This window comes from Pleurodeles waltl, chromosome 1_2 (genome assembly GCF_031143425.1).
Source record: "Pleurodeles waltl isolate 20211129_DDA chromosome 1_2, aPleWal1.hap1.20221129, whole genome shotgun sequence".
Lineage (NCBI taxonomy): Eukaryota > Metazoa > Chordata > Amphibia > Caudata > Salamandridae > Pleurodeles > Pleurodeles waltl.
Window position 1 is genome coordinate 1,054,754,042 of NC_090437.1, and position 144,179 is coordinate 1,054,898,220.

Below are 144,179 nucleotides of genomic sequence, written 5' to 3' on the forward strand. Positions count from 1 at the left end.
GTCAAGAGACCTGACTCTACTCACATGACCAATGATACAAATCTGTGGAAATAAAGAGTATGTTCCCAGTGCTCCTCTTTCCTAGATACCTACACACTGAGAGTTGAGACTGTTGAATGGCAGCAGGTCTCAGGGGAAGAGGAGGTGGGATGAGGAAGAGAGAGAGAACACATGGTGTTTCTCCAACTTTAGGGAATAGAGCATCTTCTGTGTATGACTTGTCTTCCCACGGTTGTGAAGGGGAGTTTGAAGGCCACCAGCCAGATGTCTACTGTGAAAAGTGATGGTAAAAGAATGAACACAATGTATAGCTTTTCATTTACCTTTTTGTTTGCCCATGGGAAACCACGCATCTTCAAATGCTACTTATTGACGGTCTTTGCACTCAATATGTTTCTATATTTTCTACTAAAAAAACATATGCACTTGACATGCGTTTTTACTGGGATATTATCTCACACACTGCTTCCCCTTATTTGTACCTCTTAAAACTCATGATCAGGCATAGGATCATTTCAGAATGTTTGACAATAATGCCCTTTTCACTTTGTGATGCCTCATACATGCACACTGTATTGCAGCTTTTTACATATGCAGCAAACACAAAGCTTTTTAGGTCACTTTGGGCATATTGTTCAATGTTCTTGTGAATGCTATCCCTTCTAGTTTCAAGTCCTTCTATTTTATTGAAATGTAATGCCTTTCAATCCTTATCAAATAGAGCACTAACCCAAAATATTGTTTATGAATGCCTTTGTACAATATAGAGGTAATTCACCTTACTGAATTTCAGAAGTGTTTCGTACTTGCGTTGCCTTTAATTATTTTGCAGCTGTGTCCAAAGCAGTGGCTGGTAGAGCAGGGAGTCTCAAGCAGAAGCATCCAGCACAGAAGAAGGTGTTGCAGATCCTGTACCAGACACAGGATCATGTACATGACATCTTCTGTGGAACCCTCTTCAGGAGCTAGGATGAGATGCTTTCTCCTCGAGAATCAGAAAGCCAAGCAGGGGAGGAGCAGGAGGGTCAGCTCTTTATTGGACCGCACCCAAGGGCACGTAGGGTGTGGTCCAAGGCAGATTCCAGGCAGCAGGCTGAGGTCTTTATAGGATTGCACCTTGGGAATGGCATGCCATGGCCACATGAAATTCCAGAACCAAGAGGGGGGTGTAACAACAAGGAACATGAAAACAAAGAGGCGTGTGAGCAATATAAGGACACAAACAGGATGGGAGGGAAACGGTAAAGTCCAAGGTGTATTTTTAGAGAAACGGTTGCCAAATTCTCAAGGGACAGGAGGAAACAAGGAGGGAAGCCAAGAAAGTGTAAAGCAGACTATGCATTCTGAAGGGGGCATGAAAGTAATACATACTACCCGTTAGACCTGTCAGCCTTAGGGTCGTCTTCCACAAAACCATTAGCCTTCTCCCCTCCTGCATTGCTGATTTCATTTTTGTTGGCTTTAAGACTCTGTGTACTCTACCACTGCTAACCAGTGCTAAAGTGTTTGTGCTCACTCCCTAATACATGGTAGCATTGGCTTACACCTGATTTGCATATTCAATTTACTTATAAGTCCGTAGATAAGTGATATGCCTTTTATCCAGGAGTCGTAAATTAGATGCTACTCAGTGGGCCTGCAGCTGCTATTGTACCATTGGCTTAGATAGTACCTTCAAACATGTCTCAGTCCTGCCATTGCAGCTTGTATGCAGTTTTAAACTGCTGATTTGACTTGTCAAAATAACCCTTTTACCAGGCCTAAAACTTCCTCTCAAATGTCACCCCTAAGGTAGGCCCTAATTAGCCCATAGATCAAGGTGCATTGCATTTAAAAGGTTGGACATGCATTTTGAAGTTTTACATGTCCTAGTGGGGAAAAATTCCTAAATGTGTTTTTCAGTACAGTAAAGCTTACTTCTCCCATAGGATACCGTTTTCTTACCTCATTGCATGTAATACGTGATAAATTGTGTTTGAGAGCACGTAAAAATGTCAATTTGGTATCTGAGGATTTTATTTACAATTCTGAAAATGGCCCTTTGAGAGAGTTGGCATTTTCTTGTCCTAACCATTAGGTGTGTGCAGCCTGTTTCCAGGGTCACATGACTAGGTGTAATTGGAAATTGGCCTTTATATACTCCTCCCAGACTGCCCCATAAAAGGCAGCCAGAATGTTGGCAGGATGAGGGGTGTGCAGCTGTGCACCGCTGTGCACAGCTCTACTTTCACCTCAAGAGACATGGTTCAGCTCATATCCAAGGAACTTCAAACTAGCCTTTAGTGCCTGCAGACAGACTGGAACCAAGGCAGGGAGGCAGAAAATGGCAGACACTTCTGTAGGGTGAAAGCTCCAGAGGTTTCTCCTACTTTAAAAAGAACATCGGATATAGCAATAGGACTATCAATAGGACCCGCAAACCCATTCTTTAATACACTCCTGGACCTGTTGATACTGCAGACAAAGGACTGCCCTTCTGCTAGAGGACAACCCTGCTTCTTTGGGCCTGCCCCATTTTCCAAGAAGGAGGACCTGCACTCTTCATCCCAGGCTAAAGTGACTTCAAAGGTCAGCTGACTGACCTCTTGTTCTGAGCTACTGGGACACAACAAGCTGCAGAGGCCTCTCTGCAACTCCACAGCTGACTAACTATAACTGACCCTGCCTGAACCTGCAACTGGACCTGCTTGAGCCCTTCTGGCTTTTGAAGGAGTGAGGTCCTGATCCCCATGAGTTGCCTCCCAGGTCCTGGAACTTTAATGTGGCATCAGTTAAGCTCCTACTTGAAGTAATGGAGAAATCCTAAAGTTTTAGGCTCTTTGCAACCACAGACATGCTGGTTTGCACCAAGATCTTGCTGACTGTGATGACTGGCAATGTAAAGATTTTGTGAACCTGACTCTTCATGCTACAAAGCCTGCCAGTGATGATCGGCAAAGCAAGAGCTGCACTTCATGCTATAGCACTGACAGTCCGCGGTGACCACCACAGCGATTTTCCAGCAACGAGTATCCACGAAGCCCAACAGTCTTTATCCCCCACTGCTGTTGTTGAGGACTGTCTCGACTTTAAAAGCCTTGTCCTCATCCTGCTCTGTCTCATTTTCAAGTTTGCAATGTCCACCTAGTATGGTCACCTCCTGGCACATTTGAGGCACATTTTACTGAGCTCTGGCCTAGGCTCACTCCAAAAGAGAGAAAGAGCATGGTGGTTAGAGGAGGGAACGGGGAGGATGGGAAGTGGGCTGTGCCTGTGACACAGACACATTGCAATCTACATGTGACACCTGGTTGCCAGCCAACCCCTCACAGGCTTGGCAGATGCCCCACACACAAAGAGCAGCACATAAAGAAACCAACTTCCCTCAGCCATTTACTGCATGCACCCTCCAGCACGACCCCACCAACCTCGGTGGGCGCTAATTCGCTCATCAGCTAACTTCCCTGCTGGGAGAGAGTAGCTGCACCACGATGGGGAGTGGGAGGTGAAAGGCGGGGGAACTAACTGTGGCCGCTGATGCCAGTAGAGACACAGAGCCGTCAAATCCTTATGGCAAAGCAGGAGAACGGGAACCATTAGGCTTAGAGGATCGCGGCACATGAACTCGGACTGCTTCTGAGGCTTCCACAGCTCTTCCATTAGCCTCCTGGCAGGCAAGAACAAAACTGGGGCTTTGTCCTTGATCCAAGCTCTGGGATCGATGACCTTAAAGAAACTAGCTCTGCAGATGGTCGCTGGGTCGGGGCGAGGTGAGCGAAGTGAAGGCAGCGCGCCATTCTGGGTGAGCCGAGATGGCCAGACATTAACCACCCTTACTATGACTGTCGTCCTTGGCCACCACCTTGTGCTTTGCTCGTTCTCTGCTGTATTACTGCTACTCTAACCTCGGCTGTGGCTTCTGGACACATTCTTAATGAGAACGGAGGAAGGTTTACAGAGTACAGGGGCAGTCGCTAACTTCCTTAAAGTTGTCTTTCTGGATTGGGGCGCATTCCTTTGTTATGGCACATTTGTGAATAGTAACGCAGGTTTGAATTGAAGCTTCTTCGCATAAAACAGAGTTTTCTATGAATACGAACATATACTTCAATATGTTTTTAATTTAGGAAGCAAGATATGTTTGACTGTTGTTTAGAAGTTAATCAAGACTGGTGGACAAAACTGACAATCTGAAAACATATTTGGAAGAGAGAAACTGAAATTCACATTAAGGATAATCAATAAGAAAAATATATTTTTAGCGTGCAGCAGGCACTGACTATTATACCGACCTGTAACGCAAACAAAATGTTGAAAACAACATAGCTACTGATAAAAGAGCTATATTGCAGAAACATGTACACGAAAATAGTGGTTGACATTTTAATGTAACGTGAAAAATGTTATGAGTTCGATACAAGTATGAAAAATGTGCCACATTAGGAGGATATAAAACGAGCAATCATCAAGAATATAATTAATACAACATTCTCAGCGAAATGAGGCTGGTTCATGTTTAACAACACCAAGCAAGCATAATTATATTTATTCATTGCATGCATATTTTACTGTTTATAACACAGCACACAGGAGAAAATAATGTGATGAAAATAAACTATATTCAGAACACTTTTTGAAAAAAGATGTATCTTCACTAAGCAGTATTATAGGGGGGAATTCAGTTTGTCTTTCAATGAAAAATGCCTGTCGCTTAAAGATTATCGAGGGCAGGATGTCAACAGGGACAAGACACTCTCTATTAATTCAAGCAATGTCTACTTTAGGGAAGAAATCTTTATCAACATATAAGTATAGCATTTATAAAACAAGACAGGCTTTTTTGTAAAATGCCCTCTATAAACATAGAAGAGCTTGGCCAACGGATGAAATACTCAACCAATTAGTCACAAAAATGAAGATTTTAAAGCAAGCTAATTAGCCTTAAATAATAACATGCTTTCACTACAGAATTTGTGCTTGTCTTTTAACCTGCAGCCCTCCAATAACCTATCATACGACACATCCATTCTTGAGTAGAAGATTAAAGCGTGTTATACAATATTACCATTAGATATGTGAAACTTTTTTATATTTGTGCCACCCCAGGTAGTTAATGAGAAAATTGTCACTGGAGAGGTAACAAAATCAGTATTCCTAGAGGTCATACTGTGGTAGTTGACAGATTGTTATTGTTGACAGATATCCTGGTGTTAGGTACCAATATATTATGAAGGGTTAAATGGGTGATGCTGCTAAATTTGGAATAGGAGGCAATTTGCTTTGGAACTGTTTTCAGTTTACAGGCATATTATTGACATGCCGACATGTGCGAAATGATTATTTTACTAGTAAATGTTTGCAAGGATTATTACCTATAGAAATCTTTGCATCCAGGCGAAATTTCACTACACATCTAACATTTCCAGCACCATTGACTATATAAACTTATTTTTTAAACTGTGCCAACTTTAGGAAATTATTAAAGTTTAAAAAAATAATTAATGAAGTTCACATTTTCAGTAATAATTTGCCCTTTACAAGTAGAGAAATGTGCATGCAGATAGCTGCACGGCTTGCCACAAATCTCCATCGTGTTGCCATTTCCCCAATTAGGAGAAGACTTTCTCAAAGGAGTAGGAATAGAGACATATGCAGCAAAATTTACTACAAAAGTTACAACAAGTATTCCTGTAATAGAAGTTCTAGAAAGCAGAGATCTCCACCTTCACCATGTACAGCTTGGAATGCAATCAACTAGAGTAGTTGGTTTCCACCCTCTTCTGTAGTGAGAGCTACTTCTGATCAGTCAAAATCATCTTGAGCTACTGAAGGCCAAGCCACTTGGCCCATGTTACCAGATACTCACATGCCCAGCTTCTTTGACTTTAAGCCTAATGTCCATGGAGCCAGATATTATGGTTTGTACAAAATACTTTAACTAGTGACGCTATGATAGGGCTGCCATTTGTGTCAGAGAAAGTCTGGTGTTTTTGGATGTCTGAACATGTGTGCATATAAATAGGATATATGTGTATGGGAGTCTGAGAGCTGGTGTTGGATGTACTTGTGACACAGGACATATCTTTTGCTATATGTGTCACCGTTACATGTGTACGCAAACATACAACCATTTTTTTAAATGAGATAAATTGACAGTGGCGAAAGGTGTCCTGCAAAAATGTTCATGATATCAAACCATTTTCTCACTTTAAAGTTCTCCCACTTTGAAATGGGAAAAATGAAATTGAAGTTAGCTTTATATTGATATGGATTCCATAAAACTGATCTTTTAAATGTTCTCCCACTTCAAAGTGTTGTGTTTACTGATAGCAGGCATCTTGCACCCATTGGCCTGTGGACATGGTACCATATTTATAACAGCCATTTGTTTAAATGGAAGAAATTTCAAGTGAAGATCATATTTTATTAAACATGAAGACATAACTGGAGTTGAAAGTGAAGAAAAACAATAAGACAATGCTACATTGAAATATTTTTCTTCACTTTAAATTTCTCCCATTTTAAGAAAATTGCTCTATTATTCAGTTACAAATAGGGCACAGTGTCTATTGGCCACTGAGAGCAAGAACCTTGCTATTTGTAAATGCTGCACTTTGAAATTGGACAAAATCTCTCATTTAAAATATTCAGAAGCATCATTTTCTTCTCACACTCCAATAATAAGTTGACACAGACTTTTATTTAGGAGTTAAAGACCTCAGTGCTTCAGTTGTTAGCTTCTTTGCCCTACCCTGGGTTTTAATCTGACTCTACCAGTGCTCATTAGCAGGCCCTGCTGTCTTCATCCTGATGATAATCATGTAAAATATCCATACCTCTCCCTTAACTTTCAAAGGAAAATATGACCCTGTGCTTATTTAAACCTGAACTCAAGGCTTTGAGCTAATCTGAAGATGTCTGTGAGCTACTGGTAGCTTGTGATTGAATGTTTAGAGACACTTGAGAAACAGTAGTTACCTTGCAAAATCATATACAACTGAACAACTTTAAACAGTGAAGTAGTGCAGAAATACAGCCTGCACCATGGGCTCTGATCTCATCCCCCTTTTCATGACCGTAGGGATTCCAGGCCCCAGATTTATCCTCCAGAATGCAGTTCACCCCATACCAGGGGGAGATGAGCTTCACTAGGGAGAAGACTGAAATTGTGGTGAGTAGACCATACAAGGGAGTTGTGTGGGGGAGGGGGCTGACCAACAGGGTGAGCACATTTGGGCAGGAGGTATGTTCTGAGGAAGATTCAAAGAAACAAAAATGGGAAGAAAAGTGTTAGTTGAAAGATGTTTTCCAAGATATAGCTTGCAAAGTCTTTTCCTGGATGTAGACCCAGAACACAGCTCCTCCTCATCCCAGTGGATAAATGCACCCTCTCCACAATGCACCCATGCCTGACATATGGCCTGCCTGTTCTGAAGAATCTTAAGTTTGGCAGGTAAGATTAAAATACATCTATCTTTCTACTACATAATACCTCCTCACTATTGCCATATCGTTCACACACAGCACAGCACAGCACTCCCCTCCCTCATAGATACATATCTCACACAAGTCACTCACACATCTTTTTAAAGAGCAAAATCAATATACTAATCTTCATATCTTATAACTTTCCTTTCTATAGTCTCCATGTCTAGTTTATTACTTGCAAAATGTTGATCAGAATTAGGCCCTTCAGAAGTGGAGTGACAACCAGACTCCATGTCTCAACACATCCTCACTATCCAGCTCAGTGTGCCTCAATACTATGAATGTCAGGAACAAACTCCAGCTCAAAGTATACAAGTGACTGTCATGACTCAGCACTGACATTACTATTTAATTTCTCATTATGCTGGAACAATGTACTCAACACATTCTCATGATAGATGTCAATGAATAGGCCTTACCTATGCTGACTCATTTAAAGGTCATCATTTACTGTGCAGGACCTGTGTTGTCAGTTCCTCCACCACCTACCAAAACCTCCAGTGTTGCGACACTGAATAGGCTGATGTGCACTTGCTTCAAACATGTAACAGATGGAAGAGCCTTTTAATTATAAATACATGTTAATTCTAAATTGCCTACGCATTTCTCCCTTCCTATAAGTGTAAGCATAGTGAAAGTCTTATTCTGTCACATAATGAGCAATCCATGGTCATCATCTCACACCAACAAAACTAATGAGCAAACTTATTGGTCTCATGTCTGTTTCCTTATGGCACAAAATGCAACCTTGAATTGTGCTACTTCATTGATACAGATATGTATATGTCTTATTGCACGTAATAAGTGCTAACTGTAGTTTGGGAACAGGTACATTAGTTTTCCACTGATTTGAATTGTAATTTCACATTCCATTTAATGGTAAAGTAAATTTTTAGGTTGCAGTTCTGAAAATATAATTTTTAGAAAGTTTACTTTTTCCGGCCTAAACTAAATGTGCCCTAAGTGTCCACTATCACATGACTATAAATGGTTCTCCTCTGGTGTGTTGTGTATTCCTTCCAGACATGGGAAAGAAAGGGGCCTAGACATAGAGCAAGTGGGTCTTCCTGTTAGGATGGCTGGAGAGGAGCTATGACTTGCCCTGATTAAACCTCAAAGGAACCTGCCTGACAATGAAGACTGACACAAGGCCTCCCCTTCCCTTTTGTCACCCAAGACAGTTTCAAGCCAAACCGAGGGGATGGTGAAGAAATGACCGGAACTAGTTTGGGAGTTGGCCAGGGATTGCCACCACACTTTTACTGGCACTAGGTATAAGTATGTCACCCCTAGAACCTCTCATTAGAACGCACATTGACCGGTTCAAGATTCAAAAGAAGGACTGCCCTGCTGCCTGAAGAAGGAAGACAAACCTGCATGATTTGAACTCAGAATCCCAGAAGTGGCTCACAAGGTTAGCAGGCAAACCTCTTGTTTGAGATACAGGAAGACAACAGGCTTTCATAGGTCTTCCCTGCACCTGACTGTTTGTCCAGTATCACCTGGACCGGCCTGATCCCTGCTTTTGACCACTGCTGGAGCAAAACCTGATCCCATATAGGAGCCCACCAGATCCTGGTCCCATGACTGGCATTACAGTGCCTTCCATCTGCTTCAAATCTGTGAACATCTGCACTCCAGGTACAAATCCGGAGATTTGGGTATCTTTACATGCAAGAGTCATTGGCCCTCATTACAACCCTGGTGGTAAATCCCGCTTTCCGCCGTGCAGAGGACCGCCAACATACCGCTGCGGCCGCGGAATTCCACTACAGGTCTTACGACCCACAGCTCGGAATCTGCCACAATACAGACGCCCACACAAGTCCGCCACGCCAAAGGTCAGTGATAAAATGGCGATGCCAAAACCGACACCGTCACGCCAACAAAAATACGGCCACACTATCACGACCCACGAATCAACGCAGCGGTCTTTCAACCGTGGTATTCCATTGGCGGTACACACCACTGCACTCAAAATACACACATATTTACAAAACACAACCACATTGGACAATTCGAAATACACACACCTGAGACACATACACACACCACACCCAATCCAATATAAAGCACACACCCACATCACCCACAAACCCTTACAGCCAAAATTTTGAAAGAAGGCCAGAGAGAGAGACTACCTAAAACAACACCAGCATGCACACACACACAACACCATCTCTTACACAACATCCACGCACATCAAACAACACACACCAACACCTCCCCTCACACATCACAACAGACACCACCTCACACATCACCCACACCACATCATGGCGCCTCAAAGACACCCCAGGTTCTCTGAGGAGGAGCTCAGGTTCATGGTGGAGGAAATCATCCGGGTAGAGCCACAGCTATTCAGATCACAGGTGCAGCAGACAATTCTGCATTGGTTAACAATGGGCCCTATGGGTCCCAGGAGACAATGGCGATGTACGCCGGCGGAGACAGTACGCACCACCGCAGACGTGACTTCCATTTTCTGTCTGTTCACTCACTTGATACCTGACCTTCAACAGGAGAGGACCTACACTGCAAGTGCTGCTGTGACCTGTGTCTGGAAGAGACAATGGCTACAGTGTCTGGGGAAAGGGCCCCTGCCTTCACTTCAGAGGAGTTGGAGAAACTAGTGGATGGGGTCCTCCCCCAGTACATGCAACTGTACGGTCCTCCAGACAAACAGGTGAGTACACTGTGAGCATGCTGCATGGGCAATGCCTGCTTTGAGTGGTGTGGATGGAAAATACATGGGGGGGCTGAGGCCTGCATCTGCGGATGGTGAGTGTATGTGCGTCAGGGCATGGGTGGGAACTGGTGGGCAATGACTTTGACGGTCCGAACCGGTGACTAATTTCCTTTCCCCCTGTACCAATTCCTCTAGGTCAGCGCCCACCAGAAGAAGGACCCTCGGGGTCTACCACAGACGGAGCACCTACTGCTGTAAAAGATGGGAGGACCTGCGCCACTGGAGCAGGAAGATGGCAGATGCCCAGCTGGGTATGGCATCCCAATGTGGAAGGGGTACCCGTCACACCATGACCCCCCTGATGTCCCGGATCCTGGCGGTGGTGTATCCGGAGTTGGATGGGCACTTGAGGGAATCACAGTAGCCACAAGGGGGTGAGTACACTCTCATTCAGCTGACTGCGCGCATAACAAGGTGTCTGGGTGGGAGAGGTGGGCAGTGGGTTCCCCTAGGCCAGGGCAAAGTTGGTAGGCAAGGTCCCTTGTGAGGCAGGCTATGTGGCACCCCAACCCCACTAGTGGTAATAGCCATCTACACCTAGTCAGGCTCCTGTGACTTCCAGATTTGCAGCAATTGGGCTTAGGCCTCGTACCCCATGGCCAGGTGAAATTTCTAGGAACATGTTAGTGCATGGCGTAGTGCAGAGGGCTGCTCCACGTGTGTTGTGTCCGCCAATGGTAGTGGTGTTGCATGCACTGAACATGTTTTTCTTCTGTCTTTCCCCCCACTTTTTGTGGTCTTCCTGTTCTTGTGTGCAATATCATCATCAAGCGGAGGAGCATTGGCACCAGAGCAGGAGGGAGCTGCAACCCACTTGGCCCTGGAGGGTGAAGCAACGGAGTCTGGAGGCACCAGTGGGATGGAGGGCGAGGGGAGCTCCACGACGGGGACAGGAGCATACACCAGTGACAGCAACACCTCCTCTGATGGGAGGTCACTTGCGGTGGCGGGCACCTCTGTGCCCACCACATCAACAGGTACAGCTGCCACCCCCCCACCAGCACCGCCTTCCCAGCAGCCACTGAGCGTGTGTCCCGTGCCCGCTCACCCAGGAGGGTGGGCATCTCCTTTGCCCCAGGCACTTCAGGCCCTGCTCCAGTCAGCCCTGCTGCCCTCAGTGAGGAGACTATTGACCTCCTGAGATCCCTCACTGTTGGGCAATCTACCATTGTGAATACCATCCAGGGTGTTGAGAGGCATTTGCAACAAACAAATGCATACCTGGAGGGCATTCATTCTGGGCAGGTGGCCCAACAGAGAGCATTTCAGGCTGATGGCAGCCATTGTCCCTGTGTCCAGCCTCCCACCTCCAACTTCCTCCACCCAGACCCAATCCCCTGTACCTCAGCCTATCCCAAGCACACCATCAGACCAGCATGCACACACATCAACACACAAGAGTGGCTCAGGCAAAGATAAGCACCACACATCCCACAGACACTCACACAAGCACCATCCCCATGTACTCAGCAACATCCGCTGCCTCTACTGTGTCCCCCTCCTCCATGTCCTCCTCCTCCTTCCCTGTCTTGTCTCCACCCACACCTGCATGCACTACATCCTCAGCCACTACCTCCATCACCAGCACGCCAATGACCACACACCACTCACGTGCACTCACCACCCCCACTACCATTCACACATCCCCTGTGTCCTCTCCCAGTGTAACTGTGAGCCCTCCTCCCAAACTACACAAACGCAGGCACACACCCACCCAACAGCCATCCACCTCACAACAGCCTCCGGCCCATGCACCTTCACCCAAATTCAGCAGACGTACACCTCCTACAACCACTACCTCTTCCTCCCCTCCCAAACCCCCTCCATCTTCCCATCCCAATGTGTCTAAGAAGCTTTTCCTTGCTAACATTGACCTCTTCCCTTCACCTCCCCTCCCGTCCTTCCCCTAGGGCCAGGCTTTCCAGGTCCCAGCCCAGCACCTCAGCCACCAAATCCCCAGGCACAGTGGTGCTAGCAACTGTGGGGTCATCGAGTGCGCCACCCATCAGGGCTACCAGTGTGCCACGTAGTGAGGGCAAGGACGTTCCACCACCTGCCAAGGTGAAAAAGGTGCCCACATCCCGGTGGAAGAAGCTGAAACTACCAGCCATTAATGGCTCAGCAAAAACAAAAGGGGAGAGTGGCAAGACAACTGCGGCACCATCAAAGGTGGGGAAGGGACAAAAGCAGAAGAGCAGGTCAGGAGAGGGCATCGTGGCACCAACTGAGGGACCAGTGTCACAACTTCTGTCCATGACCATACCAGCCTGTATGGCGGCGAACACCAATAGCTGTCCCGCCACCACAACCGTCAACTGCACCGCCACCTGCACCGCCACCGGCACGTCTACAGCCTCAGTGACAGTCCCCAGCCACTTCACCCAGTGGGCAGCCGTCCGAGGCTGCAGGAGATGTCCTGCTGTGTCCCTCAGCAAGTGCCCACCCATGCACCGCCGCCAGCACCGCCGCCACAGACACTGACGCAAGCACCGCCACCACAGACACCACCGCAAGCACCGCCACCGGCCCGCAAAGTATTTGGACAGTGGCACCACTGCTGACATGTCTACCATCCTCAGTGGTCAGTCGTCCGAGGCTGGAGGAGAGTTACTGGACCGTGGGCAGCTTCCATGAGGCAGGACTTCCATCGCTGTTTGCACCTGCAGGTGGAAGGCGAAGCGGCAGCAGTGTGTGGTATGTCTCTGCCTCAATGGCGTATCATGCTACCTGTACCTCGCCAATCTCATGGCACACACACCCAGGTGAGGGAATTGTACCTTCCACACTGCACGTGGAGCACTCTGGGCACAAAGTCCCCTCCATAACCAGTGGAGCGATACATCCACTACCTCAGTCCTTGGAAGGATGAAGCACTCTAGGCACAAAGCCCCCTCCTGAACCAGTGGAGAGATACCTCCACTACCTCAGTCCTTGGCAGGATGAAGCACTCTGGGCACAAAGCCCCCTCCACAACCAGTGGAGAATCACATCCACTACTTCAGTCCTTGGCAGGATGAAGCTCTCTGGGCACAATGCCGCCTCTAGAACCAGTGGAGAGATACATCCACTACCTCAGTCCTTGGCAGGATGAAGCACTCTGGGCACAAAGCCCCCTCCAGAACCAGTGGAGAATCACATCCACTACCTCAGTCCTTGGCAGGATGAAGCACTCTGGGCACAAAGCTTGAGACTTGAGAGACTGTGGCTTTGCACTCCCCAGGATACAGCAGTGGGCAAACTACCCACTGGAAAGACTTGAGAGACTGTGGCTTTGCACTCCCCAGGATACAGCAGTGGGCAAACCACCCACTGGAAAGACTTGAGAGACTGTGGCTTTGCACTCCCTAGGATGGAGGAGTGGGCAAACCACCCACTGTAAAGACTTGAGAGACTGTGGCTTTGCACTCCCCAGGATACAGCAATGGGCACGGAGCCCCCTCGTGCAGCAGTGGCATCGTGCATTCATCTGGCTGAGGTGCCCACTCCCTCTCCCCCTGAGGTGCCTGTATATTTTCAAACTGATGCCCCTGCAGTGTTCTCTCCGTTTCCAGTCAGGTATCTAGTGTGGGCTTCGCCCATGCATTTTGGGTCCAGTGGTCCACGGACAATGATTGATACACTATACGGACTTGTGTAGTTGGTGTACATATTTGTATATACTGATTTTTTATATTTGACTATCAGCTTTTTCATGATTACACTGGTTACAATAATTTCCTTTAGTCCTTGCATTCTTCCAGGGGGTGAGGGGGTGTATATGTAATGTTGCTGCATTTATTTGTGTGTATGTTGCTGTGGGTGAAGGTGGGGGTGGGGGTGGGGGTGTAGCATGTTGCGTGTGTGTGCGTGTCACTCTCTTTCCCCCCTCCCCTGTGTTGTAGGTGCAGTACTCACCGTGGTCGCCGCCGCCGCCGTTTGTACTCCTGGTAGATGAGAAGATACACCAGCATGGGCAGGACATGTAGTTCGGGCTCCATGGTGTCCTGGTTCCTCGCTGGGTGTCGAGAGTTGAGTGTTTTCACTTCTGTGTACTGTTTCCACCGTACTTTTGATCGCGTTGGCGCCGCCACGGAAAAGGTGGCGGATAGGGGTCTTGAAATACAGTTGGCGGTACTTTGTCTACCGCCTGTCTGTTGGCGGTGACCACCGCAGTGATTGTTAGTACCACAGTGGCGGTCTGAGTGTTAAAGTGGCTCTCTATGTTGGTGGTGGTGATTCCAATTTTTTTCCCGCCGGCCTGTTGGCGCTATTACCGCCGCTTTAACACCGACCACCAGGGTTGTAACGAGGGCCATTGTGTCTTTCACCAAAGCAAATTTTTGACTATGACCAGCTGTTTGCACCTCACAGTGAATGCCCGCCTCTCCAGTCAATGTAATCTTCAGTGACAACTGCACTTCTCACTGTCAATGACCTCTTAACAGCTCCCACAAATGCAAAGCTCCATCTGAGGATCCTTGAGACTGTGATGAGGTAAACTCCTCAAAGTTTCAAGTTTCAATTTTAGTTTATTTGCTTAGTTAATAAAAACCATTGCAATGTACCACAACAAACTACTAGATAGCATACCTTATAGTTCTTCTTACATTTTCCTTAAAACTATCATAAAATGAACTAAATCACTGATAAGATATGGATCAATATAAATGTCATGAAAAAGCTGAGTGTTAAAATGTATCAATGTAATAGTTTGTGCTGGCCATGATTTTCTTCTCCACTCTACTAAGGAATTCACCAGTGGACGGTTGAGTATAAGGTTGGCCAGATTGAAACATGCTACCGCAGCCTCTCTACAGGTCCTCATTCCTCCCTTTATGAACTCCCACGCATGATTTTGTGGTGTTCATTTGAGAAGGCTTGGCAGGGACACAACACATGAATGAGACTCTCTGGTGCTACACCGCACAGTCTATTTTTTCCCTGTGCTCCATTTTTCACCATGGTGGATAGTGTTCTAATACTAGGATACCGCAAACCTAACTTCCTTTGTCTTAATGCTGTTGGGTGTGGCTAAATAGCTTTGAGGGGATAGTGTTTTATAATTCTTGAGAACCAAGCATCTGTGACTCAGCCTTGCTAGATCCTGTTTCTCTTCTAGTAGCAATTTTGTTTTCGTCTTTATTTTTATCATTTTTTTCAGCTCATAGCGGCTCAGCTTCTGGGAACAGATGGTTAGGAGGTCTAAAGTGGTGTGTGGTCTTTGTAAGTAAATCCTTATTGGTGATCTGCCCTTCCCCCTTATTTCCATTCAGAGATGTTGTGTCAGGGAGCCCTCTTTTACAAGCCTAAGGCTTTGGTAGCAATTGACAAAAGATGGTTGTGTGCCTATGGTTTGTTTGATGAAGCCAAACTCCAATCTAATTTGAGCAGAGGACACATGCTTTAGGAGATGTAGAACTGTTTAATAGATTTTTGAGACTGTAAGATTGAGCATCATACTCTCACAGCCCCTCAAGGCCTTGCTCCCACAGGCTAATGTGGGCATGATTCTTGCTTGGGCCACTTATAGTATTGGGATAAATGAGGAGCCTTTTCATTTTCCTTTTGAAGCAGTCCAGGACTAGCTCCAAGCACCTTTCCTTTCCTTCTTACTTCTTCCATTTGGGCATCAAATCTTCCATTAGAACTAAATAGGTCTCAGATAGTTATACACATCTGTTTGTTCCACAATTCTTGTGCTCATTCGCCAGTTGTATTTTTTCAGCCTGTTCCTTTGGAGAGCGAGTATTCAGATCGTTGACATGTTAACAGTAAGCCCCTTTTTATTTGAATAGTCCGAAGTTGCACCCAAGAGTCTTTGCAAGCCCACTTTTGTTCAACTTACCAGGACTAAGTTGTCTGCTTATAGGATGTTCAATATCACAAAGCCTCCTAGTTTTGGTGCATGTTTACCTTATGTGATAGTTGTGGCAGATCTGCAAGAAACAGGTTGAAGAGTGTCAGAGCCAATACGCAGCCCTGTTTTAGGACTTCTGTTGCTGGTATGCACCTAGATAGGCGAGAACCGTCACCAATTGTTATCCTAATCTATGTCTCAGCATGCAGCATTTTGAGTGTTTTCAGCAGACCATACGGTATATTCCAGCATGCACATTTTTGACAATGCTTATTTCAATCCACATTGTTGAAGGCCAAATTATAGTCTATAAAACACTAGTATATCTGCTGCCGAGTAATCACTTAACAGGGCAAGGACCATAGCTCCAATTTGTTTAGTGAAGTCCGTCTGGTTTGAGGGTATAATGTGGTGTTCTTCCATCCAAGATTGCAACTTCTGCAAGATGCTTCCTGATAAATATTTGGCCTCCTTGTCAATTAATGCTACCAGGTGGTAGTAATCAGGCTTACTTTTGTCCCCCCTTTGAATATTGGTGAGATCACTGATCCTTTCCATGAATCGGGGACTCTGCCACAATAAAGAACAAACTTTTAAAGTGGTTCCAATTTTTCTGCCTAACAAAGTGGCTCTTCTTTAAAGATTTCTGGAGCTATTCCAATAGGTCCCAGAGCTCCTTTCCAATGCCCTTTAAAGATTTGTTTCTGAATGCCCTGCACACTGATTGATGGGGCACAATTGTCTTACCATTCCAGGCATTTTTTGTTTTTGCTATCAGCTATATTACCATCACATACAAACTGTGACTCTTGATTTAGGCTTGGTTCCTGGGACTCTAGGATTATATGTTCTGTTCTGTTTGCATGAATATTTCCCTTTGTGTTAAAGTGTGTAGTCAGGAAACTGACCCAGATGAGTTCTGAGATGTTAGAAATTGGCACCCACAATGAGGGATTGCTGATTCTATTGACTGTTCACCAAAACATTGCTGAATTTTTTGTTTTTGTGTCGCAGAGCAATTTTGCTCAAAATCATTAATTCCTTATTTTCAACATTTCCCATTTCTGCTTTTTAAGATTGTTTTTCCCTTTCATCAGATTGCACCAGAGGTCCGGATCACATGTGGTTTTCCTCAGTTGTCTCTACAATTGGTTGACACTCCTTGCTTTTTACCTGTGGTGAGGTCGATCTTTGACTCCAGATCCCTTTTGACATGTAAATGCAAAATGGGCTCCTTATTCACCTGAAGTGTTTCCAGGTTATTACTGGGTCATATGTGTTATCCAAGGTGTGCAGAATTTCATTGCACTTTGCAGGAGAGATGGCAAGGAGGTGGTGGTCCATTTAACTTTCTTGTTAGTAATTATGAAAGGTGCAGTCTCCTGGCTCATTACAAGCTCTCGCTCAAATCGGATGATAGATAAGGCAAATTCTTGCCATCAGTGGTCACTCTTGATCTTCTCCCCCAGTGCATACAAAATAACACATTGCATTAGTGATACATCTATCAAGGTGTAGTCAATCAGGGATGCTCCTGATTTAGAATTGTATGACAGGCCCAGGGGTTAATCACCAGGGGAGAAGCCATTTAAAACCCTGAATCCCAGGTATTCAAAGTCTCCTATTAGCAAGCGACCTTGCTTGTCTTTTCTGTGACATTTTGGCTTTTCAGGATGCTTTATCCCCCAAACTTAGGCCCTACTTACAACATTGGCGGTAAATCCCACTTACCGCCGTGCAGAAGACCGCCAACACACCGCCGCAGCCGCGGAATTCCGCCACAGCTATTATGACCCACAGTTCTGAATCCGCCAAAATCTAGACACCCACACAAGTCCGCCACACCAAAGGTCAGTGATAAACTGGCGAAAACAAAACCGACACTGTCACGACAACAGAAATACGCCCACACTATCACGACCCACGAATACACACACATTTACAAAACACTACCACATTGGACAATTACAAATACACACACCTGATACACATACACATACACACACCACTCCCACACACCCAATACAATATAAAACACAAACCCACATCACCCACAAACCCTTACGACAACAATTCACGAACGAAAGCCAGAGAGAGACAGCACCAGCAAGACCAACAGCATCCACAGGCACACAACGCCATCACCCACAGAACTTCCACACACCTCACACAACACCCCACTACATATCAGCACACTTATCACCCCACACTCCACTCCACACATCACCTACACCACCCCATGGCATGGCAAAGACACCCCAGGTTCTCGGAGGAGGAGCTCAGGGTCATGGTGGAGGAAATCGTCTGGCTAGAGCCACAGCTATTCAGATCACAGGTGCAGCACACCTCCATTGCAAGGAAAATGGAGCTATGATGAAGAATAGTGGAAAGGGTCAACGCAGTGGGACAGCACCCAAGAAATCGGGAGGACATCAGGAAGAGGTGGAATGACCTACGGGGGAAGATGCGTTCCGTGGTCTCAAGACACCACCTGGCGGTTCAGCGGACTGGCAGCGGACCCCCACCTCCTCCCCCACAACTAACAACATGGGAGGAGCAGGTCTTGGCGATTCTGCATCCTGAGGGCCTCGCAGGAGTAGGTGGAGGAATGGACTCTTGTAAGACAAATCTTAACTATTACATCCCCCACCCTACCTGCATGCCAGCACATACCCCCACCCTCACCCTCACCCCCAGCACTCCAACTCCTCACAAATGTCCCAACATCACAAACCACAGATCCCAACACCAAGCCCTGGATGCAACAACAAAGCATGGACACCCATCACTAAAGCATGCCTACTGCACATACCCATACACCCCCCTAAACCATCATCACACGAGGTCCCACACAGGAATGCACGCACTGGGGTACACGGTCACCCACCCATTGCACACCATGACACACACAGATGTAATAACATCCTTTTATACCCCTGCAGGACCCCTACCCAACTTACCCGGACAGGAGGGTCCGCACATGTCCACACCCCCAACAGAAGAGGCCCACAGTGATGACAGCACCTCTGTCCAACTGGATCTAGATGACCAGCCCGGCCCATCGGGGACCTCTGGACAGTCGGTTCCCCTGACACAGACACAGGCCACTACAGAGCTTCCCCCCTCTGGAAACACCAGCACAGCACCCACCCAGCGGACCCATACCTCCTTCCCCAGGACACATCAATCAGCAGTGTGTCCACCACTACAGGGAACCCAGGCTAACCCACCACCCCAACAACAACAGGGACCTGGGGGCAGTGGTAGTGGGCACACAGTCCAGGGGACGGAGGCCCAGGAACACAGGGGAACTGGGAGGGCTGCTGTGTGACAGGGGGCAGACAGGCCAAGGGAACCCACTCTCCACGAGGCCCTCTCCTCCATCATGGGAGCCTACCACCACTCCCTGGAGGCGATGGCAACGGTACTGACCAAGTTTTCGGAGACCCAGTGCCTGCAGGAGGAACAGTATATGGGCTTCAGGGAGGAACTCAGAACCATCAACTCCACCCTGGGCACCATCATAGGGGTGCTGAAGGAAGTACTCAACACCAGGAGGGACACTATGGCACTACAGGGGCCCCTGACACTAGCCTGGACAATGAACTGCCCACCACCTCTGCCAGCGCTAGTGGACAGGACACCCCGCCACAGGACCACCACACCAGCACCCCACCCCCTGCAGAGGGAGAACCACTTCGCAAACGGTCCCTGAGATCCAGGAACAACACAGAGAACGATGCCAAGACCCCCGCCAAGAAATGAAACCACCCTGATTGTCATCCTACTGTCCCACTTTGTCACTCTGTCCATACTTAAACTGCCCCAGCTCCACTTCCTATGCCCCTTTAGACAATGCACCTGTGAGACTAATAGACTGGACTCTGCCATGGACATCTCTCCACCATCACCCTTCACCATTTTACTACCCCCTCCAATATTGAGCACTTAAATAAACACACTTTAAGCACAAAACAATCTGGAGTCTCTCTGTGATTTTGAAATTGTGTATTAGCAATTATAGTGGCAAAATGTTCATTCAAACGTAATGTCAACATACCTATGTCACACAGCTCTATTCCATGAGGAATCAAAGCAGATGTCACACAGTGGGACCCACATCTGTGAAATCGTAAGGGAAAGTGACAACTCAGTGGCCATACACTGGGTGAAAACAACAGACAGTAGAGAGGCAGTAGTGTTTAAGTACATGTAGTAGGCAGGTCTGTACTCTTACCTGTGTCTCACTGGAACTATTGCTGGATCACTGAGCCCCTGTTGTTCATGTCTTCTTCCTCTGCTTCCTCGTCTTCACTGTCCACAGGCTCCACAGCTCCCAAAACACCTCCATCTGGACCATCCTCATGCAGAAAAGGCACCTATCGTCGCAAAGCCAAGTTGTGAAGCATACAGCAGGTCACGATGATCTGGCACACCTTCTTTGGTGAGTAGAATAGGGATCCACCTGTCATATGGAGGCACCGGAACCTGGCCTTCAGGAAGCCGAAGGTCCGCTCGATCACCCTCCCAGTTCGACCATGGGCCTCATTGTAGCGATCCTCTGCCCTTGTCCTGGGATTCCTCACTGGGGTCAGTAGCCATGACAGGTTGGGGTAACCAGAGTCACCTGCAAATGGCGAGGGACAACTGTTAGACCTGCACTAACCTGTAGGGATATCCCCAGACCCAGACAACCATTCCCACTGACTAGCTTCCAGGTGCTCACCTACTAGCCACACACAGTGCCTCTGGAGTTGACCCATCACATAAGGGATGCTGCTATTCCGCAAGATGTAGGCGTCATGCACGGAGCCAGGGAACATGGCATTCACATGGGAGATGTACTGGTCTGCCAAACATACCATCTGTACATTCATCTAATGATAACTCTTCCGGTTTCTGTTCACCTGTTCACTCCTGTGGGGGGGACCAAAGACACATGTGTCCCATCAATGGCACCTATGATGTTGGGGATATGTCCCAGGGCATAGAAATCACCTTTCACTGTAGGCAAATCTTCCACCTGAGGGAAAACGATATAGCTGCGCATGTGTTTCAGAAGGGCAGACAACACTCTTGACAACACGTTGGAAAACATAGGCTGGGACATTTCTGATGCTATGGCCACTGTTGTTTGAAATGACCCACTTGCAAGGAAATGGAGCACTGACAGCACCTGCACTTGAGGGGGGTTTCCTGTGGGATGGCGGATAGCTGACATCAGGTCTGGCTCCAACTGGGCGCACAGTTCCTGGATTGTGGCACGGTCAAGCCTGTATGTGATAATCACATGTCTTTCCTCCATTGTCGACAAGTCCACCAACGGTCGGTACACCGGAGGATGCCGCCATCTCCTCATATGTCCCAGCGGACGGTGCCTATGAAGGACAACAGCGAGCACAGAGTCAAACAACTCAGAGGTACGTACCCACAGTTTACACAGAACACCATTCATACTCAAAAAGTGGCCTGTATGTGTTTTGAGTCTAGGCCTAGGTATGTGTGACACAGTTGAAAATGAAGCCATGTGGGCCCCTGAAATGGCGGCTGCCTGACCTCTAAAGTGGTACAATGGGATGTGAGGTAACTGCGCTGGCGTTGTACACCGTCGCGGTGGGCGGTCGAAGACCGCGGCGCAATGCTGGATTGGTTAACATTGGACCCTATGGGTCCCAGAAGCCAATGACGACGTACGCCGGCGGTGCCGGTACGCACCGCCGTGGACGTGACCGCCATTTTCTATCTGTTCAATCACTCAATACCTGATCTTCGACAGGAGAGGACCTACACTGCAAGTGCTGCTGTGACCTCGGTCTGGAAGAGACAATGGCTCGAGTGTCTGGGGGTAAGGGCCCCTGCCTTCACATCAGAGGAGTTGGAGAAACTCGTGGATGGAGTCCTCCCCCAGTACACGCTACTCTACGGTCCTCCAGACAAACAGGTAAGTACACTGGGAGCATGATGTATGGGCTATGCCTGTGTGGAGAGGGCTGGATGTAAGAAGGAAGGGGGGAGAGTGCGGTGTACATGAAACAACGGTGAATGCATGTGCCACATGGCAAGGGTAGGGATGGGGGCCAATCACTTTGACGGTGCAGTTGGTAATAACTTTCTCTTACCCCTGTACAATTCATGTAGGTCAGCACCCACCAGAAAAAACATATTTGGCGTGCCATCGCCAAGGACGTCCAGACCCTGGGGGTCTACCACAGACGGAGCACCCACTGCCGGAAAAGATCGGAGGACATTCACCGCTGGAGCCAGAAGACGGCGGAGACTCAGCTGGGGATGGCCTCCCAACGTGGGAGGGGTGCCCGTCGCACCATGACCCCCCCTGATGTTCAGGATCCTGGCGGTGGCCTACCTGAAGTTGGATGGGTGCTTGAGGGCATCACAGCAGCAACAAGGGGGTGAGTACACTCTCATTCTGCTGACTTTGCGAGCAGTGTAGGGGTCTGGGTGGGGGAGGTGGGCTGTGGGTTTCCCTAGGCCAGGACGAGTTCCGTAGGCAAGGTCCCTCCGTAAGGCAGGCCATGTGGCACCCCACCTCTGTGGAGTGCCAAGTACACCTAGTCATGCCCCTGTGTCATCTATGTGTGCAGATGTCGTCCATAGCCTTATAGGCCATTTCCCAGGAATTGAACAGTGGAGCCCAAGAGCGCGGAGTAGTGCAGGGGGCTTCTGTGTCTGTTGTGTCCGCCAACAGTAGCGGTAATGCATGCACTCAACATGTCTTTCTTCTGTCCCCCCCCCTTTTTGTTGTCTCCCTGTTCTTGTGTGCATTAGCATCATCAGGCGGAGAAGCAGTGGCACCGGAGCACCAGGGCGCTGCATCCCACATGGCCATGGAGGGCCACACTATGGACTTGGAGTTTACCAGTGGGACAGAGGGCGAGTGACACAGACTCATCCTCTGATGGGAGCTCCATTGTGGTGGTGGCAACATCTGTGCCACCCCCATCTACAGGTACAGCCACCACCCCCCCTTCCAGCACCGCCCTCCCAGCAGCCCCTCAGCCTTCGCCCCATGCCTGCTCACCCGGGAGGGTGGGCATCACCTTCGCCCCAGGCACCTCAGGCCCTGCCCCAGTCACCCCTGCTGCCCTCAGTGAGGAGGCCATTGACCTCCTCAGGTCCCTCACTGTTGGGCAGTCTACCATTTTGAATGCCATCCAGGGTGTAGAAAGGCAGTTGCAACAAACAAATGCATTCCTGGAGGGCATTCATTCTGGTCAGGCGGCCCTTCAGCGAGCTTTTCAGACTCTGGCCTCAGCACTGATGGCAGCCATTGTCCCTGTCTCTAGCCTCCCCCCTCCAACTTCCTCCACCCAGACCCAATCCCCTCTACCTCAGCCTATCCCAAGCACACCTACAGACCAGCATGCACACACATCAACACACAAGGGAAGCTCAGGCAAACATAAGCACCACACATCCCACAGGCACTCACGCAAGCATCACACACATGCAGACACACCAACATCCACTGCCTCCACCCAAAGTCAGCAAACAAACACCTCCTACAACCACCACCTCTTCTTCCACTCCCAAACCCCTTCCAGTTACCCGTCACAGTGTGTCCAAACAACTTTTCCTGTCCAACCTTGACCTCTTTCCCACACCTCCCCACCCCGTCCATCTCGTAGGTCCCGAACTAGCACCTCAGCCACAACATCTCCGGGACCAGTGGTGCCTGTAGTCACCGGAATCTGGAGTGCACCGGCCACCAGGGCAGCCAGTGTGTCACGGAGCGACAGCACAGACAGTCCCCCACGTGTGACGCATCAGAAGTTGGCTAGTGCCCGGCGGGAGAGGGGGAAGACTCCAGCCACCAACTCCGCTCCCAGGGGTCCCGGTGGGAGTGTGGAGTCAGCTGTGACACCTTCCAAGGTGGGTAAGGGCCACAAAAAACCCGGCAAGTCTGGGAAGAGCAGCACGGCGGAGAAGATCGCCATCATCCCCGCTGCCCAGGAGGCCACCGCCATCATCCCCGCTGCCCAGGAGGCCACCGCCAGCACAAGCCCAGCTGCCCAGGAGGCCACCACCAGCACCAGCCCAGCTGCCCAGGAGGCCACCGCCAGCACCAGCCCCGCTGGGCCATGAAGGACCGCCAGCACAAGCCCCGCTGGGCCATGAAGGACCGCCAGCACAAGCCGCGCTGGGCCATGAAGGACCGCCAGCAAAAGCCCCGCTGGGCCATGAAGGATGCCAGCAAAAGCCCCGCTGGGCCATGAAGGACCGCCAGCAAAAGCCCCACTGGGCCATGAAGGACCGCCAGCAGCTGAGTCCCTGCAATGGAGACCGCTGCCTCAAACACCGCTGAACAGGGCACCGCCGTCTCAAGCACTGCTGAACAGGGCACCGCCGTCTCAAGCACCGCTGAACAGGGCACCGCCGTCTCAAGCACCGCTGAACAGGGCACCGCCATCTCAAACACCGCTGGCCCATGAGCGGCAAGGGCACTGACACAACTGAGTCCATCACGGGGTGAATGAAGCACTCTGGGTACCATGCCCCCTCCAGAACCAGTGGAGAGATCCATCCACTACCTCTGTCCTTAGCAGGATGAAGCACTCTGGGCAGCATGCCCCCTCTAGAACCAGTGGAGAAAGTCATCCACTACCTCTGTCCTTAGCAGGATGAAGCACTCTGGGCAACATGACCCCTCCAGAATCAGTGGAGAGATCCATCCACTACCTCTGTCCTTAGCAGGATGAAGCACTCTGGGCACCATGCCCCCTCCAGAACCAGTGGAGAATGTCATCCACTACCTCTGTCCTTAGCGGGATGAAGCACTCTGGGCACCATGCCCCCTCCAGAACCAGTGGAGAGATCCATCCACTACCTCTGTCCTTAGCAGGATGAAGGACTCTGGGCACCATGCCCCCTCCAGAACCAGTGGAGAGATCCATCCACTACCTCTGTCTTTAGCAGGATGAAGCACTCTGGGCACAAGGCCCCCTCCAGAATCAGTGGAGACTGTCATCCACTTGAGAGACTGTAGCTTTGCACTCCCCAGGATGTAACAGTGGGCAACCCACCCACTGTAGAGACTTGAGAGACTGTGGCTTTGCACTCCCCAGGATGTAACAGTGGGCAACCCACCCACTGTGTAGACTTGGGAGACTGTGGCTTTGCACTCCCCAGGATGGAACAGTGGGCAAACCACCCACTTGAGAGACTTTAGAGACTGTGGCTTTGCACTCCCCAGGATGGAACAGTGGGCAAACCACCCACTGTATGGACTTGAGAGACTGTGGCTTTCCACTCCCCAGGATGTAACAGTGGGCAACCCACCCACTGTAGAGACTTGAGAGATGTGGTTCTAAAAATTCTGGACCCATGTAATTTACTTTGCCACAGCAGTACGATTTTAGTATCAAAAGACTGATAATGACTAGTACACTAAGCATGAGCATTTTCGCTCAATTCCAGCAGCGTTTTCACCTCGAAATCGCCATTTTCGTCCTGCACTCGTGGCTCCCATTTTATACACGGCAGCCATTTTTTAAAGTTGCCCTCACATAGGCTTATAATACAGTCAGATTTGATTCCAAGGACACGTACACCTTGATTGACTTTTCTCTGACCTGGGCAAGCTGGAACCATTGCCTCAGGCCAAACCTGTTTGGTCAGTCCCTGTCCCAGTGGCCGAATCAGATAGCATCAAGGCACACCAGGCCATAAAACCCTTATTATCGCTCACACACCCTGCCTAACTTGCTCACACCTGCACCTGCTCTTTTCTTCTTCTTACTTTACGAGGGGGAGGGGCCCGTTTTTATTGGGGGTCCACACTTATCTGATGTGAAATTCTAGGCCTTGCCGGGTAATTTATTATGGGCTGGATGACATGAAATATGAGGTTTCATCATGACACTGGTTTTTCCTTTGTAGTGAAAACATGTGAATGACCAACCAAAATGTCAAGAATGTTTGCCTGAAGCTTAAAAAACTGTGGCCCGTATTTATACTCCGTTTGCGGCGAATTAGCGTCGTTTTTTTCGACGCAAATTCGGCGCAAAACTAACGCCATATTTATACTTTGGCGTTAGACGCGTCTAGCGCCAAAGTATGGGCAAATAGCGTAATTTTTTTGCGTGAACGCCTTCCTTGAGTTAATGAGATGCAAGGAAGGCGTTCCCGTCTAAAAAAATGACGGCGACGCAAATGCGTCGTATTTATACTCCCGGGCAAAAGTCACGCCCGGGAGGTGGCGGGTCAAAAAACCCCGCATTTGCGCCACTATTTAACGCCTGGGTCAGGGTAGGCGTTAAGGGGCCTGTGGGCTCAAAATGAGCCCACAGGTGCCCTCCCCTGCCCCCAGGGACGCCCCCTGCCACCCCTGCCCACCCCAGGAGGACACCCAAGGATGGAGGGACCCACCCCAGGGACATTCAGGTAAATTCAGGTAAGTATAATTTTTTATATTTGTTAATTTTTTTTGGGTGGCATAGGGGGGCCTTATTTGTGCCCCCCTACATGCCACTATGCCCAATGACCATGCCCAGGGGACATAAGTCCCCTGGGCATGGCCATTGGGCAAGGGGGCATGACTCCTGTCTTTACTAAGACAGGAGTCATTTAAATGGCGTCTGGGCGTCGAAAATAATGGCGCAAATCGGGTTGAGGCAATTTTTTTGCCTCAACCTGACTTGCCCCATTTTAAGACGCCCTAACGCCATTTTCCCCCTACGCCGGCGCTGCCTGGTCTACGTGGTTTTTTTCCACGCACACCAGGCAGCGCCGGTCTGCTAGCACCGGCTAACGCCATTCCATAAATACGGCGCCCGCATGGCGCTTCAGAATGGCGTTAGACGGCGCAAAATTTTTTGACGCTAAACTGCGTTAGCGCAGTTTAGCGTCAAAAAGTATAAATATGGGCCTGTATATAAGGAAACCTGATTTTGCATTGACACACAGTCTCCTGAGAATATACAAATCGTGCTGTTGTACTTCTAGGACACTTGTCAATTGGTTGCAGCCAATAAATTCGATCTTTGACTTCACCTAGAAGACTCTGAGTTTCTGTAGTCTGAATCAGGAAAGTACCTGAGGTCTTTGGGTGTACCCTGGCACCGCTGGGTTACCGGATCAGTACCGGTTCTGAAAAACCCAGTACCTCAGAGACTGTGGCTTTGCACTCCCCAGGATGTAACAGTGGGCAACCCACCCACTGTGTAGACTTGGGAGACTGTGGCTTTGCACTCCCCAGGATGGAACGGTGGGCAAACCACCCACTTGAGAGACTTGAGAGACTGTGGCTTTTCACTCCCCAGGATGGAACAGTGGGCAAACCACCCACTGTATGGACTTGAGAGACTGTGGCTTTCCACTCCCCAGGATGTAACAGTGGGCAACCCACCCACTGTAGAGACTTGAGAGACTGTGGCTTTGCACTCCCTAGGATGTAACAGTGGGCAACCCACCCATTGTAGAGACTTGAGAAACTGTGGCTTTGCACTCCCCAGGATGGAACAGTGGGCATGTGGCCCTCTCGTGGATTTGGCGTTGTGCACTCAACCAGCTGAGGTGCCCCCCTTTCCCTCCCCCTGAGGTACCTGTTTAGTTGCTCTCTGATGCCCCTGCAGTGTCCTCTCCGTCATGGTCAGGATCTTGTGTAGGCCTCGCCCATACCGTGTGGTCCCAGTGTTCCACGGACTTAATTAGAGCACTACCTGGACTACTATGCTTGGTATATATTTTGTACATGGTGTATATATATATTTCTGCCTACTTGCTTTTAATATATTACAATGGTTACGCTCATTTTCTATTGTCTTTGCATTCTTCTGGGGGGTTTGTGGGGTGTAACTGTGATGTATTGATATGCATTAGTGTGTGTGTTGTAGTGGGTGGGGGTGGGGGTGTTGAGTGCTGCGTGTGAGTGTCACTCGCTTTTCCCTCCCCCCTCCCCTGTGTCGTTGGTGCAGCACTCACCGTGGTCTTCGCCACCGGCGTTCGTGCTCCTGGTAGAGGAGCAGGAAGAGTATTGCAGGTAGAATTTGGAATTCCGGGTCCATGGTTTCCTCGTTCCTCGTGGGGTGTGTAGAGGTGAACGTTTATCCTTCGGAATTCCTGTTTCCGCCGTGTTTTTATCCGCGGTTAATCCGCCCCGGAAAAGGTGGTGGAGTGGCCTGTCATAATAGTGTGGGCGGTACATTGTCCTCCGCCTGTCTGTTGGCGGTGACCGCCATGCTGTTTGTTTGTACCGCCGTGGCGGTCGGAGTGTTAAAGTGGCTTTCTTTGTTGGTGGTTTCCGCCACGGTCGTAATTGCAAATTTTTTTCCGACGGCCTGTTGGCGGTCTTACCGCCGCTTTATCACCGTCCGCCAGGGTTGTAATGACCACCTTAGTCTTTTGCTCTTAGGACTTCATTGGGTTGTTATTACTTCCATAAGGTACATGGTGAAATATCCAGAGATGATAATAAAACCATGCCCTTGCTTTGGAATGTTTTTTTCTTGCCGCTTTATTAGGATACTATGACTACAGTGAGCACCCTGCCTTCAGGTACTGTGACAGCCAGTTCTATTATCTGGACCTCTTCAGGTATCAACCTCGCACTCAATAAATTCATTTTGGATTGAAGTAGATATGTAGGCAGCAAGGCCCCCCATTGTGTTAACAATGCTTTTGGGATTCTGGTGCTGGGTTTATAAAAATGTAAGAAACCATTCCAGTGGCACAGCTGGTTGAGTTCAAGTTTCTTACAAAAGTACCACAAAAAACTGCATATATATTGCATGGTCTGAGGATCGTGCAGTTTGCTAACCAGCCCATTAATCTTCCATGGACAGATCCTTAGACGATTTTCACCCTTAATACTAATGACTTGGTCACTGTAGGTTTTCTAGTTGTGTTTAATGTTCTGGCCAACCAGCCCCATTGTGATTTGGTGGCCTCATGTTATAGAGGTGGGGGTGGCAGTGCTTTCACTTCAGCTGGCGTGGAGTGCTTTTCCAGGGATATACTCCTTGCATTCATCAGCACCGGATAAATCCTTGGCATCCTCATATTTCCTCTGGATGCTTTGCTGTGGTGCTGCTCTAGTGGATAAGGACACTCAAATGCCTTAGATGTAGAGATCATTATGTCCCAGTTCTTGAATGTAATTGCCCCTCTCATTGCCTTATGTGCTAATTGGTTGGAACTCCAAATGACTTTAGTATGTTCCCTGCGGTGCCCTGGGCCAGGATTTAAGAACTCTATTGTGAGAATATCCTTTAAGGTAACACCCCTTAGGGACGGGTTCAGTTGCATAACTGCAGGATGTTACTTCTACTTAAGATATCAAAGGAGCCTTTTGAAATGTAGTCCAGTAAGAGTAGCATAATTGCCCCTGTCGCGTGTGTAGCATCCTGGTATTCATTGGCTTCTGTGTCTTGAGCTGTTTCTGATCCATAGTCCTCAGGGCTTTGAATGCTCAGATTTGTTCCTGAAACTGATGTTTTCTTTACCCTACTGTACAATATAGTTATATTCTTAGTCATTATCACCTCGTCCAGGTAATTAGAGTCTTGTTCCAGTGTAAGTGATTGGCTTAGCTAGTTGGCTTTTAGAGTTACTCCTTCTACTTCTTGGCACAGAGATATACACCTTACTCTATACGGTTTCGCTGACAGTTCTCCTTCCTTCTGAGGCTGGGATACCCCCTGAGGTTTAGTTCCATGAGTTTTAAGTGGAGACTCATTGGGGGCAAATAAAAGGAGATTATTACTGTTTGCTAATCCTCCTTGGGCCAAGATGTCTGTAGGGTTTACTTGAGTGCTTATTTCTACTGCCTCCTTTCATGTGTGTTTAGCTGCATTTTGCTGAGTAAACCAACAGTCTACTGGAACTTGAGGGACCTGATTTGATTCTTTGTGCTGTTGCTCTGGAGCTGTTGCTATTGTACTTATCTTGTTTGATATTTACCCTGGACCAGTTAGTAGATTTCCCGTTGGGGCTGGGCTTTGGTCTGTTGTCCTTTCCTCAGTTTCTAGTCAGTTGTTTTGGGATGGCTCTTGAGCATGATTTGCTCCTGTTTTTAGCTTTTTAGTAGTGTTTATCAGAGCTTTGTCACTCACTGCACTTAAATTGGTCATTTTTTCTGTTGTTAACTATGTACATTGCTCTTGGGGACAGATTCCAAAGATGGGGTGGATTGAGTGCCGGGTTGCTGATCGAATTTTTTTGTTCCAACCTTTTCTATTTTTTGCGCTTTTTGTTTTTGTCATAATCCCTATTGGATTTGGTACACTTTCCATAATGTTCTCAGATGATGTGTTTCTGTCTGCCCTGTGATTTAAATCTGTCAGAGGGTCTCCACCCTGCCATTGCTTAGCACTGAATCCTGGCTTCTGTGGCTCATCAGATTCCATCTCAGCTGCTGTGCCAGTTTCTGCAGTTTTTATCTTATTTCACCCCACTCTTGTTGGATGATGGGCCTTAGTTCACAGATCGCAAGTTGTCCCAAGACGTTATGGCCTCAACTACAAACTGGGTCAGTGTCTTCGGGAGCCTGGCTAGTTCATCCAGTACCGGTGAGCAGTTACAATCTTACCACATTTCTTGAGCATCGACTTGCGTTCTTTAGATCAGACTTTTCAAGTTGGCAATTTTTTCATCAATCCTGGCAGTATACATTGCCAGGGTGTTCAGCAGGCTAATATGGATATTGATTTTGTTGGTCTGGTAATGTAGGGTCTCAGCAGACAAATGTAATGTCCATGTCTGATGTGCTACATGTTGTTTCCTCCCTCTCTCTAACTGGAGAGCTAATTTGCAGGTATTTCTCATTTACGTGTTGAGCAACTCTTCAAATGGATGAACCTGGTCCCTGTATCCAACCCACGCTCCATTGCAGTCAGACTTGTGAGAGCACTACCAGATACCCGTGAGGAATGTTTTGTGCTCTTTGGTGCTATTTTCATCTGAACCTTTAAAAAACCATAACTCCTGTTCTTTTGATTGAATTGTTGATTTTCATTTTCATGACATTTATTATAAAATTGTACTTCACTTATCTACATTGGTTTGGGATTTATTTGTTTTGTCTCTTCAAATAATACTGTTTAAGTGTTGCATAAGTTCTTTACACATTGCCTCTAAGTTAAGTCTGATTGCTTTTGTGCCAAGCTGCCACAAATTAAGCACAGTTTTATTTAGTGACTTTTGTTGTTAACCCTGACAGAGGATTGTGTTTATTACTTGAGTGGGGCTCTCACTACTCTTGACTAGTAATCCAATGTCTTACATACACTATGTATGTTTTCTGTCTGACATGAGCAAAGAAAACATGGGCATAGGTCCTGTGTGGATTCAGTAATACAAAGTGCCACAGTCTGCAAATTAAGACATATCTCCATGATGAACATTCTTCATAAAGTTGTACGTGATTTCTCACAATGAAATTCTTTTGTGACAACTTGAGATACAAGTGGATTTATTACAGGGGTGGGTAGAGCTCATGGAATTTCACTCGTCAGAATTCCATGAAGGTAGATGAAAGCTCCTCAAGATTCCATTGAGTTCTGAGATTGGGCAGAAATTGGCATGCTGCCCTATTTGTGCTGATTTTTAGCACCAGAAGCTTGTTCTACACTGAAAATCGTCAAGAGGTGCACCATATGGCATAATGGATGGCGAAGCTGCTCAAGTTGAGTTTGCTGTTGCTCAAGGAGATTTTCTACTTAAGTGGCATCTTTCTCACCATGAAAGGGGGCAACCACCTGCAACTGTTTGCATGAGAAAATCCCACAGGGTTTCCTCCTAGCGGCTGAAAATCACAGTAATGGATGCTGATTCTCCCTTGCGCTCGCCAACTTACCATTTGTGAGCCATGCATAAGAAAAAAATGTACCACAAGACGATTGGTGGAATTTGGCCAAAACTCTGCATTACAAGCATAACATGAAGTGGGCAAAAATTGGCCAAATTCACCTGTGGAGGGGAATTCATCTCTCATTCTTAATGTTTTACATGTTTTTTGACATATTATACATCCAGAAGATAGACATTGGCCAAATATTCCAAATTATACATTTTAGATGACACCATTGAATATAGATTGCATGAAGATGAAAGGATTCATGAAACATATGGCATGATGCAACAGCATTTGCATTTGAAGATGAGGGAGTACACTTTCTATGCAAAATGACATGCAGATGTGCTGCTGCTCATGAGTGTTTAACTAAGCATGGAACACCAGTCAATCAGCAAGCTATTCACATGACTCGGCTAACCAGTGGATAGAGCATAGGGTAAATTTGATGGTGATGAAAAAATACCTCTAGCACACCCTGCAACTTCAGGCTTGTTCAGCAGTAGGGAAAATCCTCCCAGTGCTTCCTACAGTCTTTGGCTTTATGGGTTTCAACAATGATTACCTAGTCCACTATTCATTTTTGACTTACACTGTCCAAGAACCATGATGCATCAAGCAAACTAGCAACTCATGTTAAATGTGAAATCACTAGTTGGTCCCCCACCTTGATTCTGGACCGTGGCTGACCCTGGGAACCACAATGAGGTCACAGCTAAGGTCCACGTATAAGCTGAATCCCAGAGCAATATGTGTGATAGTGCAACAGGCTACAATGATTCTGTGCACTACTTCTGGGGTGTGCTGGAGGACTGCCTGAATGATCAAGGAATTTAAACCACAAAGTGCACTCAATGATACCTTGCAGACATGCATACAATGCTGTACCTCCATTAAGTCATGTAATTGCATGTCAGAAAGAGATGAGGAGAGAGGCTATACCCAGTATCACTTGCAACAAAGATAAGTGAAATGTGTTATTGGAATGCTGCAGAAATACCATAAATACATATAATCACTTTACTCTCATGGGTGTAATAGGAAGAATTTATGCATGAATACCTTTGGAAAGCCCCTCTCTAAGTGCACATCACTGGCAATCCCAATGTGAGTTATATAAGCTTACCTACTAGTGACATATCACGTAAATCCCAAGTAACCAATTGACATGCAAAAGTAGATTGTATAGAAAATGTAGTTGTTACATTTCTAGATAGGAAAGGCAATATACACAGCATTAAAGCAGTCTCTGGTATCAAAGATAGTTTGCATATTGATTGAGTGTCTCTTGCATAAATGATGTTTCCTGGGGAGCTGAGTATTTTCGAGATGGAGTCACTCACATGAAAAGCAGGATGCCTGCAGGGTCGATGGTATGCCCCGACCTCCTGGAACACAACTCGGCGCTTCCTGGTGGAAACAGAATCCCCGGCAGGTGTCCCAAAAGGAAAGAGGGAGTGGAAGAGAAAGAGACAAAACTCTGCCACATCTTGCCGGTCCAGCCAGGCACCCTGTATCTTTGGGGGGCAGGTCATTGTTGACAGAGTGATAGTGAAGTTAGTGCACTCAACTTCCTTGAAACTGCATCTCTCTTTCTGATATGGGCACAAGAGCGGTAGAAGAACACCGGGATGCTCCAGCACTTTTCTTGGATAATAATAACTGTTGGCACAATTACTAACACTGCATTACCAAAAACCCAAACTGAGTACCATAACAATAAGTACTGCGACACTATGCTTGGCTTCACAGAGATTCACTGTTGTATACTACAATTAGAACTGTGGTTGCACTTATCATGCACAAGAAAGACAAACAAGGGCAATAATTATATCACCTATAAATTTCCAGCATGCATAGTGTTAAGCTAAAAGGAACAAAAACAATCCAAGAAATACAAATGTCCACTCTGGGTTTAAACAGTTAGGGTGTCACAGATTCGTTTGGTTTCATTGTGTGTGAAAAACACTTCAAAAGCAAATTCCACATACCCAAAACACAGGCATGAATGACACAATTTAAAATCCAAGGGTTATGCTATTAGAGAAAGAAAAGACACACAAATGCTCTTTTAAAATTGCACTGTTACTTTTTGTAGTACTTGAGCTCAAACAGATTTCCTGAAGCACATTTAGGCAAGTAACTACAATAATAATGTGGCATGTCCAGAAATGCATTTGTCTTTTCAAGATAAGCACTCTGTCAATATACGAGGTCTGAAATACACCAGCTGTTCAAGGAAAGCGCGGTGCTCAAGAACAAACTCCCTGGAGAATACTAGTCACTTATCTGCAGTCTTTTCTGGAGTGCTGGAGGAATGCCTGGTGTCAGCTGGTATAGGAACTAAGTAAAGAAATGACTCATGTGATGATGCCCAGGATGTACCCTTTAACTCTCTGAAAAGATCTGAGGGTATATTTACAAGAACTGCTGTAGTGCAGCCGCTGTGTCAAAATTGGGAGTGTCGCGCTGCAATACTTCTAAAATGCAGGGATGTGCTGTATTTCCTAGAATATGGCACTTCACTGTGTTCCCCCCTGCACCGGCACTAAACTAGCTTCCTAGCTCCAACACAGCCACCCTTGCGCCATGGTGCAAGGATGACTGCGGTGCCGTGAGATTGTTTTTGTGCAGGAAGGGAAACCTTCCTTCACAAAAAACAATATTTATTGGCTATTTTCTCTTTCTGTGGGTGCTACAGAATGCAGCACACATAGAACAAAAAACAAGGAGAAATTAAAGCATTTCTCCTCGTTGCACCATGCAAAAGTTACCCCTGAGGTGGTGTTAAATTTTGGCGCTGCAACAGATTTATGATTTCTTGTAAATCTGGGGCAGTGTCAAAATGCAATGGGAGTTGCTGTGGAAAAAAGTGGCTTAACACTGCCTTGTAAATACGGCACAGTGCACAGTGCCATCGGACCATCAAAAACAGTGACACTCAGGTGCTGCTGAGGATTTGTAAATATGCTCCCTAGTGTCCAGGAAGAAGAGAGGTAGCTCTTGATCTTAGTCTCCAACCATGCCAAGAAGGACATCAGGAGAGAATCAGTATCTTGCCAGTAATGATTCCCTGAAAGATGTTGATCCTCTCTGATTTCTCTAGATCCTCTTCGAACTTATCAAGTAATTGTTTTTCAAAATGAGTAGCATATCAACAAACCTATTTACTAATATCATGAAAAAATTGTTATCTCTGTGACTTGCTTTGGTATGTGGAGAAGCAGTGTGTGATTGGTTGATTATGCAAAGGGTTTCACCTGTTTAATTATTGTTGATTCTCCCCCACACAATTCAATTAGCAGGTTCTTTAATGGGTATGTAGCCTTATAGATGTGTCTCATCTACCATTTCTGCCCAGGTATATAGAGGAACATATGTTATGATAATCTTCATTTCTCAAGTAGATTGGCATCATTTGCTTTTGCAGGAGTTAGCCTCTTCTTAGGAGTTCGATGAGTGTGAAGAATTCAGCCTAATAAAAGCCTACACTGCTGAGAGTTATGTGATTCAATTGTGTGCAAGGTGGCTATGGTTACGTCGGCTCGGGACACATACAGTTTGTCTAGCAATGTCCTTGTCAGAAGATACAGTAATATTAAATGACTACTTATAAAAGTAACATTTTATATGGAGATCAACACAGATAGATTGGCTTTCTGGACTCCGGCTCTAAATTTAAAATCAGATCTGAGTGGATAATACTTGTATGTTAGGGAATCAACTGACCAAGCTAATTGTGAGCCAATGGAAATAACAACAAGCTCTCCAAATATATTTTTTGTCCATATCCTGGACACTGGGGTTTTAGTAAGCGAACCAGGGTGTGTGTCAGAAACAGTGTTGAAGCTGTGAATTTGAAACATTGAACAACGGGAATGCCTTGACATTGATAAACCACTCACTAGTATACTTCAAGAGAGACACATCCTTGCCTAGTATAGGTGCCATTCAGATCTGTTAAAATCAACACAGAAGGGGGAGCTTGCCTTTTCTGTGAAACCATTAAACAGCATGATTATTACAGCTTTATCTGAAAAGTTAATAAAAACCATGGTGAACTTGGAATATATCTCCCGATAGTCCTTGTTGTATATGTTACCTATCACTAGGGTTAAGGTAAACAGGGGGCTGTTTTTATTTTCTATTATGGTAGCATGACGATGGTGCATCTTTGCCACTCACTTTTATCTTGATAATGAAACATTTGGCATGTTGGGTCAAGAATTAACCCCGATAACAAGCATTGTTTGGTCCCTGGGATGAAAAGAGAGGTGTTTGTTACATGCAGACTAAATGCTATTGTGTATTGTGTTTGCAGATTCTTCTATTGGTGGGTTCCTCAAGCAATTTCTGTATTCTGGTGTTTGTGTACGCTGGCTGAATTCCAAATGTGTTCCCTTGTCTGATTGTAAGCCCCTGATATACACAACCCGTCCACTTCAGATCACCAAATTGGGTTTCACTTATTTAGGTATGTCTGCGACTAGAGACTGGCACCTCTCTCTGGAACAGAATCTACAGCACAATCTAGTGTGCTTCCATGAAGTTGTAATGTATGAGACGCAATGCCCACTCACATGTTTGGGCATCGCTTCCCTTTACAAAATGATTACTGTGCCTGAACTCCTGTATCTTCTTCCAAACACCCTGTTCAGAGGACCAGAGCTCTTTATTAAGCTCAAGTCTTTGGTGTATATGCTACAATGGAATGGAAGTTTCCTTAGGATATATATTTCCTTATTGTCTAAAGGAATACATGATGATAGGGGTGCACTCCCTGACATCACAAACTATTGTTTGGCTTCACAGCTGGGACTGTTTTTAATGAGTTGTCATTCCCACCTCAGATAGATTCATCTTTGTCCATTAATAGGCATGTTCCGGGACTTGAAGTCTATCTCAGGTCTGTTTATTGGATGTATCTTGCCTGGACTTTATCCTATGATAGTGATGATGTTATGCTCCTTGAAAGCTCCTACGGGAGCCAGAGGTTGGAAGGAACTAATCACATCTGTAATGGCACTGTGGGATGCTACGATAGTGAATGATGTGTGTACCTTGAGAGGGCTTTGAGATTAGGATTTCTATAGACTGTTTGGGACTCAAAAGACATCAAGAGGTTTGAAATATTAGGCTAACATTTTTGTCTTTATGAGATGTAGCACTTTAAACATAAGCAACTTTGAAATGATTAGCCTAAATATTCTGATACGTTACTGGAAATATAAGAAATCTTCTGCCAGGAAATACAGGCCATTTTCAGAGCCACTGCAAATGAAGGAAATCCCAGCCATGAATAGAACCCTGGTGAATAATGCCCAAATCCAAAACTTGTGACTTAGAAACTGTACTGCCAAAATGTCCTCTGAGTACCAAGAGGAGGTAGGGACCTACCTGCTTGCTGTTCCACCCAAGGGGTATCACTGGTCTGCCTGACTTTGTGCTAGCTCCCTATGTGTTCTTCTTCACACCAGAAAATCCTACTCAGCAGCTCCCCACAGATGGAATATCCGGCTCTGTGGAACACTTGTCTTCATCAGGCTGCAGCTTCATCCTGCTGGAGATTTTTGATTTTCACAAAACAAACTAAGGCCCTCATTACGACCCTGGCAGTGGGTGATAAAGTGGCAGTAATACCACCAACAGGCTGGCGGTAACTACTGCTAAATTATGACCATGGGCGTGATATCTCCGATAGACAGCCAATGTATTACACCAACCGCCAGGGCGGAAACAACAGCATCCACAGCGGTAGCCGCCTACAGCCAAGCAGAAGTCAAAGTTCCGCCCACCAAATTAAGACCCTGCAAACTGCCACCTTTTCCGGGGCGTTACCAATGCCAACCAAAGCCTGGCGGAAACAGAGCACAAAAGTTAAAGGACTCACCATTAGAGACACAGGGAAGAACCACACCGCCATGGAACCCGAACTGCAAGTTTTCCAGATGATCTTCTACGTTATGCTCCAACTTGAACACCAATGGCGATGAAGATGACGATGGTGAGTACAGCCGCCTAGCACACAAGGGAGGGTGGGAGGAAAAAGAGAGTGACACTCACACACAAGCATAACACTCACCCAACACACACACCACACACACAACCAGTTGCACTACAAAAACAATTTGACCCCAAAAATCTGCAGACTATTGTAAGGACACCAGGAACTGATGAAAGTGATTGTAGTCAGTCCAAGTTCAAAATTAATAATCTGATTTGTCCATGAAACAGATATGTACACTTGTATAAAAAAGGGACACTGCCAAGTTCAAAGGGCCCACATGGCCACAGGGCACAGTCGAAGGCCCAACTCGAATCCTGAACACATCTGGATAGAACACTGCAAGGGCATCAGTTTGCAAATAGGCAGGCACCTCAGAGGGGTGGGACAACTCAGCCAGATGCAGGAACAAGCCCACTGGTTCTGGCGGGGGCAACATGATCATTGGTTTGTCCTGGGGAGTGAAGGGCCCCAGTCTCTCAAGTGGGTGTCCTGCCCACTGTTTCTGGAGGAGGCAACATGCCCATTGCTCTTTGTCCTGGGGAGTGCAAGGCCACAGTCTCTCAAGCAGATGTCTTGCCCACTGGTTCTGGAGGGGGGCAACCCGCGCAGTAGCCCCTGGAGGGTAGACTACATGACGCCTGCTGTCGGTGATGGCTGCATGCTGGTGGTAGTTGGTGGAGGCTCCTGGGCAGCCCCTGCAGTCAGTGATGGCTGCATGCTGGTGGTGTTTGGGGGAGGCTCCTGGGCAGCCCCTGCACTCTGTGATGGCTGCATGCTGGTGGTGGTTGGTGGAGGCTCCTGGAAAGCCCCTGCACTCTGTGATGGCTGCATTCTGGTGGTAGTTGGTGGAGGCTCCTGGACAGCCCCTTCACTCTGTGATGGCTGCATGCTGGTGGTAGTTGGATCATCCCGAAGGCCACGATAGAAGAGGGAGGTCCTCTTCTCCTCGGGCCACTGAGTCTCTGCCACCAACCGATTGAAAGAGGTGAAATAGGATAGTAGATCCTTGTTTCCCTGGCACAAACCCAGCAACTCATTGTCACTGGCTTGCACGAAGAGATGTTTGGCGAACAGTTTACGCAAGGCTTCCTTGAAACGGTTGAAATCATATAGTATAGGGTAATTTCACTCCGCCAGCGGAATAGACCAATTGGCTGCATTGCCTCCTAAATAAGAGGTAATAAAAGCTACCTTTGCAGCATCGTTGGGGAATGCAGCTGCCCGACACAAAAACTGAAGCTGGCACTGATTAAGAAAAATGTTGAACTTGGCAAAATCTCAAAAAATCCTTTCTGGAGGAGCTAAGGGCACAGGGGTTGGTGTTATTACCATTACCTGCATGGGTTGTGTGGTGGAAGCCATTGGACCTGAATTGGCTCCAGGAAAATGATCAGATGTGTCAAACCGAGGGGCCTGTAGTACTGGGGATCTTTGCTTTAGTTTGACTCCTCCCCAGGGGTTGTCATGTGGTTTATACCGCTGTAGTTCAGTGTGCAACTCCAGGTTCTCTTACTTTAAGGAAAGAACTTCCTTCTGTAATCCCGCTAAGGCCCTAGTTAAATCTAATAAAGGTGGAGCATCCTGATCAGCTGGTAAAGCCTGTGCTAAACCTTTGAAAGTACCCATTGAGGAATCCATTGCCCAGGCAGCCCGGTATGTTGTGGCTTGGCTTTATGTTGAGACTGGGCCGCTCACCTGAAAAGCAGGATGTCTGCAGGGGTGATGGTATGCCCCCTGACCTCCTGGAACACCTCTCTGCGCTTCATGGTGGACACAGAAACCCCAGCAGGTGTCCCAAAAGGAAAGGGGGAGTGGTATAGAAAAAGACAAAACACTGCCACGTCTTGCCGGTCCAGCCAGGCACCCTGTATTTTCGGGGGCAGGTTGTTGTTGACAGAGTGATAGTGGAGTAAGGGCACTCGACTTCCTTGAAACTGAATCTCTCTTTCTGATATGGGCACAGGAGTGGTAGAAGAACACCGGGATGCTCCAGCACTTTTCTTGGAAAATAATAACTGTTGGCACAATTACTAACACTGCATTACCAAAAATCCAAGTCAACGTTCCGCCCACCATATTAAGACCCTGCAAACTGCCACCTTTTCCGGGCGGTACCAACGCCAACAAAAGCCTGGCGGAAACAGAGCACAAAAGTCAAAGGACTCACCATTGGAGACACAGGGACGAACCACACCGCCATGGAACCCAAACTGCAAGTTTTCCAGATGATCTTCTACGTAATGCTGCACCTGGAACACCAATGGCGATGAAGACGACGATGGTGAGTACAGCCGCCTAGCACACAAGGGAGGGTCGGAGGAAAAAGAGAGTGAGACACACACACGCATAACACGCACCCGACCCACACACACCACACACACAACCAGTTGCACTACAAAAACAATTTGACCCCAAAAATCTGCAGAAAAATGTAAGGACAACAGGAATTGATAAAAGTGATTGTAATCAGTCCAAATTCAAAATTAATAATCTGATTTGTCCATGAAACAGATATGTACACTTGAATAAAAAAGGGACACTGCCAAGTTCAAAGGGCCCACATGGCCACCGGGCACAGTTGAAGGCCCAACTCAAATCCTGAACACATCTGGATAGAAAACTGCAAGGGCATCAGTTTGCAAATAGGCAGGCACCTCAGAGGGAGGGGGGCAACTCAGCCAGATGCAGGAACAAGCCCACTGGTTCTTGCGGGGGCAACATGATAATTGGTTTGTCCTGGGGAGTGCACGGCCCCAGTCTCTCAAGTGGGTGTCTTGCCCACTGGTTCTGGAGGTGGCAGCATGCCCATTGCTCTTTGTCCTGGGGAGTGCAAGGCCACAGTCTCTCAAGCGGATGTCTTGCCCACTGGTTCTGGAGGGGGCGGCCCGCACAGTAGCCCCTGGAGGGTAGACTACATGACGTCTGCCATCGGTGATGGCTGCATGCTGGTGGTAGTTGGTGGAGGCTCTTTGGCTGCCCCTGCAGTCTGTGATGGCTGCATGCTGGTGGTGGTTGGTGGAGGCTCCCGGAAAGCCCCTGAACTCTGTGATGGCTGCATGCTGGTGGTAGTTGGTGGAGGCTCCTGGGCAGCCCCTGCACTCTGTGATTGCTGCATGCTGGTGGTAGTTTGTGTAAACTCCTGGGCAGCCCCTGCACTCTGTGATGGCTGCATGCTGGTGGTAGTAGGTGGAGGCTCCTGGGCAGCCCCTTCACTCTGTGATGGGAGCACATCCACGGCTGGCGGTGGAAGCCCTGCTGATGGTGAGGGTGTTTGCCTGGTAGCTTCTGATGGAATAGAGTGTCTCTTTTCCCCCTGATCATGGGTTGGGGTCTCTTACCCATCCTGGCAGGGGTGGATGGGCTCTTCCCTTCTCTACTTGGTGCTGTAGGCTCCTTCTCCTTCCTCACAGCTCGTGCAGGCTCCTTCCCCTTCTTCACAGCTGGTGCAGGCTTGTTCCCCTTCTTCAATGCTGGTGCAGGCTCCTTCCCCTTCCTCACAGCTGGTGCCGGACTCTTCCCTTTCATCCCAGGTTGTGCTGCCTTCTTCCCCTTCAGTTTTGTTGTTCTGGTATCCCTACCACCAGGAATAGGTGGTGCTACCACTGTCCACGTGGACTGTTTGGATGAGGTGCTGGGCTGTGTCCTTGCTACCCTGCCAATACATGCAGGATGTTGGGGGGAGGGGTAGGGAAGAGGTCTAACTTGGAAAGGAAAGGCTTTTTAGGGACGTTGGGTCGGGAGGAGTTATGGAGTGGAGGATGAGGAAGTGGTCGTCGGAGGGCTGTATGCTGTTGTAAAGTGGATGGCTGTTGGGTGTCTGAGTGCTTGCATTGAGTCCTTTAGGAGGGGGTGGACAGATATGGTGGCAGAGGACACAGGTGACCCGTACATGGATGTTGTGGAGGTGTCTGCAAGTGAGGTGTGTGTTCTGGTTGGTGTGGTGATGATGCTGGTAGTGGGTATTGATGTAGTGCATGCAGGTGTGAGTATGGACGTAACTGGGTGGGAGGTGGAGGAGGATGGGGAGACAGTGGAGACAGTAGATGTTGTCGTGTCTGCAACTGAATGGTGTTTGTGAGTGCCTGTGGGATGAAGTGTGGTGCTTGTGTTTGGCGGTGCCACTCTTGTGTGTTGTCTTGTGTGCATGTTCGTAGGCTTGTGTGTTGGGATGGTTTGGGGTTTAGGAGAATGGGACTGGGAAGTGGAAGTTAGAGGGGGGACGGTAGAAACAGGGACAATGGCTGCCATCAGAGAGGAGGCCAGAGCCTGAATCGATCCCTGTTGGGCCACCAATCCATCGTGAATGCCCTTCAGGAATGCAATGCATTGCTGCATCTGGGATGCCAGTCCCTGGATGGCATTCACTATGGTTGATTGTCCTACAAAGATGGATCTCAGGAAGTCAATAGCCTCCTCACTCAGGGCAGCAGGGCTCACTGGTACAGGGCCTGAAGTGCCTGGGGGGAAGGAGATGTCCACCCTCCTGGATGGGTGGGACGGGCAACTCACTGAGGGGCTACTGGGAGGGCAGTAGTGGTACGGGAGTGGCACGTGTACCTGCAGCTGGGGCTACCAATCCATCATGAATGCCCTCCAGGAATGCATTGCATTGCTGCATCTGGGATGCCAGTCCCTGGATGGCATTCACAATGGTTGATTGTCCTACAAAGATGGATCTCAGGAGGTCAATAGCCTCCTCACTCAGGGCAGCAGGGCTCACTGGTACAGGGCCTGAGTGCCTCGGGGATGCCCACCCTCCTGGGTGGGTGGGCACGGGCAACTCGCTAAGGGGCTACTGGGAGGGCAGTGTGGTACCGGGGTGGCATGTGTACCTGCAGCTGGGGTGCTCACAAAGGTGTCCACCACCACCAGGGAGCTCCCATCGGAGGAGGTATCAGAGTCTGTGTTGTCCACTCCAGTGTCCGCAATGGTGCTCCCCTTGCCCTGCGTCCCACTGGTTCCCTCAGTGTCGGTGGACTCTGCCTCCAGGATCCTGTGGGATGCAGCTCCCGCTGTCGCAGGTGCCTCTGCTCCTCCTCCAGATGATGCTAATGCACATAAGGACAGGATGACAAAACAAGAAAGGGGGGGAGAGAGACAAAGGATACACTGGGTCAATGAATGCAACAACCCCACCGTTAGCGTACACAGCACCCTCACACACAGGGAACAGGCATACGCACTATGCATTGCACTACCAGTGAAATGGCTAGTTGCCAAAGCATGAGGAGGGGCGCACAACACCAACTGCAGAACACCTGGGGCCCACACAGCCCTGCCCAGGAGTGAATACTAACAAGCTAGGTTAGCAGTATTTTCCATTTAAACCCTGAGCCTCCAGAGGGCCTATACTGCTATGTCTGGACTGTCCTAGGGGCACCCACTGACACACAGCCACCACCTGGATACCACCCCACCAGCAATAAGTTGTAAAGATAGTCACTGTACTCATCCCCTTGTGGCTGCTGTGATGCCCTCAAGTGCCCATCCAGCTCAGGGTAGGCCCATCAAGGGGGTCATGGTAGGTTGAGCACCCCTTCCTCGTTGGGAGGCCATCCCCAGCTTGGCCTCCGCGGTCTTCATGCCCAACATCTCAGGTCCTCCCACTGTTTGCGACGGGTCCGCACCTCCTTGGCCATGGCACGCCATATTCCCTTCTTTTGATGGGTGCTGATCTGCAGAGGCAATATGGATAGGAGAACACCATTAGACAAACAGCCCAGACTGTCACACAAATGGCCCACCATAACCATTTTCATCTCTATTGGCACACACATAGCCTAGCGCACAACATGTAAACTGCCAATAGGACATCCACCCACCCACCCTTACATGATGCCTTCACCCACAACTCCATGCATTCATGCCACATGCATCCTGCCCACAGTGTACTCACCTGTGGCTCTGGAGGCCCATACAGCAGTCCCTACTGGGGTAGGACCCTATCCACCAGTCGCTCCACCTCCTCCGAAGTGAAGGCTGGGGCCCTTTCCTCAGTCACACGGGCCATGGTAGGTTCCAGACACAGGTCACAGCAGCACATGCAGTGTCGGTCCTCTCCTGTGGAACAGGCACCCAATCATATTGTCATACTGTTACTACCTTCACATACCCCATTGATTGAAGATGAACAGACAATGGGATAACAACTACCAAGCCATAAGTGCATCATGGTACTGTTCCAATTTGTGACATTCTTGTCACAGTTATGTGATGTGGCTATATAATTGTTGATAGCCATGTTAAGATACTCGGGGCACATAGGCGACGGCTATATATTGGTAGATTCAAATACATATTGTTTATCATTGCAGGACAGCTCAGTAAGCCACACATGTTCAATGACACGTGACATATGCCCTATACGACTCACATGTAATCTAATGTGCAGGATTGAGGGTGCCCAGTGAACATAAGCATGGTCGTCATTGTATATGTCATCTGTGCAACACATCCGCTACAGTGTTAGGTGTGTGCTACTGTAACATGTGCTGCCTACATCTGCCTAGTGCTTTACTCATTGTACATTCTCTCCTCTCAACCTAGAAATCCTGCCATAAGTAGATTGAGACAACCACCAGTTTACCGTCCACTAGTTGACCTTGCAACCATGGAGGAAAGGCATGTAATCCAGACATATTGTCTGAATCGTCATACCATCATGGATCTATGTATGCAGATGGAGCCAGATCTGTTGCCAGCCATACGCAATTCCTATAGCATCCCTCCCATTGTACAATGAAGTCTTGTCAGTGCTACACATTCTTGCCATGGACTCCTTTTAGAATACTACAGCCTTGACAGCAGGGACGTCTTAGCCTATGTTCAGTCTGGTGTTGAATGATGTACTGTGTGCTTTGTTAAGGCACCTGGACAGCTACATCATGTTCCCCAACCTGCGGACTTGGTCTATGTGAAAGCAGACTTTTATGATATGGGACACATTCCTCATGTGGTAGGTGCCATTGATGTCACCCATGTAGCCCTGGTCCTCCAATTGGCAGGTGTATAGGAACAGGAAGAACTACCACTCCATAAATGTTCAGGTAGTGTGTCTGACTGACTAGTCCATCTCACAAGTCACTGCCAAATTTCCAGGATCTGTACATGACTCCTACATTTTGTGGAACAACAATGCCCCACACATGATGGCAAGACTACACACAGAGAGGGCCTGGCTCCTTGGTGTGCATGCGTATTAAGGTGTTTCACTGTTATGGCACCTGTCATCACTTTCTGCACAGTCACTATACCTGTTATTTCACTTGTCCTGCATTTGTGCACACAGGTGACTCTCGCTATCCAAACCGTCCTTGGCTGTTGACACCAGTGAGGTACCCTGCCACAGAAGGGGAACTCCATTTCAATGAGGCCAACACTGGAGGATGAGGCGTGTAATCAAGTGAACATTTGGCCTACTGAAGGCCAGGTCCAGATGCTTAGACCTATCTGGAGGTGCCCTCCTCTACTCGCCCCAAAAGGTATGCCAAATCATCCCTGCCTGCTGCATGCTCCCCTATCTAGCCCTGAGATGTCAGATACCATTGCTAGCTGATGAGGGTGAGGCAGCAGGACCAGTCACTGGATATGCTGAAATGGCAAGTGATGAGGAGCCTGTGGAAGAAGGTGCAGCTGACTCTAAGACTGAGCTCATCAATCAGTACTTCCACTAACATACAGGTATGTTGAGTGGGTTTTTCAAGTCCTGTATGTCCACAATCATTGGTGACAGTAGTCCTCCTGATGTGATTCATCAGTGGGAGTGTAATGTGGTCCTATCCCTATGTGTGAGTTGTGGAAGCTGGCTGATAGAATGTAAGGTGCAATATGAAAGTGGTTCAGTTTGAACATGTGTTCTCAATGCAGTTTCCTACATTCACTTCTCAAATGGACAGACCACTGTGTACTGCATTCTGCTGTTCTCATGTCATTCCACCCACTGCCTGTGGTATTTGAATCTGTGCCTCTGCTTAATGTGGCTAGAGGTGTTTATAGTCATTAGCCATTGGTGAATGATTACAGAAATGAGGGTTGTACATGACAGATGACTGGTAAGGTGTGTGAATTATCTGTATAGGTCATATCTGGGGGCCCCTGCTTAGGAGGTATACTACAGTGTGCATTACATCTATGACCTGCGTATGAGCCTTGTGTAGCTCCATGCCTTCCATCCTGATGATACCTTCTGTCATGCTCTTTTTGTAGGCTGGAATACTCTTGTGTGCAGCTGGATTTCAACCTCTCTGACATCTGTCCTGGGACATATTGGTTGTAATGTGTCTTCTGCTGAGGGTGCCTCCCACTCCTGTCCACTGTCCATTATACTGCCTGTTGCATGTAGTAAGGCAATACAAGACCATAGTTGGCAAGCATCACAATTGTTGATGTTTTATTAAAGACACTTACAGTAGATGTGTTCAATGGTGTTTATTGTCCATATCATGATTGTGAAAGGCAAAATTCAGGTGCTCAAGTTGTCCAAAAGGTGATGAGCGAGGTCATGGTAGGTCATGGAGTAACATCTCTGACCAGTCAACAGCGTGACTCAGTGGCATACATGGGAGGCAAATCAGGTGAGGCTCACTACCTGGCAGTGGGTTTGGTCTTGGCATGTGCTCCAGCCAGATGTCTGTGTGGATGTCCACTTTTGCAGGGAGGGTTCTTCAGCTGCAAAGGGAGTGGTGTCTGAGGCCTGTGGTTCCCCTGGCAGGGCCTCCATTCCACTAGCTGCCACTGTTGTAGATGGCTCAAATGTTAGGTTGTTAGTAGAAGGGGCCTGATGGTGAGTAGAGGAAGCATGCAGGGTGGTGTTGATGTCTCTCAGCACCCCTGCAATGGATGCCATGACGGTATTATGGGCCTGCAACTGCTGCATGACCTCCTGGTGGTATTCCCTCTGCAGCCTTTGGTTTTCCCCCAACATGGTGATAATCTGGCCCATCCAGTCCTTGGATTATTGGTATGATCCCAGGACTTGGAAGATGGTCTCCTGGTCAGTGGAGTCCCTTGGGGGGCCCACCCTCTGGGCCACAGCTTTCCTCTCACGCCTCCTGCCTCCATGTGCCTGTGCCTCTGGCACGGTGTGCCCACTCCCAGTGTTAGCAGAACCTTCATTGTCTGGGATGTGAGGGGTCGACTCAGGTCCCTGTACTGTGGGGCAGACAATAGTTTGAACAGTCCTTGGGACACAGGTTTGGGCTCGAGGGGTTGGCTGTGAGGTTGTAACTACAGGGTTGGGGGAGATAGATGTGGGCAGGATAAGGCTGGGAGTCCATCAGTGTCCAGACATCCAGGTGTGTTGTCCTCCCAGGGGCCTTCACCCTGAGGAGGAGCTGCAGTCTCTGGTATCCTCTCCATGGTGGCACTGGCAGGGGTACCTGTGGATGGAGTGAGACACAGAGTTAAATTATGAAAGTGTGTTTGGTTATCTCTTTGTCAGATGCATACAGTGGCTTATCAGGATTACCAGCTATTACAATGACAGATGCTGCACAGCATACCATTGATGGTACACAGTAGTCTGTGACATGTGTTCCATAGTCCATGTTGGGTGCTGCCATTTAGGTTTGGTACATATAGCACTGCAGATGGGTACAGGTACTGTGTGATACTTCACATGACTGTTCAGCACTGTTACATGGTGAATAGTCAGGCTTGCTAGATGTGACACGAAATGGCTGGACATTGCACCATGGTGCCCCAGTGGGAGGACAGTATGTGAGTATGCAAGGTTAAATGTCCTGTCTGTGCATGTTGTACAAGTGCATGGAGTCTGCCATCTTACTTTCCATACCATGGTAAGTCTATTTCAGGGTTGGAGATCTGGATGAGTGTTCATTTGGAATTGTCACAGAGCTGTAGCTGTGTTTAGCCTTGGTTGGCATTGTGTTATGCCATTGCATTGCTGTCATTGCTATGTAGTGGTCCTCAGTCATACCATCTAGATGGTGTAGCTTGTACAATAGTCATGCATGCAAGAAATGTGATGTGTGCATTCCCGGTTTTAATGTAGATGGACTAGTGCATTTTGGGTGTCGTTGTGATAGTATTAGCCAATGCTATCTGTGCCTTTGCCAAGTTTTGTGTGGGTAGTTAGGCTGGGTGGATGTGTGGCATGCAGGAGAGGGGCACTAGGTGAATAGGTGGGAGGTGTAGTGAGACATACAGTGAATTGGGGAACATTTGGGTGGTAAGGAAGCATGCAGGACACAACAATTGTGTGACATGGAAGTTGTGGGTACTTACCAGAGTCCAGACCCCCAGGTATTCCAGTCTGGCCCCACAGGACGCAGAATGTCCAAGACCTTCTCCTCCCAAGATGTGAACTGTGGTTGAGGACGTGGGGGAACACATCCAGTCTTGTGCACAGCGATCTGGTGTTGTGATGTCATGCGTGAGAAAACAGAGCTGATTGCAGCGACCCCTAACTTTTTGCCCCCATTTTCCACTTTTTGCTGGTGTTTTCCTGACTCTGATGGTGCCCAGGGAAAGCTAGGTGTTGCCCTAGCAAAGTTAGGAGTAGGGGAGGTGGGCACCTCACTACCCAAGTTGGCAGAGAGAGAGGAGGAAGACCCCCCCTAGAGGGAAGTTTCAGTTTGAGATGGGTCCTTTCACTGTTGGGATGGATTCACTACCCAGAGGGAGTGACCCTGGCCAGAGGATGTAAGGCAGAGTAGGCCCTGCAAAGGGACAGCCTGTTCTCTTCACTGTCTTCCTCGCCTGACAAGCCAGGAAGACTCTCCCAGGGTTGGGCTGAGTCTCCGAGGCGTGTGGGTTGGGGGGGGGCTTGTGTGAGAAAACAGAGCTGATTGCAGAGGCTCCCTAACTTTTTGCCCCTATTTTCCACTTTTTGCTGGTGTTTTCCTGACTCTGATGGTGCCCTGGGTATGCTAACCAGTCCCAGGGCCTGTGCTCTGTGTACAATCAATATGCAAATTAGGCTAATTATAATTGGCTAATTTAACCTCCCTATAAGTCCCTAGTATATGGTAGGGCATGTAGGTTTAGGAACCACAGCATAGCTAGTGCACCCATAGGTGCACTGCTGAGGTGCCCAGTGTCATTTTAAAGGCAGGCCTGCCTTGCTGGCTGCTTTTAAACTAAAGTTATATGCAAATTCGACTTTGGAATTATAAGTAGTTCTAAAGTCTTAAACTACCTTATATTTACATATAAGTCACCCCTAAGGTGTGCCCTATGTGCCCCTAGGGCTGGGTGCCATGTAACTATAAGCAGGGACCTTATAAAAATAGTTTTATAAGCCCTGGTGAGGTAAAAACAGCCACATTTGTTTTTCCCTCATTGTAGTGAATAACCTTCATAGGCTAGAATGGGGAGACTTTATTTTAATTTTAAAAGTCCCCTTAAGTAATGGATACCAAGAGTTTGGTATCAAATTAATTATTATAATAAACCCCACAACTTCCAGTTGCTGGATTTAATATAACTTGTTCAGGTAAAGAGTTTTAAACTTTACCTGAAAAGTTGTCAATTTCAGCCCTGCATTGTTTTTGCTGCTGTGCTCTTATTGGACAACCTCTGGCAGCCTGGCCAGGCTGCCTTGATGAGGTGTGAAGTGGCCTGGCTTCACACAAAGAGATGTGCCTGTTGGAAGGAATTTCCCCTCAGCAGATGGTGAGGCAGGAAGGGGGAGGGCTGCCAAACTGGTCTTCAAAGGCAGAGAAGGACATTTGGAGCAACCCAGCAACACCCCCACATCCTGCAACCCCAGACAACTAGGTGCCCCCTTGCTTAGATTAGGAGAGGGCAGGAGAGGGGTGAGTTTATGATTTTTAGCCACACCAGTGGGTGGGCTCAGCCAGATGTAACCTCCAAAAATCAGATTCAGCCATGATGGATTTTTGAGGAATGTTGCCTCCTGGGAATGATTTTTGCCACACTTCCCAGGAAGTGGTCATCACAGGGGGAAGGACCCTGCACCTGACTGGAGAATCAGGACCCCCCTGTTTTTCACCCAGGAGCAAGGATAAAACTGGCAGACATTCACCCACACCTCAGATCCCCATCAGATTCCAACAAGGAAGAACCAAAGGAGAAGAAGGACTGCCCTGCTGAACCCCTGGCCTGCACCTGGAACCTGCACTCAGAAGGACTGCACCAGCTGCACACTTGGGCTTCACCACAAGAAGGACTTTGCCTGGCTTCAACTGATTCAAGGAGGGACTCCCTGTTTGCTACAGGTGAAAAATTGCTAAGCAGAGTCCCCTGCACCAACTCCTGAAGAAACAGACCAGCTGACCACTATCCAGTTGCCAAAAAGGAGTTTGCGCCAAGGTGCATTCTGGGAGTTGTAGGCCACACCACCAAGGATCATCTCAGAGCTTCTGGACCCTCGGGGTGAGCTGTGGACCCCAAAAGAACCTTAAAACAACATCTAGGAGAAGCCCCAGAAGTTTGGAGAAGTTTGTAGTACTTTTGAAAAACAACTCCATAGAGGGACCGACCCGCCGCAGCAACTCTAGCTGGCTTGCCTCAACCACGACCTCGCCTGATTTGCAGGTTCATCCCGGTGAAGAAAATCTCCAAAAAAGAGACTAAGGGGGTCATTACAACATTGGCGGTAAAAGCCGCTTACCGTCGTGTAGAAGACCGCCAATACACCGCAGCGTCCGTGGAATCCCGCCACAGGTATTATGACACACATCTCGGAATCCGCCGAAATTCAGACACCCACACAACTCCGTCACACCAAAGGTCAGTGATAAACTGGAGAAAACAATTCCTCCACCTCCACGCCAACAGAAACAAGCCCATGCTATTACGACCCACGAATCCACGCGGCGGTCTTTCAACCGCGGTATTCCATTGGCGGTACACACCGCCGCGCTCAAAATACACACACATCTCCAAAACACCGCCACATTGGACAATTACAAATACACACACCTGATACACATTCAAACAACACTCCCACATGCCCAACACAATATAAAACACAGACCCACATAACCAACAAACCCTTACGAACAGAAATTTAGATGAAGGCCAGAGAGACAGCACAGCAAAGACAACCCCACCATACAGAGGCACACAACACCATCACCCACACAACATCCACGCACAAAACACCACACACCACTACATATCACCACACACATCAACACTCACACCGCCCCACACATCACCCACACCACCCCATGTCATACACCCCCGCTTTTCCGAGGAGGAGCTCAGGGTCATGGTGGAGGAAATTGTCCGGGTAGAGCCACAGCTATTTGGCTCACAGGTGCAGCACACATCCATAGCCAGGAAGATGGAGCTATGGCGAAGAATAGTGGACAGGGTCAACGCTGTGGGACAGCACCCAAGAAATCGGGAGGACATCAGGAAGAGGTGGAACGACCTACGGGGGAAGGTGCGTTCAACGGTCTCCAGGCACAACATGGCGGTTCAGCGGACTGGCGGTGGACCCCCACCTCCTCCCCCACAACTAACAACATGGGAGTAGCAAGTCTTGACCATCATGCATCCAGAGGGCATCGGAGGAGTCGGTGGAGGAATGGACACTGGTAAGTCAATTCTTAACTATCATATCCCCCACCCTACCTGCATGCTATCACACACCCCGCCCTCACACCCTCCCCTATCACTCCAACTCTTCACTAATGTACTAATAACACAAACTACACATCCCAACACCAAGCCCTGCATGACACAACTAAGCATGGACACCCATCACAAAAGCATGGCCACTGCACATACCCATAACAACCCCCTAACCATCATCACAGAAGCCCCCACACAGGAATGCTTGCATTGGGGTACACGCACACCCACCCATTGCACACCATCACACACACACACATGCAATAATCATGCTCTTATGTCCCTGCAGGATCACGAAGGACCGTCACCACACCGGAGGGTCCAGACAACTCCACTCCACCCCCAGAAGAGGCCCACAGTGACGATAGCAGCTCTGCCCTACTGGAGCCTGATGACCAGCCCGGACCATTGTGGGCCTCGGGACAGTCGGTTCCCCTTGCACAGGCACAGCCCAACACGGACCTTCCACCCTCTGGTAACACCAGCACAGCACCCACCCAGTGGGCCCAAACCTCCCTACCCAGGACAGGTCAATCAGCTGTGTGTCCACCATTACAGGGAACCCAAGATAACCCACCACCCCAACAACAACAGGGACCTGGGGGCAGTGGTAATGGGCACAGGGTCCAGGGGACGGAGGCACAGGAACACAGGGGAACTGGGAGTGCTGTTGTGCGACAGGGGGCGGACAGGCCAAGGGAACCTACTCTCCACGAGGCCCTATCCTCCATCATGGGAGCATACCACCACTCCAGGAGACGATGGCGACGGTACTGGTCAAGTTTCAGGAGACCCAGCGCCTGCAGGAGGACCAGTATTTGGGGTTCAGGGAGGAGCTCAGGACCATCAGCTCCGCCTTGGGCACCATCGTAGGGGTGCTGAAGGACATACATCAGACCATGAGGGACACCGTGGCACTACAAGGGGCCCCTTACACTAGCATGGACGATGAACTGCCCACCACCTCCGCCGGCGCTAGTGGACAGGATGCCCCGGCCACAGGACCACCACACCAGCACCCCACCACCTGCAGACGGACAACCACCTCGCAAGCGGTCCCTGAGATCCAGGAACAGGACAGAGAAAGATGGCAAGACCCCCGCCAGGAAATGAGACCCTGATTATCCCCCCACTGTCCCACTTTGTTACCCTGTCCATACTTAAACTGACCCAGCTCCACTTCCTATGCCCATATGGGCAGTGCACCTGTGAGACTAATAGACTGGACTCTGCCATGGACGTTCCTCCGCCGTCACCCATCACCATTTTACAACCCCCCTCCATTTTTTAGCACTTCAATAAACACCCTTGAAACACAAAACAATCTGGAGTCAGCCTATGATTTGGTAAAATGTAACATCCATGACAGTGTCAAAATGCGTTGTTAGTTGTAAAGGCAACATACCAATGTCACACATCACAAGTCCTTGAAGGACGCATGCAGATGACACACGTTGGTAACCACACCTGTGAACCCGTAATGGAAAGAAACAACTCAGTTACCAAATAATCCCATTAAATTACACACAGGATAGAGGAGGACGTGTGACAGTGAATGTAATGGTAAAAATGAAAATGTTCTCACCTGTGTGTCACTGGAAATATTGCTGTATGACTGACTCCCTGTTGTCGTTGTCTTCTTCCTCAGCTTCCTCCTCATCACTGTCCACAGGCTCCACAGGCTCCACAGCTGCCACAACACCGTCATCTGGACCATCCTCCTGCAGAAATGGCACCTGGTGTCGCAAAGCAAGATTGTGAAGCATCGAGCAGGCGATGATGATCTGGCACACCTTCTTCGGTGAGTAGAATAGGGAACCACCTGTCATATGGAGGCACCTGAACCTGGCCTTAAGGAGGCCGAAGGTGCGTTCAAACACCCTCCTAGTCCTCCCATGGGCCTCATTGTAGCGTTCCTCTGCCCTGGTCCTGGGATTCCTCACTGGGGTCAATAGCCAGGACAGGTTGGGGTAACCAGAGTCCCCTAATAGCCACACACGGTGCCTCTGGAGTTGACCCATCATATCAGGGATGCTGCTATTCCGCAGGATCTAGGCGTCATGCACTGAGCCAGGGAACATAGCATTAACCTGGGAGATGTACTGCTCTGCCAAACAGACCATCTGTATATTCATGGAATGATAACTCTTCCGGTTCCTGTACACCTGTTCACTCCTGTGGGGGGGGACCAGAGCTACATGGGTCCCATCAATGGCACCTATGACGTTGGGGATATGTCCAAGGGCATAGAAGTCACCTTTCACTGTATCCAAATCTTCCACCTCAGGGAAAATGATGTATCTCCTTACGTGTTTCAGCAGGGCAGACAACACTCTGGACAACACATTGGAAAACATAGGCTGGGACATCCCTGATGCCATGGCCACTGTTGTCTGAAATGACCCACTTGCAAGGAAATGGAGCACTGACAGCACCTGCACGTCAGGGGGGATTCCAGTGGGATGGCGGATTGGTGACATCAGGTCTGGCTCCAACTGGGTACATAGTTCCTGGATTGTGGCACGGTCAAACCTGTAGGTGACGAGTTAATGTCGCTCCTCCATTGTCAACAGGTCCACCAGCGGTCAGTACACCGGAGGATTCCGCCATCTTCTCAAATGTCCCAGCTGACGGCGCCTAGGAAGGACAACAGCGACCATCAAGTCAATTATTTTCCAGTCATGTACCCACAGTTACACAGAAGACGACACCAAACACATAACCCTTCCTGTATGTGTGTTGAATGTAGGCCTAGCTATGTGTGACGCAGAAGTAAATGAAGCCATGTGGGCCCCTGAAATGGCGGCTGCCTGACCTCTAAACTTGGACAATGGGATTGTGGGGTAACTGCGTTGGCGTTGCACACCGTCGCGGTAGGCGGTCATAGCCCGCGGCACAATGCTGCATTGGTTAACATAGGACCCTATGGGTCCCAGGAGCCAATGAACAGGTGCGCCAGCGGTGATGATACGCACCACGTCGGACGTCACTGCCGCGGACGTGACCGCCACTTTCTATCTGTTCAATCACTAGATACCTGATCTGCGACAGGAGAGGACCTATACTGCAAGTGCTGCTGTGACCTCGGTCTGGAAGAGACAATGGCTGCTGCGTCTGGGGAAAGGGCCCCTGCCTTCACTGCTCAGGAGTGTTTGAGAAACTGGTAGACGGGGTCCTCCCCCAGTACACGCTACTCTACGGTCCTCCAGACCAACAGGTTAGTACACAGGGAGCACGTTGTATGGGCTAGGCCTGGGTGGAGAGGGCTGGTTGTAAGAGGGAAGGGGGCAGAGTTCAGGGAACAATAAAGCATGTGAATGAATGGGCCACATGGCTAGAGTAGGGAGGGGGCCACTCACATCGACGGTGCAGCTGGTAATGACTTCTCTTCTTCCCTTGTGCATGTCATGTAGGTCAGTGCCCACCAGAAGAAGGACATTTGGCGTGCCATAGCCAAGGATGTCCGGACGCTGGGGGTCCACCAGAGACGGGGCACCCACTGCCGGAAAAGATGGGAGGACATTCGCCGCTGGAGCAAGAAGACGGCGAAGGCTCAGCTGGGGATGGCCTCCCAACGTGGGAGGGGTGCCCATTGCACCATGACCCCCCTGATGTGCAGGATCCTGGCGGTGGCATACCCGGAGTTGGATGGGTGCTTGAGGGCATCACAGCAGACACAAGGGGGTGAGTACACTCTCAATCTGCGGAATTTGCGCGCAGTGGAGGGGTCTGGGTGGGGGAGGAGGCCTGTGGGTGTACCTAGGCCAGGCAGAAAAACGTAGACTAGGCCCCTCCATAATGCAGGCAATGTGGCAATCCACCCCACCGCAGTAGAGTGCAAAGTACAGGTATAGATGCCCCTGTGGCATCCATGTGTGCAGATGTCCACCATAGCCATGTGGGCCAAATCCCAGAAATTGCATCTGCAGAGGCCAGGAGCACGGCGTAGTGCAGGGGGCTGCTGTGTCTGTATTGTCCGCCAACGGTAGCGGTATGCCATGCACTCAACCTGTCTATCTTCTGTCTTCCCCCCCTTTTTGTGGTCTACCTGTTTTTTTGTGCATCAGCATCATCAGGCGGAGGTACAGTGGCACCGGAGCACGAGGGAGCTGCATCCCACATGGCCATGGAGGGCCACACCACGGACTCAGAATGCACCAGTGGGATGGAGGGCGAGGGGAGCTTCACGTTGGCCACCGGATCACCAAGCAGCGACACAGACTCGTCCGCCGATGGGAGCTCCCTTGTGATGGCGGCACCATCTGTGCGCCCCACTTCTACAGGTACAGCCGCCATCTCCCCGTCCAGCACCGCCCTCCCAGCAGCCCCTCAGCGTTCGCCCCGTGCCCGCTCACCCAGGAGGGTGGGCATCACCTTCGCCCCAGGCACCTCAGGCCCTGCCCCAGTCACCCCTGCTGCCCTCAGTGAGGAGGCCATTGACTTCCTCAGGTCACTCACTGTTGGGCAGTCTACCATTGTGAATGCCATCCAGGGTGTAGAACGGGAGTTGCAACACGGTAATGCATTCCTGGAGGGCATTCATTCTGGTCAGGCTGTCCTTCAGCGAACCCTGCAATCTCTGGCCTCAGCACTGATGGCAGCCATCGTCCCTGTGTCTAGCCTCCCCCCTCCAACCTCCTCCACCCAGACCCAATCCTCTGTACCCCAGCCCATCCCAAGCACACCTACAGACCAGCATGCACACAAGTCAACACACAAGGGAAGCTCAGGCAAACATAGGCACCACACAACCCACAGGCACACACACAAGCATCACCCACATGCAGACACAGCAACATCCACTGCCTCCACTGTGTCCCCCTCCTCCTCTTCTCCCTCCTCCCTCCCAGTGTTGTCTACACTCTCACCTGCATGCACTACATCTACAGGCACTAGGACTCGCACCAGAACACCCAGCACCACACCCTGCTCACCTGCACTCACCACCTCCACTCCCATTTACACGTCACCTGTGTCCTCTCCCAGTGTGTCTGTGACGCCCCCTCCCAAAGTACACAAACACGGGCACCCACACACCCAACATCCATCCACCTCACGACAGCCTCCAGTACCTGCACCTGCACCCAAAACACCTAAAGTGACACCTCCTAAAACCACCTCCTTTTCCTCCACTCCCAGGCCCCCTCAAACTACCCATCCCAGTGTTCGTCAGAAACTGTCCCTCTGTAAAGTTGACCTTTTTACCCCCACACCCCCCTCCAATTCATCAGTCCCATCGTAGCTCCTCAGCCAAAAAGCCTCCAATACCAGTGGTGCCTGTTCAAGGTGTGTGGAGTGCACCGGCCACCAGGGCAGGCAGTGTGACCCGGAGCCAAGACCTGGTGTTGTTCTACCTCTTCCTGATGTCCTCCCTTGTGTGTGAATGGGTGCCTACTGAGATGACCCTGTCGACTATTCTTTGCCGCAACTCCATTTTCCTGGCAATCAACGTTTGCTGGACCTGTGTTTCAAACAGTTGTGGCTCTACCCTAACAATTTCAACTTGTCCTCTGTGAACTGTGGATGCTTTTGTGGGGGCATGGTTGTGTTGACTTTGGTGTTATGTGTGTGTGAGGTTGCCATATTAGGGGATTGATGGGGTGTGGGTTGTGCGTTGTGAGTTATTTGTGCATGCTCATAATGTGTGTTGTGTGTTAGCTGTTCTTGTGTGTGATGTGTGATGCATGTGGTTTGTGTGTGTGTGTGTTCCTAGGTTCTAGTGTGCTCTCTCTCTCTTTGACTGCCTGATCTCTGTGTACATTTATGTTGTTTTAGTTACAAAGGACTGTGGGTTGTGTGGGAGTGTGTTATATTGTGCAGTAAGTGTGCCTGGTATATGGATGTGTGTCAAGTGTGGTGTATTCACTGTCCAATGTGGTTTGTTGTGATAATAGTGGGTTTAGACCGTGGCAGTTTGCACCACCAACAGTTTACCGCCATGGAAGGACCGCTGTGCTGATTTGTGGCTCGTAATCTGGTGGGTAGATTTGTGTGAGCCTGGCAGTGCTGGTGGTGGAACCGCCTCTTTCCCGCCCTCTTGTGTCCTGGTAGTGTTGGATTTTTGGCTGTTTTATGGCGGTCTTCACAGTGTGACTCTTAATACAGCGGTTGGATGACCACCAACAGGGCAATCTTTTGACAGCCGCCACTCCAAAAGGCTGCAAAAGTTGTAATGAGGCCCTGTGTACTCATAAATGTCTGATTTATTATCCTAGTTGTCTCCATGTGTTAAGCTTTGTTAGAACAATGAACGGAGCAGTATTCCTTATAGCTCATTCATGTGTCTGTACATATCTTGAGGTGATTATTTTTGCCTTAAAGAGGAACCTCTTCAGGTGGAGGCAAGAGTATAAGAAATTGAGTTGCTGGTTGAGGGTTGAGTGTTAAGATGATTATTATGAGGGTTGAAGTGATTATTTTTGTCTTAAAGAGGAACTTTTCATGTGGTGCAAAAGTATGAGAAATTTCGCTGCAGGTTGAGAGTCAGTAAAACCCTACTTAAGCAACAGCCAGAATCATTTTCAGGGTGAACGACTAAAAAATCTCAAAAGTAACCTATGTTTAACTCTCTGGTAGCTTGGCACAAAAGCATTCAGGCTTAACTTAGAGGCGATGTGTAAAATATTTGTACAGCCCTAAAACAGCAATAAAGTGAAAACACCAAACAAGAAAAATCCCACACACATTTAGAAAAATAGAGTAAATCTGATTAATAAATGATTTGAGACTGAAACAACAAAAATCCAATCAGTTTAACTGGAGAAATGAATTTTTATAGTTTAAATAAAAAATTTGTGCCTAAAGGTTCAAAGCACTATCACAGGACATCTAGTCACATAAGACCTGGACAGTTCGGATACCCAAAGTGGATTAGGCCTGGTCTCCACTTACCTTTGGACTTTGAATCATTTTTCTAGAATATGTCTGAGAAGGTAAATTCCAGCAGGGCAAGGAAGCAGGGAGTGTCTGAGGAGGAGACCTCATCCACGTTGAGCAACTGGACAAAGTTTTGGTCAAGATTTCTACAATCAGACTACGGGCCACATATACAAAAATCTTGAATTGTGATTTCCCAATTACAAATATTACTAAATCACATTTATGAAATTGCAGTTCCAGATGTACGAAAATTTACATCTTTCAAATAGTGGATTCTAGTGCATCGATTATTAATGAGGTGGATTCATTAGGAATCACAACCATCAGAGGGATGGTGGCCTGCTGGGGTCAGCAGACCATCATGTCTGTGATTTGTTTTTAACAAAGCAATAATTTTTCTTTAAATGCAGCTTGTTTTCCTTAAAGGAAAATGGGATGTATTTAAGAAAAGAAAATTAAACATTGATGCTTCATTTTTAGGCAGTGGTCTGTGGGACAACTGTTTGCTATTAAAATACAAAAAAAACATTGTTAGAGGGAATGGGGTCCCATTGAGACCCCTTCCCATTCCTGAATGGGTTATCATCTCCTTCAAAGAGTCGGTAAAGTATTAATGTTTTGTGGCTTGAATTTGATCACAAAATATTAAAACATCTTATTCAGAATTTGGAATTTGGATGGGATGCCCAAAACACACCCCTTCCAAATACTGAATCCCAAACACAAATTGTGACTCTGTAACATGTTACTGAATCTTAATTTGTGCTTTAAAAGTATGTGAAAGCATTGTTACGGTCAGTACTGTTTCTGACCGCAAGAATATTTTGCCAATATGTGCCTTAGGCCATCAATATGACATTTGCAGTAAATCTCGCTTACCCCGCGCTGATGGCCACCAACTTACAGCCAACCTGGCGAATATCTGTTCACCATAATCTGACACACACACACCAATCCAACTGAATACAGCCACGTACACAAATCCACCAGACCGAAGGTCAGTGATAAACTGGCGGTCCAAAACCCACACTGTTACGCCAACAGAACAACCCCCATCACATTATGACCCACGAATCACCACGGCGGACATTCAATGGCAGTAAACCATTGGCGGTACATACCGCTGCACTCAGAATGGACACCTACATACAAAACAACACTACATTGGCCTATACCAAAAGCACACACCTGACAACCATACACACACCACATTACCCACAACCCTTTATGAACAACTATTGCCACCATGAGACTGAGAAGAAGAGCACAGAGGCAACTAGACACACACCACATACACCCATACACCCCTCACGCACTCCACATCACATACCCCACCACATTACCCAACACACCCTCACCAACACACATCACACAACACCCCTGGCACCACAAAGGCACCCCTGTTTCACTGAGGGTCATGTTGGAGGTCATCGTCAGGGTAGAGCCACAGCTCTTTGTAGCACATGTGCAGCAAATATAAATAGCAAGGAAGATGGAGCTATGGCAGAAAATTGTGGACAGGACCAATGCCGTGGGACTGCACCCAAGAACAAGGGACAACATCAGGAAGAGGTGGAACGACCTACGGGGGAAGGTACAGTCTATAGCAGCAAGGCACCAGCTCGCCATACAGAGGACTGGTGGTGGACCCCTACCTCCTCTCCCATAACTCACAGCATGGGAGGAGCAGGTACTCACTCCTATCACTCCACCATATCCCACACACTCCACCAGCACCTCTCACTTATCCCAGTGGCAGTCCCTGTATGCTGTACCAATGCATGGACACCCCCCCAGCCCTGCATGGACACTTATCACTAAAGCATGCACAGCATAGGGAAACTAACAATCCCACAATACACCAACATACACAAGCAAAAGCTGGCAGGAGAACAACAACCATAGAGGAGAAGCTACAGAAGTACAAATGTCATATGCTTGAAGCATAATAAATCATTTACATCACCACAGGTACCCCAGCCAATGTCATTGGAGAGGAGGTGCCACAACTATCCAGTCCACCAACAGAAGAGGCCTACAGTGATGACACTTACCCTGGACTTCTGGATCTGGATGACCTACCTGGTCCATCAGGGACCACTGGACAGCCGGTCACCCAAGCCCACTCACAGACCACCACATAGCCTCCCCCACCAGGAACCAACACCACAGCACCCACCCAGCGTGCCCACACCTCTGTCCCCGGGACACGTCAATCAGCAGTGTGCCCACCTTTACAGGGACCCCAGGCCACACCTTGCCCACAATATAATCAGTGACCTGTTGTCAGTGGGCACACCGTTCAGGGGACAGAGCCACAGGCCAACAGGGACACTGGGAGGGCTGCTGTGCGCCATGGGGAGGACAGGAGCAGGGAACTGACTCTCCAGGAGGCACTCTCCGAGACCTTGGGAGCCTACCAACATTCCCAGGACACGATGTGCCAGATCCTAGACAATGTGCGGGAGAACAGGTGGCTGCAGGAGGGACAGTATCAGGAATGTTGAGAGTGATGGTAGATTGATCATGTTGTAAAGTCAAACTACTGCAACTGCATGTCCGATGGATTGCTATGTGGCCTATGATGTAATATGTGGCTTCCTGAAGTTCATTATTTGTGACACTGCACTCAGTGATTGACTATGGATGTGTCATGTGTGCTATGTAGGGCATTGTAGATGCACTTAAATGTATGAATAGTTGTGGTATACATGTGTTTGGTGTCTGCAGATCTTCATCTGTGAGAGAGTCAGACTAATTGCATGCCTGTGCCGCAGACATGTATTCTACACATCAGATGTCACCTATATGGGAGTCCACCTTATAGGTTATACATCAGTAACTTTATCAAGATTGGCATTTCTATACAGAGTGTTAGGTTAGCCATGTTATGTGACAGGCAGGTATTGTTTGGTCTGTGAGTGGGATAGTCTTTACTATCTAGGTTCATTACAAATGGACATGGACCAATCAGGCGTAGTTAGAGTACAGGCCTGATGTGTTTTGTTCAGTCACCTGCTTTTCCAACAGGCCATAGGAATATAGAGAGGTATGATCAGGATTCAGGTAGTCATTTGTACTTCAAACAGGGCATGATGCAAACAGACATGGCTTTGCTGGTGACCATGTGGATTACTCAAGTTGTGCTAACTTACTTTGATTTTGATTTGGGTGTGTCGGCTGGCATACAGGGGTGGCTAGTTGTGACATGATGTAGGATATGGGTATTGCCACCAGAGATAGCCTACCCATGAAATGTTTACCTACAGATGTGCATGTTTACATATGTGTATGTGAGAAACATGTTAACCCTCTCTGCCCCTCTCACTCTCTCTCACTCTCTCCTCTTTATTTGTGTGCATCAGCACCGGCAGGCGAAGGAGATGAGGCACAGGTGAGTGGAGATAATGCAGGCCACGGAACCCGGAGTGCTGCTACCAGCAACAGCGAGGGACCCAGTTGCACAGAGGGTGAGGGGAATGCCCTGGATCTTCAACATCATCTTTGGAATCCTTCTCCAGTGGACACTCACTGGTGGTGGCAGACCCTTCTGGAACTACACCAGTACCATTTAGGTCCACCACCCAAATTACTACCACCACTCTCCTGTAGCTCCCCACCCAGTTGTCCATGACCGCTCACCCAAGCGGGTGGGCATCTCCATTTCCGCAGGCACCTCTGCCCCTGCCCCAGTCAGCCCTGCTGCCCTCAGTGAGGAGGCTATTGACCTCCTGAGGTAGATCTCTGTGAGTCAGTCGACCATCATGAATGCCATCCAGGGACAGGCAACGCAAGTCTAACAGAGTAATGCATTCCTGGAGGGCATTCACGCTACATTGGCTGGCCTACATAGATCATTTCAGGCTCTGACCTCCACACTAACGGCAGCCAGTCACCCTTTGTCTTCCATCCCCCTCCACCTACCTTTTCCCAATCCCAGACCCCTCTTCCCTGTCCCAGCCAAAGCACACATACAGGCAAGCATATACCCACCTCAACATCCAAGGTTACAACAGACAGACATGAGCACCATAAGACCCACCACTGGCATGCACACAAACAACACCCACCAGCAGACACACCAACATCCACAACCTGAACAGACTTTCCCACCACCAATACCTTCACAGACACCACACTCATCACACCCACATTAATCGATACAGCCACCACTCCAATCCTACCCCGAGTCAGCACAACAGCAGAATCGCAGGCATCCACCCCACTCACTGCATCCGCAGACACCACAACCAACGACACACCCACATGAAACTTGTCATCCATACCTGCAGTGACCACCCCAAAAGTCACCCATCCACCATGGCGTCTCTCAGCACCTCTTCCCCCTCCTCCCAAACATATAAATGCCCACAGTCACACACCCAACAGACACCCCCCACCTGCAAGCATACCTCGCACAAACATGCACGCAAGACATCTATAATGGCAACTCCTACAACCACTCCCTCTACCTCCACTCCCAAACTCTTTTGCCATGGCCGTCCCTATGTGTCTAAAAAGGTGTTCCTCTTGGAAGTTTCCCTCTTCCCTACTCCTCTCCCAACATGTGATACCACAAAATGGTCTGTGTCCCTCCTGAAGTCCAGCCCTTCTACCTCCAAGTCCTCCCCTGCCCCCCTGCAAGTACCCATGGCCCTCCCCTTGCTAAGAAGGCAACCCCTCCCAAGTCTTCCCAGTCATCCCCTAAACCTCACCCCAAGCCCCCAGCTCAAGCCCAAAGACCCCCCTCCCAAACTGAAGCCCAAACCCTACTCTGCCCCCCTAATCCCTGAGGTGCCTCCTTGCCCCTTGATTCCCCTAACCTGTGGAGGTCATTTAGCAGTCAGGAGTCATGTAGGGGCACACAGATGTGCCATATGTGCAATGTGCACTTGGTTGTTTGGACTGGCTTATGTCCTTTTATATTGTACATAGTTTATTTCTTTCATATTTATTTTTGCAATATATATGGGCCAACCTGTTGTTGAATCCATGGTCATATTTGTCCTGCTTTTCTTCCCATATGGTTGTTTTGGTCTTGCCTGCTTTGGTTTGTGTGTGAATTACTTTTGTGTGCAAGTTAGATGTTCTGGGAGTTGTGTCTGGGCAGCATGTGTAGGTGTGGCCCTAGCATTTGTCCTGCTGTAATGGCTATGTATTGTGTGTTGGACTGGTTTGTGTATGGAAAATGCATGTATGTTGCTATTGTGTTTTTTTTGTGTTCACATGTGTTATTGGTAGTGTTGTGTGCCCTTGTGTGGTCATACTGTGTGTGCGTGTGAGTGGTAATTGGCATATCAGAACTGTTGCGCAGTGTGTTTGGGTAGTATGACGTATGCTTCATTGTATGGCTGTGTGATTGTGTATATAGGTTGTCAGGTTGAGGTACTGGGTTTTTCAGAACCGGTACTGATCCGGTAACCCAGCGGTGCCAGGGTACACCCAAAGACCTCGGGTACTTTCCTGATTCAGACTACAGAAACTCAGAGTCTTCTAGGTGAAGTCAAAGATCGAATTTATTGGCTGCAACCAAGTAACAAGCGTCCTAGAAGTACAACAGCACGGTTTGTATGTTCTCAGGAGACTGTCTGTCAATGCAAAATCAGGTTTCCTTATATACAGTTTTTTAAGCTTCAGGCAAACATTCTTGACATTTTGGTTGGTCATTCACATGTCTTCACTACAAAGGAAAAAACAGTGACATGATGAAACCTCATATTTCATGTCATCCAACCCATAATAAATTACCCGGCAAGGCCTAGTATTTCACATCAGATAAGTGTGGACCCCCAATAAAAACGGGCACCTCCCCCTCGTAAAGTAAGAGGAAGAAAAGAGCAGGTGCAAGTGTGAGCAAGATTAGGCAGGGTGTGTGAGTGATAATAAGGGTTTTATGGCATGGTGTGCCTTGATGCTATCTGATTCGGCCACTGGGAGAGGGACTGACCAAACAGGTTTGGCCTGAGGCAATGGTTCCAGCTTGCCCAGGTCAGAGAAAAGTCAATCAAGGTGTACGTGTCCTTGCAATCAAATCCGACTGTATTATAAGCCTATGTGAGGGCAACTTTTAAAATGGCTGCCGTGTATAAAATGGGAGCCATGAGTGCAGGACGAAAATGGCGATTTCGAGGTGAAAACGCTGCTGGAATTGGGCGAAAATGCTCATGCTTAGTGTACTAGTCATTATCGGTCTTTTGATACTAAAATCGTACTGCTGTGGCAAAGTAAACTACATGGGTCCAGAATTTTTAGAACCACAAACCCTCCTTTTGCCCTTACATAGGCAATATACCTATTCTCATGCTAATCTGAGTCCAGGTCTATGTTTCTAAAGTCGTTGAGATGTTGCTGTAACATCATCCTAGTATTTAGCTCGTCTCTTGGTGCAGGTTTCCTTATGCATGATGTAACACAGAAACCACATATCGCAGGAGCACACTGCACGCATAGACAGAACAGGAAAAGAATGGCCAAGATCATCCCAATGACCATCAGAATCTTCCATCCCCATGCTGATATCAGTTCCCACAACCATCCCTTTAATGACCAATCTCCTTTATCTAAATGAATAGATTTGGAAATTCTATGCAATTTGGAGATGGCCTGGTATACTGTTGGAGCGTTATCTGGGACAAAAACACAGCAACTCGACTGGATCAATGTACATACTCCACCCCGGTCTGCAAGTATGACATCTAATGCGACCCTGTTCTGAAGGGTCATAAGACGATCCGACTGGAGCTCAGCAGTCAAGTTACCAAGGGCACCAGCGGTTTCAGCCACGGTGGATTCAACCACTCTTATCAATTGCCTTATACTCCTGCTGTTACTTATTTGTCCCCAGAACGGCAGAAAACCCTTTACGAAGTCCCCAAATTCTTGTCCTGCAGTGTCTTCTTCACTGAAGACGCCTCTAACTATCCTTGTCTTGTGGTAATCTGCCGCTGCTGTGTAGGTAGGGGGCAACAGGAATGAAACGAAGCATGTGCCCGAAAAGTCAGGGGGCAACCATGTAAAGGCTCTATCATGGCAGATGAAATAGGTACCTTTAGCTGCCAAGAGCGGAGGGGTCTGAGATGCAAAGACATATGTCTCAGTGCAGATGCTTTCCCCTAGCTGAGCTCTGGGATTCTTGCCAGTACCTTGCAGACACAGGTGACCCTGATGGGGTACAACCCAAATCAGGGAAGATATCTTAGCTTGCTGTTTCTCATTCATTGTGGCTTCATATCCGGTCATGTTCCATCCTATATATGCCATTGTCTCATCTCTGGGGATAGTCTAGTAGAGGATATTGTCCTTCATCATGTCTATGATACCTTTAACTAAAGCATTTTTCTTAGGGTTGTCTTCCGCAAAACGTAGGGGGTAGTGTGCATAGATGAATATCGTTCTGAATGCCCACACGGAACCATTGTGGCTGAAAGGCAGGATCAGATAAGGGATACCTTTATCTGCTGTGTGAGGCATAAGGCCACACACCCAACAGTTAGTTGTATTTATCACTAGCTGGTGTTGGTGCAAAAGCTGGATGAAGGAGTTATTAATGAACTCTAGTCTCCTAGCAGATTCATGTTTAGGGAGGAGTTGAAAAGAATGTGGGGAAACAGTGGAAGGAGGAGGTGCAGACGAGGTAGTGGGTGCCAATATCACATTAAAACAGAATAAAATATATCCTATAAAAAACATAAGTATACTAAATAATATAAAAATGCACAGCAGCAAAAAACGTTTCCTGGTTATCGTTTCACATATTCTCTTCTTGAAACTCAGTCTTTCAACATGTTCTCCATTTTGGAAAGATTCCATCCTCTAACCGTTGCCGCTCGTGGCGGTTGGTTTACTTCACTTAGGAGTGTTCTGAATGTTCCAGGCTGCCCTAGAACAAACCAGACCTGTAGACCTTGTGTCCACAGGCTACCCCCCTAAGTCTTTTCAGCCACGATCCTACAGCCGAACCCGGATGGAGGTTCAAAAAATACAAAAAGCAAAAAGTCATTCAAAAATAATTTTCCATATTGGAGAACTTTGCTAAAGAGAAGAAAAGTAAACTATTTTATTTGTCCTTTATTCTTGGTCGTAGATTATAACGGTTAGTCCCAGGTATCGTGTGGTCCTGAAAAAGGAGTTCAGGTTCTGTAGTGTCCAATCGAACTGACGGTGATACTGCTGATTGTAAAATGTCATCACTTTCTTTCTCAGTGAGTGTTCCTTTTATTCGTGCATCGCTGAAAGGCAGAAAACGTGGCACGGTTTCAGTCTCTGAGTCGGCGACACCTTCCTGAACCCACCGGTCATATGGCAGAGGTAGGGGTACCCTTTTGCAATGGGTCCCATGGATCCAGTGTTTCTTCCCTTCTACTCGAACAGCTGATCTTGTGGAGAGAAGAACGAGGTGCGGTCCGGTCCACCTGGGCTGCTCGTTTTTGGTTCGCTGAAAGTTCTTTATTAAAACCCAGGATCCAGGCTCAATGGGATGACCTGGAGATTCAGAGACCGGAGGCAGGGTGTCGTGGACCTGTTGATGTAAGACACGCAATTTAGCTGTCAATTCATACAGATAGTCAAGCAAGACAGGATGCTCTATCTCGCTGAACTTCTTGGGCCTAGGCACTCCCCATATATTGGCCAGGCGGCCAAAGATTATTTCATAAGGGCTAAGTTTCACTCGTGAATGCACAGTCATTCTGGTTGATAGGAGTGCTAAGGGTAGAGCGTCAGGCCATTTGAGACCAGAGCTCGCTTGTATCTTGGCCAATTTTAGCTTTAGAGTGCCGTTATAGCACTCCACTAATCCAGCTGATTGGGGGTGATTTGCAGCATGAAACTTTTGGTTTATGCCTAGCCCTTCGCATACTTTCTTCATCACTTGACCCACAAATTCACTTCCATTGTCACTCCAGATCATTCTCGGCATTCCGAATCTAGGGAAGAACTCTTTCACAAGGGCTTTGGCTGTGGATAGCGCAGTATTGTCTTTTAGGGGATAGGCTTCCACCCATCTTGAAAAGGCACAAACAACAACGAGTACGTATTTTAAGTTGTTGCACCTCTCCATGTGGATGAAATCTAGCTGCAAAACCTCAAACGGATACGTAGGAGGTGCAAAATGACCAGCTGGAGTTGGGGTTCCTCTACCAGGGTTGTGTTTCAGGCATACCATGCAATTTCTAACCACATTTTCTGCGCACTTGGGAATTCCTGCATTTTGCCATTATGGGGCCAACAACTTACAAATCCCTTTCACACTGATGTGAGCCATTCCATGAGCCATTGTAACTACTGCAAGCACATACGCATCGGGTAGCAACCATCTCTGATGTTCTGACAACTCGACCCAACAACCATTCACATCCAATTTACCCGTACTTTCTCTCCGCACACTCAATTCTCTCTCTGTGGCTTCAGCTTGAATCGATTTCACGCTTTCTATCGTGTCTTCACACATTCCAACATCACCAATCCATCTTGCAGGGCCCGCGACATACATTCGGCTCATCACATTCCTTGCCGTTTCTTTTGCGACCTCGTCAGCAAATGCATTCCCACGACCAACATCATCAGTCACCTTTTTATGTGCACTACACTTCACAATCGCAACTTGCAACGGTAAAGTAAGTGAATCAAGAAGCTCATTTACCAACTGACCATGCTGTATTTTAGTTCCATGCGAGGTCAGGAACCCACGTTCCTTCCACAAACGCCCAAAACTATGGGCCACACCAAACGCATATTGGCTATCGGTATAGATAGTCACTTTCATTCCTTTTGATACTGTACATGCTCTTGTTAGGGCTATTAACTCAGCTGCTTGGGCTGAATTATGTGGGATACGTGCAGCTTCAACAATCGTACACAAAGTTGTCACAGCATACGCCGCAGTCGTGTCACCATTCAGGAGCTTAAAGCATGAACCATCTACCCACAAAGTACCATCACTCTTTGCAATGGGAGTGTCAAGAAGGTCTATTCTCCCTTTCGTTTCTTCTTCTGTTCTATGGAGACAATCATGTTGTTCAGAAGTATCTAACTCCGTCACAATTGGCAATAACGTAGCTGGGTTAAGTGTAGTGCATCTTTTTATATGTACATGGCTTGCTAACAATGTCAACTCGTAACCTGACAATCGAGCACTAGTTAAATGCTGTGTCTTGGTTCTGTTTAACAATGTGTCCACTGCATGTGGAACCATTACGATTAATGTGTTATTCATCACTAAACCAGCAGACTGTCGGATAGAAACAGCAGCTGCCGCTGCCGCTCTTAAGCAGCTCGGTAGTGCCTTAGCTACTGGGTCTAAGGTTGAAGAGAAATAGGCGCATGGACGCTCCCTGTCTCCAAACTGTTGTGTCAAAACTGCTAACGCACAACCTTCTTTCTCATGGACATACAATGTAAAAGGCTTGCTGTAGTTGGGGGTACCCAACACAGGAGCTGAACATAATGCATCACGTAATTCGACAAAACTTTTCTGACAATCTTCAGACCATGGGACGGGATTTGGTATATCTTTACAAGTTAATGCCACCAAGGGTTTGGCTATTAACGAAAAATTAGGTATCCATTGTCTGCAATATGATGTAATACCCAAGAAAGCACGCACTTCTCTTTGTGTTTTTGGCACACTTATTGCTGCTACAGCCCTGACTCTCTCTGGGGTCAGTTGCCTTCCCTCCTTCGAAAAGAGATGACCTAAATAGGTCACTTCTTTTTGACAATACTGTAACTTTGAAAGGGACACTTTGTGGTGTAAATCAGACAAATGACGCAATAATGACAATGTTGTTTCTTTGCAGATCTCCTTAGTATCTGCGGCAACTAGCAAATCATCGACATATTGAATGAGAGTGGCGCCATCAGGTAACATAAGAGTGTCAAGTTGTGCTTTCAAAGCCTGACTATAGATAGATGGACTTTCACAATAGCCTTGAGGACCTCTCTTAAATCTGAAGCTTCGTCCTCCCAAATTGAAGCCAAAAATGTCTCTGCTCTCTTCTGCAATAGGGATGCTGAAGAAAGCATTTTTCAGGTCTATTACTGAGAACCAAGTGGCTGAAGCTGGAATCATTGTCAACAATGCAGTGATATCGGGGACGACTGGAAACTGTGGCACAACTATTTTGTTCACCTCTCTAAGATCAATTACAAACCTACAAACAGGTGGCTGAGTAGGGTCAGTATGCTTCAAGACAGGCAAAACAGGACTATTGCAAACGTTGCCTCTTGTCTCTTCAATTACATCTTTCTCAATCAGATCACGAATAATTGCCAACAACGCTTTTTCCCCCTCACTAGAGATCATGTATTGGGGAATACGTGGCATTTTAACATTGGCTTTTAATGTTATCACATATGGCTGAATTTCCAAAAGACCTACATCATTAGGTCCAGTAGCCCAAAGAGTATAAGGAAGAGACGAAAATTCTGGTGGAAATCTGTCCTTTGACAAATACATTGGTGAAACCACTTTCTTACCCAATGTGAGTTGCACTCCAGAAGGAGAGCAATACAATGTCGCATACAATCTCTTTAACAAATCTAATCCTAACAAGTTCTCGCCACAACCTGTCGTCAAAATAAGGGGTGTTTCAAATTTACAAGGTCAGACAGAAAGAGATATAGGGTTAGAAATCGGATTTCTAACTGGGGCGCCGGAAAACCCTACTGATACATTTGTTTCGCCAGACAAAGGTGCGCCAGGGAGTTTTGAGTGCATAATAGAACTCTTGGTAGCACCAGTATCCAACAGAAAAGGTTCTGACACACCTGATGCAATCACCTTAACATAAGGCCCACTCTGATCTACTGGAACTGAAACAACTCCCTCTCTTTGTCTATGGCTGTCCTAGCAATCACTACTGTCCAAATGCTCATCCTCTGTATAGTAATCATCAGTATAGTACTGCGTCGTCCTACCAGATGCATTAACCTGTTGATCAAATCTGTTCATTGAGTTTTGAGGGAGGAATGGGCGCGCGCTCTGGGGAACATATCCACGTCCTCTTCCTCTAGGTGCTTGTGGAACACCCCGACCTCTTAAACCAGAAGTACCATTTGCGCGCTGTAGCAAAGCAGGGCAACTATACTTGAAATTACCCTCTTCCTTGCAATATGAACACTGATTGGGACCTACTGGGACACGTGGTTGAGCATACTCTGTTCTTTGCGAGTTTCTCTGAAACGGTTGGGGCTGATAGTTATTCTGATAATTGTTCTGTGCACCACTATTCTGACCACCACGTGGCGGGTACGCTTGTTGTAACAGAACCTTCGTTTTCAATTCTTTTGTTTTCTTCTCTACTCTATCTCTCTCATCTTTATCTCTATTTTCGTAGTACTGTGCAGTAGCCAATATCTGTGCTGAAGAGGAAACTGCCCAAGAACTTTCTGAGTCTTTTAACTTTTTACACAACTCAGGAAGCAGATTATGCACAAATTTATCGACGAACAAACATTGACCACCTTCCGTGCTCATATCTTGACCACTGTGGTCCACAAACGTTTCTTCAAACCTGGTGAAGAAATCTGACACTGTTTCTTCTTTCTTTTGCTTACATGCAGACAATTTATCCCAGTTTACACGCATCGCAGGCATTATAGTTTTCATGTAATCAATAATCCTACCAGGAAGCTCTGTCACTAAAGGCTCAGGTTTAGCACCACCAATTTGTCGGGCATCTGCAGCAGCAATATTAGCCCATGTGTCACCTAACTCTTGAGCATGGTCTGTATGGCGAATCTTTCCCCATAAAGGCTGTGGAACAACATTCCCAAACAACATGTCTATGTCAGCTAAATTCATAATGCAAGACCCCGTAGTCTGTGCCAATTCCTTGTAATACCCTGTAGGATTCTAACGGGGATCAGGCAATGTCTGCTTAAGGGCTAAAACTTCAGCTCGCTTCCATGGAACGTGTACCCATACACGCTGGAAATGAGGCAGGACAGGTGGATTAGCATTTGGATCCCCTTCCCTCCACTGTGGGGGAACTTCTCTCATGGGGTACTGTTTCGCTTTCTTTTTAGCAGATGAATCATATTTAAATAATAACCTGGAAACACCTTCAGTCCTAAATGACAATAACATCGCAACTGCTTTCTCGACATCTGAACCCACAATCAAACCTGTCGAAAAATCAAACCGTACACGACACAACTTAGGCGGATTGGGCTCCAAACCATTTTCCTCTAAATCCTCGGAAAGAAAAGTACACATTTTCTCAAAAATGTATCTCTGTTTCGGTTCTTCCCACTGATGGAAGACATCCATAACAGACTCTAGTTCATATCTCGCTGGTTCAGTAACCCATTTATGCGCCAAATAATTCAGTGTCTCTTTCTCCATACCATCAGGCAATTGGCTACGCAATTGTTTACGCTCTGTAACTGGGGTCGTAGCTAATGACCCAAAGAGAGGGGATAAAAGACTAGTCACAGTGTTTGTCATTCTCTGACGGATAGAGGGAGAGGTTGACAAATGAACAGGAGGAAAAACAGAATGAGACAAGGCAGAGACAGAAGCAGTATCAGAAACAATACCAGGAGTGGTAGTCGCTATAGTAGTCAAAGATGTAGGAAGTAAAGGCAGAGCAGATGTCAAAGCTGGTGGCCCTTGAGAAGGCTGCACCGGAGAAATAGGAACCAACTGAGGAATAGCTGGTGGGTGCTGGGGAGGAGCAGGAGGCAATGCAACCACCGCTTGTGCAATTAGAGGTTGCGGAGGTGCCGTTGCATTCTGCGCATAGGGTGGTGGCGAACTTAGCAAATGCGACATTAGGGGATCTTTTTCAGAGTCTTTTGCTGCATCTTGCTGAAGAGGCGGCAAAACTGGATAGCATTTATCTATTGTCATTTTATGTCGCCTATGCAACTGCTCATTCAACTGTTCTACCTCGTTATCTTTAAACTGTATAGCAGCTTGCATAATCGAAATACATTTTTCTCTCTTATTTTTCTTAGCTAATTTAATTTCCTTTTGCTTGGCTTCCTTACGCCATAAGCGGAAAGAATCAAACATTGCCGGCCGGGCTTTCTTCTTAAAAAGTCTAACTTCGAGGTTATCTAAGATTTCTGTGTCAAAGCTACCATTTTGGGGCCATTTTAAAACACCATCTTTTCTGGTGTAACGGATCCATACCTCATTATATGTGATGGGGCCTACTCCGTGCTTCACATATAGTTCATAAGTTGGAGTTCCAATCGGAGGAACCGGACATGAGTCCTCCAACCGGGAGTCCCTTTTACAACCAAGACAAAACAAATTTCCAAGTCTGCTAAGACCAGGCATCTTCGATCACTAGTCTAGCTTCAAACTTCAAAGGATTATCGTTTACGATAGTCTCGTGAATACACGAGTCCTTCGGCTTTGGTACTTGCAAGTTCCAAATCAAAGTGATCCCAAAGGGATACCAAACCGAATGTCCAACTAAGGACCAAACCAAGTGTCCAACTAAGGACTGGGAGACGCTCCACTTATATTTAACTGAAAATATCGATGACGTCACCAGAAGACTCGTCTTATCGTTTCGCTCTACCAAACATCAAGGGTCCAAATCAGGGCGATAGCCAGGGCAGCAGTCCTTCATAGCCGTCGGGAAGCGTGGAACCTCGCAGCAAAGACTTTCGGACCACGTCGACATGCAGGGGTCGATGAAGTGGCGGCCTTCCTCCAAAATGTTCACACAAAGCTCCCCAAGGACCTCAGGCTTGGACCGGTACCGCTGGTATCGCCCCACGTTGGGCGCCAACTGAGGTACTGGGTTTTTCAGAACCGGTACTGATCCGGTAACCCAGCGGTGCCAGGGTACACCCAAAGACCTCGGGTACTTTCCTGATTCAGACTACAGAAACTCAGAGTCTTCTAGGTGAAGTCAAAGATCGAATTTATTGGCTGCAACCAAGTAACAAGCGTCCTAGAAGTACAACAGCACGGTTTGTATGTTCTCAGGAGACTGTCTGTCAATGCAAAATCAGGTTTCCTTATATACAGTTTTTTAAGCTTCAGGCAAACATTCTTGACATTTTGGTTGGTCATTCACATGTCTTCACTACAAAGGAAAAAACAGTGACATGATGAAACCTCATATTTCATGTCATCCAACCCATAATAAATTACCCGGCAAGGCCTAGTATTTCACATCAGATAAGTGTGGACCCCCAATAAAAACGGGCACCTCCCCCTCGTAAAGTAAGAAGAAGAAAAGAGCAGGTGCAAGTGTGAGCAAGATTAGGCAGGGTGTGTGAGCGATAATAAGGGTTTTATGGCATGGTGTGCCTTGATGCTATCTGATTCGGCCACTGGGAGAGGGACTGACCAAACAGGTTTGGCCTGAGGCAATGGTTCCAGCTTGCCCAGGTCAGAGAAAAGTCCATCAAGGTGTACGTGTCCTTGCAATCAAATCCGACTGTATTATAAGCCTATGTGAGGGCAACTTTTAAAATGGCTGCCGTGTATAAAATGGGAGCCATGAGTGCAGGACGAAAATGGCGATTTCGAGGTGAAAACGCTGCTGGAATTGGGCGAAAATGCTCATGCTTAGTGTACTAGTCATTATCGGTCTTTTGATACTAAAATCGTACTGCTGTGGCAAAGTAAACTACATGGGTCCAGAATTTTTAGAACCACAAGGTGTTGTTACGTGTCATTGTATTTATGTAGCGTCAGTTGGAGGTGTGTCCTGTGGTTGCTTGGTGATGCTTTTGAGATGTTGCGGTTGTGATGTAGTTGTCTGGTTTTGTGGTGTTTTGTATTGCTATGTGCTGTGTTGGTGAGTGTTTTGTAAGTATGTGCTGGCTGTGCTGTGTGTAGTATGTGTGTGCATTTGTGTATGTGGTTGTGTGTGAATGTGCATATCAGTGTGAGGTAACGTGTGTGTGTCGCCCTCGCTTCTCATCCTGGAAGTGTATGTTGTGTGTGCGGGGGTACTTTGCCTTTTCCCTATAATGTCAGGTAGGTGTGTGTACTCACGGTTGTTGTTGTTGTCCAGAGCCGTTGGGCGATCAACAACAGTGGGAGGACGTGCAGTTCAGGTTCCAAGGTAAATCCAGACAGGTATGTGTTCCAGAACATTGGTGTCTTTTTTTATAGAGTTGGTTTCCACCAGGGTTTCCATGGTGGTACGTCTGCGGCGGAAACCTTGTTGGTGTTCAGCTTCATAATGTGTCAGGTGGGAACATGGTTTCTGCAGATCTGAAGGTGGCTTCCACCATCTGTGGCGAGCTGACCACACTGGTTGTGCCGGCAGTTGTTTGGCTGTATTCTGTAGTGAATATCACCATGGTCACAATTTGGCGGTGTTCTCCGCTGGCCTGTACAATAGCCGCTGCCAACATGGCGGTCCTGAGACCGCCAGACTCATAATGATCCCCATAATGTCATACTTTAGGAGTACTCATAAATGCTTTTATGAATTTCACCAAACATGAGTTTTCCAGTTATCAATTGTAGAGACTGCAACATATCCAAATTAGAATGTGCTTCCATCGAGGCATAGGTTACTCTCAGAGCTTGGTCAAAATTGAATGACTCTTTCTTATGTTTATGGTTAACTTAATGTAATTGCAGAGAGTGGCTTTTAGAAATGGGGTCTTTGGTTGGCAGTCAGGTTACCCCCTGTCCAAGCAAGGACCCTCACTCTAGTCAGGGTAAGTCACACACAATCCAAATTATCATGTGCCCACCCTCTAAAAGCTTGGCACTGCGCAGTCAGGCTTAACTTAGAAGGCAATGTGTAAAGTATTTCTGCAATAATCATACAATAACACAATATAGCACCACAAAAAGACACCACACACTGTTTAGAAAAATATATAATATTTATGTGGATAAATGCAGGTCAAAATGATCAAAGATGCAATAAGTAAATGTAGAGATATCACTGAAAAGTGATATAAAGGCCCTCATTACAACCCCGGTGTTCGGTGTAGAAGTGGCGGTTATATCGCAAACAGACCGGCAGAAAAAAAATGAAATTACAAACATGGCGGTTACCGCCATGCTAAACCACCACTTCTACACTCCAACCGCCAGGGTGGTAACGACCGCTGGGCTGGAGACTTCAGTCACCAGCCCAGCGGCCGTATCTAGACCACCGGCGGTATCACAACCCCACATACCGCCATAGATTTCGTGGGGTTCTGTACTGCCACAAAATCCATGGCGGTAGGCACTATCAGTGCCAGGGAGTCTCTAGCCCAGCGGTCGTTACCACCCTGGCGGTCGGAGTGTAGAAGTGGCAGTTTGCTTGTAATTTAATTCTTTTTCCGCTGGCCTGTTTGCAGTATTACCACCCCTTCTACACCGACCGCCAGGGTTGTACTGAGAGCCAAAGTGTCTTAAGCCTTTCAAAAGCAAACAAAGTCTCTTTGAAACACAAAGTACCTGATTCGTGTGAGAAATCTCTGCAAAGAGCCGAAGAGGAGGAGAAGCTTGGAAACAAAGGGGTGTGCGTTGACTTCTCAGGCTGCACACAGCGATGCGTCATTTAGTTTCCATGCAGGGCCGGCTGTGCATCAATTTCCGGCGCTCGGTCATGGATCCTCTTCGGGTTTCAGGGTTTTAAGATACCCCAGGGATGCTGTGTGGATTTCTTGCGCTGGCAGGACGAACTCACAGGAGCTGCATCGATCCGATGGGCGTTGCGTCGCATTTTCTACCACACAGCAGGCGCTGTGTCGATTCCTCGATGGAAGTCGGGCTGCGTCGTCCTGGCTCGGCTATGCGTCGATCCAGTGGGCCGTGCGTTTAATTTCCAGTCGCTATGCTGGTGCTGCATCGATTTTCTCATTGTGAAGTCAGGCTGCGTCGTTCCAGGCTGGTGTGTAGTGAAATTTTCACTGCAGTGCAGGCTGTGCATCTTTTCTGGCAGGCTGTGCATCGAATTTCGCCTCACAAGGAGTCCTTCTTGAAGAGATGAAGTCTTTTTAGTCCTGAGACTTCAGGGAACAGGAGGCAAGCTCTATCCAATCCCTTGTGGAGTACTTCTTCACCTCAGCCAGAGAGCAGCCAGGCAGCAGGGCAACAGCAAGGCAGCAGCCCTTCACAGAAAGCAGTCAGGTGAGTCCTTTGGGCAGCCAGGCATTTCTTCTTGGCAGGATGCAGGTTCTAGTTACAAGTTTCTTCTCCAGTAAGTGTCTGAGTTGGTAGGGGCAGAGGCCCTGTTTATATTCCCAAATGTGCCTTTGAAGTGGAGTAGACTTCAAATAATGGCTTAGAAGTGCACCAGGTCCCATTTCAGTTCAATCCTGTCTGCCAGTCTTAGTAGGGGGTGTGGCAGTCCTTTGTGTGAGAGAAGGCCCTCCACCCTCCCAGCCCAGGAAGACCCATTCAAAATGCAGATGTATGCAAGTGAGGCTGAGTATCCTGTGTTTGGGGTGTGTCTAAGTGAATGCACAAGGAGCTGTCCACTAAACCCAGCCGGACATGGATTGTAAGGCACAGAAAGATTTAAGTGCAGAGAAATGCTCACTTTCTAACAGTGGCATTTCTAAAATAGTAATATTAAATCCAACTGCACCAGTCAGCAGGATTTTATATCACCATTCTGGCCATACTAAATATAACCTTCCGACTCCTTTCAGATCAGCAGCTACCATCCAGACAATTATGAGGGCAGCCCCAATGTTAGCCTATGAAGGGAGCAGGCCTCACAGCAGTGTAAAAACGAATTTAGGAGTTTTACACTACCAGGATATGTAAACTACATAGGTACATGTCCTGCCTTTTGCCTACACAGCATCCTGCCTATGGGTTACCTAGTGCATACCTTAGGGGTGTCTTATAAGTAGAAAAAGGGGAGTTCTTGGCTTGGCAAGTACTTTTAAATGCCAAGTCTAATTTGCATTGAAACTGCACACACAGGCCTTGAAATGGCAGGCCTGAGACAAGGTTCAGGGGCTACTTAAGTGGGTGGCACAATCAGTGCTGCAGGCCCACTAGTAGCATTTAATCTACAGGCCCTGGGCACACATAGTGCACTCTAATAGGGACTTATAAGTATATTAAATAGTCAAATTGGGTATGATCCAATGTTATCATGTTTAAAGGGAGAGCGCTTATGCACTTGAGCACTGGTTAGCAGTGCTAAAGTGCTCAGAGTCTTAAAACCAGCAACAACAGTATCTAAAAAGTGGAGGGAGGCAGGCAAAAAGTTAGGGGTGACCACCCTAAGGCTCTCAGGTCTAACAGTGGCTCTTAAAAATAAGGCTGATTCAATAATGTTTCATGTAAGGCTCATTTTACTACATTCTGACTCATCATTCTTAATAGAAGCAGTTATTAGACTTCTAGTAATGTTTTTGTAAAAACAAAAGTAGGATTATAATTACAAACGCATGTAAGGTGTGCATTAATTCAACTAAATAAGCACACAATGTGCTGACAACTCTGGTAGTGGTATGCAATAAAATCCTTCCATGAGAAGACATATAAAATTTCTTCCTAGCCTCTCTTAAATTGAAAACAGATTTATAAATTAGATTGTACAGTAAGGGATTGCCCTAATGAGTAGAATTCAAACCTTATTTGGGCTTGCAAAATGGATTTTGGCAGCTTTAGTGTTCTACCTCCAAAATGTTTGAGAGTTTCCCCTTAAAGGACTATTTGTCATAAGCTAAGCAAGCAAAAGATTTACTTTAATTGTTGTCAAGAGTGATTCTAGGAAAGGATTTGTTATTCTGAATTTCAAAGAGAGCCAAGATCACATTTGATGGATTTGGCTTTCTGCTCCAGAGATGAGAGTGGGTCAGAGTGACATCTGGTGTGATTGATACAGAATCCTAGGTATTTATATTGTGACACTGTCTTAACCTCATTTTCACTTAGGTGCCAAGAATGTGATTTCTATGCTTTTTTTTCAAATTCTCATGACCTCAAATTTATCGAGAGTAATAATCTTGTTAATCGTCTTGTAATATGAGTTGAGAGAACAAAAGCGTAGTTCTCAACCTATCCTACTTTCTTCCTCCAATACAGTATTAAATGTAATTTGAAATGAGGTCATATCTAGACATACCATGCCTCATCCACCAACCACACTGTAGTACTACTACAAAGCATTCTAAAAAGCGTTATTTACAAACTGCATTTTTGTAGTAACTTAGGGTCTGATTTTGATTTCCGCAGATGGATTACTTAATCCAAACAGTGACCGATTTCCCGTCCATCCAATAAGAAAAAAATAGGATTTAGATTTTGGTGGACAGGATATCTTTTACCGTTGTGATGTAGTAACCCCTCTGCCGAAATTATGCCCCTCATCTTTTGAGTACATTTACTACTTTTTGGTATTCACAAACTGCACTTTTGTAGTTGTTTAGACATAATATCGGAAACAAAAATATAATGGAGCAAAATACCATGTCAAGTACATTGATCAAAAAATATAGTGAGGGTAATTTCTATAGGCAAGCAAAGTTTTACTATATATAACTCCACATATATGTACTTTGGCAATATATTTATCCTAAAGGTATGTAGCTGTGAAGTTACAAAAAGTAAATCTGATTGAGGAAGGACTAGATACCACATAAATTTATGAACATGATGGAATCTTGGATCTCAGGACTTGATACCGTAGATGGAACACTGCCTAATCCGCTGATGCCTGATCTTGCTGAACCATGACATGGGAATTGTGGTAATAAAGCTGTTTTTGGCCTGCATGCCCGTGGATGATAGGGGTGGTGATTTGTGAAAATTGATTCTTTAAAAATAATAAAGAGATTTAAAAAAATAATAGTAAAACTGTACTTACTTATTTGCACTTACCTTCAGATATTTTAGTTCTTGATATTTTTGACATGATATTCTGGCCAGGCAATGTTTTTATTTCTGATATTCTTTCAGTGATCCCTTTTGCAGTAACTTACACTTTTGTAATAAGTACCTACCGCCCCACTACTTTCTAAGGAAGGTTGGTGCAATACCAGTGGTTGGCCATATGTGGTGCTGAATTTAGCACAAAAGTCTAAGTTACTACAAAAAGGCAGTTTGTGAATACCAAAAAGTTGTAAGCTTATTCCAAAGCAAAAACGTACTCAAAAGTGTAAGTTACCTTTGTGAATCAGGCCCTCAGCACTGAATGAAAATAATCACTGATGTGTAACCTACAATTCAAGATAAGATTAAAAAGATTAAAAAGAAGGGGTGCTCCTCTGCTTTATCTTATGAGCTGTAGAACAAAATACATTTGCTTCCAATTTTCTCTCCACTTGTCTATTAGTTCAGTGTAAAGCTATTTTATTTTATAATAGTTTCTTTAGGGCACCCCAGGCAAAAACAACAGCCAAAATCAACTCTCTCTATACACAGTTGAACGGTCACAAATCAAAATTCATACAATTATAGATTGGACACTCTAATCTTTTTACTTAGAATGCTTGTAAAATATATATGTATTTAGTGAGACAATCAGCCTACAATTAGCAGGATCAGAAGGATAGACACTTTTTTAAATATGGCGGAGCACATACCCCTGCCAGTGCTCAGTAATGAATATTCTTTGCATAAAATGATTAAATAAAGGGCAGAGTCATGTTTAAATCATGGTCCAGGCAACATGTTTGGAAATAGTGCACTCTCTCAACTACTTCCCTGAACTAATTTTCTAAACTGTAACTAATAATACCCTCCATAGCATCCAAATAGGCAATATACATGCATAAAGTGAGCAATAGAAGATATCCAGATATGATTCTTAACCTTATTTTCCTATTTAAATGTTTCTTCTTATTTTTCAAGATCCATGGGAATACATGAACCTTTGGTATGAAAATCTGAAAACTGACTTAAATTGGTCGGCAACCTGACAAGAGTCAGATGGATTATTAAAACCTATCATGTGTTCTCCATTGCTTATCAAAGTTTAACCTTTGATGAAAACTGAGAAATTGTTTCTATACTCTACCTCTTTTTCAACATTATAGTTCTGTCACCCAACTTAATAATGGCTGAGTTTGGTGGAAAGGGTTGATCCCAGTATCAGAGTTGCAAACTGTGAAGAACTAGGGTTAAATATTACTTTCATACCTCTTAACTATACCAAAGAGAATTATATGAAAGAAGTTCTATGGAGGGAAGTGAATAGTCTAATATTGCATTCTTTCTAAAGGACTTACATGTATATGATTGGATTATCTGTGAAGAACATACAATTTAAAGAACAAACCTCAAATAATTGTATAAATGAAAGTAGGATTCTCCTTAGCTTATCTCTTCTTTGCTGCAAAGGGGTACTAGTCATGAGACACCAACTCTCATTTTTCAAAAGAATGAATTCCTCATTTAGGATCCAATAGTCAAGTCCATTTTTAGATGTCCTGAGATTAGGAATAAGGCATCGCAATGTACTTGCTTTTACCTTTGTCAGGCTTAACTAATGTTTTTCTACCATCATTATTTTCACTGTTGAGGATGGATTGATATAGATAATTAATAGAAGTAATGTTGTTATTCCAATTCCTACTTTCTGGTTCTCATTTGCTATTAATGGGATAAAAGGCCCCTGTGGTAAATTCTAATACATTTAGATTTTTTTTTATATAGTATAAATGGCTAACCCACTGTGGCACATACCCTTTTTAGCTACCAAAGGCGACCACAGTATAGTCAAAGTAGCTTGAATGATTGGATATTGGGGCCGCATGTCTCTTGAAGAAATCTGATCTTCTGTTGCAACACAAAATGTAAAGCTTTCTTGTCCTCAAAGATGTTCCTACTGCACCCACATTCGATGAGTAAACTTGGAGGTGCTGTTATTTGGATGTTGACTTGAAGTGGTCCGTAGTTGTTCAACATTTAACTTTTTGTAACAAGGCAGAAGTGATATAACAAAAATCATGCAAATGAGAAGGAGAGGCAATTGGGCCCCACAATCTATGGCTTCTGTCTGAACTCTCCTTTCAGGTATTACTCGTCTTACTTAATATGAAAAATCTCTTTTATACAGTAGACAATATTTCTTTTAAATTGAACTCTGTAACTTTCCAGACTCGTGCATGGCGGACATGTACAGCATAAAAAAAGGGGTATCAACAGACATGACACAGGAGAGAATATCTGCTAAACCAGAGGTAAATACGTTGTAAATTCATTGTTCCCTGTCAGTGATAGCTATTCTTCTGAAAATGCAACAAGATACATAGTGGGACTGTATGACAAACATTTTTATGACATTTTAGAAAAGGGCAAGTTATTAGCTCCACAGTCTTCATTGAATACACGTGTAAGTGATTGAGGCTAAACTGACGTTAGCTGAAAGATATAAACAGAATTTGGATGATGATTTCCTGGAAAAGGTCACATTAAGTTACGCCTTGTGACTTCATCCAGGAAGAACACTTGACACTAGCTAGGAAGTTCGGAAAATGTTTGTCCTTGCTAGGAACAGAACACCCTGACTAGCTCCCCAACTACCCTAGGGCTTATAGGAAATCAAACATAAGTGTTGGACTAAGGTGAATCTGGTTTGATATTGCTGACATTTTTGTAGGCATATGTTTCTTAGGATCAACTGATCATTAATGCTCTTTAGGCTTATAAAATGCACCAATAGAAATTAAATATAGACCTTTCTAGTGGTTTGCTGATACCAAATGAGAAATATATTATTTCTGGAAATTTAGGCCAGGTACCTGTTTATGGGAAAAGAATAGGAATGTATGTACTTACCAGGTGCCATTTAAGACTTAATTACATCTTCCAAAGTAGTCTTTTCCTGCTCCTCTCTGGGGCACAGTTCAGTAATCCTGATGTTCCTGGACGTCCTAAAGTGATCTGCTATGAGGGATACCAAAGGGGATCAAGAAATTTGTCGGTTTGGAGTTAGGAAGATGGTACTTCTTACCTTGATGCAAGTTGTACATATGTTATACATGAGATGTATACTTAAGATGATATGTGTTTTTATGTGAAATAAAACCTTTTAAATTTGATTGGTGTTTTTGAAACACTATTTGGTATGATGTAATTCAGTAAAATGTCCCTGTCGAAGAACTTATAAAAATGAGGACTTCCTTAGGAAATCCAAGATGGAGCTCCTGCATCAATCGGACAAAGATGAAAATGTGTCATTGCATTCAGTACTACATATCCTATTAGGCATTTTAAAATCTCACAGCACTACACACCTGAATGTCCCATAAACTACTTCTAAAACAAAAATTGATGTCATCCTTCTGGTGCTTTAGACAGAAAAGCTCCTCAAAAAGCAAAACCTAACAGCTAGTCAGAAGAAGTCACCAAGAGACAAAGACATGTTATTGAGTTTCAGATGTTCTTCAGAACCTTCCACCACCTACGATATGTAGACATTTTCTTCACATTGATTCAACAAGTGTATTTCTCCAGCTAGACTCTCCAGTGAAATTCAGGGAACGTGAATAAGGGCCAGATGTCTCAAACAGTTTTGCGAACGCAAAAACTGCATTTTGGCACGTATCAAATCCAATTTGAGATTTGGTAACTTGTTACCGAATTCCAAATTGGATTTGCGACTACATTCCGGTTCGGTATTAGGAAGGGGCGTGTCAGGGGTGTCCCTTCCTAATACTTAATCACAGCGGTATGTATGATTGTTTTGTGACTGTGAATGTGGTCGCAAAACAATCACAGTTAACACAAATTTCAAATTGGTAGTAACCCATTCGCAAAAGGTAAGTGGTCCCCGATGGATCCCTTCCCCTTTGTGAATGCATGCAAAAAAAAATTCTAAGAGCAGGCACTGGTCCTACGGACTTAAAAAAATAAACTTTTCATTTTTCTTTTTTAAACGCATCCTGTTTTCATTTAAGAAAAATGGGCTGAATTTAAAAAAAGAAGATTGCTTTATTGAAAAGCAATCACAGACATGGTGATCTGCTGAGGCCAGCAGGCCACCATCCCTGTGATTGTAGCCATTCGCAGTGGGTCGCAAATTGTGACCTACCTCATGAATATTAATGAGGTAGGTCCATTTGCGAGCCCTTGCGAATCGCTATATGAAACTCCTGGAGTTTCATACATTTCAACAGCGATTACTTAATTGTGATTCACAAAAAGTCACAATTTGGTACCATCAGTATCCAACTAGTATTCCAGTTATGAATGCCCAACTAAAAAGCAGCCAGCAATGCATCTATCATGCCATAGGTAAACCATTTAGAAGTTAATAAAAAACATTTGAAGAAGAGAGAACGTTGCCCCTGTGATCTCTTTCTTCACCATGCACCTATCATCCATAAGCCTCTCCTTTGGGATATTTGTCTGTTTCATAGTAAGCCTCACCTTTCCTCTAACCTGTCTCCTTGTGTTCCTTCTCAATGCATCTTACTTCCAAATTTACACTCTCTTTCACCCTTTGTCTCCCTGTTTCTCTATCTAACCCTCAATTTGTAGGCTGTTGTTTATTTTCTATTTAAACTTTTTAATAGTGGAGCTGGAAAAATACTCAGAGTGGGGGTGCTGCCTTTAATGTGACAACACTGAAGTCACAGGGGCTGTGAAAATGCAAGCTTCACACAAAGAACATGTATAGCAAATGAGCCTTTCCCATTCCGCAGGAGAGTGGTAAGCTGTGGTATCTAGCCAGTGGTACATGCTGGCGCACACTGCTACAAATATGCTGCTAAAGCATGGTGTGGTAGCACACTCTCATTTAAAGACAGCTCATTTTCCATTAAAATCATGACAAAATGTGTATTGACAAGCAATTTTACTGAAATGCTATATAGTGCACAAATACTGTGTGAAAATTGGGTTTGGCAAATATTTATCATTTGCCCATCACCAAGTAAAGGCTGTTCATTTGTTTTGATCCTATTGAAATTTTTGTTTCCATCACACTTCAGAATTACAAAACATGTGTTACATGTGTGCTCTTCTAACTGTTGATATAGTTTAAAACATCTGTACAGTCCCTTTACAGGTATCTAAATGTTGCTCTGTGTTAGAAAAATATGGCATCCTACAGCCTTTCCCTTCACACTCTCATTAACCCAGCAAGCTCGCCAAATAGTATATACTTATAAATAACTTCCGCACCGCCATGCCAGTAGAACGCCCACGGCCGTATTATGACCAGTGATACGGCCTGGCAGTGTTCTTCTGCTGGGGCGCTGCTGGCGGTAGCAGTGCCTCTTCCGGTTTCCTGCTGGATGACCTCCTTGCCGGACAAGGTAAGTTTGGCATCCAACAGGGTGGTGTTGTATGTGTGTGTCTGAGTCTGTGCATGAATGTGTGAATGTGTCTGTGAGTTTTGTGGTGCATGCATGGTTGTATGTGTGTGAGTGAATGTGTGTAAGAATGGTGCCGTGAGTGCGTGTCTGTATGTCAGTGTGATTGTGTGTAAGAATGTGTGAATATGTCTGGAAGTATGCATGTATGAATGTGTGTATTCCAGTGTGTGTATGAATGTGTTATGCCAATGTAAGTGAATGGGTTTATGCGTGCTGCATGTGGGTGTCTGTGTGTGTGTGTAAGGGGGAGGGGGTGATGTGTGCGGGTGTGGCTGTGTGGGGTGGGGTCAGTTGTGTGATGTGTGCGTGTCTGTGGGTGTGTGCGTGTATGGGGTGGTGGTGTGTGTGGATGTATCGGGGGCTGGGTGGGTGAGTGAGTGGATCAGAGGAGGTTAGTGTGTGTATGAGGGGTGGATGGGGTGATTTTGGATGGAGGGGGATGAGGGGCATCAGGTGAGTGTTGGGGGGAGCTGCCTACTGGTGACAGGGAAGGAATTCCCTGTCACCGGTAGGGCCCACCGCCATGGTTTTTGTGGCATTGCTAACGCCATGAAAACCATGGTGGTAGGCCAGCTCATTATGCCATGGGCGGTGCTGTGCTGGCCGCAGGGCTGCAGATAGACACCTCTGGCCCGGTGGCTCATACCACCATGGTGGTATGAGTGGAGAAGTGGTGAGTTGGCTGCTGCTAACCTGCCAATCTCATTAAGTGGCGGTGTGCACCACCAGCCTGTTGGCAGTACTACCACCACAATTACCCTGGTGTCAGAAGACTGGCAGGGTCATAATGAGGGCCATAGTGTTAGACATGGCATGCTTGGCATGGTCTCTCCTAACTTTTTGTCTCTGCTTCCCAGGTTGTTGCTGTGTGCTGGACTCTATTTGAAATTGTATGTCTAATTCGCTTTTCTATAATTGGCATATTTGATTAGTAAGTCCCTAGTAAAGTGCACTAGAGGTACCTAGGGCCTGTAAATCAAATGCTATAGGTGGGCCTGCAGCACTAATTGTGCCACCCACCTGACTAGTTGTGTAAACATTGTTCAGAACTCCCACTGCAGTGTCTGTGTGTGGAGTTTTTGCCAGGCCCAAACCTTCCCTTTTTATACATGCACAGCACCCCTAAAGTAGGCCCTAGGTAGTCCCATGGGCAGGGTGCAGTGAATGTTAAAGGTGGGACATGTACTGATGTGTTTTACATGTCCTAACAGTGAAATACTGTCAAATTTGGTTTTCACTGATGCAAGGCCTATCTCTCATATAGGTTAACATGGGGCTGCCTTTAAATATCCTTAATGTGCAGTACCCTTTGAGAACTGATAGATATGTCCTAACAGTGAAATACTGTTAAATTCAGTTTTCACTGATGCAAGGCCTATCTTTCACATAGGTTAACATTGGGATGCCTTTAAATATCCTGAATGTGCAGTACCCTTCGAGAACTGATGAACATGAGGAGTTTGGGGTCTCTGAACTCACAATTTAAAAATACATCTTTTAGTGAAGTTGGTTTTCAGATTGTTAGTTTGAAAATGCCACTTTTAGGAAGTAGGTATTTTCTTACTTTAACCATTCTGTGACTCTGCCTGTGTGTGGATTCCCTGTCTGGGTCAGACTGACAGTTGGCCGGTTTGTGATTCCCCTCTAGACAGTGACACAAAGGGAGCTGGGCTGTAGCCTGCATATCCTGATGAGCCATCTGGGCTAGAGTGAAGGAAGGAGTGGTCACTTACACCTGAATGGGCTGTGCCTGCTCTCACACAATGCAGTCTCCAACCCACTGGTGTGTGTCTGGGGACTGGCCTGGGTAAGGTAGGATCCTGTAAACAACAGAGACTTTTCTTTGAAGTTGGGCAGGAAGGGGTATATGGTGTGGACCCAAATCCACAGACTTTAGATTTCTTCAAAAAAAAATTCTGGATTCAAGAGGAACCTCTGCCAAGGAGAAGAACTGAAGTGCTGAGGAGAAGTGCTGCCCCTGCCTGGGACTGTGCTTTGCTGGGCTATCCTGCAGTTGCTGCTTCTGCCTGTAAAAGGGGACAAAGACTGGACTTTGTGGTATATTCCTGCTTGAGAAGCATCTCAAAGGGCTTTGACTGAGCTTGCTCCCTGTTCTGAAGTCTCAGGGCCATCAAAAACTTTCAAGTTTTCAAGCTCTGCCAAGTTGTGCCTAATCTAGCCCTTGGACCCTTCAGAAGAGAAGCGGGTGGAAAAAGCAAGAAAAAACAAATAAACTGACTTCAGATGACTCCGGACCGACACAGCTGCTGAATCCCGTGATGCTGCCTGCAACCAAAACTGTGGTCCTCACTGAAGTGCAATGACCTCACAGGCCTGACGCTGCTGCAGCCTTGCTGAAGTCCGCAACACCGTGGTAGTCACTGTACCATGTTGTGACCCCCAGATATCGACCCCATCAGAAGTACTCGGATCCAATGTTTCATACTGATGCAACCTCACCTCCATCGATCGGCAGCATGGACACAACGCCTCTTCATGATGCCTCCACTCCTTGGCCCCACAGCACCGGAACCAATGATGCCTCCATTCCAGCGGCGCCACAATCCCCGACTCAGTGCATCTGCTTATTTCCCCATTTTGCTAAAGTACTCTACCTGGGGGTCTATGTGACTCCGTAAACGGTGCCAGTGGTGTCGCATTGTGGGAAACAACATCAAATTGCAGCATTGGTACTTCTAGCTACCATTTGTGCGTTTTTAATTGCTAAAGTAATATTTTTAATTGTGCCCTGTGGATTTTTATTGTATTTAGTCTTGTTCTACTCGGATGAATATTAACTATTTTTCTAAACCAGAGTGGTGTCCATTTTGTAGTGTTTCACTTTATTACAGTGTATGTTGGTACAAATACTTCACACATTGCTTCTGGTTAAGGCTTTTTGCTCGTGCCCATCTACCAAGGGGCTGAGCGGGGTGTGTTTCTCCTTTGCCCTGACTATAGTGAGGGTCCTTGCTTGGACATGGGGCAAACTGACTGCCAACCAAAGGCCCCATTTCTAACACATAGCTTGACATTTGACCACTGAGTTTGAACACACATTAAATGTGGCAAGATAAAAACAAGTTTTAGGGTCATCTTTATTGATCATTCACCTTCTGAAATATAGCCTGGTCATTCTGGGGGTGATTTGGCATGCACCACACCCATTCTTCCAGCTTCTATGCACAGAAAAATGGACATTTTACAAAAAGGAATGCTTCACCATGTTGAAACTGCAGGACTGCTACTCCTAGGATCCACAGAATACAATACTAAGATCAATCTTTTCAACATGATGAGACATTACATCTTGGTCTGACACTTTTCGAGATATTGGTTGTACAAAAGGGAGGGTAAAATTGCAATATTTTTCCCTCAGATAATATGCATCATTTTCATGATAGCTACAGAAAGTTATGTGCATTAAGTGAAATGTACTTGGCCAGTATTTTATATGAAAATTCAATTCAGTTATTTGCCACTAAAGTTCCAGTGAAAACAATTGTGTGGGAAAGTTACCTGAAAGCAATTCAAAGCAATTATATAAGCTTGCATTACTTTGCACTAAGGGAGTGTTCAATGGGCAATACATGGGTGTTCCCATCCAAACACCCATTGATGTTGATGCAAAGCCCTACCTACTATCAATAGTAGACAGGCTATTGTGGCAAACAATACCACCTCTTTGAGGCATGAGTTAAAAAAGAGAAATGGTTTCATTTCTTTAAACGTTTCTGAATTTGCATACATGTTGCACTGTACAGCAAACATCCAAAGTAGGAAAAGTTTTAAAGTTTGTCTGAGCATAGTATTTTTTACTGGAAACTTAGCCTTCCAGTACATAGCCTATGATAGACATGACACAGACACTTTTGCACTATGGTGCAAAGGTGCAGGTGTGGCTCAAAGCAGCCTGATTGTGCAGCAGCACTAGGGAGTGATCAGAACAGTGCCATGTGTTAGTAGATATGGTGCTGTCCTGCTCTCCTCCTCTTGGGTCCTGTGCTGTGCAAGTTTTTACTAAACAGAACCCCAGGGGGTAAACTATCTACAAACCCACACAATGCATGTTGTTTATAGCTCCTTTGGTTTTAATCAGAGATGCCGGTCTCTATATTGAATTTGGTAAATACCACTTCAAAAGTGCAGTATGGTGCCATAGTGGGTGAATAGAAATGGAAGGAAAAATAAAAAAGATGGAAGGAAAAAAGAAAATAACTAAATAATTTTTAAAAATCCATAGAAGATACATGAAAAGAGATCGAAACAGGATAAAATATGAATTAAATTAAAGTAGGAAACAGATATGGAAAGAAAGACAGAAAAGGGAACGTTGGAAAGAAAGATGGAAACAAAGATGAAAACAAAATATGAGCGACTGCATAAAAGAAGGAAAGTCCGAAGAAATAAAGGCATTTCATATGTGATAAGGTAGAAACATTAGGGAAATGAAGAGTCAAGGGAAACAAAAAATCAAAGGCACAATATCTTTGAGCTGGAAAAGCATTTTCTTGCACGAGTCTCCCATCACAACTTCTAGTAAAGCTTAGCCTTCCTCCAAGTGTTTTCTTTTTATTATTCTTCAAAATGTGCAATGTGGCTCACTTTTTCCAAGTTTTATTGGGATGGAATGTTGATTCATTATCCCCTAGTAGCGACAGCCACTTTAGGCAGCCTTTGGTGAATGTAATTAGTTTTTGAGTGTCTATACAGAAGTACATGGAAAGCTTCTATCTTTTTGGACAAATTCTACTGAGATCTGAAGTGTAATATCCGGCTTTGGACACATTGGCGGTCATTACAACATTGGCGGTAAAAGCCACATACCGCTGTGCAGAAGACCGCCAACACACCACCGCAGCTGCGGAAAACCGCCACAGCTATTATGACCCACAGCACGGAATCCGCCAAAATCCAGACACCCACACAAGTCCGCCACACCAAAGGTCAGTGATAAACTGGCGAAAACAAATCCTCCACCGTCACGCCAACAGAAATACGCCCACACTATCACGACCCACGAATCCACGTGGCGGTCTTTCAACCGCAGTATTCCATTGGCGGGACACACCGCAGCCCTCAAAATACACACACATATACAAAACACAACCACATTGGACAATTCGAAATACACACACCTGATACACATACACACACCACTCCCACACACCCAATACAATATAAAACACCCACCCACATCACCCACAACCCCCTACAACCAAAAATCACTAAGGAAGGCCAGAGAGAGACACCACCATCAACAATACTAGCATCCACAGGCACACAACACCATCACCCACATAACTTCCACGCACCTCACACTACACACCACTACATATCAGCATACTTATCACCACACACACCACCCCACACATCACCGACACCACCCCATGGCACGGCAAAGACACCCCAGGTTCTCGGAGGAGGAGCTCAAGGTCATGGTGGAGGAAATCGTCCAGGTAGAGCCACAGCTATTCGGATCACAGGTGCAGCACACCTCAATTGCAAGGAAGATGGAGCTATGACGAAGAATAGTGGACAGGGTCAACGCAGTGGGACAGCACCCAAGAAATCAGGAGGACATCAGGAAGAGGTGGAACGACCTACGGGGGAAGGTGCGTTCCGTGGTCTCAAGACACCACCTCCTCCCCCACAACTAACAACATGGGAGGAGCAGGTCTTGGCGATTCTGCATCCTGAGGGCCTCGCAGGAGTAGGTGGAGGAATGGACTCTGGTAAGTCAAATCTTAACTATTACATCCCCCACCCTACCTGCATGCCAGCACATACCCCCACCCTCACTCTCACCCCCATCACTCCAACTCCTCACAAATGTCCCAACATCACAAACCACACATCCTAACCCCAAGCCCTGCATGCAACAACAAAGCATGGACACCCATCACTAAAGCATGGCCACTGCACATACCCATACACCCCCCTAAACCATCATCACACAAGGTCCCACACAGGAATGCAAGTACTGAGGTACACGGTCACCCACGCATTGCACACCATGCCACACACAGATGTAATAAACACCCTTTTATACCCCTGCAGGACCCCTACCCAACGTCACTGGACAGGAGGGTCCACACATGTCCACACCACCAACAGAAGAGGCCCACAGTGATGACAGCAGCTCTGTCCAACTGGATCTAGATGACCAGCCCGGCCCATCGGGGACCTCAGGACAGTCGGTTCCCCTTACCCAGTCACAGGCCACCACAGAGCTTCCTCCCTCTGGAAACACCAGCACAGCACCCACCCAGCGGGCCCATACCTCCTTCCCCAGGACACGTCAATCAGCAGTGTGTCCACAACTACAGGGAACCCAGGCTAACCCACCACCCCAACAACAACAGGGACCTGGGGGCAGTGGTAGTGGGCACACGGTCCAGGGGACGGAGGCCCAGGAACACAGGGGAACTGGGAGGGCAGCTGTGCGACAGGGGGCGGACAGGCCCAGGGAACCCACTCTCCTCGAGGCCCTCTCCAACATCATGGGAGCCTACCACCACTCCCAGGAGACGATGGCAACGGTACTGGCCAAGTTTCAGGAGATCCAGCGCCTGCAGGAGGACAATATTTGGGCTTCAGGTAGGAACTCAAAGCCATCAATTCCACCCTGGGCACCATCGTAGGGGTGCTGAATGAAGTACTCAACACCAGGAGGGACACTGTGGCACAACAAGGGGCCCCTGACACTAGCCTGGACGATGAACTGCCCACCACCTCCGCCGGTGCTAGTGGACAGGAGGCACCGCCACAGGACCACCACACCAGCACCCCTCCCCCTGCGGAGGGAGAACCATCTCGCAAACGGTCCCTGAGATCCAGGACAAAGACAGAGAACGATGCCAAGACCCCCACCAAGAAATGAGACCATCCTGATTGTCATCCTACTGTCCCACTTTGTCACCCTGTCCATCCATAAACTGCCCAGCTCCAATTCCTATGTCCATTTGGGCAATGCACCTGTGAGACTAATAGACTGGACTCTGCCATGGACATTCCTCCGCCATCACCCCTCACCATTTTGCCACCCCCTCCAATTTTGAGCACTGAAATAAACACCCTTAAAGCACAAAACAATCTGGAGTCAGTCTGTGATTTCGGAATACTGTATTAGCAATTACTGTGGCAAAAAGCTCTTTCATTTGTAATGTCAACATATCTATGTCACACAGCTCTAGTCCATGAGGAATCAAAGCAGATGTCACACTGTGGGACCCACATCTGTGAAATCGTAAGGGAAAGTGACAACTCAGTGACCATACACTGGGTGAAAACGACAGACAGTAGAGAGGTAGTAGTGTTAAAGTACATGTAGTAGGCGGGTTTGTATTCTTACCTGTGTTTCACTGGAAATATTGCTGGATCACTGAGTCCCTGTTGTCCATGTTTTCTTCTTCTGCTTCCTCGTCTTCACTGTCCACAGGCTCCACAGCTGCAACAACACCGCCATCTGGACCATCCTCCTGCAGAAAAAGCACCTGTCATCGCAAAGCCAAGTTGTGAAGCATAGAGCAGGCCACGATGATCTGGCACACCTTCTTTGGTGAGTAGAATAGGGATCCACCTGTCATATGGAGGCACCTCAACCTGGCCTTCAGGAAGCCGAAGGTACGCTCGATCAACGTCCTAGTTCGCCCATGGGCCTCATTGTAGCGTTCCTCTGCCCTTGTCCTGGGATTCCTCACTGGGGTCAGCAGCCATGACAGGTTGGGGTAACCAGAGTCACCTGCAAATGGCGAGGGACAACTGTTAGACACACACTAACCCTTAGGGACAGCCCCAGACCCAGACAACCATTCCCACTGACTAGCTTCCAGGTGCTCGCCTAACAGCCACACACGGTGCCTCTGGAGTTGACCCATCACATAAGGGATGCTGCTATTCCGCAGGATGTAGGCATCATGCACTGAGCCAGGGAACTTGGCATTCACATGGGAGATGTACGGGTCTGCCAATCATACCATCTGCACATTCATCGAATGATAACTCTTCCGTTTTATGTACACCTGTTCACTCCTGTGGGGGGGACCAAAGCCACATGTGTCCCATCAATGGCACCTATGATGTTGGGGATATGTCCCAGGGCATAGAAGTCACCTTTCACTGTAGGCAAATCCTCCACCTGAGGGAAAACGATGTAGCTCTGCATGTGTTTCAGCAGGGCAGACAACACTCTGGACAACACGTTGGAAAACATAGGCTGGGACATCCCTGATGCTATGGCCACTGTAGTTTGAAATGACCCACTTGCAAGGAAATGGAGCACTGACAGCACCTGCACTTGAGGGGGGATTCCTGTGGGATAGCGGATAGCTGACATCAGGTCTGGCTCCAAATGGGTACACAGTTCCTGGATTGTGGCACGATCAAGCCTGTATGTGATGATCACATGTCTTTCCTCCATTGTCGACAGGTCCACCAATGGTCGATACACTGGAGGATGCCGCCATCTCCTCACATGTCCCAGTGGACGGTGCCTATGAAGGACAACATGGAGCACAGAGTCAAACAACTCAGAGGTACGTACACACAGCTTACACAGAACACCAATCATAATCCAAAAAGTGGCCTGTATTTGTGTTGAGTCTAGGCCTAGGTATGTGTGATGCAGTTGAAAATGAACCCATGTGGGCCCCTGAAATGGCGGCTGCCTGACCTGTAAAGTGGGACAATGGGATGTGAGGTAACTGCGCTGGCATTGTACACCTTCGCGGTAGGCGGTTGAAGACCGAAGCGCAATGCTGCATTGGTTAACATTGGACCCTATGGGTCCCAGGAGCCAATGACGATGTACGCCGGCGGTGACGGTACACACCGCCGTGGACGTGACCGCCATTTTCTATCACTTCAATCACTCGATACCTGATCTTCGACAGGAGGGGACCTACACTGCAAGTGCTGCTGTGACCTCGGTCTGGAAGAGACAATGGCTCGAGTGTCTGGGGAAAGGACCCCTGCCTTCACATCGGAGGAGTTGGAAAAACTCGTGGACAGGGTCCTCCCCCAGTGCACGCTACTCTACGGTCCTCCAGACAAACAGGTAAGTACTCTGGGGCATATTTATACTCCGTTTGTGCCGAAATTGCGTCTTTTTTTTTACGCAATTTCCTCGCAAAACTAACTCCATATTTATACTTTGGCGTTAGACGCGTCTAGCACCAAAGTCCATGGAGTTAGCGTAATTTTTTAGCGTGGACACCTACTTTGCATTAATTATATGCAAGGTAGGCGTTCCCGTCTAAAAAATCCACTCCGAGGCATGTGCGTCGGATTTATACTCCCGGGCAAAAATCACGCCCGGGAGTGGGCGGGTTAAAAAAAATGACGTACGGCCGCTTTTGCGCCGATTTTTAGCGCCTGCAAAAGGCAGGCGTTAAGGGACCTGTGGGCTCTGAAGGAGCCCAGAGGTGCCCCCCCATGCCCCCAGGGACACCCCCTTGTCACCCATGCCCACTCCAGGAGGACACCCAAGGCTGGAGGGACCCATCCCAGGGACATTAAGGTAAGTTCAGGTAAGTGTTTTTTTTTTAAAAAAATTGTGGCATAGGGGGGCCTGATTTGTGCCCCCCTACATGCCACTATGCCCAATGACCATGCCCAGGGGACAGAAGTCCCCTGGGCATGGCCATTGGGCAAGGGGGCATGACTCCTGTCTTTGCTAAGACAGGAGTCATTTCTATGGGGGTTGGGAGTGAAAAAAAAATGGCGCAAATCGTGTTGAGGCGCAAAAATTGCCTCAACCTGACTTGCCCCATTTCTTGACGCCCAAGCTCCATATCCCCCTACGCCGACGCTGCCTGGTGTACGTCGTTTTTTTTAACGCACACCAGACGGCGCCGGCGGCTAAAGCCGGCTAACGTCATTCAATAAATACGGCGCCCGCATGGCGCTTCAGAATGGCGTTAGCCGGCGCAAATTTTTTTTACGCAAAGCTGCGTTGGCGCAGTTTTGCGTCAAAAAGTATAAATATGGGCCTCTGTGAGCATGCTGTATGGGCTATGCCTGTGTGGAGTGGGGTGGATGAAAGATGGCGGGGGGAGATTGAGGCGTGCATGAAACAACGGTGGGTGCATGCGCCACATGCCAAGGGTAGGGATGGGGGCCAATGACTGTGACGGTGCAGTTGGTAATAACTATCTCTTCCCCCTGTACAATTCATGTAGGTCAGCGCCCACCAGAAAAAATATATTTGGCGTGCCATCGTCAATGCTGTCCGGACCCTGGGGGTCTACCACAGACAGAGCACCTACTGCCGGAAAAGAGGTGAGGACATTCGCCCCTGAAGCACGAAGACGGTTGAGGCTCAGCTGGGGATGGTCTCCCAACGTGGGAGGGGTGCCCGTTGCACCATGACCCCCCAGATGTTCAGGATCCTGGCGGTGGCCTACCTGAAGTTGGATGGGTGCTTGAGGGCATCACAGCAGCAACAAGGGGGTGAGTACACTCTCATTCTGCTGACTTTGCGAGCAGTGTAGGGGTCTGGGTGGCGGAGGTAGGCTGTGGGTTTCCCTAGGCCAGGACGAGTTCCGTAGGCAAGGTCCCTCCGTAAGGCAGGCCATGTGGCACCCCACAGCACCTCTGTAGAGTGCCAAGTACACCTAGTCATGCCCCTGTGTCATCTATGTGTGCAGATGTCGTCCATAGCCTAGTAGGCCATTTCCCAGGAATTGAATTGTGGAGCCCAAGAGCGCGGCGTAGTGCAGGGGGCTTGTGTGTCTGTCGTGTCCGCCAACGGTAGCGGCAATGCATGCAATCAACATGTCTTTCTTCTGGCGACCTCCGCCTTTTTGTGGTCTCCCTGTTCTTGTGTGCATTAGCATCATCAGGTGGAGGAGCAGTGGCACCGGAGCCCGAGGGGGCTGCATCCCACATGGCCATGGAGGGCCACACTACAGAATCGGACTTCACCAGTGGGACGGAGGGCATGGGGAGCTCCACAGCGGGGACAGGAGCTGAGACCAGTGACACGGACTTGTCCTCTGATGGGAGCTCCCTTGTGGTGGCGGCAACATCTGTGCCCCCCCATCGACAGGTACAGCCGCCACCCCCCCTTCCAGCACCGCCCTCCCAGCAGCCCCTCAGCCTTTGCCCCGTGCCCGCTCACCCGGGAGGGTGGGCATTACCTTCGCCCCAGGCACCTCAGGCCCTGCCCCAGTCATCCCTGCTGCCGTCAGTGAGGAGGCCATTGACCTCCTCAGGTCCCTCACTGTTGGGCAGTCTACCATTTTGAATACCATCCAGGGTGTAGAAAGGCAGTTGCAACAAACAAATGCATTCCTGGAGGATATTCATTCTGGTCAGGCGGCCCTTCAGCGAGCTTTTCAGACTCTGGCCTCAGCACTGATTGCAGCCATTGTCCCTGTCTCTAGCCTCCCCCCTCCAACTTCCTCCACCCAGACCCAATCCCCTGTACCCCAGCCTATCCCAAGCACACCTCTAGACCAACATGCACACACGTCAACACGTAAGGGAAGCTCAGGCAAACATAAGCACCACACATCCCACAGACACTCACGCAAGTATCTCACACATGCAGACACACCAACATCCACTGGCTCCACTGTGTCCCCCCCCCTCCTCATCTCCCTCCTCCCTCCCAGTCTCGTCTACACTCACACCTGCATGCACTACCTCTACAGCCACTACTACCATCACCAGCACACCCACCACCACAGCCCGCTCACGTGCAGTCACCACCCCCACTACCATTCACACATCCCCTGTGTCCTCTCCTAGTGTGTCTGTGATGCCCCCTCCCAAGATACACAAACGCAGGCACACACCCACCCAACAGACATCCACCTCACGACAGCCTCCAGTGCATGCACCTTCACCCAAACGAACACCTCCTCCAACCACAACCTCTTCCTCCACTCCCAAACCCCCTCCAGCTACCCGTCAAAGTGTCTCCCAAAAACTTTTCCTGTCCAACCTTGACCTTTTTCCCACACCTCCCCCACCCCGTCCGTCTCCTAGGTCCCGAACTAGCACCTCAGCCACAACATTTCCGGGACCGGTGGTGCCTGTAGTCACCGGAATCTGGATTGCACCGGCCACCAGGGCAGCCAGTGTGGCACGGAGCCACAGCACAGACAGTCCCCCACCTGTCAAGCATCAGAAGTTGGCAAGTGCCCGGCGGGAGAGGGGAAGACTCCAGCCACCAAAGCTGCTCCCAGGGATCCCGGTGGGAGTGTGGAGTCAGCTGCGACACCTTCCAAGGTGGGGAAGGGGCACGAGAAATTCAGCAAGTCTGGGAAGAGCAGCACAGCGGAGAAGACCGCCATCATCCCCGCTGCCCAGGAGGCCACCGCCAGCACCAGCCCAGCTGCCCAGGAGGCCACCTCCAGCACCAGCCCAGCTGCCCAGGAGGCCACCGCCACCAGCCCTCCTGCCCAGGAGGCCACCGCCAGCACCAGCCCAGCTGCCCAGGAGGCCACCGCCAGCACCAGCCCAGCTGCCCAGGAGGCCACCTCCAGCACCAGCCCAGCTGCCCAGGAGGCCACCGGCAGCACCAGCCCAGCTGGGACAGAGAGGACCGCCAGCACAAGCCCCACTGGGCTAGAGAGGACCGCCAGCACAAGCCCCGCTGGGCCATGAAGGACCGCCAGCACAAGCCCCGCTTGGACAGAGAGGACCGCCAGCACAAGCCCCTCTGGGACAGAGAGGACCGCCGGCACAAGCCCCGCTGGTCCATGAAGGACCGCCTGCACAAGTCCCGCAGGGACAGAGAGGACCGCCAGCACAAGCCCCGCTGGGCTGGAGAGGACCGCCAGCACAAGCCCTGCTGGGCTAGAGAGGACCGCCAGCACAAGCCCTGCTGGGCTAGAGAGGACCGCCAGCACAAGCCCCGCTGGGCCATGAAGGACCGCCAGCAGCTGAGTCACTGCAAAGGAGTCCGCCGCTCCAAGCAACGCTGAACAGGGCACCGCTATCTCAAGCAACGCTGAACAGGGCACCGCCGTCTCAAGCAACGCTGGCCCATGAGCGCCAAGGGCACTGACACTACTGAGTCCGTCACGGGCAGAATGAAGCACTCTATGCACCATGCCCCCTCCAGAACCAGTGGAGAGATCCATCCACTACCTCTGTCCTTAGCAGGATGAAGCACTCTGGTCACAAAGCCCCCTCCAGAACCAGTGGAGAGATCCATCCACTACCTCTGTCCTTAGCAGGATGAAGCATTCTGGGCACCATGCCCCCTCCAGAACCACTTTAGAGATCCATCCACTACCTCTGTCCTTAGCAGGATGAAGCACTCTGGGCACCATGCCCCCTCCAGAACCAGTGGAGAAAGGCATCCACTTGAGAGATTGTGGCTTTGCACTCCCCAGGATGGAACAGTGGGCAACCCACCCACTGTAGAGACTTGAAAGACTGTGGCTTTGCACTCCCCAGGATTGAACAGTGGGCAAACCATCCACTGTAGAGACTTGAGAGACTGTGGCTTTGCACTCCCCAGGATTGAACAGTGGGCAAACCACCCACTGTAGAGACTTGAGAGACTGTGGCTTTGCACTCCCCAGGATGGAACAGTGGGCAACCCTCCCACTGTATGGACTTGAGAGACTGTGGCTTTGCACTTCCCAGGATTGAACAGTGGGCAAACCACCCACTGTAGAGACTTGAGAGACTGTGGCTTTGCACTCCCCAGGATTGAACAGTGGGCAAACCACCCACTGTAGAGACTTGAGAGACTGGCTTTGCACCCCCAGGATGGAACAGTGGGTATGTAGCCCTCTCGTGGATTTGGCGTTGTGCACTCAACCGGCTGAGATGCCCCCCTTTCCCTCCCCCTGAGGTACCTGTTTAGTTGCTCTCTGATGCCCCTGCAGTGTTCTCTCCGTCATGGTCGGGGATCTTGTGTGGGCCTCGCCCATACCATGTGGGCCCAGTGTTCCACGGACTTAATTGGAGCACTACCTGGACTACTATGCTTGGTGTATATTTTGTTAATGGTGTATATATCTATTTTTGCCTACTTGCTTTTAATATATTACAATGGTTACACTAATTTTCTTTTGTCTTTGCATTCTTCCGGGGGGGTTGTGTTGTGTAACTGTGATGTATCAATATGTATTAGTGAGGGTGTGGGTGGGGGTGTTGTGTGTTGCGTGTGTGTGTCCTTGTTTTTTGCCTCCCCCCTCCCCTGTGTCGTAGGTGCAATACTCACCGTGGTCTTCGCCACCGGCGTTCGTGCTCCTGGTAGAGGAGCAGGAAGACTATCGCAGGGAGAATTTGGAGTTCCGGCTCCATGGTGTCCTGATTCCTTGTGGGGTGTGTAAAGGTGAGCGTTTTCCCTTCGGATTCCTGTTTCCGCCGTGTTTTTATCCGCAGTGAATCCGCCCTGGAAAAGGTGGCGGATTGGTAGGTTGTGATACTGTGGGCTGTACTTTGTCCTCCGCCTGTCTGTTGGCAGTGACCGCAGCGCTGTTTGTTTGTATCGCCGTGGCGGTCGGAGTGTTAAAGTGGCTGTCTTTGTTGGCGGTTTCCGCCACGGTCGTAATTGCAAACTTTTTACTGCCGGCCTGTTGGCGGTCTTACCGCCGCTTTAACACCGACCGCCAGGGTTGTAATGACCACCATTGTTTTCAGAAACCCGAAGGATTGAGTGTTCGCCCCAATTCCCTGAGTTAGTCGCTCCCATCGCTATTTAGAATATGGTTCAAACTGGAGGGGAGGGGGTACTTTATTTTTCTGACTTCTTTCTTGTGTAGGGGGCTTTGTATAGTTTGCAAACTAAAACCCACTGCTTATGTCTTAAGGTACAAAAGTACTTCACGCATTTGATGCTTTTCAGGGTTGTAAAACCTGTTCAGCCGTGCAGAAACATATAGTTGAGCTTTCTACTTCTACAAATATTCGCTATTCCCATACTGGACTTAAAACAATTACAACGTACATAGCTGCATTTTGCACATTATGGCATACAGTGATTCGTCTATGCAGGGGCTTAGACATGCTTGATCCATGTACCCATTGTATACTAATCAATACAATTAGCCATGAATTAAATGCACCCCCACACCCACATTCGGATTCGCCTATTACTACTCATTTGAAAGTATTTTTTTAGAATATGTTGTTAAAAATGGGCCACAAAATATACTCTTTCATAAGCACTATGAGCTCAGTATCGTGGCAACCACAGGAATGATATATAAGCTCTGAAAAAACAGCTGCCCTTTTCCCCTGCCCTTCACGAATGTGTCATGAAAGCCTTGATTAATACGTGCTGGATTCCAACTCCTTATGGACAGCATATTCTTTATATGTTTATATCAGCTTTCCCCAGCTTGCATGTTCAAGGTCACTACTGGGTCAAACACTTACAGCGGACTTATTTGAAAATATGTTTTCCTCCTCAGTTCCTGTTTTATTCGTTATTTGAAACTCTTTTTACACGACGAGAGAGCTAGGGACTTCAGGTAACTTTCGGTACCATACGTGTGATTTCCCCCTGAGAAACAATGACTTATTACCAAAATTAGACTGAGAAAAAGCTGACACAATATAGCCAGTGCTGGAGATCGTTCTTACTGGTAATGGACGTGTCAATGATAGCAGGCACTGAATAAATATGACTAGCAACCGTATTTATTCTAAATTAAAGCTCACAGTCCCATCAGAATTGACTCAGATGTCAAAAAAAGCATATTGGCATTTTGTATGCATAAATTGCAAAAAGCAACTTGCCACAATTGATATTCATTGATGTGTGATGTTGTTTAAATACTGGTGAACATAAGGTGGCAATTATATGTAATCCTGTGAGGAATATCATTCTAGTGTTTTCGAAGGAGTAACTAGCACAGCAGGGGAAATGTCAGTACCCTGTGGCCCATATTTATACTTTTTTAGCACCGCATTTACGCCGCTTCTTGACACAAAAACGGCACAAACGTGCAAAATACAATGGTATGCAAATGCAGCGCTAAAAAAGTATAAATATGGGCCTATATGTATATAGCGTTATTTAGTATGTGCAATCTTTATTGCAGCATTGGGGTGTTTACAAATTAATAGTTTGATGTCTTGAGGTTTCTCCATTTCTGTGTGCACTCATTTGTTAACAGATGTCTGTGTGAATGATGTTGTGCATACGTTCTTGGCCCAGATTCTCAAATCTGTCACAGAGAGTAGTGCAGCAGCCAGAAAAGCTGTGCTGTGTTGCGTGAAAAGGAGAGAGCAGGAGAGTGCCATATTCACATGGATATGGAACTCTCCACCCATCTCACAAGCGTCAGTGCTGTTTTCAGATGTCACTCACACATCTTAGTGCCAGGGTGTGTGCATGAATCTACCATAGGTTTTGTACAGGAATGGTAGCCTTCCTGTACAAAATACTATGCCCAGCAAGCGGAAATGCTTTTCCTACTTTGTATGTGTGCTGTACAATGCAGCACACATTCAAAGTCAGAAAAGCTGGGAGAAATAAAAACATTTCTCCATTTAGCACCTGCTTTTCCAAGGCATTAATTTTTGGACCAAAACCCTTTCTTCTGAATTTTTAGAATATGGTTTAGCATCAAAAAGCATGGATGGTAGGATGGGTACACTCATGCACCACCCACATAGGGCTCACTTGATGCAAAGTAATGAAATCAGCATTGTGTGCTGCTTTTTATTACTTTGCCACACAAACCAATGCAAATACTTGTTTGTGTTGGTTTTTGAATGTCAAACAAAGCTCTGCATAGGTTTGGCGTTCCAAAAGCAACACTGAACCAAAGCGAAACTGTAGTATTGTAGTGTTGTTTTTACATTATATTTATATTTATTATCATTGTGTTTTATGTATTCCTTTTTTTTGTGTTACTTGGTATGTTCCATTTCTCCCCCCGGATTGCTGACTGTTCTTCTGTCTGGAATGTGTAGAAGGTTCTTTCTTGACAGTTGGAGAGCAGCAGCCTGGGCTTAGGAGTTGTTGGAGTTCTTGTTATCTTGGATGTACTCTTCTGGACTAAACTCAAAAGAATAGATACCATTGTTGAGATCCATTTCTTCTCCAGGATATCCTACGTACTTCAGAAACCTTTGAAAATATGGGCCCTTCAGTCAACCATGGTTGTGGCACATGCAATGTCATCAGTGGAATGTTGGTGCTGAGGTGGCCACAGTTTTATAGTTAAACTTGACAGAATACTTTGTACAGCTAGCCAGCTTATAGTTTTTAGAGCTGCCTTTGGCCCTAGAGAAGCTAATTCTGTTAAGGGTACCATGGTCCTAATAAGCCTGGTGTGGTTTGTGAACCAACCTATATTCCTCATTAGAATTTCGTCAGATGGACCCTGAGATGAATATTGTGTCAGATTAATTGCTCAGCTTCCAAGATGACACAGCATTAAGGTAAGAAATGTATTTTTTCACCGGCCTGTAACAGATAAAAGCATTGATTCGATTTGATCAACCACATGGTGATGAATGTGGGTGAAAAGCATAGGCACAGGGGAATTAACAGAGATTACTAAGTCATCTTGAGTAATTAATTATTTGAGAATGTCGCACAGACAGTTTCCAAAACTTGGTGAGTGAGCTATAAATGATTGTGAAGCTAAGGAGCAAGAGAAAAATTCAAAACTAGTTATTTGTCCTTCATTCTTGCAAAGTAAAGTGAAATGTGTTACATTTTTATAGGTTTCATTTAGGAGGAGAGAAGTGTCATCACATATAGGGGCATATTTATACTTGTAGTTTAGTATTTGGGTGTCCATTCTGAGCGTGGTGGTGTGTACCGCCAATGGTTTACCACCATTGAATGTCTGCCCTGGTGATTCGTGGGTCTTAATGTTGTGGGCGTTGTTTTGTTGGCGTAACAGTATGGGTGTTGGTACCAACAGTTTACCACTGACCTTTGGGCTGGCAGATGTGTGTATGTGGCTGTATTCTGTTGGTTTGGTGTGTATGTGTGTCAGAATATGGCGAACGGATATCCACCACCGCAGCGGTATGTTGGCCGCCGTCAAGGAAGCGGTATCTGGGATTTATTGTCAATGTCATAATGAGGGCCTATGTGTGCCGACTGTAATGACAACCACAGTGATTTGTTGATTTTCAGTAAAAGGTGGGAGGTGTGCAGTGCCACCCGGCACCACTTACACTCCTCAGGCTGGACTCGTACTGGAGAAATAAAGGGGCAAGTGGTCGCTTCGAGCCACTGCTGAGCAGTTCACCCATATATGTGTATCAAATGTTCAGCACTTGCATCGCTTTTAGGCTGCAGAGCAGACCACATATAACAGGCCTCCAATGCTTCAAGCAATACAGACGACAAAGCTGTGAACAGTTAATTCAAGAGCACATTGTGGTTTGTGCTGGTAGAGTGGGCTCTGTAGGAACTGGGCTGTTTATTTCTTAAGAGGGTATTGCACAGTATTAAAGCTTCTTACTACAGCGAAAAAGGTTGTAGAGACAAAATATGTCTGCTGAATAAGGCTCCTTGTACAGACAAAATATTTCCCCTGAATGTGTTTTGAATCACATTATGTCACAGAAAGGGAGGGGGGGGAAGAAATCTTTTAGTGTGTGTTACTTCTTGTCACAGTGCCCATAGATAATTGATCTTATTGTCAGTTTTATGATGCCGTACGGACTAAAGGTCTGAAGGTAGCAGCTATTTCACCATCCATAGGTTAAATAGTGAATTTTCCCTCCTATTTGTTTGGTGTATAACTAAATAAAACAAATGATTTACTATTTGGCCAGTGGCCTTGGAAATAACAGAGATATCAATATTTATCTGCCCACAGGCTAAATAGCAGAAATTCTGCACTATTAGGCTGGCAGCTTTGCAAATAGCAGAAACACTGAACTTTTTACCTGTCCACTGACTAAATAGTAGACATTTTGCACAGTTTTATCGGAATCTCGGCAATTAGAGAGGACACTTTACTATTTATCTGGCTACCTACTAAATTACAGTGATTTTGTACTTTTTTGGTTGGCAGCTATGCAATGGCAAAGAAACCTTACAATTTGCCTGGCCTGTAGCTAAATAGCAGACAGTATGTACTGATTGGCTGGTGGGCAAGAAATAAGCACAGCAACTTTAACACCCAATGACTAACAAGTAAACCACATACACTATTTGTACAATGGATGTGCAGATTGTCAACAAACCTTACTCTTTACCTCGCTACTGGCAAAATAGCAGGCATTATGGACAATTTTGCTGGCAGACATGTAAATAGCAAAACAGATACACTATTTACCCAGCGACCGACTACATACTAGACGTTACATGCTCGATGGATGGCAGCTTTGCAGAGGGCAAAAAAAACTTACAAATGCAGCTAACCACTAAATAAATAGCAGAATTTGTGTGGAGTCTAGCTAGCTAAGCAACTTCACTATTAAACTGGCAGATGATTAAGCAGTAAACAGTCGGTACATTTTGAGCAGTACATTTGCAAATAGCAGAGAAGATTCACTGGGACGTGGGTCCTGTGCTCACTGTGCTACTGGATTCAAGCTAGCCTGGCTGATGAAGGGTGATACCCTAAAACTGGTCCCAGGATGCTTGTTTCTGGTCCAGGGAGGACCTGGCTTGGCAGTTCGGGCTGGACTGTTCCCTTGAGGAACAGGGTCAAGACTGATTTGTATATAGCAGGGTTCAAACTGGGGTGGCATGGTGAGCAAAAGAACGATGGATTAAACCCAGATCTGTGACTGGGGTGGGTGTTTGCTTTGTTCAGCACTCTGTCCATCATCCTTTTGTGTTCCAATGTAGGTTCTGCACTGGAGGTGCTGAGTGTCTCACAAATCCAATTAAGCTGTTGTTTGCCCTCCACATTTATTTTTGCATATTGTGTGACCCGTACTAATATATTAAACACCTATCCAAGTCAGCCTCACCCCACAGATTTTTATTTCCAAGCTGTGTGCCAAAAATCCCTAAAAATAAAATCATAAAGAATGGTTAACAGCAGAAGAGTATTGTCTCTAAACTGGCCTCAAGTGTTTTTGCACTGCAGCAAAACACCAGGTGGTCAAGTGAAACCGTATTACGCATTCAAACTGCTCTATCTATCTGCTTTTCTGCTCCTCCTGTAGCTACTGCAGGCTGTGGACATTCTCCAGCCCCAACTATGAGAAAGAAGGGGGATTTAGGTACCATTTACAGCAATAAACCTTTCCAGATAACAGTGGTGAGTGGGTCTTCTACTCTGATACAACTACCCTACACCATCAGCAACCCCTGCACCTTTTTTTGCTTGTACCCTGTCCAGTTTCCCCTACGTGATTAAGGGAACTCAGGTTGTTTTCTCTGTTGCACACTGATCATCACTTTCTTGCCATTTTTTTCTCCTTTTTTTGTCATGCAGAAAAGTCAATTCATTAACGTATCCCGTGAAACTTTAGCTAGGACGGGCTCTTGTATTCACTTTATGAATGGTATCCCTGTCATCAGGGAGTTAAATACAGTGCCTCCTTCCTTGAAGCCTGGTAAATAAGCACTATAAGCATCCCCCTATATTTCATGAATCTACTGCAATATGTACTTATATTGTGGGTGCCTCATTTTGTAGGGTCCCTGGGTTCATCCCCAAATCTGTTACAGATCAAGGGGTTCAATGCATCATGCTTTTTGATGTAATGTGCTACCAAGGTCTTCTATCTGAATGGTTGATGCAGTATTTTTAAGAGGCTGGGGTGTAGTACGGCTCTTGACATCTTGGAAGGGAAAAGAGTGGGGTTTGCACTAAAGTCTGTACTCTGCACGGCACTGAAATCCTTACAAGCACTGAACAGACTGAGCTTAGAATTGAGTGGTCTGTATTGCACCCTCTCCACTATCTTGGCACCATCATAACTATGAATGGCTTCCCTAGCAGCTCTTAACTCCTCCCGAAGTTCCCCACACATTTTTCATTGAAAGAACATTTCATTCTGAATTGTAAAAAGGCAGTACCACTGTGGAGTGGCACATTTCACATTTTGGGCCTGATTTATACTTTTTTAGCTCTGCATTTGCGTCATTCTTTGACGCAAAAGAGGATCAAACTTTCAAAATATAATTTAGTGTGTATGTTTGAGCTGTTTTTGCGTCAAAAAGTTATGCAAATGCAGTGCTAAAAATTTATAAATCAGGCCTTTTTTTTCTCCTCAGGGCAGAAAACATTTCCCCATGGAATAATCCTTGCATGCCACCCCATGGAGCAGGGAAATCCATTAACACAAGCTTTATTCGATCAATGGATCATCAAAGCAAATACACAATAACTAATAAAATCAAAAAATATAAAGTACAGTTCCAATTTAAACCTGTATTGACAATAAAAAAAAGGAGAACAGCACCCCCACTACACCATTTAAAAGAATCTCGTCCAATCATGATTAAGACACATTGCTGATAAAAGAATTTTGTATACGCCATGCTGCCAGTAAATACTTACTAACAGCATATATTAAAACTTTAGAACAATGACTTTTTAAAATCCTCAGGGCAAAGGCACATTCCCTTATTCCTATTTCCCGGCAGATGTTACAGATCCACTTGGACCTAGAAGAAGAGTATGCAGGACAGAAAAACATAAAATGTTCAACTGTTTCAGAAGTTATACCACACATGGGACAAATATCAGTTACTTTTTTTGCACCCCATCTACACATCAAAGTCTTCAGCGGCAAGGTCCCAAAGCGAAATTTAGCATATAAGCTTTTGCCTAAAACGTCAGGTATAATGTCTAGATATAATTCAAACTGCAGGTACCATTTGATGTCAATGAAAAGATTTGTTAGGCTACCATGAGATCTGCGACTAATATAGTCGTTCCATACATAGGACCAGTAAACACGCTTCAACACTTTGGCGTGGGCTTTCTCAAGATAGTGGGTTTTCTCCCAAAAGTCTCCTAGGCCCAAGTTGCTGAACTAACTAGAAACATGTTTAACCCAGGGGATAGAGGCTGAATTGGGACATTTTAGCAGATCTAAAAGTGAGGTGTTGTAAACATCCAGTTCTGGGACAGTCCATAGCTTACCCAGTATAGAAGAGGTCTTAAAATAATTAGGTCGGCTATCCTTCTCAGGCCCAGATCTAAGAACAATGGAATCAGCGGAGTGCTGGGAGGGCAGGCACATAGAGCCCTCGCAAAGCTATTCTCTCCAATAGTTAGCCTGTTACTATCGGAAAAGCCCCAGACCTCCGCACCATAGACAGCAGCTCCCTGCGCCTTAGCAATGTAGATCTTAATTGCTGGGGAGACAGTTTTTACTGTCGTACCCCTGTAAAAGCGCAGGATAGATGATGCACTATGCTGCAAAAGACCAGCACTCTTGTTAACCTGTTTTGCCCAGCGCAAATTATCAGTTAGCCTAACACCCAAATAGTCGATAGAGTTGACCTTGTCCAAGAGATCGCCATCTAAGCGGATGGTGCATTTTTTCCGCACTCCAGAGCGAAGTGTCATTAGCTTAGTTTTCTTATGACTCCAGACCATAATCCCAGCAAAATAGATTGAATCTGTCTATAATAATTTGCAAGCCCATAGGGGATTTGGAGATAAGAAGGGAGTCGTCTGCAAAAAGGAGGATTGGGATTTTCTGAGCGCACCGGGTGGAAGCATCGTTCTGGCACACCATCAGAGCTTGTACCACCTTTTAAATAAAAATAGAAAATAAAAACGGTGCCAGCACACTTCCCTGAGCAGGGACATATTCCATTCCTCTTCCCACTATGGAAACATTTCCAGGATGATTAAAGTTCAGTGAAAAGCACGAGATTGCTTACAAACTGATGTGAGCAGTCATACCTTTTAAAGACTGTGGGGCATATTTAAGAAAAATGGTGCTGTACACAGTGCAGCACCACTTTTCTTGTGCCCTTTAGCACCCCTTTACCGCCACCATGTGCATGCCGTGTTTAAAATAAGGTGCACCATGGCGCAGGGTAGAGGGCAATAGTGTAATTTTTTACACTATTGATGTACTCTGCCACAGTAGCACCAACATTTTGAAAATCTGAAGAGTACGTAGGGGTCCATTGTATTCAATGGCATGCCACCTTTTAACACCTGCACCAAGCAAGCGTTATAAGTGCTGGAAAAGATGATACAAGGAAATTTGTTTTGGCCACCCTAACGGGGGAACGTCCCTTTGCCTACATTATGCCTGGCTCAGGCATAATGTAGCGCAAAGGGATACAAAGTGGCACAATGCATGCATGGGCCACTTTGTAAATATGGTGCATCATTTTTGGCCATCTAACACCACATTAGTATAAAAAAAATGACACTAATGTGGCATTAGAATGGCGCTATGGGCTCCTAAATATGCCCCTGTTAGACCTGTGAGCCTTAGAATGGTTTTCCCCAAAACTTTTTGCCTTCCTCCTGAATTTTCTCTGATTTTGTTTTCGCTTGCATTAGGATGCTGCATACTTTACCATGGCTAGCCAGTCTTAAAGTGCATGGTAATATTTGCTTATCCCAACTAGCATGTTTAATTTACTTATAAGTCCCTAGTAAAGTGGTACTACATGTGCCCTGAACCTGTAAATTGAATGTTACATGTAGGTCAGCAGCACTGATTGAGTCACCCAATTAAACAGAACTTTAAAGATATCTCATTTCTGCCATTGAAGCCTGTGTGTGCAATTTTAAACTGCCATGTCAACCTGACAAAATAAACCTTTTGCCAGGACAAAGCCTTCTTTTTCAATAGATTTGTCAATCCTAGGGTAGGCCCCGGACAGCCTGGATGGCAGGGTGCAATGTATTTAAAAAGTTGGACATGTATTTTTAAGTTTTACATGTTCTTTTAGTGAAAAGCTCCTAAATTAATTTTTCACTACTGCAAGGCCTTCCTATCCCATAAGATAACATTGGAGTTTCCTTATTACATTTTATAAGTGTAATTTCCTGATGGAAACAAATGTTGGTTAATGTTTGGTGTCTCTGGCATCCTAATTTAAACTCCTAATTTATGGTGGTGGGATTTTAAATAAAAATCCCGAAAATGGCCCTTTAAATTTGTTTCTCCATTTGGTGCCACCCTCTCTATGGTCAGATGACTGGCAGTTGGGCTCTTTCCTAGATAGCCACACACAATGGGAGCTTAGGTACAATTGATGGAAGAAGGGTGGATACAAACTTCACCGGTTGAAATAAGGGATTTTTTTCAACGCAATCAGGGGTCATCAACCCCAGCAATACAGTAGTCTGGGATGCATTTAAGGCCTACTTCAGGGGCTGGGTGATCGTTAAAGAGGCAGCTGATAAACAGGCTCTGAAACAACAAACTGCGGCACTGGAAGATGTAGTTCACAAGTGTTTAGTTTCTTATTTGAATGCCCCTTCGGATATTAATAGAAAGGCTTTCGAAGCTGCCAAGAAAGCGTTGGCGGGATTTAAAAAAAAAAAATTGATATAGAATATGGAATTTATAAACAGAAAACTTATGAAGAAAGCAATTTTACGGGAAAATTCTTGGCATGGCAAGCCAGAGATCGTATCGCTGGCAATGTTATACACGCTTTAAGATGCCCGATTACTGGGGCTAGGCACACGGAGCCTCGAGACCTTGACCAAATCATGCTGGAGCACTATAAACAAATCTATAGTGACGTTTCAGTTATAGATCCCAGGACCGTTGAGATGTTCCTATCGGGCCTTAATATTCCCTCTCTTTCAGAGGAGGACCGTAGGGGATAGTCTCAACCATTTACAAAGCCGGAACTTATAGACGTAGTTAAGGATCTCCCCACAGGGAAAACCCGTGGTCCGATGGCTTCCCGGCTGAGTTCTATAAGACTTTTATAAATGCATTTGCTGAGGAGTTCTTAGCCCTTTTAAACGGTTTATTACAGGGCGAGGAAATCCCCAGAACTTGGCACACAGGGAATGTGGTTAGCTTCCCTAAGAAAAATAAAGATAAGGAGGATCCAAATGCTGACCGTCCAATTTCATTGTTAAACACAGACTATAAAATAATGACAAAACTATTGGCTAATAGGCTCAATGGTGTAATTAATAAACTGGTGCATCCCGATCAAAACGGTTTCGTGGCTGGTCGACAACTGGCTACAAACACGCACTATTTAGCAGAGGCTCTTGATTATTTCACGACTAATAAAATCCCTGCCATTGTTCTTCTGCTGGACGCAGAGAAAGCCTTTGATTTGGTTGTTTGGGACACACTTTATTTAATTTTATCTAGTTATAAGGTACCCACTCTAGTGATTTCTTTAATTCAAAGGCTGTACTCAAATGCTGAGGCTAATATTATTATAAACTCAAAGTCTGTTGGACAGCTTCGAATACAACGAGGGACTAGAAAAGGGTGCCCACTATCCCCTATTTTATTTGCCCTTTTTATTGAACCACTTGCCATGAAAATTAGACAGAATAGTCAGGTTCAGGCACCGCTAAAATCAATGGGAAAAATTAAACTTTATGCAGATGATATTATTTTGTTTTTAGACACAAAATACTCTTCGCAGGAAGCGGCCTTTAATTTATTTTAAAAATGTCAGCAAATCGGTGGTTATAAGATTAATAGGACCAAGACCGACATCATTCTTTGTGGCACTACTCCTAATTGTCTTCTTCCTGAATTAAGAGAATGCGTAAATCCCAACCCAAAAAGATACTTGGGGGTTTATTTTTCGGCCAATATAAGTGATCTTTATGAGCTGAATTTCGCTCCTTTACTCCAGAAAACTCAGGCTTTACTCACTCGTTGGAGGCCTCTCCCTCTCTCGATATTAGGCTGCATAGCATTAATTAAAATGTAAATTTTACCACTCTTCAATTTCTTATTTGCAGCCATTCAGTGTGTTTTAACGCAACCCTTTTTTAAGAAACTGGAATCCCTATTTCGCTCCTTTATCTGGCAGAACCGAAAAGCTCGAGCCGCTTTGAGTATACTGCACGCCGATAAGGAGAAGGGGGGACTGGCCTTACCCAATTTCAAACATTATTACTATGCTTTCTTTGCACACTATTATGCTAGCTTTAAATTAGAATACTCCGTGGGCTCCAAGTTTTTCATTGATTTTCGGGTACTAATATGCCAAGAGCATAATATTCGGAACCCAGACCTTCTGACCAAATTGCCTAAAAAAGTTTGTTATAAAATTCTTAAATGTTTCTTAAGAGAAGAGTGGATTTCGCCAGAAAATATTCAATCCCCTCTGTACATTTTGACACCCCACTCTCACAGATTTCTCTAGGGTCAGGGACTCAGCTTAACGAAGTCATGGTGAAAAGGTGGGAGCACGCTGGATACAGTAAAATTGGAGATTTCTGTGTCGAGGGTAACTGGGAAGCCCCATGGGAAATCATGATCACAGTTAATAATGATCTTTTGCTGGTCAGATCCTACAATATTTTGCTGCAAGTTTTTAAGGACTTAGATATTAATTCTATCATTAATACCCAATCATTGGTATCAGAATTAGTTACTCCTTCGCGGGTAGGGAATGCAGGGGCTTGGAGAAGGCTCTTGGCAGAAAGGTGTAAAGTGGATCTGGGGATAAGAGCTCAGAAGAAATGGGTTAGTCAGGAGGGCATGGTGCTCTCAAGTGAATACTGGGAGACTATTAACCGCCTAAATTTCTCTGCGCTACGAGGAGCTAATTGGCATAGAATTATATTTTTTAGCAAATGGTTGCTGTATCAAACCCCGCAAGCCCTATCCCGTATGGGGATCGGCCACCCAAATATGTTTTTTCGGTGCAAGGAAATAGGGGCAGCGGGCTCGATAAATACGATATCGACATGCAAATGTATACAGAGATACTGGGAAGAGGTTTTGGCAATGTTAACATCCATCGTGTTGGTACCCATATCTCCGAGTATTCGCCTGTTGAGCCTGGGCTACGATCCCGAGGCAAGACTCTCCCCTCGACTGGAGCAGCTCGTATTTATAGCCACTGCAGTGGCTAGGTCACTGTTGCTGAGAAACTGGCGGTCTGAATTACATCCTACTAGTCAAGGATGGTACAATAGGATGATTCAAGTTAGACTTCAGGAGATGAGATATGCTAGGAGAATAGGCAATGTTAAAAAGTTCTCTCTAATCTGGGGAAATTATTTCTTGGACAAGCCTGGTTGATCCCTTTTTTTTTTTTCTTCTTTCGTTTTATTTTTTGAAAGTGACAATGTATCCTGTTGTGTACTGATGTTTAAAAAAAAAAAAAAAAAAAAGATTGGGCAATCACTAGCAGATGGGATCACTTACATCTGAATAGGCTGAATAGGCTGTGTCCTGTCTCTGCAAAAGGGCTTGACAACTCTGCATTGTCACTTCAGCCAGCTTGAAGCCAAGGCAGATAAGGCAGGAAGTTCCATGCACTTCAAAATACTGTCTAGAAGCATCTCCCACCTTATAGAACCAGGACCCCAGAACCACGGCAGTGCACTTCTGGACATGTAGATAATATGTTAAGAAGAAGGGCTGCTGTACTGTTAAAAGCACTGTCACTCTGCTGGACAGCTACACTGAAGGAGCTGCTGCCTTGCTGTGGAAGAAGAACTGCACCTGCAACTTCACATTGAACCCAGGACCCCAGAGTGACTGAAAGGACTAGTCTGCTGGGCTCCTGATCTGAGCCGCAGAGATATAACAGGCTCCTGCAACAATTGGACCAGTCTTCAACGGGTTTCTGACCGCCAAGAGGTACCCCTTATTTCCTTGACCCTTGGTGTGGCTCAGGGGGCTCCTAATTGACTCTTTTGAAGGGTTATCCCCAAACTTTTTGCCTCTGACCTCCTGTTTCTGACTGTGTGCTGTGTTTCATTTTTGCCGGCTTTAGGACTCGAGGTACTCCACCACTGCTGACCAGTGCTAAAGTGCAAGTGCTCCCCATCTTTTATATTGTATGGGCGATTGGTCAATTCATGATTGGCATATTTGATTTACTAGTATGTCCCTAGTAAAATGCATAAGGTATGCCCAGGGCCTGTAAACCAAATGCTACTAGTAGGCCTGCAGCACAGATTGTGCCACCCACATAAGTAGCCCTGAAACATGCCTCTGGCCTGTGATTGCAGTGTCTGTGTGTGGAGCTTTACACTGACATTTCGACCTGGCTATGGCAACCACTTGCCAGATCTAATCCTTCCCTTTTACTAAATGTAGGTCACCCATAATGAAGGCCAAGGCAGCCCCATGGGCAAGGTGCAGTATATTGAACATGTGAGTCACGTAGTGGGATGTGCTTTGCATGTTCTGATAGTAAAATACTGCTAAATTATTTTTTCACTATTGCAAGGCCTATCTCTCCCATAGGGTAACATGGGGATTGCCTTGAAATATTTTTTAAGTGTAATGTCCCATTGGGAGCAGATAAGGATGAGGTGTTTGGGGTCTCCAATCTCACAATTTAAAAATACCTCTTTTGGTGAAGTTGGCATTTGAACTTTAAGTTTGAAACTGCCACTTTTAGAAAGTGCTGTAATAGAAAAGGGGTATGGCCTATAAAACAGCAAGGCTAGGCCAATCAAACTACACAAAATAAACAAGAGCCAACACTGTAATTAACTTGGAAAAAGTTATGATTTACAATGAGAAGGCAAAACCAATTGTGAAAGTGTGAATCTTCTTCAGGTACCGATCACCTGCTAATCCTACGGACCAGACCACACAGAGAATGCAATGTACAAATTTTATTTTAGCTCAGAGCGGTGACAAGCAGTACACAGCACTATGGTGGCTGTGAATCAAGTACAACTATTGCAAAAGATCCTCTTCCTTTTATACCCATGAACAAACAGGATTTCATGCAAGATGGAAAACAGATGGCGTGACTATTCGGTATCTGTGGGTTAACCTTTAACATGGTACACATTACATTAATAGAAATGCAAACAGCTGTGCAACCAACAGTCAGCAGAGTGTTGAGATAACTTGATTAATCACATCCTTATCTATAGCAGATCACCATGAATCACTGAAAAACCATTACTTCTAGCAGAAGGGGAACTCACATGATGTTGATATATGCACAAACATGCGGAAAAACAGCTGATTAGAGCTTTTTCAGATTCAAAGGGCAAAAAGAATGACATAAAGACAAAATCCAAAGTACAAAATGGAGGTACTGATGTCCATTTTCACATATGGCATATAACGTGAATTTCCACAATCGACTCCTTGGACATCAGTCCCGAACATTTACTTGTTTCTCCCTATTTAAATGACATCTCTAAGCATTTCAGCATCATTATCAATAATAATGGCATACTGGGGGTCATTTTCATAGTTGGAGTCTTCTTCAGGTATTTGAGGCAAGGCATTGGGGGACACATCTAGGCGCATAAACTGCTGGATAACCCTGTCCTGAGCAAGGAAAGCATTTGTGTTCTTGGTGGATGATGTGAGAGAATATTTCATTGACCGACCCAACACTTGACAAATCAGGGAAGCACATTGTACGCAAACACAACACCCTATGAGTATCAAAAATATAATTAAAAACAAAATCCCTATTTTCCAACCCCATGCGCTTAGAAAATTCCATATTGATCCTGCAGGATCCCATAACCCACTTTCACTTTGGGCTTGTATGCCAAAGTTGTGCAATCTCTTAACGGCCTCTCTAACTGACGTGGAGGTGCCTGGCACATATGTACAACAGGCCACGCCCACTAAAGTACAGACTCCTCCCTGTTCTGCCAACATCATATCAAGCACCATCCAGTTTTGTAACAAAACAAGTTTGAAATAATGCCAGTTGTTTCGTTAATAGTAGCCTCCAATAACCAGGCCAGTCTTCGTATATCCCAAGAGTTGACAGCAGGACCGAACCATGGAATAAACTCTCTCAATAGGTCTCCACCTACTTCTGAAACTGTATCCTACTGACCCACACTCCTTTTTCTATGGGGCATCGTTCTGCGGTACTTCATATGTACTTCTTGCATTGTCTTTATTGACATAGCAGGGACAATAAACTCTAGGTGACACCAACCACCCCAACCCTCAGGGAGCCAGGTGTATCCTCTTTTGCTACAAATGTAGAAGACGAAATCACCCACATACAGTGGTAATTGTTGTGCAGCTGATCCTAATTAAAAAGTCATGTTGCAACGACTAACCATCCAGCGAGGACCACTGCTGGTGATTCAAATACTGCCCATATATTTGTCTCCCTTAGTTTTAGAAATGGCATTCTTTTGTTGCCCGTTTGTGGCAGAGAATCAAAAAGAATATTATTACTGATATTCTTTGAAAACAGGGGAGTGAAAACATCGGACAAAGTAAAAGTGGCATTAGGCATTATTACCTGGGTACAATTTACTTTCTCCAACACAGACGCATAGTAATTTGTATATAGGGAGCGGTCTGGTGTTTCTCTAGCACCCGCCTGTGACCTAACCACCCCTTGAAAGTCTGTCATCACATCTTTTTCAGAATCGCTATGTGAAACGCATAACATGAGGCCTCAAAGGGAAAGGGTATTTGGAGGAGTGGCATACCTTTACTCACATAAGCTGGGAGATTGAGACAAATCCAACAATCATTTTTCTTTAGAATTTAATGTGTATGATGCAACAAAGAAACAAAGGTTTTATGTTGTAATTCTTCCCTACGGGCCATATCTTCAGGACCTATAGCGTGCAGAGATATAGGAGTACTTGAAGTGGGAATTAAATTGGATGTTGGAGAAAACAAATCTAACAGATATATTACAGTGAATATTACCAACAATATCCCAAACATAGTCACGTTGAACATAATTTTGAGTGATACTATTTCTTCCTCCCTTTAAGAGTAGAGTATGTCTCTGTCATTGTCACAGACAGAGATGTGTCAGGCCGAAAAAGGAACATTTTCTCAAATCTTGCAGTGTCGATTATTTTACTAACTTCACTGCACAAGTTAGTCCTTTAAAGTTGGCGCTCTTGAGTGCCTTGGCAATTGGTGCTTGCTCCGTCCTAAGCACTTTCCTATATAATCCTTCAGTTTCCGTAGCCGCAAGTTATAATCATGAACGGGAACTGTCACATGGATGAAATCTTTTTGCAAAGGGACACCTTTCAACTGGTCAGGACAGTCACCTTCTGAAGACTGCTCCAGCGAGAACGGTGGTGCATTTTTTTACGTGAGACATGTGGATACAATTATTGTGCCCTTCACACCTGATAGCTGTCTGAGTCACTAGCAACACTTGTGTGGGACCCTTCCAGCAGGGTTTGAGACTGTTTTACGTGTAAAACTTTGGGTCAGGACCCAGTCCCCCGGTTGTATCTTGTGCTGTTGTCCGTCCAGTGGAGGGGACCAGGCGTTACTGACATGTTAATGAATAAGAGACAGTTTATTTGTGAAGTCTTTACAATATTCCATTCGTCCTGGATGGGTCAAATCTCTTATTTTGGATGGAGATGTGAACCCGAATACGTTGGCTGCCCTGCCCATCACTATCTCATATGGTGATTGTTTTGTTTTTGCCGTAACTGTAGTTCGCATAGAGAATAATGCTAAAGGTAAAGCATCAACCCAACTCAGTTTGCTGGATGCACATATTTTTGACAGTTTATTTTTTAGAGTGCCATTACATCTTTCTACCAGACCAGCAGATTTTGCATGATAAATGGAGTGAAATTTCTGTTGAACGCCTAATCCCTGACATACTAGTGTCATTATTTCATTCATAAAATGTGGTCCATTATCACACAATAAACTTTTACACAAACCATATTGGGGAAGAATTCCTTTAGCAACATTTCTGCAGTACTAACATGAGTATTATCCTTCAGAGGATAAGCTTCTACTCATCCGCTATATGCGCATATAACTACTAACACATATTTCTTTCCTTGGGAAGGGGGCATTTGTATAAAATCCATTTGCAGATACTGAAAAGGGGCATCTGGCATCATGATATGGCCCTCTGGAACTTGTGTGCCTTTTCCCACATTATGCCATGAACACACCATACAGTTTTTGCATTAGTCCACTGCAGTTTTTCTTAATTTGTCATGGACCCATGTCTGAGACACTGTTCGTACTATTTCATCCACTCCAACATGGGAGGTACCATGAGCCATTTGAACCATTGGTAAAAGTAAACCACAAGGGAGTACCCACTTTATGCCTGACCCATGCCCAGACACCCAAGTGCTGGTCTGTTTATCATATAGGTATCCCTTCCTTTCCAATTGTACCCTATCCTCTTCATCCGCAAGAGTCTGTACTTTCTTTACATTGTTATAAGGATTTGTGTCTATTTCATCCAATGTTGCAGTGGTCGCAACATATGTTAAGGAGTAGAGAGTCTGTGCTGTCTTTCTAGCTATCTCATCTGCATAGGCATTACCCTGACCTACTTCATCAACTATTTTTTTATGGGCACTACACTTAATAATGGCTAACTTTTGTGGTAGTCCTAATGCTTGTAATAATTTACCTATTAAAAGTCCATGTTGTATTTTAGCTCCTGCTGACATTATAAAACCTCTTTCTGCCCACAATCTCTCAAAACGATGCTCTACTCCAAAAGCGTACTGACTATCAGTGTATATATAAACTTTCAGTCCTGCTGACATATCGCAAGTCCTGGTCAACACAACCAGTTCTGCGGCTTGTGCTGATTTTTCGGGTATTTTGCAAGCTTCCACCACTGTATTGTTAGTAACTATCACATTTGCTGCTTCAGTTTGTCCATTTGGTAATTTGATACAGGATCCATCTACATATACTGTACTATCAGGATCCATTAGAGGAACATCACTAAGGTCCACCCTACCCTTTGTTTCAGATTCAGTCACCAACACACAGTCATGCGGGATCTCATCCTCTACAGAAGGGAGAAGCATCAAGGTGGCTGGGTTAATGATATTATGGGGGTGATTCCGACCCTGGCGGTAGACTACCGCCAGGGCCTGGGACCGCGGATGCACCGCCAACAGGCTGGCGGTGCATCCATGGGCATTCTGACCGCGGCGGTACAGCCGCGGTCAGAAACGGGAAACCGGCGGTGTCCCGCCGGTTTCCCGCTGCCCAAGGGAATCCTCCATGGCGGCGCTGCAGGCAGCGCCGCCATGGGGATTCCGACCCCCCTTACCGCCAGCCTGGTTCTGGCGGTTTTGACCGCCAGAACCTGTCTGGCGGTAATGGGTGTCGTGGGGCCCCCTAACAGGGCCCCACCAAGATTTTCAGTGTCTTGGCAGACACTGAAAATCGCGACGGGTGCAACTGCACCCGTCGCACCCCTTCCACTCCGCCGGCTCCATTCAGAGCCGGCATCCTCATGGAAGGGGATTTCCCGCTGGGCTGGCGGAAAGCCTTCTGGCGGTCGCCTGCCAGCCCAGCGGGAAACTCAGAATTACCGCGGTGGTCTTCTGACCGCGTAGCGGTATTCTGACGGCGGGACTTTGGCGGGCGGCCTCTTGCTTTTTGGAACCGTGTGCATATTATTTTGATTTATTGATTATTGGGAGACTTACACACGGGACAAGGAGTCTTTTTTTCCGAATCTCCCACATTGCCCCTCTTTTGCTGTTGTTTGACCATCAAAGACTTCACCTGTCTGCCCCTGGCTCTCTTGTTGAGAGTCCTGACAAGTGGTACCATATCCATTTCCCCACCAGAATCATCCCAAGACCTACAATGTCTCTCAAGTTATGTGTTTTTATACAGTTGTACATTTTCTGTTACTAGGGATACCACCGCATCCATGCATTTCTAAAAAGAAGCCTTGCCTAATGGAGTCTAGTCAGAGATCACTTCAGCGCTTGCGTAGGGACCTCTCCCACATCACCTAGAATTGCACTGCACCCAACACTAGCATTCCACATGCACTTCACAGTGCTCTTTTGTATAACACAAGGTATCAGCACATGACCACTGTGGGCACCAAGACATCAGCTGGGACATGTTACGTCTGTTCTTGTATACCACATGCAGCAGGTGCAGATAGGTTTTATATTTCCCAAAGGATAGCCACTGAAAAGCAAATTGCCTTCTCCATCTGTACCTAGGTAGAATTAGGGACAAAATATAACCTAAAAGAGTAGAGCCCCAGTGTTCTTTAACTGCGGCTAACGTGTTAGACTTTACCCCCTGAGGAGATGAAAAAACTCTTCTTTGGTGTTATTCAGGAAGAATTGCCAATCATTAAATTTAGCCGGCGTGGGGATACTGGGCATGTTCATTTCTTTTATTTTTGCTAACTCGAGGCAGAACGTCTGCTGAACAGTGTCATTTTAAAACATAATTTGTACAGGAATCAGGCATGCTCTAAACAAGACTTCCCTACCCTGTATCTGCCAATCTTGTGTCCCCCATACACTCTTTAAATCAATAGTTTTCTTCTAGTGATCGTAACCTTCAACGGTAAAACGGGAAACAAAGGTACCTGAATATATCAGTTTTGTATCTGTTAGCAAAATTTTCCTAATTTTTGAAGGAGGCAATTTGAAAAATTATGACTCGGAATTTCTAGTGTCATGCCCAGGAAAAATTCGTTAATTTCTCTAAATAACTTTTTGGGCTCCCCACTGGTGGCATTGAACAGTGTTCCCACTGTGTGTGATTAAGTGCCGATCTATATCTAGCTGCACAGTGCAGGTAGTAATGTCCCCAAATATTGTAGCAGAACATTTCCCCATATTTCATTGTATTTACATATACATCATCACTTTCAAATACTGAATAGTCCTTCATTTCAGTTAACATAGAATCAACTGTCTGGACATCCCAATCATCGGATACAATACCGGGTGTGATAACATCTGTCATGGATATTTTGAATACATATGGAATTTGAATGACCTCAGTAGGCCCGTATATTTCAAAGGGAACTTTGTCCCACACAATTCCATTAGTAACAGGTACAGCTGAAATGTTCACTGGGGAACTCTGCGGACCTTGTATGATGAATGATATGGAAGTAAGACTTCATCCACTGGTGTGACAGTGGCACGTTAAGGAATATGATGACCATTTATAAGCAAGAAGAAAACAGTCACGGAACCAATCAAACCAAAATGTTAGGCAGAACCATATATAGTTCCAGGGGTAAATAAAGTAATTTGTTTTGAGCCATAGATATAGCTTGTGTGTCCTTGAAACATTTTTAATCACTGGAGTGGATGAGTCTGAAGAAAAGTCATCAATGTCGATGAAGTAAACAAGGCCAGTCTCTGCAAAAACAGGAACAAGTTCAGTACTTGTAGTTGTGTTCACTTCACGTGGAGGCTCATAGTAAATAGTGCCATCAGTCTGTGTTGTATTTGTATATAAGACGGCCAATTCTTGACCAGGTGTTGTCGTGGAAGAGGTGACACGAACCAACAAGAGCTCATTCTCCACCCTCCCTATGGTTGAGGAGGAATTTATAGCATTGTTGGACATTATAGCATAGTCCATAGTATTGTTATTCACTCTGTTCTGAAGAGGAATGTCGTGTTGGGTAGTGAGAGGGGATCAGGAACTACCCAAGGGACCTCTGGTTCCACTGTGCAGGATCACCCACATGGTGTAGTTTGACATTGTCAATTGAAACAAATCTGTTTCCTCGGGAACCAGGTAATTGTGGTAATATTACAGTTCTGGTACCTTGTATTCCCAAGACTGAGACTGGTGCTCTGTAGGATGGACCGAATTCCTTTTTTACAGCAATCTTTTCCCAAACCAGATCCCCAACTTTAGGAATCCAGCCACTGGAAGTTGTTGGAATATCCCTTATTCCTATGGTGGCAGCACTGGTGGATGATTTTTCCTCCTGTAAAACAGTGAGACGTTCATTTATGTCGAAAGGTGTTTCTGCTACCACCATACCGGACCCATCAAGATCCAGGACATACATAGATATCCCAAAGAGAACCTCATAGGGAGTTTGTCCCCCCAAGGACCGTCTTGGCAGATTATTCAGTGCTCTCTGGACCCCATATAGGTGATGAAGCCAGCTGTGGCCAGAACCTAATACTTTAGCTGTTAAGGACTGCTTTAGATCATGGTTCTGCCTCTCCACAACCAAATTTCCCTCAGGATGGTATGGTGAGGAGTAATGGAGCTCAACACCCATCGTCCCCATTGTGCCCCTGAATGCCTTAGAGGCAAATGCAGGGCCCTGGTCTAAGTGGAAAGCTGCAACCGCTTATGTACCGATAAAGATCAGCAAATCTTTTATAACTGTTCGAGTGTCAGCCGACCGCTGCGGCCATACCCACAGGAATCTAATACAAGAATCTACAGTGACTAGGATGTATTTGTATGCACCATCCTTTTGGAGTGGACCACAGTGGTCCCGGTACACATTGTAATGGCCTACTGGACACTATAAGGGACGTCTGCGGTGGGTGTTTGCTATTAGAGCCCTTTATCTGCTGGCAGATGTCACAACAAAGGACATATTGCTTTGTCTGTTTAAATAGACCCGGCCACCAGAGTATTACTGTGGCCGAAATACCAGCATGAGCAGAAGCGACACCCTAGTGTGCTGCTTTAACTAAATCTAATGTCTGGTCTTCTTTGGGATTGCTCGATCTCCAACCCCAGGAAGTGTTGCATAAGCAACCTTCTGTGCACTGATGTGATACGAATATTTTGTAGGGTATCCTTTCAGGAGAGACTTGCCTTCAGCCGAAGCCTTCACAGCAGTCACTATTTCATTATCCAATCTTGTATGGGAACGAGTCACTGCAGCCACTGAAGCCAAAGTATTACCGATAACGTGTACTCCTACATGTTGGTGGCCCAATGTATGTACTACATGGCACACTGCAGCCTATCCTTAAGATCAGCCACTCTTCCCCCACAATGTCTTGTGTTTTATATTATTACCTTTAGAATCTCTAAACCTGTTCAGTTTCCAATGGTTAAGATAGTCATTGTAAGACTGAAGACAGTAATATGAATCACAGACTATCAAAGTCAGTCTTCCTGTCTCCGTTTTTTCTAGCGCTAAAATGAGGGCTTTGAGTTCAGCTAACTGAGCTGTGCAGTCCCCTTGGGTCTGCGTGTAGGTATTGTGAGGGTGGAAGACTCCATCCTTCATCACTCCACTCACAGCTGCGCAAGCAGTTGAGTATTGATGTTTGGTACCTACAGCTGGTTGGGCTGAACCATCAGTATAAATGACAGTATCATAGTTGTCTAAAGGTAAAAGATGTAGAGTAGCAGGGCACTCTTGTTCCTATTGAAGAAATTCTTGTGTCTGAAGTTTTGGATCAAAGATATAATCAACATCAGTAGCTGTCAGAGAGGTCGCCCACTGACTCCAGCGAGGGTGTTGTCAAGAGGGGACCACTCACCTGAAAAGCAGGATGTCTGCAGGGGCGATAGGATTACCCCGACCTCCTGGAACACCTCTCTGCACTTCCTGGTGGACACAGAAGCCCCAGCAGGTGTCCCAAAAGGAAAGGTGGAGTGGAAGAGAAAGTGAAAGAGACAAAACACTGCCACATCTTGGCAGTCCAGCCAGGCACCCTGTATCTTCAGAGAGCAGGTCGTTGTTGACAAAGTGATAGTAGAGTTAGAATACTCAGCTTACTTGAAACTGAATCTCTCTATCTGATATTGGCATGAGAGCGATACAAGAACACCAAGATGCTCCAGCACTTTTCTTGGATAATAATAACTGTTGGCACAATTACTAACACTGCATTACCAAAAACCCAAACTGAGTACCATAACAATAAGTAATGCAACACTAGGGATGGCTTCACAGAGATTCATTGTTGTACACTACAATTAGAACTGTGTTTGCACTTATCATGCACAAGAACGACAAACAAGGGCATTCATTATATCACATATAACTTTCCTGCATGCATAGTGTTAAACTAAAAGGAACAAAAACATTCTAAGAAATACAAATGTCCACTCTGGGTTTCAAACAGTTAGGGTGGCACAGTTTGGTTTGGTTTCACTTTGTGTGTGAAAAAACTTTCAAAAAGCAAATTCCTCAAACCTGAAACACAGGCATGAATGACACAATTTAAATCCAATAATTATGCTATTAGAGAAAGAAAAGTCACGTAAATGTGCTCTTTTAAAATAGCACTGTCACTTTTTGTAGTACTTGAGCTCAAGCAGATTTCCTGAAGCACATTTAGGCAAGTAACTACAATAATAATGTAGAATGTTCAGAAATGCATTTGTCTCTTTAAGATAAGCACTCTGCCAAAATACGAGGTCTGAAATACACCAGCTGTTCTAGGAAAGCACAGCGCACAAAGAACAAACTCCCTGGAGAAAACTAGTCACTTAGCTGCAGTCTTTTCCAGTGTGCTGGAGGAATGCCTGGTGTCAGCTGGTACAGGAACGAAGAAAAGAATTGCCTCAAAAGTCCTGAATACGAGGATGACAGCAGGGGCTGGACTGCTAGGTCAGATGCTGAGATCAGGAAGCAAAACAAAGCCAAGCAGGGAGGCATACTTCAATCTGCTATTTATAGCCAATCAGGAAAGCAGTTGAGTTTCCACATGTGGATGAGTCACCACACCCAACTAGAAGCACATGTCTACACCACACCCAATTAGAAGCACATGTCCACACCTGCTCACTTTAGCAAACAAGCATTGATAAAACCAATTGTGTAACACAGCACAATATGTTTACTTAGAAACATTAAGGTTTAACCAAGAACAGAGATATGAATTAACCCTAACCCCTGGGGATGCTGACAAAGAATGCAGGAGGCACCTTGGGGATTCCTGACAAGTATGGGGCACTGAATTACCACCTGGGTGCAATCAGTTTCCTCAGAGATCTACGGGAAATGGGTGATGGCATATAATTCTCTTGTCACATGTTGCCTTTCTCACCAGTGATGTCAGCATGATAATATCCAACTCCACATTCTTGGTGATACATCTCAGTACCTGTCACAAGCAGCATGATTGGTGTAGATGTGAGATGCCCAGGATGTCCCCTTCAACCCTCTGAAAAGATCTGGGGGCATATTTACGAGAATTGCTGCAGTGCAGCCGCTGTGTGAAAATTGGGAGCGTCACGTTGCATCACTTCTAAAATGCAGGGATGTGCTGTATTTCCTATAATATGGCACTTCACTGTGTTCCCCCCTGCACCGGCACTAAACTAGCTGCCTAGCGCCAACACAGCCACCCTTGCGCCATGGTGCAAGGATGACTGTGTTGCCGAGAGATTGTTTTTGTGCACAAAAAACAATATTCATTGGCTATTTGCTCTTTCTATGTGTGCTATAGAACGCAGCACACATAGAACAAAAAACAAGGAGAAATTGAAGCATTTCTCCTTGTTGAACCATGCAAACATAGGATAACGCATCAGGATCAATATCATGTAATATTGATGTTACTCGGGCTGAAAACAGCCCTGGACTATTCTTATAGCCCTGGGGTAAATGGCAAAAGTGTTTCTGTGAGCCAAATGAGAATGCACTCTGGTCCTGACTTTCTTCTGCTAAATTCTGGCAGAAGAACCCGTTGGAAATATCCAACGCTGTTTTATATTTTTTGCACACTATGGGGGTCATTACAACTTTGGCGAGCGGCAACGGCCGCCCGCCAAGCTGTAACCGCTGGGCGGCCACCAATGCGGCCGCACTCCCACGGTGCCCATTTTGACATCCCCGCTGGGCCGGCGGGCGGAAACTTGCACAACATGGCAGCCGGCTCCAAATGGAGCCAGCAGAGTTGCGGCCGTGCGACGGGTGCAGTTGTACCCGTTGCACTTTTCACTGTCTGCATAGCAGACAGTGAAAAGCTGCATGGGGCCCAGTCAGGGGGCCTCTGCACTGCCCATGCCAGTGGCATGGGCAGTGCAGTGGCCCCCAGGGGCCCCACGACTCCCAGTACCACCAGCCTTTTCCTGGCAGTTCAAACCGCCAGGAAAAGGCTGGTGGTCGGGGACTCGTAATCCCCTGGGCAGCGCTGCCCAGGCGGATTATCACCGCCAGGGCAAATGTGCCGGAATTCCGCCGGCCCCGGCGGTGCGACGACGGCGCTTCCACCGCGGTCGTAATGCCAGCCTGTTGGCGGTGCTTCCTTCATTTTAGCCCTGGCGGTCTCGGTCCGCCAGGGTCAAAATGACCCCCTATGTTATTTATCAGTGCTGTGCTATGTGAATTTTGTATCGCATATGTATTTGTATGACTGTTTACGTGTCTGTAAACGAAGACTATTCTATAGGAATGGTCTGGCTTCGCAAATGGGAATAATGGATTATTCATTGCAGAGGCGCAAGGCTCAATTACCCCCTGATATTCTAGCTGAGCGTGTATTTCTCTCACTGGAGCTTTAGCCTTCATGTTTGACTGGATATTGTGTTTGAGGCTGGAGTGTAGATCTGGATGGTGTTATATGACACGGGGAGTCCCTGTCCCAACCTACATGATTGCAATATAATGCAGGTGCCTGCGCTAGAGCCCAACTGACAGCGTTGACTTCCTTTTTCGCCTCTGGAACAAGATTAGAGAAAGAAGGCAAAATTACATTTTCCCCATGTGGGAGCATACAGACGTGTTTGGGCGGCCAATCTCTTTTGGCCAATAGGATGTCACAAGTAAGTTTGTCCTAAAAGATCACACCAATGGTGCGTTCCATTTCTCCCTCAATTTGGATCTTAAAATCATAAAGTCTATCTGGTGGTTGTACGCGCCCGTCCGCCGTTACAACTGCAACAAAATCCCTAGTTGCTGTTGCATCCAGATGATCTTTCAGACTCTGGCGACATATTGTGACCTCTTCTGCGCTGTCTAGCAGTGTCACTTCCCACGTCTTGTTCATCAGCAATGTTCTCAAGTGTATTGGCATTTTTGAGCGATAGTGCTGCCACCTTTTTCTTTTTAAACTGTGGCTTTTGTTGCGAAGTCTTCCTTTCTTTTTTGATTGAAAACTGCGGCAAGTCTTTCTTTTGTTTCACGTAGTCAGGTTGTCGCGTGGGCTCTCATTATCCTAAATGAGACTACTGGATTTCTAGGCAGCAGGATCGATAACGGTGTGGGGGACTGAGTCTGACCCACGTGTAAGGAACTCTGTCACCCTAAATCCGTTTTTTGCTCCGGCTAACTAGCAGTGCCTCATTTCTCCCATGAGGAAGAAATGATTTGGCAGCCGAACGCATGACATCTTGGGAACTTCTCAGGGAAGTCGTGGTTACTCAGATCCAAACCAACTCTCTTATTTACAATATGATCTCATATACAAATGACAAAGACAGTATAAGTTTTATATAATGTTTTAATAAAACAACTGTATTTTAGATATTAAGGCGTGAGCCGCAATAACCAGAACAATACAACACAGTAGGATTGAAATAGTCACCAGGAGAGTAAAACATAAGAACAAAGCTATCATAGTGTCTAACAGTTTCTACTCTCACTCTGCTTGTTCTATTTAGAGCACAGCATGTTAAGCTTCTAGCTTGCCTTTCAGAATCACTAAGGAGACATCAGCCCTCATACCTGAGCAAAGGCCTGTGATTTTGGTTCAGCATCTGCAACGAGGCAGTCAGCGTCACGTTGTGGTTCCCTGGTCGGAATCTCCCTCTTGTGTGTATTGGGACAAGGAAGTGATTTTATAACTAACATGTCATCGTGATCACAAAATGTCCCTACGCAGGAATGCCAAATCTAAACTCCTACCACGTCTATCGGCAATGTACCAGACTGTATCCTTGACTGAAGCACAGAGTAAATATGTTATGGAGAACTCCAGTGCTGAAGTAGGCAAAACAGTGTAATTGAATAAAAAACAACACCGTAGAACTGGCTATTTGAAAAATAACAGTACGAAGCCTAATAAAAAGCATGTAGAGCAAAGTGCACCGAGGCTCTAAGCTGTCAGCAAATGAATAAAATATATTCAGGGCAAAGTGCAGAAAGGCCTAAAGCCTGAAGCTAATGCGCAAAGAATACGTAAAACTAACCACACTACACCCTCCCCTTGTCGGTAGCAAGTGGTTCCAATAATATAAAAGGATGCCCCAAATATAAACAATATATAAAATCATATATTTCGACAAGGTGAGAAGACAACAAAGTCATAAATTTAGGAAACATGTGACCATAAAGCCAAATTCAATATAGTGTCAATTTCGTAGGAGAGAAAAAATCCAATCGTCAGACAGAAGCAACAGAACGTAGGAGCTCCTCCACTTCGATATATGTCAATATTGGAAGATCCACGCCACAAAGTACCATGGAGCAGGTGTGTTCCAAAGCCCCAAAACCATTCAGGGCGGCACCCCGTGCAGGGCCTATGAAAGAGACAATACCATCTTCCTCCAGGAAGGGAATCTCATAAACCGCCTCATGAAGCAAGCGCATCCGTAGTGCACAAGTCTGGGAATGAGCCCTAATCGGGAACATCAACAGATCAGTATCAACCATTGGAGGGCGCTGCAGTGAGAGACAGAGAGCCAGTGCATGTTCAAACGAGCACCAAAGGCACCGAAACACGGGTTGCACACAATCCAAAACCGGTCTGAATGACAGAGACCAGTCATACTCCAAATGTCCCAGAAGTGTCGCTCCAAAATGCTGCATCATGCGTGCACGACACAGCTGCGCTGACGGGAGCAGCAATACAGGACCTCGTCGTGACGGGACAGCCATTGCGAAAAAATAGCAACAACAGCAAGACTCCAGCCAATAAAGCCAAAGTAATCGGGAAACCCCCAAAAATGCTTCCGAAAATAGAATGTATGGCCGAAGGTATCAAACCGAATATGGAAGAGAAGGTGTGAGCAAAACCAACACCAACGGCTTTGAAAAAATGTGCAATACCAGTAGTGCTGGATGCATTAAATATACGTCCCACAAGTTCACCGAAGTGACTTGGAAAGTTAGTATTCAAAAGGGACTGTATCTCCGCCGATGACCTTGCCACCTGAAGTGCGTAGGTCTCGATAGCAGATGTAAGGGCCACATGCTTTTGAAACAACAAAGCTTTTAGCCGACTCAACTTGTCGAAATTAACCTTGGAAGTAGCAATATGAGGCCAGATGTCCGCTACCTCCCTAATTTGAGTGGGGGGAAACAACACATTCCCGCAGCACGTAAAGGCCTTGTTGACAACGACAACGTAAACTATTCCGACACGCATGCCACAGCAGCGTTCGCTGTTAAGAACAATGTAACTGCCGTTAGAAAGCACCTGGAAAGTGTTCTTAATAACCAGGACTGGAACTCCCTTCAGATAACAAGCTAAGTTAGCAATCGAAGCGTTACACGCTCCGTGCAAGGACTGCTGTTTACAAACCATGGAATGGCTGACAGAAGCTTCGCATTTACTGCCGCTAAGAAAAACCTCCCTCGAACCATTAACACACCTGTATTGAAAGGGAAGCTCCCACACCTTGTGTATGTAACTGTCTCCCAATAGTTCATATCTACCCACCGGAATGTGCTTCAAACAAGAAGTAAATTGCAGAGTGGAGATAGGCAAATTAATAACCCCATGAATCAACCATTCAGCTGACGGAATCTCAGCCACCGTGAAAGGCAGTTTCTCCAATTTCTCAATATTCAACATAACATATGTTGCTTCCTTTTTAGCCATCAGTTGTTGTTGACGAGTCAAATTAAAGGAGATAAAGATCTCTCTGGCACGAATGTGCTGCCATGGAACGCGACCTGCCTTCAAGGTCTGAAGAGTCCAACCCAGCTGCATGATGGACCGCGTGTGACTCTGGCCATGATATAAAGAAGACATTTCCGATTTAATAATGTCAATAGCAGAGGAAACAACACTGTCAATCGTGTAAACACGGTCAGAAAGGGTATGCATGCCATTATCAACAACAGACAAAGTCTGCATCAGGTATTCCTGATCAATCTGCCTCAACCGGGCTGCAGCCTCTTGTTGTGAAAGCTTCCAAATCTCATTATAAACCTCGTATAAGAACCGTTTCTTCCGTGGTACTTTGGGACCTGACAAAAAATCTTGTAAATTAGTATCATTAGACAGTAACGTGAGATGTGACTTAACTGCATCCAGCGTGGATGACTTCAACCATTGCTGACAAAGCTTCCCCACGCTGTATGTAGTTATAATATCAGCATGTTCTGGTGAAATGTAACGAGGGTCTGCCCTACTATTCCTGAACCCCCCTGAAGAGGTGACAAAACGCTGATGACACTTATTAGTGTCTACAGGCCATAATAACCACCCGCCGGGATGCAACGATGAAGTGTTAAGCGTACCATTCTGGACCCAATGTGTAAATTCACTAAAAGTAGCATTCACAGAGTGCTGCCAGTTTTTTAATTTGGAAGGGACAGGTATACTAGGCAAATTCAACTCCCTAATTGTCGCTAAGCCCAAACAGCTAGTCTGTTGTACTGTGTCATTGAGGAAAATCATCTGCACAGGGATAATACATGCTCTAAATAACGTGTCCCTGCCTCGCATCTGCCAATTTTTCGTACCCCAAACACTTTTCAAGTCAACTGTCTTAAACCAGTATTCATACCCCTCGACCGAAAGTTTAGATACAAACAAATTTGAATACAGTAACTTAGTATCGGTCAATAACAATTGCTTATTAGAATAAGGTGCAACTTTAAAATAGTAAGACTTAGCATTTCGTTGATCATGCCCAGAAAAATATGCAAATTTATCATAATAGGTTTTTGAACTCCCATGTGGGGGAGTCGAGCAATGTTCCCATTGCACATAATTAAATATGGATTTAGGGCTATTAGCTTTATGAATAAAGTGGTGTCCATAATAGTTGTAGCAAAACATGTCACTATGATTATCTCTAAATTGGTAAGCATCTTCATCGTCATAAACAGTATAATATTGCAAATCTGTTAGCATAGAATCTACTGTCTTCACATCCCAATCATCAGAAACAATGCCTGGTATAACAATATCATTCATTGATAACTTGAGGACATACGGTATTTGAATCAATTCAGTGGGACCATATATATCAAACATTACTTTATCCCACACAATCCCATCCGGAATCGGTATCGCAGAAATGTTTACATTGGACAAGTCTCTTCGAACCATATGAGACGAAAAATGCGGTTTTAACACAGTCTCCACGTGCTCAATGTCAGATCGATCAGGAAGAAAATGACCATGTATTACCAGAAAAAAGGTAACCACAAATCCCAACCAGAATAAAAGAGTCATCACGGCCAAAAAAAGCCACAAATAGTTCCAAGGAAAAACAAAATATGTGCGTTTAAACCAACCCAGCAGTCTTCGTGGACCTTGGACAGAAGACATAGAGGGCGAGGAGACGGACAGATCATTATCAGCGTCGTTGAAGCAGCCAGAGGCAGTTCTAGCAAAAGGTGCAACTGTGAACAAAGAAGCAGATGGAGGCTCTCACCTTGGCACGCTATAAACCACATGTTCAGAAACATCAGTAGAACGTACAGCAACCTGATCAAAAGATTCCATATTAATCATCGTCGGTGGAACAATCGCAAGATCATCATCCACCCTCCCCAAGCTCGGAGAGGAAACAGTGTCGGTGTAAATTACCTGCAGTGGGACTTCTTCCCCAGTAGTGAGAGGGATTCCGGAACTACTGGGTGTCCCTCTTGGTCTGCTGTGCAGAATTGGCCACATGTTGTAACTTGACATTATCAATGGAAACAAAGCGATTTCCTTTGGCCCCTCGCAGCAGCGGTAAAATCACAGTTCTCGTGCCGCTTACCCCCAACACAGGGACTGGTGCTCGATAAGAAGGACCAAATTCTTTTTTTACTGCGACCTTTTCACGCACAAATTCCCAAATCCTGGGTATCCAACTGGTAGGCGTTACTGGCTCATCCTTAATTCCTGAGGAGGCAGCACTAGCAGAAGAGTTATCTTCACGGAATTGTTGTAAATCCTGCAAAACAGTGACACGATCATTTATGTCAAAGGGCGTATCTGTCGCCTCCACACCAGGACCATCTAGATTAGGAACATACATTTGTGTTCCAAACAGGCACTCATATGAAGTACGACCCCCCAGTGACCTTCTAGGCAAGTTATTAAGTGCTCTCTGTACTCCATACAGGTGGGCTAGCCAACCACGACCCGTACCTATTACTCTGGCCGTTAAGGATTCCTTTAAATCACGATTTAAACGCTCCACGACAGAATTTCCCTCGGGATGAAATGGAGACGAGAATTGGAGTTGGACCCCCAACGAAGCCATGGTGTCCCTGAATGCCTTAGAGGCAAAAGCAGGGCCCTGGTCCGAATGAAAAGCCGCAACTGCAAATGTATCGACAAAGATGCGCAAATCTTTAATAACAGTTGGAGTGTCAGCCGAGCGTTGTGGCCATACCCACACAAATCTGGAGCACGAATCTACAGCAACCAATATATATTTGTATGCACCATCTGGGGTCAACGGACCACAATGATCCAAGTACACACACTGTAAAGGTTTATTTGAAATTAGAAGGGGCGTCTGCTGCGGGCGTCTAGCCGACAACGCTTTAATTTGTTGACAAACATCACAACAAAGGACATATTGCTTTGTCTCCTTATAGAGACCAGGCCACCAGTAACGAGCCTGTAAAAGTGAAATCGTGGCAGCCACACCAGCATGTGCAGATGCCACCACCTCATGTGCTGCAGAGATTAATCGAGGTCTCTCAATTTTATTGGGTAGTTCACGTACACCAATGCCTGGAATTGTAACAGTAGCTTTCAGCGCACTATTCAAGCAGTAACTATATTTAGAAAGAAATCCTTTAGGAAAGGGCGTGCCATCAGCCGTAGCCTTTATGGCAGCCGAAATTTCTGTGTCTGGTTTGGAACTCGAACGAGTCACTGCGGCTACAGTGGCGACAGCCACTGCCGACTTCGCGGCCTCATCAGCCAAAGTATTCCCAGCAACGTGTATTCCAACGCGCTGGTGTATGCACAACATGGACTTTAGGAAGCGTTTCCTTCAGATCCGCAACCTTACCCCACAACATTTTATGTTTAATGGTGTTGCCTTCAGAATCTCTGAACCCATTCATCTTCCAATAGTGTAGATATTCATTGAAAGACTGTACACAGTAGTAGGAGTCACAGACCAGCAAGGTCAAAATCGCCGGATCCGCGTGCTCCAATGCTAACAATAGAGCTTTGAGCTCAGCCAGCTGTGCCGTGCAATCTCCCAAGGTTTTAGTATAAGTATGTCGGGGGCAGAACACTTCCCCCTCCATAGTGCCGCTCACCACCGCACATGCAGCAGAATACTGTTGTTTAGTCCCAACCGCTGGTTGTGCAGAGCCATCGGTATACATGACCACCTGATATTGGTCAATAGGCAACGTACCAGCAGGAACAGGGTACTCCATTTCATATTGAAGAAATTCTTGAGTCTGCAGTTTAGGGTCAAATATGTAATCTACATCAGTGGCTGTCAAAGACGTAGCCCATTGAATCCATCGCGGGTGTAAAGCTTTCGAATTAGGAACACTCGCTTTTGTAACAGCCTCTAAGGCTGGAATCGGGGAAACGACAATGATACGTTGGCCCTGGGCCAGCGGTCTTTCTTTAATCACAGCCATCTGGACTGCAGTGAGTATTTTCTCAGTCTGTGCAAATCTTTGTTCTGCAGCAGAATACAAGTGGGACTTGTATGCTATCGGGACTGTCTCACCCTCATTAAAGGTGGCATACGTAAACCCAACAGCCCCAGGTATCACCCTGATGACTAAATGTGTCTTATTGTCCCGTGTGTGTAAGTGTTTAACTGCCAAGAGATCAGTCTGTAACTCTCGTAGTATGTGTGTATGCTCAATCGTCCAAAATCTACTCGAAAAATTCGGGCGAATCAATTAGTATAAGGGTTTTATACGTGTAGCATAATCAGGAATGTAAGTTCTACCAAAATTCAGAAACCCCAACAATGACTGGAGCTTCCGAACAATATTAGGAGGCTGCAATAAAGCACATTTCTCCAAAAAATGTGGCGCTAAGCTCTTGCCCACACTCGACAACTCATATCCAAGGAAAATGACGCTGAGGAAGGCAATCTTTGATTTCTTAAAATTAAACTGATAGCCAATATCAGCAAACCCCACAACAATGCGCAATACACGCCTTAGATGTTGCAGAATCTCATCGTCTGTCAGATATATGTCATCAACATATGATAACGCTTCAGGGTCGAACTCGTGCAGCATTTCAGTCACACGACCCGAAAACAGTCCTGGGCTATTCTTATACCCCTGAGGCAAACGACAAAACTTTTTCTGAGAGCCAAACGCACTGAAACTGGTATAGTCCCGACTTTCGGGTGCTATATTTTGGCAGAAAAATCCATTTGAGATATCTAACGTTGTTTTGTATTTCTTACGCACTATATTATTCATAAGCGCTGCGCTATGTGAATTCTGTATTGCATATGTGCGTGCATGACTATTCAAATGTCTGTAATCCACCACTATCCTATATGAATGGTCCGGTTTAGCAACCGGAAATAAGGGATTATTCATCGGCGAGACACAGGGCTCAATTACTCCCTGGTACTCCAATTGTGTAAGAATTTTCCTAACCGATGCCCTAGCCTCAAATTTGATAGGATACTGCGGCTGTGGCTGAGGTTCGCCCTTTATCGGAATTACATGATAAGGTGATTGTCTATCCCACCCCACGTGATTTCTATATAGTGCGGGAGCCTGCGCTAGAGCCCATGTTTTACTATAGGACTCCCCTAGTTCTCTCGGAACAAGTGGTGAGAAGGAAGGCATAATAACCTCCTCCCCCACCGGACAGTGACGAACAAAGTCAGGTGGCCAATCTTGTTCGGCCAGCAGAACATCATATGATTTCACCACATGGTCCCAAAAGATGGCGTGTACAATGCGGTCAATGTCCCCTTCCAATCGCAGAGTCACTTGATATACTCTATCAGGTTCAGAGACTCGCATATCCGCCGTTTCGACTTGTATGAAGTCATCAGTTGCTTTCACCTCCAGATGCTCTAGAAGACTCCGGCGAACTATTGTGACCTCTGCCACGCTGTCTAACAGTGCTAACGCCCATGTCTTGTTCGTCAAGAGAACTTTCTTCTTGAGCGGAATGTCTAACTGAGACTGCTGCCACTTTCTTCTTTTTAAATTGCTGTTTTTGTTGCAGCGGTTTCTCTTCTTGTTTAATAGAAACCTCAGCCGAGCGTTGTGACCTCCCACCTCTCTCACTTCTCTTTTCTGAGGAGTCCTGAAAGGAACGAGATTGGCGTGTATCAGTATATTGATATCTATCAGGCGCCTTCAAAGTATCCCTATTCCTGAGATTATACTTATTCTGTGGGGTCTCCGGTTGCGGATACTGCCCACCATCTTTTTTAGGTGTTTGCTGTTTCTTTTCCCAGCGCTTCTTCGAACCCTCAGGTTGTTGCTGTTTAGCATTATCTTTATTATTTTTACCCTGTAATTGGGGTTTTGGTGGTCTAGCTCCTAGGCTATCTCGACCAATACTAGAATATGTTTCTGCTATTATTCTCGGAAGTTCCCGCTCCTGATTAATCTGCGGAACATCCCGAAGACGCATTCGCACTGCTAGTGCTACTGCCTCTCCTTTGAGATTACTCAAAATAATAGAAGAAACTGTGGCAAAATTGCCCAGCAACTGCATGCCCAAATCTAAGGCAGGGGCAGCCCCATATTCATCTTGAATTTGTTTAAGCACGTCCGGTAAATTAGCTAATGTCGGTGTACCGTGTGCCGTAGTGTAGAGCGCGGCAAACACCGTGCCCCAGGTATTACAAAGGTCCACCGGAGGAACCATCCCATACGGCAAACACATCGTCAATATTCTATGTTTATCCTGAGGTCCCGTATGGGGAAATACTGCTTCCAGCGTATTCATTTTCTGCGCCAGCCAAAATGGAGTCTCCTCTCGTTTAGCCGGTACCTTACCCATAACTGAGTGTACAGTGGCCGGATTAATACCCGGAACCACCGCCTGTGGGTGCGCCGGAGCAGCACGCGCTGCATTCGTATTTAATGTCTGCATGACAAACTGAACCAACCGTCTATATGTAGACGTTAAGTCGATATATAAACGACGAACTTCAACCACTGTCAATTGAGCAGCCGCAGGATGAGGTGTATATGTAGTCAATAAAGGCCAGGTAGGACCATCATTACTCAGTGGACCTAACCTAACTTGTGCAACTGTGTGTGGGAGGGCGCCATCAAGCCAATTATGGTGTTCTTGATAAGATAAAGGTATCTCTAACTATGCGTAAGCCCTGTACTGTCCAGGGACATTCGCAACAGTGTATTCGTGAAAAGTATTTGTACCCCCATCAACTGCTGGAAATACGACCCAAGAATAAAAAAGTTCTGTTCTATATGCTGCATGGGCGTCTACCACAAAACGTGACAGGACCCCCCTGGACCATCAGTCCATGTGCTATCAGATGGGCCGTGAGCGGGTGACGCATATTGATCGATATATTCACAACATTAGGATTCGCCATTTGGAAAAAATAGCTCTAGATCAGAGAAGGCACACCAACATCGGGGTTTCTTTCCTTGTTAAAGTTCAAGCTTGAACAACCAACCACTAAGCAATAGGATGCACCTAATCCGTGGCGGCGGAAACCCTCAGCCCCACGGACGTCTCCGCATACGGAACCGAGGAGTCAAAATATATATGAGACCAAGAGAGTCAGTCGGACCTGAACATTAGAGCCAGGCCCCACGTTGGGCGTCATGTCGCGTGGGCTCTCATTATCCTAAATGAGACTACTGGATTTCTAGGCAGCAGGATCGATAACGGTGTGGGGGACTGAGTCTGACCCACGTGTAAGGAACTCTGTCACCCTAAATCCGGTTTTTGCTCCGGCTAACTAGCAGTGCCTCATTTCTCCCATGACGAAGAAATTATTTGGCAGCCGAACGCATGACATCTTGGGAACTTCTCAGGGAAGTCGTGGTTACTCAGATCCAAACCAACTCTCTTATTTACAATATGATCTCATATACAAATGACAAAGACAGTATAAGTTTTATATAATGTTTTAATAAAACAACTGTATTTTAGATATTAAGGCGTGAGCCGCAATAACCAGAACAATACAACACAGTAGGATTGAAATAGTCACCAGGAGAGTAAAACATAAGAACAAAGCTATCATAGTGTCTAACAGTTTCTACTCTCCCTCTGCTTGTTCTATTTAGAGCACAGCATGTTAAGCTTCCAGCTTGCCTTTCAGAATCACTGAGGAGACATCAGCCCTCATACCTGAGCAAAGGCCTGTGATCTTGGTTCAGCATCTGCAACGAGGCAGTCAGCGTCTAGTTGTGGTTCCCTGGTCGGAATCTCCCTCTTGCGTGTATTGGGACAAGGAAGTGATCTTATAACTAACATGTCATCGTGATCACAAAATGTCCCTATGCAGGAATGCCAAATCTAAACTCCTACCACGTCTATCGGCAATGTACCAGACTGTATCCTTGACTGAAGCACAGAGTAAATATGTTATGGAGAACTCCAGTGCTGAAGTAGGCAAAACAGTGTGATATGAATAAAAAACAACACAGTAGAACTGGCTATTTGAAAAATAACAGTACGAAGCCTAATAAAAATCATGCAGGGCAAAGTGCACCGAGGCTCTAAGCTGTCAGCAAATGAATAAAATATATTCAGGGCAAAGTGCACAAAGGCCTAAAGCCTGAAGCTAATGCGCAAAGAATACGTAAAACTAACCACACTACAAGGTCATCAGTCAGGACAGCCCCCTCTCTCGCTACGCTTATCCAGAGCGTCCTGAAAGGAACGGGAGCGATGTGAATCAGTATTTCGATCAGGGGTTGTAATAATCTCCCTATTTCTGAGAGTATATCTACTTTCTGAGTTCTCCGGATGCGGAGAGTCTGCTCTCTGCTTCTGTCTCTCTTTAAATTGTTTTGGCTTCTCCCAGCACTCTTGTGTCTGTTTTGTACATTCCTTCGGGGTGGTACTCTGTACTTCCAATTTCTTTGGCTTAGCTCCCAGACTAACCCGTCCTATACTAGTATAGGTATCAGAAATAATTTTTGGTAGCTGTCTCTCTTGATCCAAAAATTGAGTTTCTCAGAAACGCTGGCGTATAGCCAGTGCTACCGCTTCCCCTTTATGTTACTGAATATTATCGTCAAAATTACGCATCAATTTCATCCCCAAATCTAGGACAGGTGCTACCCCATGCTCATTATGTATTTGTTTTAACACCTCTGGTAAATTGGCAAGTGTTGGGGTACCATATGTGGTAGTATATATTGCAGCGAAGACTGTACCCCATGTGGCACAGTCATCCACCAAGGGAACCATCCCAAAGGGCAAGCACACTGTTAGAATTCTATGTTTCTCCTGTGGTCCTGTATAGAGAAACACAGCTTCCAGCTGATTTGTTTTCTGGGCTATCCAATAAGGTATTTTCTCCCATTCTGTGGGTACTTTACCAATAATAGTATGTACTGTTTGTGGATTAATCCCAGTAGCCAATTGGTATCCAGCAGGTGCTGGTTGTGCTGGACGCGCTGGTGTTGTGTTCAAAGTCTGCATTACAAACTGAACAAGCTGTCTATATAATGTTACTACTTCAAGTTTCGCAGATTTGCTGCTTGCAAATTTTATATACCTGGGTGAGGTGTGTATGTGGCAAACATAGGCCACGTAGGTCCGTCATTACCTAAGGGACCTAATCTCACACGTTGCATTACATGTAGAAGGGCGCCTTCCAACCAGTTCTGATGCTCTTGATAGGTGAGTGGTATTTCATGGTACTGGTATGCTTGGTACCGCTGTGGTACATTAGCAATTCGATATGTGTGAAATGTGACTGACCTCAGGAAAGGTGACCCAGGAATAGACATTTTCTGTATGGTAAACTTCATTAGCTTCTACTATGAATGTAACATCCCCGTCCCTATCTGTTAAGCCATGCACTACTAGGTGTAATGTTAATGCTTGTCTAGCATTCTCATGAATGTCTATGTCCATATTTGAAAAGAGAAGAGAGGAAAAAAAATTCCTATAGAGATGGAACACCAAGTGGGGAGTATATTCCTTTTATGAGTTCAAGCTCAAACAACCTACCGCCTAATTTGATATTCCCTGTTCAGCTGAGGAGGATTTACCAAAGTCTCCGTATAATGGTACTTCAGGTAACTGTCGTCTGTGAAACAGATGATAGTCGGGGTACCCCTAAATTAGTGCCTCAACACCATCGTTGGTGGTGCCATGTCGTAGTTTGGACTCTTGCTCTGGGCAAAAATGCTGGTTCAAGGATTACAGTACTTATGTTTGTGGCGACTATGCCTATCCTATAACAAGTCGCAACTGTAGTCCCAACCCTTCCGGCTCACTAGCAGTACCTCACCAATAACCCAAACAGTTAAAGGTGATTTGTGGCAGCCGTTACGCATAGACTCAGAAGTATGATATTTCAGGGAGTGTCATGGTTAAACGCAGATTACCCCTTTCTCACAGATATATCATGTCTCATCTAAACACAGGCAATAACGAAGATGCAGTAATGTTTTAATAGTTTTTATTTAATGCAATATGGTAAATCGCATGGGCTGCAATGATTAGGATAATGAACAATGCAAGAAATAGAATTGTAAAGGCGAGAGTCATGATTACGAAGACCCCCACAATCTTGCGTTAGCATGGGAAGACATAAAGGCCTTCATTACAACCCTGGCGGACGGGGGAGAAGTGGCGGTAATACCGCCAACAGGCCGGCGCAAATAAAAATGGAACTATGAACATGGCGGTTACCACCGTGGTCATCCCCCACTTCTCCACTCCGACCGCCAGGGCGGTGACAACCGCGGCGGCCGTCACCAGACCGCCGAAGGTATCAGGACCCTGCATGCCGCCATCGATTTTGGGTGGTTTGGAACCGCCACGAAATCCATGGAGGTAGGCACTATCACTGCCAAGGAATTCCTTCCCTGACACTGATAGGGGTCTCGCCCACCCCTGAGTCCTCCCCCCACATGCCCAACCCCCTGCCACCCACCAAAGGTGGCAGGACCCTCCTCCCCACCCCCACCTCCAACATGCACATACACACACCCCCACCCGCACACATACACTACAACACATACCAGCACACATACAAACAGACATGCACACAGACCGACCCGCACACATTTCCCATACACACAACACACCCCGCATGCATACACGCACTCACACACCTCCTCTACATACTCACATGCACACTCCCATGCACACACACAACAACTCCCTCCCATAACGGACGATCAACTTACCTTGTCTTTGTCCCTCCGGGAGGGGGCAGGATCCATGGGGGCTAATTCGGTGCCAGCCCCCCATCACCAGAACACTGCCACACCGAATCATGGGACGTGATTCAGTGGGCGGTGTTCTGATGACGGGGCAGTGGAGGTGGAGCAACCTCCACAACCCCACCGAACGCTAGTATGGCTGCTGGTGGCTCTCTGTCTGAAAAAGGACGGAGGGCTGCCAGCAGTCATAATACGCCACACAGAAAACCGTCTGCACTGGCGGTCTTCAGCACGGCGGTACCTCGGCGGTCTTTACAAAAGACCGCTGAGGTCGAAATGAGGGCCAAAGTGTATAATATGTCCCAATACTCTATTGTGATAGGCCTAACCTCATACCTAAAGGAGAGCTTGGTATGTTAAACCTAAAATGCCAATGCCATGTCCCTGGAAGGAGCCCCCAACCCTGGTTACCTTGAAATGAGGTATCAAGCTCACACTTCAGAAGAACACGAAGTCCGAGTCAGCGTCAAGGCGACGTGCAGCATCGAAAGCAGCAATGGTATCTGGTCGGAATCCCTCTGATTATCTGTCTAAAGTCTGATGTATTTACACAGATCTACTTGGACCCCTGACGTAGGTTGTTCCAAAACAATAGATAACACTGCATGCTTGGGACGGTAATTTCTAATGTGAGCACCTAGAGTTGAGTTTGTGTGTCTTTGTCGCATGAGTTGACACCTTAGCGTGGTGACACTGATAACATAACTCTAAACAAAAGGGGCCTAACTATAAACAAGGCAGCCAGCTTAGAAAAATAGTTAAATAAATGGTCTAAGTCAGAGCAAGCTAAGTAGGTTAAGAGTCACTAGGTGACAAGGGCACAAGTCTGCAAGCCAAAGGCTAAGCTAACTCCTGTTATCCCATTAAAAGAAACTAGGATTCACTACAAGGGTAGTAGTGAATCTGACTTGCTGTAAGACCAACCCTACAGCACAATACCTTCTCACCGAGCTTAGCGATATCCAAACTGATCCAGACAGGATGCGGAGAAAGGTACAGGTAGGGGATGATACTGTTTGACCCCAAGATATTCCGTAGATAAGATTCTTGGAGGCAGCTAAACCACCTAACCAATACACAAACAGGTCCAATCCTGCTTCCATCTGAGGTCCCAGGGTGGCCCTTGGCATGTCTGGGGATGTCTTTGTTAACAACAAGTGGGCCCCAGACATGGAGTTTCAGTGCAGGGCTATCCACCTTGATGATATGAATGGAAATGGGTCTCACAGGGGATGGTTGAACAACAGAATAGATACTCCATGCCAGGAGATCTGGGACAATAAAATAGACTGGTACACATGGATAGAAGGGAAGAAACAACCATTCCGTTGGGTACGAAAGAAAACTGTGGCACAATACTGCACATTCCAGACATACAATGAGGCACTGCTATCCTGATGGACACCTACTGGTAATGCAGCAAGTTTGCTTGTCCTTGGTGACGTGGCTTCTGCTCCATTGTCACCATGCACACCCCAATACTGGTCTTCCACAGAGAAGATCTTTCTGAACTCTACCAACACCTACTAAGGAAAAAAACAACTCTGTTTGTTGCATTAGGCTTGAGTGAAAAGACCTGCTGATTGTTCTGGCTGGACTCAGTACAAGGACCTTCCCAAATAATTTAGACTGTTCACTTCTCAGTGTAGGGACTTTTCTGAGGAATTTAGACTGTTTACCGATGCCCAAGTATCGGCAGGAGGATCCATACCCTGCTTTACCTTGCAGACAAAAGCAGACATCCACTGGTTGCAAATAACCTGGTGGTAAATGCTCAAAATGACAAACAGTACTAAGCTCTGCCTTAATGCAATCAAGGAAGAACTGAGAGTCATCTGCCTCATGGTGATGCAGCATCGGTATGTTTTGGACATGAGGACTGCAATGGAGGGTGGGTTTTGTATGAAGATCAGTGCATCCTGCTATACTTTTATACCTGACAATGACCTAGACAATGGCACTCTGATACTTGCCATTCAAATATTGTACCGACTACAGAAAGACAGAGTTGAAGAGGGAGCTGCGCCTGGCATGGAGAGGTTCACCAACAGGTTCTCCTGGCTCTCTTGGTGGATGCCTGCTCTGTGCACATCATTGTTGCCCATTTTCATTGTATCATTGTTTTTACATGGCTTCCTGCAAGTGGAAGTTTCCTGCTGTAAAAACGCAGTCCTCAAATTGGGTAGATTACAAGTAGCCAGGGAACTGGGACAACAAACTAGCGAGAATTTGACTGTTATGACATGTGGGTTTGATGGTGTAGGTAAAAATTCAACTAGAGGGGGGAATGTTAATATTGGATTCATTGGTGTTGATGCACACAGCGATACATTCATATGCAAGAACAAAGTTCCATCACAATTATTAGATTCCCCCTTTGTAAACTCTATGTCAATCCTGGCATATAGGTGCATGGTCAGGCAAGCTCTGAGACCTAAACCTGAGGCTAATAACTCACAGGTCACAGGTGGAGTAATAGCCAGCAGACAAATGCACAAACAGGAAAACTTAGATCAGATCCCACAGACAGGCACAACAGCACCACAATGGTCCTTGGCATTTGGGCCCAATAAAACACACATGGCTAGAAGGATGTGTGCATTTGCAAAAACACCATGAAATTAGATGCCACATGCATTTAGAAACACATATCCAATCAGAACATAACACACACAGTACATGCAGGGACCACGCGCCTCTCAGACAGGACATCTGGAAATGTATTCGCTGGTTCGCAATCTGTTTTAGCAAGGTCAGAGCCCACCTGCATTAATTATCTGGAACTGTATTTATGACTTCATAACAACTATAATCATTCTTGACCAATTTAGGAATGTTTTTTTATTGTCTTATAGCACTCAGAGAAATGTGAAAAAAACTGCTGCAATTCAACTTTTATTGAGAGATGGTTCTGTAACTGTTCTCCTAGTGATAGTCGCATTTTCCAAATTATTTGCAGATTTTTAACATAAAAACTGTTTATTTTTAGCTCAAACAGATCAACATTGTTTTTTTTAAACCTGACTAATTGTACTGCAGTGCAATGGAAGGTTAGTTGCAAAAGCTAACCAGACACCTTTCAGCTGCTTAATGTTGTATTTGTTTAACTGTTACTTTTGAGGTGAAACCTTAGTTTAGACAGTGTTACATGTTTAAAAATGACAAAGTAATTTGCTATTATTAAAACAAATATACAGGATACTTTAGTAAACTCTGCCACATAATTTGGTGGTCCTCTATCACATAATTCCAGTGATCTTGTCTATTATTCACTTTGTTAAATACTCCTCTTTGCCTTCTCTATTTTCTGCTTGTCACCAGTTTGGATCCAGCATGGCCACCAGCTTAGCTTGCCATCCTTCCAGAGTAAATTATTGAGTACCATTAAATTAAGTAATGGTAACGCTCAGGAGTGTAGTAGGAAACTTTGAATTAACTATCCTATGTTAGGAGTTTATGATACACGCTGCTCAAAGGAGCATGACATTTATTTGGCCTACACTGTCTGTTGTTTGAGGAATCACTAGTGCTTTTGTACGGGGGTCTGTGCTCCCTCAAAACCCATACAAAGTTGTCTATACATTTTGTGACCTGGGAAGTCTTACCATTGTGGATTTTGTTGCATACCTTTCCTGTACACTACCTATTTATTATGGCCGTATTTTTAAGATCACAGTGTTGATGTTTCATCACCTAGCCCATGTTGAGCATGTACTGTCCTTTTTCATGTTCGTGCATGCTTGCAAATTCTTTTGTTGGCAAAAAAAAACAACTTATGAGGGGCTTGGAACCAGCCCCATACTTACCTAAACTTACCATTGGCTTACTCCAATGTCGCTCTGATTTACCTGCTTCAGATTGGCCACAACGTCTTCTTTGCATCACTTCCTGTCATTGTCTTTGTCGATCTTGCTGTCAAATTGCCTGTGGACCTAGTACTCTTTCTGGTCACTTCCTATTGGACACTGGCTGGTGTCCTTCTTGCTGGCTGCAACACTGAAGGTCCTTTTTTTTTCTTCTTGTGTGCTGCCTTCTTTCTTCGTTGATATCTTCCTTCTTCACTGCCATCTTCTGTCTTCTTTCTTCGTTTCCACAAGTCTTCTTTTTTCTTTTTGCATACTGTCTTCGCCGTCTTCTGTCTTCGCCATCTTCTCTCTTCTCCCGTCTTCTCTCTTCTCCAATCTTCTCCCATCTTCTCTTTTCTTCTCCCATCTTTTCTCTTCTCCCATCTTCTGTCTTCCTCTGTGTTTTTCCATCTTCTGTCTTCCTCTGTGGTTTGCCGTCTTCTATCTTCCTTCATGTTTTTCTGTCTTCTTCTGTCTTTCCCGCATGCCAGTATGTTTCGCCTTGTTCTTTTTTTTTCTATGTAACTGGCTTGCAAGTGTTGGAAGGATGTTATAATAATGTTTGTTTTTAATTAAATAAGACAGACATTGTTTTAACATTTTTGGAATATTTGTGAGCCGGTTACACAGTGAAGGAGACAGGGGTGAACCCTATTAGTTTTGCCAATGCTTGTTTATTTAATTCCTGTGCCAACATTTTGAAGTTCCTAAAATTAACTCCTGCTAATCTTGTACACTTGCGTATGACTTGTATTCTAAATAAATTTGCGTGAGGGTATTATTGAATTTGGCCAATGCAACAGAGGTGGTGCAAATCCTTGGTATATGTTCTTATCAGATATCCTTTTCAGCATAGCCATATTTTACGTTTGTATTTAGAAGCCAGTTTCATGCAGTGGAACCGGAGGTGGCCTACTGTCTGTTTGATGTTTTTTTTTCCCCTAAAGTTTGTGAAATATAACATAGGGCGTGTCTGAAGCCCGACCAGAAGAGCATGTCATGATCTTAAGGTAAACAGTGTAAGCATACCATTAAAAAGTACAGGCATAGGTGCAAATACATTGATTAAAACAGTCTACTCATAGCAGATGGCCAGCGTACATTTTGGAATCTTTTTTTCAGCAGTCAACATCAGTTTTGTTGTAATTGGACTCTTGTTCCTGGGCGAGACTGCTGGTCCAGGGATGACAGCAGTTTTATTTGTAGGCGACAGCCAATCCTACAACAAGTCGCAACTGTCGGCCCAGCCCTCTCAGCTCACAAGCAGTACCTCGCCAAAAACCCAAACAGTAAAAGGTGATTTCTGACAGCCTTATGCATGGACCCTAGAGTGCAACATCTCAGGGTACTTGTGTTGAAACAGAAGATTACCCTTTTCTCATGTTAGCAATGAGTCTCAGTCACACACAGGTAATAAAGAAGATGCAGGAAACGTTTCAATAAGTTTATTAAAAAGACTGCAGTCTATGATAAAAAGCATGGGCTGCAATGATTAAGATAGCAAATAATAATAGAAACATTATTGTGAAGATGATTCATGAATACAAAGACCCCAACCATCTTCCACTAAGCATTAAATGTAAAATCCCTAGCATGGAGAACCTCGAACCAAAAGAGAGGTAGGGCTGATAAACCTAATCTGCAGTACTAT